Source organism: Rissa tridactyla, chromosome 9 (genome assembly GCF_028500815.1).
Source record: "Rissa tridactyla isolate bRisTri1 chromosome 9, bRisTri1.patW.cur.20221130, whole genome shotgun sequence".
NCBI classification, from domain to species: domain Eukaryota; kingdom Metazoa; phylum Chordata; class Aves; order Charadriiformes; family Laridae; genus Rissa; species Rissa tridactyla.
In genome coordinates this window covers 32,919,715-33,063,893 of record NC_071474.1, presented here as the reverse complement: position 1 = coordinate 33,063,893, position 144,179 = coordinate 32,919,715, and the positions used below count along the sequence as shown (strand labels likewise).

At 36.2% G+C, this 144,179-nt stretch overlaps 1 protein-coding gene across 3 annotated transcripts; it reads left to right on the top strand.

The window, feature by feature from the left end:
* The first annotated feature begins 25,904 nt into the window (after positions 1-25,904).
* KLHL4 (kelch like family member 4) lies at positions 25,905-119,249 on the top strand. Of its 3 annotated transcripts, none has more exons than XM_054215260.1 (11): positions 25,905-26,063; positions 97,934-98,107; positions 98,566-98,702; positions 101,512-101,708; positions 104,880-105,092; positions 106,113-106,299; positions 109,365-109,589; positions 111,495-111,657; positions 114,436-114,648; positions 116,259-116,430; positions 117,155-119,249. In XM_054215260.1, the coding sequence occupies exons 2-11, from the start codon at positions 97,965-97,967 to the stop codon at positions 117,212-117,214; spliced, it is 1,710 nt and encodes a 569-aa protein (XP_054071235.1). In that variant the 5' UTR covers positions 25,905-26,063; positions 97,934-97,964; the 3' UTR covers positions 117,215-119,249. The 3 variants fall into 3 exon arrangements, with proteins under 3 accessions (XP_054071235.1, XP_054071234.1, XP_054071236.1); XM_054215259.1 differs by lacking the exon at positions 25,905-26,063 and adding an exon at positions 72,895-73,717; XM_054215261.1 differs by lacking the exon at positions 25,905-26,063 and adding an exon at positions 95,326-95,531.
* Positions 119,250-144,179: the final 24,930 nt, after the last annotated feature.

Below are 144,179 nucleotides of genomic sequence, written 5' to 3'. Positions count from 1 at the left end.
ATAAAAACTGAGTACAAAAGAAGTCACTGTCATCCAAAATAGAGACTAAGTGTTTTAGGGGGCGAGTGAGTCACATGAATAGACATCACCACTCTCCCCAAATCAGTTAGGCTTTCAATATACATGCTACAGAGTGGAACATACACCCAGAGGTAATGAGATATCAATGATGTAGTCTCCTCAACTGGGAATACTCAGAGACTATTTTATGTAAACGTCAATGGCATGTTGCCATGGTGTGATCTATGTTAAAACAAATAAGCAGAAGAAAAAGTTCTGAAAATTTGAGTTGATCCAGTATCTAGAACTGGAAGAAAAGGACTTCTCTGTTTCTCATACTGACCTGCCAAAGAGTAAGCTAGGGGTGCAGAAGAAGTTGGGAGGGGACACAGCTGGGACAGCTCACCCCAACTGACAAAAGGGCTATTCCACGCCATGTGATGTCATGCTCAGCATATAAAGCTGGGGGCAGGAGGAGGAAGGGAACAGGGGGAGGAATGATGTTCGGAGTGATGGCATTCATCTTCACAAGTAACTGTTACAAGTGATGGAGCCCTGCTGGAGATGGCTGAACACCTGCCTGCTGATGGGGAGTAGTGAATGAATTCCTTATCTTGTTTCGCTTGCACGCACAGCTTTTGCTTTACCCATTAAACTCTCTTTATGTCAGCCCATGAGTTTTCTCACTTTTACCCTTTCAATTCTCTCTCCCATCCCGCTGGGGGGTAGCGAACAAGTGGCTGTGTAGTTCTCAACTGCCTACTGGGATTAAAACACAACACACCAGAAACACCCGCTATGCTCTCCCCTAACTCTGAGCTGGGTGAAGTACATCCCTGGTGAAGAAGAAAAGTTCAGTTTCTGTGGGATGCAGTGGAGGACATGGAAGAAACGCCTAAGGCAAGCTGTAACTGCCAGAGGATCTCAACACCATGATGCCAGAAGCCTACATTAGATAGCAAAGGGAAACTGTACAGAAAGATCTCCAAACGGGAAAGGGAAGGATCAAGATGCCCACACTCTACTATTTTTTATATGATTAACAGACACTAACAAAGCCAGGTTAAGTCATCCAACTCCAGAGACTGAATGAGAGGACATGGCAGCAAACAGCAAGAACAGTCAGTTCATTCTCCTGTGACAAAACATGACAAGACCACAGGGAAAAAAGCGAGAAGCAGCGTAAGAAAAAGAGGATACTGGAGTTAGTGTTATTCAAAACAGAACACTCCAAGGCATGTAACACAATCTCAGTTTTATAATACGGAAGTGCTATTTTTATGTGCTATGACACAGACCTCACTTTCACAGATCTGAAATACAGACCTTACTGTATTTCAGATGCTTTTATTTTTTAAAAAATCCAAAGTAATACACACAGAACACCTCTTATATAGCCATAAATATACCTACAACATGTAAATACACTTCCAAGAACTATTAGACATTAAAGCAGCATAAAATATAAAGCTAGTATATGCATATACATATCCTGGAAATCCAGGGAAAAGGTGTATATATATTCACATCATGTCTAACTAAAAAAATAGCCTAACTTCTATGGCTGTAGTTGGTAGTTGTGTATGTCAAGAGACATTCGTATGTGTGATTCTGTAAAACTGCAGGAAAGCCATTTTGATATAAAATCATACATTATCTTTTAGGAATTACTACATTGCATTTCTGCACATTTTATACTCCCTTCTCAATTATGAGAATCAAAATTATCTCAAAATATCTAGAATATTAGGAACAGATCTATTTAAATATACTGAAGAAACAAAACTGAAAGCCTACAGAGTTGCAGTTTCAGGGTTTTGTTTCAGAGACAAGGCACTTTCTGCAACGTTGACGGAATTCCCTCCTCATTTCAGGAACTGGCAAGCATATGCTTGCACAGTCAGAATGGAAGTAGAAGAGTGTTTGCAATGGTAGGGTAATAGAAAATGGCCAGGGTACCTACCTAGCCCTTTGCCTGTCTATGGGTTCTCACTAACCAGCAGTGACACATGTAAAGAAACCAGATCCCTATGAGACAAAATTAACTCTAGCAGAAATATGCAGGTTGGGTTTTGATCATGAACCTAGTAAGTCAAGAGGGAGCTGGGAAATAAAGCAGCATAGGCAAGCTTTGCCTGTTAGTAGTGAAATATTTGTGTATATATTTTATAGAAAATGACAATAGGCAGGACTGGTGGTTTTTCATGAAGAGGTAATTTTCCACTTAAATGCGTATGCATATTAACTTGTGTAGTACTGTGCAAATGAAGGCCGCAATCTATAAGAAACTTAAAATAAGCATACTGAATGAGATTCAAAAGAGCCGATTCAGCATATATGGTATACATGACTGATCATAGAACGATAATGAATAACAATATCCCTTTGATGCTAATTAGTTGCACTTGATAAGGCAATGCTAAGTGGGTTTGCAACAGTCAAGTAAGAAAAATCAAAACCTCAATAAAGCTTTCAGAATGCTAAAACCAATAAGGATTTTTTAAAAAGAAAAAATACACAATAACGCTAGCAAGAAGTCCCTAATTAATTGGATTATCTAAACTCCATAGCATGAGAAATAATCACAAAGTAGGAACAGAAATAACGCAGATACAGTTTTGCCAGAAACGTCTATGCCTTTTTTATTTTTTTGTAAAAAAACCCAACCAACCAACAAAACCCCAGAACACACACCACAACACAATCTGCAGGGCAGAAAAGATCAAATTTGTTGGCACTGAAAAAAAATCGAAATTTTTCTGAAAAAATAGGAGGTGGTGAGAACTCTGCTTAATGTACTGTTTTGGTACTTCCAAAAAAAATCGATGGTTATTTGTTATGTGACTAATTACCTCTTTCTTTCCACCTGCCCCAGGACTCTTGCAGCAGTAAGAACACAAACTGGATGAAGCCAAACTTATAAGTAACAATGCAATATATTATTCTGTCCTTCCAATTCAAATTGAGGCATTATGCTTGTTGCACACTATTCAAACTTTGCTCTGCAGATAGTGCTATTAATTTACTCGAGTGCTTTCCATCATAGTCATTACTATGGTACTTGCGTGCTTCACAAATACTGCTGCTATTATTTTTCAAAAACCTTGATAGATAAGAGGTGTTGTTATTGCCATTACTAAATAACAAGGTGAGATAAAAAAGGACTGTGAGAAAAAACGTCAGGTAATCTTAGTTTTCTGGTTAGTACGTGAGTTCAAGATTTTCAGTAATTCGTACTATAAGGTGCCGTTTGTTCAGACACAGCTCCCAGTGATTTCATTTGCAAGTACTGAAAAAACCCTTAACATATGAAACTGCATACTCAAAATGCAAGGAAAACACAAGTAGTTAATACTGCTACAAAAGACTGAATAAATGACTGGTTGGAACGACATGCTAATTCTGACACTTTGAATGCCATTTTGGCCTCTACTTCAGTTACTTACTTAGTAATTTGAAATATCATAAATTCATTGGCGTGTATGGAAAAAAATTCATGCAACTAGAAATAATAATGGATATTACTTGACATAAAAAGAGACAGTAAATATTAAGCCTAAAATTTTACACTTGGTTAATGATATTGATACCTAGCATGTTGCTTTAGTCAATTTCCTGTTAGGACGAATTCCTATACTTTTCTTGTTCTCTCTTCTCCATTTATACATAAAACTTTGAATAGAGTTAATAAAACACATAGAAAAAGCTACAGGTGTAATATAAGCTTGCACAGATTTGAACTCACAAGTCTAAGGAAGTGCCAAAAGCTTCTCGTGTAAGAATCGTACAGCAAGGCATCCCAAAGCAGCTATAAAACATAAATTATTCACTTTGACACCTTAGCTTAATTGAGTAGACCTTAATTGAGTAGACAATGTGTACAAGGAAGTGCAGCTTTTAGCCTGCTTAATAATAGGTAATAGTAAGGATAAACCACTGTTAATATGCATTTTTGAGAAATGAATGTGATAATACTAAAAAATGAATAAGAATATTACTATATGTATCTTTTCTAATTCACATTGTACTTCCCCAAACCTCAACAGTGCAAGAACAGATTTACCCAGGGAATGCTCACAATCTAGCAACTCACCAATCACTGAACTTACTCTCTGCCCTTGGATCTTGTTCCTTTGCCGTTTGTGCACAGTCACGGACAGCCAGATATCAAAATGTTTGAAACTGAGTATTCCTGCTTTCATATAGGATTTAAAAATCCTGAATCCTTTCAGGATTTTTATTCACTTTGAATATTGATTTATTGAATCCTTTCAGGATTCCATTCACACTTGAACGCTTCTTCCAGGCAAATTAGGGGATTTTGCCAGCTTATCCCTAACATTTGTTATTCTTGGAAAACATCTTGCTGCCGCAGCTTTCCTGCCTTGGCAATTCTATGGGTTATCACAACTAAGTGTTACTAATATAGGAAGGTGAAAAATACATATGTGGAAAATTCAAAAGCAATGTAAGCACAAAGGAATAAAAACATTCCAAGCATTGGATGACCAAAATATTTTAGTGAAGGAGCTAAAAAAAACCCCAACCACAAACAAAAACTAATCCCCCACTAAAGGACACTTTCAATCTTGATATTATAGGAAACGTCCTAAATTTGGTTAATTTCCTAAGTATATTAGGTTATAAAACGAGTTAAAATGATCTTAAATATCACATAAAAATTAAACTTAGAAAAAAACCCCCATGTTCCTACTGTGTTTAAATTTCTGATAGGCCATCATATCTGCAGTGGTTATGTTTGTAGCATTAGGTTGATCAAAAAATGGGAAAGCAATCTTATGCTTTTCCTATTAAAAAAAAAAGAAAAAGAAAAAGGAAAAAGGGATCATGCTTTGATTTAGGTTCTTATCATCTGATAGCCTTAACTTCATCGCTATGTAAGAAGATGGAGAAAATGATTTATTGTTGACTGTCATTCTTTCTGGAGATGAATAATCTTCTTCCTCAGTATTAAAGTGGCTTTCAGGCAAATCAATCAACCATAGATCATGTCATAAGACTGTCTTCTGATGTTAATAAAGCATTTGGTAATAAGGAGCTTTATGTGTTGTATTTATAGACACAGAAATACTATAATACCCTGTTTAAAAAGGGACAATCTTGCCTGTGATATTGTTTTAAAACAAAGTTTAGCACACATACGTAGCCCTAAGTTTCTTGATTCTCCAGCGTATCCCTGTGTGTAAGAGAACAACAGCTTGCTAAAATGCTTTCTCAAATAAAGGGATGATAGGATGACAGTATTCAACTAAAGGTGCAGACTGTACAAGTAATGGACATCATGTAACTTAAGGTATTTCACTTTGAAAATTAGCATTCCTCTATATCCTGATGTTCCTATATAACCAAAAGGCTGCCTTTTAGATTATAAGGCAAAAAGAGAGGGGTTAATGTGGAGCAGCATATATAGTTAAGCCTTGCTTTAAAACCGCTTCTTCTTCCGTTGCATATATCATAATGTGACAACATAATGAAATGTCAGAACTGAAGAACACACAACATTGCCTAGTCTAACTTTGGCATAAGCAAAGAGTAATTTTGAGGTCAGGTATTCACAGAAGTGGGCAATTTAAATTATCTATGAATTCTTTCAAGTTACTGAAAATTCATTACTTACAGACCTCCAATAACAAGGAAAAATGACATTTACTGCAGAATTTAAATATTTAGAGGAATGACTGAATAATGACTTATGGTCATCAAAGTAGTTTTGTAGTCGAACAATGGAAGAATAAAGAATTAGAAGTACATCAAGAGCCTTCTAGGAAACAGAGAAAGAATTCACTTTCCAAAACCTAAAATTTTGACTTAAATGATGTACATGTATGTGTCTAATGTTTAGCCCTGCAAGCTGATCTTTGTTGATCTTAATGGTTTGGACATGACATTGTATTATCATTTCTTGAGTAGAGGTTGGCTACTAAGGAATAGCTGCAAGTATTAAACCAAATGATTCATCAGAGCTATCTAAGTGGCTGTCACGATCATGGCTGTTTATATTTGCAGTGATATGGATATTGGGTAGGCGTTTATAGATGTGCCACTAAAGCACAGACATCTTCCTTTTTGAACGGAGACTTTCCCTGTAGGAGTGAACAACCCAGAGCCAGAAAGACTAACGCCACAAGAAAAAATGGATAAGGCACAGTTAAAGAAGTGACTACATTAAGAAACTCCTTGTAATAGTACAAGAAATGAATTTTGAACCTCACATGGTGGAAAATCAGATACTTAAAGGATTCAAAAAAATAATTGCAAGGACAGTGAAGTGGGAAAATAAAGTGATCTGAGCAGCTGTGGGTTTTATGTTCATAAGGAAGCAATTTCATTGTTAGTTCAAAGATTAAGAGACTGCAGTGAAAAAAACGGGAGCACATTTGTTCTGGTATGCTTCAATTAACACCAAGGGGGAAGGGTTAAAGACTTTAAGTTTGCTTGTCTAATGTAAGTAATTCCTTGCATCCTTAGCAATTACTAGTTAAGGCCACAGATTTTGAGTTGGTCAGAATGTGAACTACTTTTAACAGCACCTAAGGTTTTAATTTCTGAATAATATAAAGCAGCAGTTCCTACAGTATCTTTTTCCTAGCTGAAACAAGAAGAGAAAATACCCTTCAGTCCAACTTCTAAAAGTTCTTAGAACAGGTGATGCGAGTACATTATGCCAGGTCTCCAAACATTTGAGTTTAATTTTACTCTCAAGTTTTGTCGTACTGTTTTGCCTTCTCTGCAAAACCTTACTTGGCTAAAAATTTCATTGCAATCATCTCATTAATTAATGCTTTATTTTTCTACTAGTCTTCACTATTATATTTTCCATTTTCATTCTAGAGATTGCAGTGAGATAGGATTTAGTAGCCTCATATGTGTGAATTTGGGTTGAAGAAGCCAGTTAGATTAGTTATCTGGTTATACTGCTGAGTTATTTGCTATCCTGATGGCACTGAATTAGATTGCTAAAGCACAACCTTTACAATCTGTCACTTTTCCAGATCTTTTAAGTGCCGTTGATATCATCCTAGAAATTTCAATCACTACAGTAGGAATAGCTTTGGAAATTATTGATGTCTATAATAAGGTAATATGTCACAGCAACAATGTCATTTTTGTATGAATTCCAGCCTGTGTAGATATTAAATGAAATGAAATGGGAGATAAAGCAGTCAAAAAAGCTTTCCAAAATAATTCAGAAGTCATTGAGAAAAGAGAATTTGGTCAGTCAACAAACAAAAAAGCAGAGCCAAACAACTAATTCTGGCAGCTGAAGGTTGAAGAAGGGTAAGTTAATTTACAATGCAAGTATGTTCTTCTGTGCCCTGTTACCAAAACCCACACAAATGGCAATAAAATCATGCCCAAGAATCAGAGGGTGTTTTTTACTACGTACTGTAAAGCAGACTAATTACACCTATATGCTAGAATGCTTTTTGTTAGATACAAGTCCCTTGCATATTCCTTTCCTACAATTAACTTTCTCATCCAAGACGTAAACTTATTACAACAGTCAAAATACTGTTCAGTAGTGTACAAGATTTTATATGGAATTTAAGAAATTTCATATTTGTAGAAGCGGACACATTCTCTTATTTGAATAACTGGTATTAAATGCAAATATAGAAGATCTAAGAAGAATGAGAAATTAGCAATTACTGGAGCTAAAACTGTCTATTAAGTCATACCTCTATATTTTTTTCAACTTAATTATAAGTAAAATATTAACATCGTTAAAGAAAGTATATATTGCAAGCCATATGGTATTAATATTGAATTCTACTTTGAGTTACTGAAAACCCAGTAAATAAAAAAAGGCTGACCAAAGCACTGCGCATATAATGGTTGGGGAAAGAACATCATCACTAAAATGTAAGTCATAACTGACCTTTCTCACTGAATGTCATACTTCAACTATAAAAACATATACCCAGCCTTATAGCAGGGAACTCTCTCCAGTCAGAAAGAGTATCTTTAGGATACTATGATAAAGAATTCTAATTCCTTTATTTATCTGAATAGTTGCTTAAACTGGGGAGGGGGCGATAGAAAATCCTGAAGTTAGTGAAACAACATACAAACATCGTGTATGGTTGAAAAAAAATTCAACAATATACTACTGTAAGTCAGTAGGTAGATATTTACCTCCAGTAACAATTTATACATGAAGTACGATATCTATAAAATTGTATTTTTATGTATATGCAGTATGAGGCATCTTTATATGCATGCATATATGTAAGTTGTACGTTATACACCAAACAGTAGAAAGTACGTTCAGAACAATGTAGTCAAGTCCGTATATCATATACAATATAAAGTTTGAAGTAATGTAGAGTCACGTGATGCAGAGTCACATTTCCACAGAACGTGTCAATGGTATCTTTATTCCAATAGCAACATATACGCATTTACAGTGTAATAATAATTACAGAAAACAAGAAATAATCGAAACTGCACTGATATCCATACACTTCTTTCCCTTTCCATTCTCATTTAGTATTATTATTTGCCTTTATAAAATAATTGAAAGCGAGACATTAAGCTCAGCTATAGGCATCTTGGGTAACATTGCTGTAATAGCCAGAAAATTTGAACATCACTACCTAAAGATATACTCCCAAATCAATCCTCTGACACTTAATGAAAATCAATACGCATAGAGACACACACAGGAACTTAAATTTAGGCACAACGTAGACTTTTGGAAAAGTCTATTGATATAATTTTTCAATGTCTCCCTTTTTGTATGCCCACCTTGAGATATCTTAATTGGGCTTGGTTTCCTGAACACCCATCATTGAAGGCTACTGTCCTTTCTGATTTTGGTGGCATACAGATACAATAGGAGCAACACATCCCTATCTAAAAGGAACCAGTCCAGTCTTTAGCAGATTGGGTCATGGTCAGAGCACAGTCCTCTTTACTGTCTAAGGAACAGTGTGTATTTAAGGAAGAGAGACTGCATTTAGAACCAATACCATCAACAGAAATGTGCTATAGAAAAAGCTTTATTTTGTTTTTAAAATCACGTACTGGGAGCTGACACCTATTCATGCCAATGCATCACTCCAATGCCCTAATGCCAGCACCAAAGACTTTTCATCATGGAAGTCTTAATAAACATTTGACATGATCAGATACAGTGTCTTTTCTCCCTCTACCACGATCATGGCAGGCATTTCTTACCTGTGAGTTTGCAGAATGCTGTTTGCCTAGCTGCAAAGAAGCTGAAGATACCTGTCTCCCCTTTGACTGTCTTGTGTAGAGGCACTTACACACTCTGCCAAAGCAAACAGCAATGGGAACTATGCTACTGTGATTTGTGTGGACTACCTGTTAGACTTCTGAACTTCATAATACAGACAAGACTTAATAAGGCATGATGGCTCTGTCTTCAGGAAATGGGAGGCTTTGCCTCGAGGCAGGATAGTGCCTTGTTTCTGTCTGTGGACAGGAACTGCTGCTGGTCCTGGACAGCAGTCTCTGCCGTCGAATATGATCTGCTGCCAGTTCACCATGCATTCAACACTTGGGAAAACCCTCACCATTATTTCAGTGTATATCTTTACTGCTCTGAAAATATAGTTTACCTTTCAAGATGGGAATGGAAACCGATGACAGTGCTGATCTATATTTAAACCTGAAGCACTCTCCCACACCTTTTGCAGTGGAAGCACAAGTCACTCCAAATCCGACAAGTCATGGCAGTATAACAGAGTCTGAAGTGCTCACACTAGCAAATTCCCAATCAAAGCCTTTCAGAATACGTGACATAATTTCACATACATAAAAGCAGGAAAGAGAGATCTATTAGCAACAGTGGAAAAATCCTTACAACTTATAAAATCTGGAGATGGAGATTATGGTACCGTGCAAACCACCTTTTTAGAAACTGGTATCTGTTTTAACAGGAGTTCAAACATTAAAAAGAAAAGAAAGAAAAAGGAAAATAAAAGGGGGAAAAAGGAAAGAAAAACTTGAAAATATTTTACCACCCTCCAGTGGCAGAATGTGAGATGGACAAGAACTGAAAAAGACTTAAGGTGTGTACGTATGTACATATTTCTTCAGCTATCAAAAAGAAATTTTTAAAAAGCTCTTATTTTGTATTTTGCTGAATTATACTGGGAAGTATAAGACACAACATGAAGACAAAACTCACACCGATTTAAATCTTACAGCTACTAGTGTAGAATGCTTCTTACCATGAGTTTGAGCTTCTTAAGAAAATTTGTTTGAGATACCATTGAACAATAGGGTTATTGAAGGTATTTTGAATTTTTCATTTCATACTAATCAATGAAACTAACACAAGTTTTTAAACCTCATTTTATACTTAACAAAATCTTTATATATTAAGGAGCAACACAAAGTTCTGTCAAGTTAATTTTCTATCAGTTTTATACATTCCACTGACTTCAAAACTCACTAAAATATTTCAGAGCTTAGAAAATTAAAATATGTTTAAGATTAGAAAATAAAATACATATAAATAATATGTCAAAAAATAGAACAAGTACAGAGGCATATAAACCTCACTGAATGTCTGCAAATCTTTCTGCCCCATCCCTAGTTCAGGCAATGGATTCCTAGCAAGTCTGCTAGGGTATCATGCTTTTAGCATGATCTTGAGATATTTAATCAGTTGTTGGCTTGTTTGGTTTTTTTTTTTTATTTTATTTTTTTTTTAATAGGTGGATAGATGGGAGCCTCAAAAACATCTTTTGATCTAACATGAAAGGCAGAAAACACTGGACTATAGTGATGTAAATTAATAGAACCAGCACATCCGACATCAAAGCATCTCCATGTGCACCAACACTGTACCCTCATGCCAATGCTCAGTCAGAAGGTTCCAGGGAAAGATCTTCCAAAATTGTTAATAATTGATATACAGGCTCACCTTAGCAAATACTTTCCATAAATCACTGATACCACACGATTTTTCAGTTGAACTTTTACTATTTTTAATGTGGCCACTCCAGCAATTAAAATTCATCTATTCTAATTCTTCATCAGATCTAGGTCACTCCTAGGTAGCCATTCAGTTAGCTAATTTGCATCAGACTGTTTTGGATCTTGTCTAATCAAGTAGAAGTAAAATAAAACAATATACTATGCCCCTCCCAGCATCCCTAAATGCACCAACTCTTCACTAGAATAGTGGACACTGAGACACTGTGGAACATGGGGAAAACATGCAGCACTACGGATCTCGAAAGACATAGTATGCAGTACTGCACAAACATCTGCACAGCTCTGCTGAAAAGCAACCTAAATCCCAAAAAGTTGACTCCCACAGAACCAGGTCAGATGTTTGAAAAATCAACAGATGAAGCCAGTGAAGATTCGGAAGGTACTAAGTTGTACAGTACAGCCTGAACAGTCTTTGTGGTGCAGCTTAGTTTAGAGCCCGAGAGGAAAAAGTCTGGCTAGAACTGAGCTGCCTTGGTGCTACTGGTGTCCAGAAATACATACAACACACAGACATTTGAGATAGTCTTGCATAAAACCTATTTGTTCTGCAGGGTGTATTCATTTTTCATTCAGCTGTGCAAAAACATCTACATCACTTTCAACCCAGGCTGTGAAATGGCCAAGAAAACAAGTCTTCATTTCTCTGGGAAAGACCATACTTCCTTTCCTCAAAATGCTCCAATGCCCCTGTTTCGGGGGATATTCCACTATCGCTCTCCTTCTGTTGAGACATATGACTACAAACCTGCTCTTTTCACAAGCAGATAAATGTTTCCTCTCAATCACAGTAAACTATGTCTGTCAGTTGCTCATTTCCTCATGGTAGTTCATTGTATATTTTGTACTGAATTGTATTTTTGCATGAAATTTCCTTGCCTTATTTTATATAGAAAAAAAAATTAAACAAAACAAACCACTGAAAACCCAGAGGAAAATCACTGAGCTACTGGATTACTATCGTCTCTTGTTTCCTTAGCAGCTGCATTTTACAAATAGCTGAATAACTGTACTGAGCAGCACATCAGCTATCAGGACATACCTTTAAATAGTTGACAAAGTCAGTTCTTCTGAGCCTGAACTCCTTCTCTGATGCTGTCTGGACTTGGCCGCTCTGGAAAACAAGGACAATTTGTAAATTTTGCATTTTTATTATGCTCTGCTGTTCCTTCAACAGCTCCTGCAGTCCTGTGACTGAGCCACTGCTCCCTCACGAGCGTCCTTCTGTCATTCCTGACCATTACATTTCCTCACTTACAAACTATTTGCAACTGATTCACTTCATCACCACTCTTGTCACCACAGCATTACCATCACTGTTGTTTCTGCTTCAAATCTACCGTTAAAGAAATCTTATATTTTTATGTCATACTTCCTTACCTTGTTAGTGTGCTCCCACCCTCCCCTTCTTGGAAATTTCTGTCTTTAACAAAAAATGTTGTTTTAAGGAAATTCAAATGGGTATAATATACTCCTTGGCAAAAAGATACTAGGGGAAATCTAAGAGTGTGTACCTTCAATCAATTTCCAATACAACTACAGAATACTGTACTAATTAGCTACCTTGCAGTCAGTAATTACCTGTAGTCTTTAATTTGCTCAGGTCCTTAGAAACTTCCTATTTTTCATATTATATGCAGTGTTAACAGAAAGCTGCCTTTTCAAGCAGTTTCTGAACCAATTTTACATAGAAATTGGTCTGAACTTTTAAATTGAAGTTTACTTCTTGAGAGATTCCACCCTGTATAACACGCTATTGAACAGCAATTGCTAAAATTCCCTTATCAAATCCCATGCATTACTGTAATCTAATAATATCACACACAATATTCTACTGCAAGAAAATTACTGTCTGTTGTCAGATACTTATTTTCCAACTCCAGCTATTTGTAAAACATGGCTACTAACAGCAATGACAGGCCACAGTAATCTTTGTATCTCAGAAGTAATCGATCCTTAGTAACCTTATTCCTATTGTAGTCTACGCAAAAGATACAACTTTGATTCTATACAAACAATTTTTCTGCCGCATTTTTTCTGTTCAATCAATTTGTCCTCGTGGACATGACAACTATCAATTCCACCTGGCTAATAAAGATGTGCTTGAGGAAAACAAAAATGTCGGTACTTTCAATTACAAGAGCAGATGATAAACATCAACTCATTATAGATTACTTAAAGCTTGAGTCTAAACTTACTATGAATTACTTTCTAAATCTAAATGCCAATATTATACTTAGGTTTATTGATTTAGACATATAAACTATTTACCTTTCTGGGTCAGAGTTTGCTTCTCTTTTGTAAGTAACTGGTTACTAAGGCAAGAATAACAGTAGCAGGTTTGGATAACAGATAGAGATTGCCTTAAGCATCCAGCTTCATTAGTAGGTGACAAAAGCCTAGGGTTTTTTTCCAGTTTTTGTGGCACGCAACGCACATGGCACTTCAATGCATACCCACCATTTTATATTATACATAATGCTCGAGTCTGAAATTAGATGCTGAAACTCCAATTCAAAACAGCACTTTGACACATAAAAACAGTAAAGGGACTTCAGAATATGCTTGAAGCTAAAGAAGTTCTTCACTGTATTGGGGCTTCAGAGAGGCCCTCTCTAAATTCAGTTGATTGGACAAGAATCATTGCATCAAAGACAAACTCACACAATGGAGTTCACGTTTCTTAGTTACCCTTTTCTATTCCTTATATAATTATCTGTTTTACAAATGAGATTTTTGTAATGAGATAATGTACAAATGAGATAAATGTACAAATTTACAAATTACTAATGAGAATCACAAGTCTCTAAAAAGACAGTTTCTAACCCACCCACAATGCCTCTGCCACATTATCTGGGCTACTGAAGTGACAATGGTAAAGGGTCTAACAATTCCCTTTAAAATTTCAGAGATTTTTCTCAGAAGCCCAGGGAAATTACATTACTTTCCTGAAGTCCCACAGACAAAACTCAGTACTAAAAACCAACATTACCAAAATCTTAAACAATAAGAACTTTAGCAGCAGGACAAAGGCTGAGAGAATAAACTTGAGAAAACTAACAATTAATTAATATCTTTTAAGTAAGACTGATACTCACCAGCAAGTCTCCTTCCCAGAGCTGTCTGCACCCAAGAGAACCCTGCCGCGCACTGGGGCACAAACAGGCTCGGGCCCAGCCCCTCAGCCGAAGGGCTGCTCCGAGCTGCCCCAATGCCTGGGGAGCTGAAGGAGTGACGCCCTCACAGCTGATGGTGGGATTACAGACAACACCCTTCACAGCTGCTGTCAGGAAAGCTTGAAGAGCCTTCATCAGGGTAATATTGGGTGCAGGTGTCAAACGACGATGGATCTGCAGCAGCAGCCTCTGTGAGGAGAGGCAGGGGCTGCCCCACGCCAGTCACAGCTCGTTCCAACCGGTTCCTGCTGCTTCTAGCCGGTTCCACCCCAGGCCACAGCTGAGCCTGTCAGTGGAGCAATACCAAGTGGTAATGCTGTTTTCTACTTCACGTCAAGCATAAGATCCCCACTTTCTTCCCTAGAGCAACCCACTTCTAAGGGAAGCAGTAGATGATAAGAAAGTGCATAACACAGGGCTGCTACTTTTCCCCTACCTTGCCTGCTTCCTATTCCCCAAAATAGACTAGGCAAAGAGGGCCGAGGAACTCATTTTCATCCCCACAGCACTTGTTACCACATGCGGAAGCAGGTGTCATGTCAGGCAGGTCTCCAGCAGTATCCGCTTTATTTACCTATTTTCCTGAGTCTTTGTTCCCCTTTTTGCTAGAAACACCAGATGACGAGTAAAGCAATGTACATTTGGAGAAGTACTCTGTAACATTCCAGGTATTGTAGTTTAGCCGACTTTTCCCCCAAAGGGCAGCACTACCCAGTACACCTGAACAGTGCTGAGGAATCTTTACGCGCACACTGCCTTGCTGAATGTCTCAAAGGAACATTTTAATAAGCATCAACCAGTTTTCACGTTCCATCTCTAAATGTAAACTCATAGGAAACTTAACAGACTGGTGTTCAGCTTCTGCTGTGCTCTTGCTGCTTCCTTCTGGTGTGTTCCTGCCCTCCCAGTAAATTCAGGTACAAACACTTCAAACAGTGGGAAGTGAATCCTTATGATGGAGATTAAGAAAAGACAGATCAGCACTTTCCTTCTGGAAGTTCTGAAACAAAGTAGGTTTTTCTTCCTAAACGCTATGGTGTTTTGGTTTTCTTTTCCAATCAGGAAGAAAATTATCGTTTACAAGGAGTAATTAGTGTTTACTTTAGATGTCTACTCTGATTTAGTTGTGATGATTAGGTTTACAACTGACTTGAAAGCATCTCTCCTGATTGAAATTGTAACCAACCAAACAGTGAGCAGTAAAAATGCTATGTTTTGGTTCCTATTACAGATATATGATACCAAATATAATCACTAATTTCAGAGTGGAGATTATCCATGCAAAACAGTGTCTTAAAACATATGGTCTACAGTAACCAGCAGATTATTTGCCATGCTATTGTGCAGTATTTCCAGGCTGGGATGCAGAATCCTCTTTTGCTGTCAAGGAAAAAAGTTTGGAAATGGCAAAAAATTGATCGGTGATCTAAACAGCTGAGATCATGGCACATATTAATCTGTATAACTGTAATTCCGTCCAACATGAACCTCCTTTTGACCATTAGTTTTATAGGAAGGATAGAACAGAAACATATAGAGGTGATGTTTTTCATGCAGCAGAAAATTGCTGGAGTTGAGGGTGGAGTGGAAAGGGAGTTTCTGCATCCACATGGACTCTGACAGGTTATTTACTCTATGCGATAATCTATAGATAATAGAATTACCCAAACCACTCAAACAGTTCCTGTGATCTGGTGCTGAGTTAATCCATTTTTGCTTTCACCTTTCTTGCAATGTGTAGAGCTAACAAGCTGATTTAAATTTTGGTGCACTGCAGCCAGTATTTTTATAAAAGTAGAATGGGAAAACATCTGACAGCTTAAAACACAACTATCGTGCTCTCTGTAAGCACACAGAACAGCCTGGTAAAGAGCACAGATGCTGAGATATGCTATAGCCTATTTCAAGTTCTTGGTTTTGCACATCCTAGTCTGGATTGGAGTCAATGATAATTGGGACAATAAAGTCAGGAAGAATAAAGGACAAATTTACAATACTGTATGCTATATCTGAAAAAAAACCCCGAACTTTTGATAAAATAATCTTTTTATGAGTGGGGTTTTAGACACCAGTCATCCAGGATGGGGAGAAAAATAACTTTGTGCACCAGAGTTGTGTAAAGTGGTTGCACACTTAGATCCTTGAGTTAGGTTCCTCACAGATTGGGAAAACAAAAATGACTGTGAGAAGCAAAACCTATCAATAGTCACATGCACCCTCACTTTCTCTATATTTTACTCAATCCGCAAAAGAGAGAGAATGAAGGCAAAAGCATAGAGAAATCTTTCAAAACTTTTCAACCAGAATGGCACCTGATAGAGATTCCTTACCCTGTTTTTTTAGCAAGATCTGTGACGCTTTCTTTTGTCCCTGGGAGCAAACAAACTTATTGCCAACTGTCTCTATTTGTGGGAGCTGTCTGCTCACATGGACAAGGATTCCCACTGAAACTGCTCACAAAAGAGTTGGAAGAGATGAGTACATGAATCGATTAGAAGTCATCTTCACTGGTAGCATTCCACAGTCACAGTTTTGTTCCTTCTCAGCAGACCAGAATGAACTTGCTTTCCTTTATTAGTTTAGTAATACGTGATGGCAGAAATGTCTGTGACCATCTCTACATGGTTATGCAGGAGCATCTCGCATCCACTGTGGACATAACAAAGTTTGAACATCCTGATGTGAAGAAACTGCTACCTCTGACCTGAGCCAATTGCTTGTCTGAAGAGACTCCCCAAGCTCTGATAAATGTGTTCATGGTGAATATTCTCGTTAGTGGAGGAGGATATAATTGTATATATCTGACACACTCCTGTCAGATATGTGTCACTCTTTACGTCATATCTCCAAAGAGAAGAATGATAGTTGGGGAGTGATCATTTGCTGAGAAATTGACAGTCATTCTGACAAGTAAACTGTATAAAGCCACAGCTGCAGGACCCAGAGATGAAGCCAGGCATTAGATGTCGTGAATACACACAGCTCCATATGCTCCATCAGAGACTGGCAGGTTTATAGCATAATGGGCTGTCATGTTGAATGGAAAGTAATTAGAGGACCTGTTACGAGGAAGATAAGTCTTTACAGAAGGATAGAGTATGATTGTCCCAACGAACTCTGTGGACTGAAACAGAACAGGACATAATGTTTTAGAACTGTAGCACTTTTATTACTGGCCCAAAATGCATGAGTAACAGCAATTAGGGCTCAATTTCCTGAGCTAAATAAATAAATGAAAACTTGAATACTTATCATACACAATATGAAATTGCTATGTGGTTAATTCAGAATTCCATAATCCTATTTTTCAATGAAAGTCATTCTTCAAAGGTAACACTTCCCATCAAAAGGAGTTGCACTCCAATTCTTAATACGCTAGTGGGAAACTATATAACAGTTAAAAAAGTCAACAGAAATCCTTATGTTATTGAAGCATTATCTATCTGATTATCTATGCATTTCAAGCATTATTATTGGTGTTTCAGTGCTTTCTACAGAAATTCTGATCAAAACCACCTAAAACTGAACCTATATTTTCAAAATTCCAACCCACCGCTGATATTCATATTTAGAACAGACCTCTCATATTCATTAAAAATATAAATAATACTGTCACATTAAAAATCTCATGTGTTACTCTTCTAAATATCTTTGACAGATTTATAGGCAATCTACCTCATAAATGGAATTAGGCTCTAAACAAAGTCAGGGACATTTTTTCACTCGGTTTAATTTTTTCATCTTAGCATTTTGCTTCCAATATAGATTTTTTTTAAAAGGCCAAAAAAGCGTTAGCACTTAAAAAAGAGATATTATCATTCTTATGATTTTCTTCAAATACCGGTATCTTCTATTGTATTTTATTTATCATTAAAGTATCATTAGAAAAAACAATCTTTTTCTTGGAAACATCTTTGTAAAACTAATTTCTAAAAATCATGTGAAGACAGCTGCATTCAGTATGTAATGAATATTTATTTGCATCATTGTGAAAATGCTCTATGTTACTAATGGTGCGCTTGTATTCCAAATGTAACACACACACACCCCGTGCAGTGAATTATTAAATGATCCAGCAGAGGGACCTCTTCAGTTAAAAATGAAAAATCATCCATGAATCAGCCCTTGAATCAAAGCCCACACAGTCCCAGATTGTGCCTAAATTAGTAAAATCACACACAGTGTAGCAATATTTCTGATACAAGACACACATTTAAAACATATTAATAAATTATCTCTTCATGTTTATACATTTCCAATACAAAGATGTATAAGGTTCCTTTGCTATATGATATTTTAAGAATACCATTCAATTACATGTTATTTGGGCTGACTGGTACCACCGTCCCCATGTTGCTAAATAACACCATGCCAGTATTAGAGGTAAGAAAATTAGCTAGACAAATTGTATGTTGCTACCTGACAGTAAAATAGGAAAAAGTGCTATGGCAGGAGCAGAAATTAACATAAAACACGTCTCTTCCTTAGAAGAATCTTCTTAGAATTAGGTGCTTTCCTTAGAATTAAATAGGATGTCCATTGGAATTTGACCATATGAAAACAATCTCAAACACAGAAGAAATGTTTGAATTCATAAAGCATCCTATAATATTGGAATTGAAGCATGTTGATGACTGGTACTGAAATACATATATTTAGAAAGTACAGTTCTGAAGCAAACATTTCCTAAATGTATCTTTAATTTGAGGGGAAACGTTATCAGGGAATGTATCTTTTGCAATAGTTGCCATGGCAGCTTACCCAGTCATGCCACTGTAGGAATGATTAATTTTTCACATTATGGGAACTTGGTATTTTATAACTTTCTGCTTTTTATTCTTAGATTCTGTAAACTCCCAGAATATTATTTCTATCTATTGGTATCTAGCGGTAAAATCGTTGTAACCAATGCTTATTCACACTGCAATATGACAAAACCCCATGCTTCTAGAACATTTATTCTAAAAAAAAAATAATTGTAAGCTATGAAATTCTGCTAATGCAAATTCAGAAATGAGAGCTTATTTGGCGGTCTGTTTCACAGTGCTTTACAACGTTCTAAGATATTTATTACATGTAAAATGCTACTTTACAACATGGGCCATAACATAGCTGTGGTATTACATCAAGACTGAAAAGTAAATCAGGTTCCACCCACTACAAATTTAACCAGGTTGTATTTCTTCGATATGTACTAGTAACACTCAGATATGGTTTTGAGACACAAAATAGCTGTGGGGAAAAGCATTTTGTTTTATAATCATTATTACTGTTTCATAAATAAGGTTATTTACACATGAAAAAGTAGTTCAGAATCTGTAAACCCCTTACCTTTAAGGGTATGCCTTTTTCATTAATAGACAAAATTCACAATCCAGCAACTCACTGTGATTAGACAGAAAACTGATGGCAGACTTATCTTTGAACCTATTTATTATTGATGATATAAAAAGACCATTTTTTCTGAATGTAACAGTGATATTATAATGATAGCAAGAGACAATTTCCATTCCCCTGCACACAACATAATACTTTCACCGTGCCCTTTGTCTAAAAATTCATCTCCTTCCTCATCAGGCTGTCTTGAAGTTTCCTTCCTTCGCTCACTGCAATTCTCACCCGTTCCCTTATGTTATCTTAATAACGCAAGTCCTCCCTTCAAACATTCTTAGACTTGCGTGGCCTTGCACTGATTGTCAGGATGTCAGCATTAAGTGATTCTTTTTTTCAATTTTTTATTAATTTTGATGGACACGTAAAAATTTACCTAGAGTTAAAATATCATTTGGGGAAATATGTTTTTAATTAAGTATGCCAAGATGATGGAGAATTTTATAAGTGTATCAGAATAGCAACACGGGAAATAACAGAGAACAGTTTGCAGAGAATTATTTTATGACAGGGCAGTATTGATAATTTTTCATGTTAAAATCTTCGTTCAGTGTTTCAACAAAAGAGACAACTTAAACATTAAAAATAAATGCTCTTCTCTATTCACAGGCTATCTTGATCTCCAATTTTCACATTTTTAATACTTTTTGGGTTCTCCTTTTCCCAAGCACTGCTAGAAAGAACTGAAATCCAATTGTATCTACCAATACAACGCAGGATTATTTTTTTCCCCACATAAGCAATGTGATGATAACTATCACACTGAAGACAGACGGCAGATGATAATTTCTACCCAGCGGACACATAGTGAGTTTTTGATCGCCATGCAGGTAAAGAATGCAACAACTTTTAAGTTAGTTTGAAAGCCTCATTACATGACCTGAATTTGCTGGGCAGAAAGTATATGATCAGCAAAACTAGAAAGAAATGAATATGAAAAGAAAGGTATGTGATGACTTTTCCTGTCTTCTCAAATCTGCCTATATGAGTCTATTTGAGTATTTCTAGAGAGGTTTCTTACCTCATACATATATATACAGGTAAGTAAGTAACTGTGAAGTTGAGGAACTCTAAACAGTATATATATATAGCTCAATATCTATCTAACTATATATATATAGTGGTATTTATTAGAATCTCCACCCACGTTTCTAATCCTTGAAGTTTTACAGCACTTACATAGTAATAGTGGCTAAATTCTTAGCATCTTGGGATTACAGAAAGTACTCACTAATTTAAAAATGCTACATTTCTGGAGTGCACAGTTAAAGAGAGAAGGAGGAAAATATAAATTCAGAACTATAGGTCTATAAAAATATTTCTCTTGTTTCAAGATTATAGTCTGACTGCACTTCACTGCTGAACAGTTCAGATTTGCAGTAGTGCTCATCTCTACTGCATAGAAAATATATTCCACATCTCATTTACTGAACTCACAGTACATCAATGTCCTTGAAGACCATATAAAACACTGTGGTTCCTATAGCACAGGTATAACAAATTTACTTCCAAATGCACTTAAACATGGAATTTCTTCCTGTACATTAGCTCTACTATAAAGCTGTCCCTACGATAAAGCATTCATACCAGAACACTACTTTCTGTCTCTTATCAGGAGGTGGCTTCCTTTCTTAAAATCAGTAAATGCCTCCTTTATGTAAACAAGACAAACATCACTGCATTCCCAGCTCAGTAAGAATTTAAAAGTATATCCACACTTATGTTTGCTCAGCAAACCAAATATTTTGTATGTTCTCCAGATGTAATCTTTCTCATAACTTATCTCAGTTAATAATACATATCCCAAACCACTACAGTAAGTAGTAGAAAGAAAGAAATGTGGAAATAGGAGACCATGAATCCACCCAAAGGAAGCAGGAAATGATAAATATTTAATTCTATGCTTTCAGATCAAAATCATGAAATCCAATAGTGTGATGAGCTATCTATGGAAAGGATACTGATATCCCCCCTTATTTTTCTATTTTTTAGCTCTGGATATTTATACTTTATTACAATCTAGCCATAAGCTCCTATGTAGCACTCTCTCATGTCTGCATATTATATCTTTTATTGATTGGACTGGTAGCCCTGGGGATTGCTAGAAGTTTTCTTAGTAGTGAAATAAGCCAGAAGACAGCGACATCATCATCACATTACAGCAATGCTTCTTGCTGTTTTCAGGATCAAAAGACTAAAAAAAAAAAAGGCAAAAAAAAAAAAAGCTAACTACTGGTAGCACAGATAACAAAAGCAGGACAATTAAAAAGATTAGATAATCATTTAGGGAACCAAAAGATGAACAGTGATGAACATGTAGCTGGTATGCTGTGACAAAGAGGGAACAGGAGCATTTTTATTGTTTTACTGGTAAAATCTAAGCTGGTGACTATCTCCAAACTCAACATCCAAAAGAAGTTATCAAAAACATTAAAAAACCCTAGAAGATGGTGAACCACCAACACAGAGAACTGTGCTGTTCTTTTTTTGTAGTGTTAATCTGTACTGATGTTAAAGTTTAGGCAGTATTATCTCTACTGTACTACTTTGAATCTAATGGCTAAAGATTTTTTGAAAGTCAGCTGGGGAGATGAACTTGCTATAAGTTATTTTCAATGGTATTGCTTGACTTTTTTTTTATTTCAATGCATTTATTTTTCCCCAAAGCGATTTCAACAATTGCCTTACATAGCTTTTATTTAATTTAAAATCAATAAAACAATGGACATATACCCTTGGTATTAAAAAATGACATTTCTCCTTTGTTTTTATAGCACACAAACCAAACAAAAATCAATACTTTATCTTTCTACACTTGAATAAAAAGGGTAATAAAGCAGCAGGCGCATAGTGCTATATAATATTGACTATGGAATCTTTCAAGATAAATTACTAAGATTTAAAAAAAAAAAAATATTGGTAAGCCAGCACTATAGTTGTTTTTTTTTTATCATTTACCACAACAGTTTGAGGGAATATGTGCATCAGTATACAAGCTGAAATACATTAAACTAGGCGTAATCCTTTGTACCCACATTTAAAAGCAAATACATTTTACATTTTTACTGTAGGGGAAAATGATGCAAGTTTCATGATAAAATTCATTGATGACAGTTCACCGCTTGTGCAATATATGGAGAATCTTATCTAACAGCACAGATAAGCATTCATCTGGAGTCAAATAGTTGTTATGAGCAGAAGAAAAATTTAGGGGGAAAAAAGTTATTCTGAAGGCATTACTACTTTTTTAGAAAAAAATAACATTTCAGGATAGGCCTTTTTGGTGAATATTACAGGACAGTCAAGATCTACCTTAGTATTATTTATAAAGTATATATTAGATGTAAATTTAAGCTAAAACATTTTTTTTAAAAAAAGTTTAAAGGTCAACCTTTTATACATTGTCTTGAAAGAATTGCTTTAATAGATTTTTAAATTTAAAGCTCATTTCAATGTGAGTGTAGCTCACTTACCAATTTTTATTTTCACAGTAAAACTCTAATGAATCATTAGCTGCCATTGAAACATGCACATAAACCCCTAAATTTTAAATATTGTAAATGCAAAGTTATTAAACACTTTCATTCAGAGGACAATGAGCCTAAACACAAAATGGTGTTAGCAGACCAGAAGGGGTGGTATATTGCTGAATATTATTCTGCAAAATAAATGAAAGCTGCTATTAAATGACCTAACTATAATTCATATTAATGTGTTCTCTAGTCTCCTAAAATAATAATTGCCTACCAATGCTACAGCATAAAATATATAACATTGTACCATGTGCTTAATCTTCATAGGACATTCTTAGTTTACAAAAAAATACCTCCAGCTGAATTGTTATTTTTTAGCTTTGCAACTCTTTTGTAGGAAATTTTTCTATCATTTCAAGGAGGCTTAAGATTTCTGGAGAAATGTGCTATGGTATTTACTCATTTTACTTGAAAACTGGTTTCTTCCATTTACACAGGTTAGTGTTACAATATACACTATGTCTCATGGCTAAATATTTTTTTTCCTGGATGAATTACTGTAAAATGTGATGATGGCAAAATCTGCCCTACAGTTTTCATGCTAATTACTCTACAAACTCAAAGGTCAGGTAACTTTTCTTGCTAATTTCTCTGAGATTAGTGCTGCCAACTATTTTGGAGCACATTATGATTTGATTCAAAAGTATCACTAACATCGAATTTAGGACGAATGCCATTGTCATAGCAGGCAGAGAGATACCATGCTAGACTGCACCGAGGTTGGCGTGCTCATAACCTGAGTGTAGAACCTCTGACACATGTCAGGCTCAGGAATTCAGATTGTCTCAGCAAGGTGCAGAGCTCCACACTTATCTGCAGGAAACCAGCAGAGCTCAGCACAACAGTTCTGACTTTATACCAATTCCTTGTCACAGCTTGAGGGACACACCAACTCTGAGAAATCTTTTTCCACTTTCCAAGGGGTTGTGTGACCTTTTACAAAGCTCTCTAGTGCACACTCAGTATCCATAAAAGGAGTAAGTAGCTATGCAATGAAATTTTCCACTTTAGCTAACTCTAAAATAACTCCCCCAGACACATATGTCATAGGAATATTCTGAACTACAATGTAATGTGCAAATGCTTCTCTGACAGAAAGGTTCATGTTCTACCAAGATTTTAACACTTCTTCAAGGTTTTCTCTCAACAGTAAATGTGAGTTCAATCCAGATAAGGATTCCTTAAGTCAAAATCCAAAAGCTTACTCACTTTTTCCTGTAAAACGTAAAGACTATACCAAAAAATAGACAAAAAACATACCCTCCAAAAGGTGAGAGTTTAATAAAATCCTGTTCTGCTTTGAGACTTAAATATAAGTCAATGTTGATATCAAATGAATGAAAGCAGAATCAAAATTTCCAGATTTCTGGAAAACAAAAATTTGAATAAGGATCAACAGAATTTAGACATCTACATCCCAATTTCAAAATGCAATTATTTATGGAATTTGACTGAAACAGCAAGGAGGGATTTATGTTACCGAGTTTTGATGCACAAGCAACAGGAAGTAAGGAATCTAAGTGTATGGTAGATTCTTCATTCTTTTCCAGTGTAACATGCGATTAAGAATTTTATTTTTAAAGTATTTACATCAATTTTCATTCTTTGTCCTCATTATTGGCTCCCAACTTAAAAAAATAAAGATTTAAATAACCTCCACATTTAAAGAAATGAAGATTGAAGGAGACAGACCACATATCCAGCCATGCTGATTTCCAGCAATTTTGTGTTTCAAATTTCAATTTACACATGAAGCTTCAGAACAAAAGATGAAAAGAAAGATTCCTCATCTCTCTAGTCTTCTGGATGCAATTTTAGGAAAAAAAAATATTAATAAGTTCCAGTAACCTTTTATAGTCCATTTTTGTGTCTGATAAACTTGAACTAAGGTATCTGGCACCCTGAGCTTGACCAACGGTTAGCTGCTTTTCTTTTTTGATATATGCTTCACAGAAAGCAGGAATGAAATTCAAGGCTGTATTTGTCTTTCTTACCTGGCTATGTTAATCTAGAAGACAGTTAAGTAAATAGATAAAAAAAGTCAGAGGTACACACAGTATTCTATCACATTTCTATCAAAATCACCCCAGCTTTTTCTGAAAAAAAAACCCCAAACCACACTTTACACAGATTACCGCTATTACAGTCCCCATATAGAAAGCAAGGGAAAAGTGCCAACATATTCTCATGGATAAATTTAGTCATGAGTGGTAATGCTAAAATCTATACAGCTCAGACAGTATTTAAGGGATCAAAACTAGTTTGATAAATTTTGACCTAACTGTATCCCATTGGAATCAAACTGGAAGCATGCAATAAAAATTAAATGGAATTTTCCTTCCAACATCATCCTGTTTCAGCATTTTCCAATTTAAGTATCTCCATTGTTATTTCCAAAATTGCCACAGATTTTTTCATTCAGTATTACAGGATTAGTTAGAAGATTAAATTAAAATTGAATTAAAATTGATTTAAAGTTAAAATTAGTTAGCCCCCACAGAATAGTAAGGTAACAATTTCTGGAGTGGTTTATGAAATAAACATACTTAGAGACTGGAAAATTTCCTGCAATCCTAAGTAACACACAGTGGTACTAGGCAAGCAGGACACAATCTTGAGGCTACATGTTGTTCAGAAAGCAGAAAGTAGAGACCTCAGGAAATGACCCCTGGCAAAGGCGTTGTTCAGTGTAGATGCTGGAGGAAGTTAAACGGAAAACATTTATCAGAAATTTCCGTCCAGAGAGGAGATATGCTCTTTTAGGGCAAAATGCAAATATTACTCAGCAGACCAAGGGCAAAGGAAATAGGAAACGGGCTAGAGAGTTCTCTGAAATAATCTGTCACTGAAATGTGAGAAAACATACTCGTGTGTTGGCAATTCTTTTATTTTAAAGCCTTCCACAACTCGAGATCCTTTTGCAGCATTGTGCCATATCTGAACGTTGGCTACTTCCAATTCAAACTCCTTAAAGGTAGGATAAAAAGCTTAATTTCGTTCCTATCTTGACATATCATTTGCATGTTTATTATTTGAGCCTTTGGAATAACTCATAGGAAAACCATGAGCTTATCACGGAAACAATACATCTTGGAAACATTGTAATAGTTGACTTTGCTGCTTTTTACAGCCTGCAGAGAAACACCAATGATTGAGTCAAAATCTTTTAGGAGTCTCTATAGATAAAAGGGCAGACAGAGCACACCTCTGCGAAGGGTGTCACCTCTGCGCCTGCCAGGGTTCAGACAAGGGGTGGAGCAGCCCTTTTGGTAGCCGATGCGGAGAAGAGGAAACATACTCCTCATATGCAACACTAAACTTGTATGCGGGTAGAGAGAAAGATTATGCTTTGAACTCTGCATTTTTAACCTCAAAATACTTGACTATACAGGCACTATGTATCAAGAATGCCTTAATTACAGGTAATGAAGCTGCTTGTATGAGTGAAGACAAAATATATGCTTATTAATATTTAACTATTAATACTTTTATCATATTATTGGTCAAATGAACAGAACAGTAAATCCCTATACAGGGGAATATACTAACAACCCTTCCTTCAGCCATATCTTTTATTCTCCACTGATGAAAAAAAATACTTTCTCGAAGGTAAAAATGAATGTTAGAAATCACAGCTGCTGCAATTAGAGTTGCATTGTCTTTGGACTCTAGTATCCTTGAGTTCTTATTCAAAAAATATTACTGGAATTGTTGTAATGCTCTCAGTTTGACAGATGCTTTCCAGGCTTATCTGAAAACACAGTGGGAAACAGAGAGGCACATTATCTGGAATATTCACACTGTTTAATTCCACATACCAATAATATGAAAGTAAACTCTCTAGGTGCCTCAGCAGAAGAGATACTTCTCCAGAGGGTGATTTAGGGCAATTAAATTAGGCCCGTTATTCTGAATTGCACTCTAAAGGCTCGTAAAGCTAGGCAAAGTAAATATGTCCTACAACGTTTGGTATCAAGAGTACATAAAAAAATTGCAAGTCAGGAAGAAGCAATACACTAGGAAAATAATTAACATGATTGCAATCTCGTACTCAACTGGGTGCTGGTCTTTGTATACCTACTCTCCTGTCTCCATTGTTCACTGTTCGTATCTTTTCCCTCACACTACTTTCTGGTTTAAACTATAGTACCATGTGTTCCTCACCATTTCCTTAATTTATAACATAGATAAATAAATGACCTCATGGAGAAGGATTCAACTAGATAGTGTACTCACATGCCTAAATGCTTACAACATTTCTGAAGTAGGCTTTAATTTATTGTACATGAACAGAGGAAGCAGATCTTTATAAAGCGTCTCCTCAGTGAGGAAAAAACAGTTTAAAAGTATCTCATTCATAAAGCCTGATAGCATCAAGAATGCTAAAATGATGATGGCTGTTGCAGATAAATGTGATGGTAAAATAGTGAGAACGCAACAGAATTGAAGAGCAGGGCACAAGTACAGTAGCAATTTAAGCTGGGTTTTGTTGAAAAATAAAAGGACAAAAAAATTACACAAATTAGTTGGGAGACATGATCACATCAGAAAGCATTAAAGGTTTTCTCAGTAGCTTTGTTCTTACTTCTGTAATTCATTATGCTTCACTTGGCAATACTGGGAGGACTGTGGGGGGTTCTCTGAGTTGTATGGCCAGATCTCTGGGTATGTGTCGATTTTGCAGGGTGTGGATGCTCTGCAGTGAGCTTCGCAGCCCTGGCTCCAAGATGCACATCCTGGCGGCATCTCAAAAGCAGAACGAGAACCCTGCAGCCCTGAACCTGCCCATTCCGCACACTGGGGGACTGACTGGAATATTATAGTACTGGCTTATTTTCCAACAGTTCCTTTGAAAGGAAACCCAAGTGCGCAATAGAGGCAGAAGACAAATGCAGAAGCAGGATGCAGCAAAGCATGCCTGGAGAGCAGCATGCGGAGTGAGTGCCTCAAAAACTGCTCTAAAGCACAGACTCGGCCTGTATTGCCAACATTATTATAGCACTGCCACACCAATAAATGAAAAGGATGCTGAAGTAATCTGTATACTGCACTTTTATTTTTATTAATAGATAAGTCAAATGGCTTGGCAGGGAGGAAGGAGTTAAAAAAGGGAGAAGCTATATACATGAAGAAAATAATCCTGTTGCCTCCAAGTTTCATGACATTTATATATAATTAGACAGTTATATGTTTTTTTTAAACACTGGGTATCTTACAGCTATGTAGGTAGTGATGACAGCTAACTATTCATATGCCTATGTACAGTGAGAGACCAGATTCAGACAAATTTCTCTAAGAGAGTTCATTAAAAAAAACACCTCACCACCTTGCTGGTAGTGTCACTCAAAAGCACTAATCTTGCCTAATTCTCTTATGCCGTAGAGCTGACCCCCATTGGGGAATAAGTTTGGGAATATCAAGGGGATGAGGAAGTTTGTAATCCTCTTACTCTTCCTATAAATACTGCATGGATAACCATAAGGCTTAGGTTCTATTCATTATTTCTACTGTTATTTGTTGGTAGATATATTGTGCCACCTACTGAAAAACAGACAATATATTTATTGCTTTTTAGCCCTGCAATTAAGAAAGAGATTTATCTATTTTTGTTAAAATCTGAACAATTTCAGACTGTAACAAGAATATATTGCCTTTACCCTCACATAGAGCTTTATTGTCAAAAAAATAGCAAACAAAAAATACCCCTCAGAAAACACTCAGCATAGAGCAACCTAAAGCATCATTTTAAGTATCAATTTCTGCAAATACCGTATTATTAGACAGAATTCATATACAAGTCTTCTGTAGCATACTCTGAGGAAGGAAAACAAGAACTGAGTAACTACATGTCTCTAACTCTTGGGGAATTAACCATTTTCTGTTTGGAAACTGCGCGTTGACACAATTACCACCATGCAAAGCAAGGTTCCTTAACACACTCTCTGTTTTGGTAAGACATAATTGATTTAAACCTGTATGGAGTCAAAGGTACTCTCTGTAAATATAGAAGGTCAAAATAGGCAGTGAGGTCAGGATATGTGAAACAACTGAATCCACAGATGTCCATTTTAGAGAACGAGAAACAAGTTACACCTGGGCGCAGAAGACATGAGTAATCTCTGTATAAAATACACATACGTGATATACAGCTATTATAAAATTCCCAGTTAAACTCCTTTTACAATATGGTGCTACCCTGTACTGGTACTAAATAAACAAACTTAGAAAACACCATCCTATAGTTGTCCTACAATGATATATCTACAATATTTTAAAAAGCGTTAGGTGCTACTGAATTGTCATGGCATCCTCCTACCTCATTCTGGAGCAAACTGTGCAACACCTATTTTGCAGAGTTTAGCAGTACCTACTTTGCACAGAGTATACAAGGATAAATTAATCCTTAGGGTAACTATATCTTCAGCAGCTATATTCAAAAGATTAACTCAACTAGTCTTCAAAAAATCCAGATGAGGCAAGACTTAATTATTTGACTTTGCCATGGCTTAACCCCAGCTGGCAGCTAGAACCAAGCAGCCGCTCGCCTCAATATCCAGAAATAAAATTACTCAATCTAAAGTGTGCAACATTTGAATATTTGGATCAGAAAGGGAACAGGATTGTCTACTGCTGTTTCTCTTGAGAAAATATGAAGTCTTTACATAAAACATTGTTTACTACATGCTGGATAATTACCTTGTCAAATAATAAGACCATGTCAGTTTTGTTCCATTAGCTGAAGATACCACAAATTACATGGAAAATGTCCAAGGAATAATAATATCTAGTAACACCATCCCTTGGAGAAGTTTTTTTTTTTATTATTATTGTTTTCCCTCTCTCTCCACTGCATATTCAGTGTAGAGAATTTTTAGACAGAAAAGCCCCCAAATTTAGCCCACAGACTGAAGTATAAATACCCACAAGGGCAAATCAGCTCCATCAAAGTCTGCATGTCATATTACATTTACAACCAGATCCAAGCGTATGATGATTGGTCTAACATAATCTAGATCAGGCTCCCTGAACAAGGTCAATGGGATGGAAGAATTGGCATCCCTCTCACTTTCTCTTACCAAAGAATATATACGTGCATCTGTTACAACACCAGATAGTCTGGCCAACACTCTCGTTTTTTCCTGTATGCAAATCTCTCAAACACGCTGTAGTCTATACTACAAATAACTCTGTACTATAAATAACCTGCAAAAATATGCAGAAAAAAAAATCAGTATCTTAAGGCAGCAGTCTGCTTAGTTTTGACGAAACTCTAGGAATTCTTGAATATATGACTTATTCTCTGAACTGACCAGTGGACTAATTTTACTTTGTAACTCTGTAACTCAGTTAAGAAACGGATGGTGCTGGATCATACAAATAAAATAAGCAGATAAAGGATGATTAAAGTTTATAACATTTTTAAGGCTCTTTGTAAATAAGTGGATTCAAAAGTCACTGAGAAACGGAGAAACCCATTACCTCCAGCAATTCTGCAGGTCCTGTTTCTCAGGGCAGCCCTGGATTGTCACAGTGTATTTCAGGGGTCTTTACGATTACATGTGTAACAATTTAGAATCACAGAATATTTCAGGCTAGAAGGGTCCTCTGGAGGTCCTAGTCCACCTATCCCAACCATCCTGTCAAAGCAGGGTCAGCTATAAAATAATAGCCAAAATGGAATTTTAATAAAATAAGAGACATATGAAAATAACAGCAAAAAGGTGACTTTGCAGTAGATACTTGCATATCAGGTTTTCAATTAGCAACCTTTAGTAATCGTTTGCACACGTTTACCAAAATTAGGGACAAGAATGTTTTTTCTAAAGAGACTGAAGTCAATTTTTTTTCTATTTATTTATACTTTTATGAGCATAAAAATCGTAAAAGAGAACTAGGAGTCTATTGGTTTGCAGTCTTGCAGAGGAAAGCAATGTGCTATCACGTGGTTGAGCGGGAGCATGGAGACTTAAATCTCCTTATGACTTATCTCGGACACACATCAGCTGTCTGGTTTATCAACATTGTAGAAAATAGCTAGACAATATCACATTTTGGATGCAGGCTGAAAAGATTGATCGAAATTTCTACTAGAATAAAACGTTCTCCGTGTTCTTTGAACTCTCTTAGGTCATGTATTTGGGAGAGCAGAACAGTTCATGAATCTCAGAGGCAACCTGGTGCAACAGGATTTGGTGTGGCTTCACTGTCTGATCCGGTTAGATACAAGGCAACGTCAACCCTTCTCACTCCCCAGCAAAGTCCAAAGAGAAAAGAAACTGCAGTGCAAATAATATTTCAGCTGTTAGCTTAAGGGATGTAGCTATCTTAATTTTACAAAAGTGTTTTTTAAAAAAATCACATACTAAAAACTTGTATATTATAATCCGATACTCTCCTTCGGTTCCAATATTTTCATTTTTTCTTTCCCGTGTGCTTACTGTTCATGCTGTCAACATTTCTTTGGTTCATTTTGGTTGCATCAGTATCAGAATTACAAAATAAATGTACTGTATCAAAAAGCCTGAGACATAGAAACTCGTATAACAGCTTGTATTACACTACGTGAAAATGGAAAAGAACATGTGACACCGTTATCAACTTGCAATAGCTGATATAACACACACTAAGTCTCTAGAGATGCCAGGAGCATACTGAATACAAGCAGCAAATCATACGCTATCATTTATGAAACAGGGAGCTAGTCAGAGTCAAAGAAAACGGTTTAGAGCATGCAAGATAACTTGTCACAAGATAACTTGATAAATAATCTACAATGGCTAAGAACTTTTGTACTTGTGAGGATATCCTATTCAAGTAATTTGAAATATAATTAGATCCTATTTTAATTTCCATTGTTGTTTTGGAAGGCATAAAGTAGGAAAAAGTATCCTATAAAAAATAAGAAATTTGCCCACATTCCACTTGTGAATATTGAATTAATCCACATGTCAGTAAGTCACCAAAGTGCTTTTTCATTTTATCTACGTACCTATTCTGTGGGAGCTCGTATAGTCATATTTGAATGTTTTGTGAGGTGAAAATCATGATGATACATCTATTTATTTCCTTTTCTCTAACTATTTAGTTAAACCAGTTCCTTTTTCTAAGTATTCCACTAACCGTTTTTCATTCAGACTTTACAAAGATCCTTTCCAACCCACTGTTTCAAAACGTTGTCATTACAAATCACTCAGGGGATGACTTCCCTCAACATGCCTGGCTGTAGTACTGGAACATCTTTCAATTTGCCGTCTTTCTCTGCTTACCTGTCTGATTCTCTGTATCAGTCTTGCAGAATCTTTCCTCCTTTCAAGCTGCCCCTCAATGGGAACAAGCAGCTTCCAGCTCTACTTCTCTACTCCAGAGAAGTAGAGAAGGAGCAGAGAGCTGTGACAGAAACCTACACATTTTCTGAACACTTCATGGTTTTACAAACTCCTGACAATGGTAAACCATTTGGTATGACTGAAGTGAATGGAAATGAGAGTGAGTGGCAACGAGTATCTAACTACATGACAGTGTTAGAAAGAAGAAATAGTGTAAAGTTGAGAAGAGATAGTAAACACGTAAGAAGTAATTCTACATAACCCTAAAGAATGTCTTGAGGCTTTTTTTGAAACACCGTTTTCAGTACTTTTCCAGAAAAGTTTTTTGCTGACAGCAATATTTTCACTGTTTGGAGCACAGCATTTATTATTCATTTTTTACTCAGTTATTCTGAGTGGTTATTATTATTATTATGAGTTATTCTAATTTATTAATATTTAGTTGTTTATTCACCTTGTAAGGATTACAGTCTTTCAGTAAATGTTAAGTAAGAATTTGAATGTATCACTTAGTTTCCTAAGTACATATCCAGTACAAAACCTCTATTAGAGAAAGAAAAAGCTGCATAGTTTTAGAGAACAGCAGATCAAAGCTGCCTGTGAAAAGGAATGGTGTCTTAATAAGAGAACTGGGATTTCTTTCCAAAGGCCAGTCTTAATCCTTTCATATAAAATTCATATATGGAAGTAAACTCAGGTCATGCTTCAAATAACTTATTTCAGCAATTAAGTTATGAAGTTTAACTTGAGTATTTGTCTAAAAATACTAAGCACGTGACCATAAAAAGCATAAAAATGAGTTCCTATAGATCCTAATGCATTATGGAGTACTATTTGAGACAGTCAGAAAAAAGCGCCATGAAAATGAATGCAGTACTGCTGACAGTTTGGTAACAGATATTTTTTAATATACTGACTTTAAATAATTAATTTTTTGAACTGTGACTTTACTGCACTAGGAAAGCTGTACACAAATTGAGATCTCTAACTATGCATAGTGCAAGAGCTCATTTATTCAGCCACAAACGCTTTCAAGACTTACACATAAAGACATTATAGTAGAAGTGGAAAACAGAGGAAATAAAACTATCTGTCTCCATTTCTGTTCCTAGTAGCATGAAATCTCCTGCAAGAAGTGAGATCAAATACAAAAGATGTGCCATGATGTAACCCACTAAAGATACCAAATGCTTTAACAGCAAGTTACGAACAATTATCCTTGGCTCTTGGATACCTATTCTCATCCTAAAACTATTGGGTTTTTTAAGCCATTAAGAGCTTTTTAGCAGGATTAAGGCTATTTGTAGTATAAAATGTATTTAACTAGACCTCTAGTACTAATGCCATTCTTACAAGCAGTATTTTGGTAAATAGTGTGTGCTTATACTCTGGAAAGTAAAGTGCACAATCCTTTAACAGCCTTAAGTATTTGGCTCTATGCACCCAAAGTCAAATTAAAATGACAGTAAATGAGAAAAGATAAGAAAGTATCTGTGTTTCCTTATTCAACAAAAGACAGAAGTAGAAGGAATCTATTTAATATGAAATTTACTTCCTCATTATAATTTAGAGTTTGGAAACATCTTCATGAAGAAGGGAGATATTTAAATCCTGTATTGCTTAAATAGATACTGAAAATTATTTTGCTGGTATCTGTTACTGAATTGCTAACAGAAAATAAGGTTCCAAGAGAAATCAAACTGTTGGAGGCCTTATTTGAAATTATAAGAAATAAAAAGTCAGTCATTTAAGGAATCTATAAATTTTGCCTCCATGTAAACATCTCAGTGATGCTTCTTTTAAATATATTTTATTTGAAGCAGTATTTCCTAGATAAGAAATAATAATTACATGTCGTTCATCTGTTTGATTGATCTGCTGCTATAGTTAATTTCTCCTTCAGCATTTTAATTGACTGTCGGTACTCCTCATGCTGTGGGAAGCGTTAAGTCACAGTAGATTTATAAATGTTACAACTGTATTTTAAGAGACCAACAGCGTTGTTGTTATTATTATTATAATGTTATAATGGCAAAAGAGCTAGCTTATGTTTAAATGGATTTGTTCAGTTTAGAAAACTCATTGTTTGGAAACAACCTATTTTAATGTCTTTGTGAAACATAATGCAGACCCAGGAAATGGCAGCATGCTTACGAAACCATTACCATGTGTCCCATGGTTCCGCTCATCTCGTTTGTGCCCTGCTCTGAGAGTTCATTATCATCACACAGAATTAATGTGCTCTGTTCTGCTGAACTCACAATACAATATGCTGAACACAAAGCTCCATGAACAGCTCATGGCTGAGATAATAAATCCAGCCTTTCAGCTGTTCCAGTGTTTATGATATAAACAAAACCCAACTGTCCCCTTGTCCTTGCTTTGACAAAGTTTGTTAAGCATCAATACAACAACAACTTCTAAACCTTATCCTGCTCCTTGGAGATATTTTTCCCTAAAACATGCTCCTGCTTTTCTGTAAGCAGTCAGAGTTTCTGTACCTCCTCCAACCTGGCCTATTTTTAAAAGCCAAACAGAAGTTTCTGTCTCATGCTTCAGTAGACCTTTGTGGTTTTTAAAGTCATTGTTGCACAAGGTTACTATCTCTGGAAGGCTGTACAACAGCTTCCTGACAGCTTGTTTTGAAGAATTTTCTACTTCCTGCAACTTTTTTTCAGCACCTTGTTCGATTTATTTCTTAACTGATTACATTACTATGTAATGTAGACACTTCAAACAAAAAGTCTCATTAGAAAGACTTACTTTCCACCAAATCTTATACAGCAAACATTAATTACTGTGCTGAAGGAAAGTACAAACCTGGCAACAACTTATCTACAACTTGCTATCCATCTAGCATTATACACCTTTGAACCTAAAATGATTAATCTAAAACATTTGCGAATAGACTGCTATTTCTTTCTTGTCAGAGATACATAATTTTTTTTTAATGTAAGTGTAATAGTTTGGAGAAAAGAATGCTTTCAAAATGCAATATGTATCCATTTTACTTATATGAAGTTACTTCTAGAAACTAAGAAAAGCTTTTGTATTTGTTCCAAAGGCATTTAGATTATTTAAACAAACATTAACAGCAAGACTATAATTTTTATGTGTTTTTAAAAAGAATCCAAGTTGATCTCACAGTGTTTCTTAGAGAATCACATAATCATCAAGAGACTGCATTTATAAACAAGGGTACAGTTATTAAGATGAAGCATCTGCAGGTTATTCTATTGAAACTCACAATACAGCTAAAGTCTGGGGTTTTTTAAGTATCACTGGAATGAAACCAAGAGTAAGGTTTGCCTCCTTGTTGCAAATACTAAAAAATAGGTACAGAGATGTACTTTTTTTCATTTTATCTCTGTTTTATCCACCTGAAAACGGAATGTCCACCTCTGCTCTTTTTCTTTGGAACATACTAGGCTAGGGACACACTTTCTCCTTAAGCACTAATGACTTTATAAAATATTTCAGTACTACAAACACTGCAGAATGACCTTCATGAGAACCAACTGAAAACCCAGGACCGTTCAGTCATTACAAGCCCTAGAGGACTTTTGTCCTCTATTTCAGTCAGCTTCAACTTCAGAGAACATCCAGCTCCCATGCCAGGAGGTGGACAGTGCTGCAAAAGGAGCACTGGGAACCTCTCGTTAAGAGATCCTTAAAAAGAAAGGCCTTCATTGAGAGATAAAGACTCAAACAAAGATGGTTTCAGGAGTTTTAGGATTATTTGTGCTGTTAGTGCTATTATCAGAATGAGCAATGCTTCCTCCTGGTTTTCTTTGCACTCTCAGGATTGAAGGAATGGTAATAAGGGCAAAATTATTTTATTCAGTGAGGAATATCCCAAAAGTAATCCCAGAAAATAACATATTCAAGGACAGAAAATCTGACTTTTTCAGCTGATGTCTAACTTAAATAAAGCCATTTAAGAATACTCTGGCCTGGGAATAGACATGACAGTGGACATATCAAAAGCTCCGCTCACCATTAGGAATTTGATGGGCTAAATGAATGACAGACCACAAGCCCGCTAGATGAATGCCTACAGAAAGCCCCAGTCATTGAATCAAAGCTGTTTCTCAGAGAGAAGAACTGTTCACTGATCTGTGTTTTTGGCACCTGTCCATCTTGGTATGGAAAAATAAAAGATATTGGTGTATGCTGAATAGGAAAGGGCATGACCAGCAAGACTGAATGAGTCCTGTGAGTACAAGACTGCTAAAAGCCTGAAAGCAAGAATGAGAATTGGTTATGACTGGAAACTTCAAGTATTTCTTGAATTAGGTCCATATGAAAATACGAGTCTCGCAAGCTATGAGCTACAAACCTACTTCCCTTCTGAAGGATCTGGTAATGACGATAGTGAGTAGGATTATCATCCTGAAATCAGTTGAAATTGGATTTCTTTACACCACAGAACACATTACTGGTTCGCAGCAGCAAAAGTTATTTCTAAACCCCTTCTCTAATTTACATAAAGCAATTAATATTCTGAAAGAATGTTGTCTGGTATATTGGTGGAAGTATAATTAACAAAATCAACACAGCATTTACATTAGTATTTGTTTTGATAAACAACAAATTGTGCTGAAGACAATGTTTTTGGAATAAATTAGTATTTGTTTTTTTGTGGATGGCATGAGTTGGCCTAAAAGCTTGATTATCATTCAGGATTTTAATTACAGCCATAGCAACGAATGCTTGCAAATTCCAACAATAGCTGTTGAGTTTTTTAGTCTTAATCATTCTTCTCTCACTGTAGGGAATACATTTTAATAAGTATTTATTGTTTAAACAGCAGTTTACCCTATAGTGCAGGAAATCCCCCAGGAAGATCAATAAAATTTTAACCCTAAGGGACTTAACGAAGGCTGATAAACTACAGATGATGCTCTGAACCAAAACCAGGTTAGTGTGAAAAAATAAATTTAACTTAGAAGACCCTCACAGTAAAAATACTGCCTCTAAAATTCTGTCTTGCTTTAAGCTCTATGGAGGATTAATGGCTTTCTACTATTGAAAAGCAACAAAAGCCTCTCTCATCATCTTAGGCAAACCCACAGAATATTTCACAGTCATGTACTGGTTTCATGTCCTTCAAATATCTTTCTTTTGTTGGCATCCATAATGATAATAATTTTCAATACTGTTCATTCTGTATTAAAAACTGCTAAAGTTTCATATTCTCCACTAAAAGTACATTAATAATGAATTTTCTACCAGTTGATACATTTTAACAGTGCTTACAGCATTAGTCTTTGGACTCAGCTGAAAGTAATACAAAATAACAGGAATTCTTGCATTAATACTCCAAGCTATTTCGTTTGCCATCCTTCTACTTCATTTGGTTCTGTTGGCTTGAATAGTGTCAATGTAACTAGAAAACGAATTATAAAGAATAATTCTGAAGTCAAGGAAGGAAGGATTTAAAACATAAAGAAAACCCTGATATTGTCTTTGCACTTTTTTTTTTTAAAACGTACATATGACACATTTGTTGCTTTAGTATGTATTATACATTTTGTGCATAGATCTTTATGCTTGACCCTTTTTTTTTTTCACCAGAGTATGCATTTATGAAATGTACATGACTTACAGCCAGGGATCTCAGAAGAGCTACAAATTCAATTTTTTTATACAAGAATTCAACGTGGTGGGTTTTTTTGGGGTTGTTAAACCAGTAGCTCTGCACAGTGAAATCTGCCTTGAGTTTCTCTTTTCACTCCATACATTTCAGTCTGAAATTAGACAGAAATGTAAGACTTTCCCATTTACTTCTGTTCTTACACTATTTTTGTCTTATACTGGCGTGCTTTAGAATTCTTGTCTTATTCAAGACTATCTTCAAACTAGTGAGAAACTCCATAGCAGGATCTGACACTGTGAGAACACGAGGATGGTCACTGAGGGTGAAACCAAAGGTTTCCTCTCCCAGTGACCAAAAGCAGGTATCAGGGAGGCATGCAACAGCAGAGCAAGCATACAGCTGAACGTCCCCAGAGCTAGACATGGTTTCTTGTATTTAGTAATCCTAATGATTACTTTCCCGATCTTTCTTAAAGCCTGTGTTAACTTTTAGCATCCCTGGCACTCTTTGGTCGGAATACTACAGTCTAATTCCTTCTCATATGAAAACCCCACTTCCCTAGTTCTGAATCAGAGCAGCACATAGTATTCCAGAAACAAGTGAATCAGGGCCTTCATTGTCAGGCCCTGACTTTGCTATCCTGCTACTCAGCATCATCAGGAAATGTTAACAATTTATAATTCAAATCCTTTTCCCAATTGTTATAAATATGCTGGACAGCAAAGGTCCAAGCACAAAGCCTCATGTAACTCTACTAATAATTTCCTCCAAGGTTAAAAATGACCTTTTACTCTACCTCTTGTTTCCCACTTTAGCCAATTATTTGTCCATTTATGTTCCTTCCTTCTTATGCCATTACTGTATAGTTTCCTTAAAACATTTATCTTTGTCAAAAGCTTTTTAGGAACCTATGCATACTACATAAACACAACCAGGCTTTCTGAACCCATCAAAAAACTCATATGTATTTTAGGTCATAATTTCCTTGCTTCCCAAATACAGTAAATTATCCATGTGTGTACTAATTCTGTTTTTAGAAGTAATACATCTGACAAAAACCTGAAATACATAGGCTTGTATGTCCCTGAATCTAGAATGTCTCAATAAGGCATGAAAAAAATAAAGAAGTCTAACCATGCAATAAGGAGTGGAGAGAATGACAGAAAAGTAGCAAAGTATGCGACTGTAAGCGGGATGTAAGTAAGCAGGATGCCTGTAGTCTAGTTATAGACTGACATAGTTCTCTATAAGACTTTTTCTGTTATTACATGCAAGAGGATATGCAGACCAGGAAATATGCAGATGTGACACTTGGAAACAGACAGCAGGAGCCGTAAACACATGGATTCAATAATTATTGGTGCTTGTGTTCATACGTAATGTAAGGATGAAATGAATAATTGATCAGAAACTGAGATGCATAAAAGACAGTGGCAGATAAGAAAACATGTGAAATTAAGAGCTGTAGGTTGGTTTTTCTAGCTTCTAGATGAAAAGTAAGATTTTCAGTGCTGTTCATCAGTCACAGTATAATTCTTGCTACCTCTGATGCAACATCAGATAAATGTATTTCCATAGTAAATCCAACCTTGAATCAGGTTTGGCTGTTTTTTAAAGCCTACCTAGGCCTTTCCTTGAAAAATATTCTGAAAATAACCCGCCATCTTTAAGTACATGTTTTAATGATGCTTAATACTGGCAACTAGATACTTTTCAGGACTACAAAAAGAAAAAAAGAGTTATTTTCAGGGCTATAATGCCACATATGGGACAAAAGGATCTATTAATTCACTACCAAGTGATTTTGAGAGTGTCTTAGAATAGCCAAATAGACAAATCCAACTAGAAGTGTTTTTGTTTTGGGCTCTTTTAGAAAGCTCTGTTGCCCTCCACGCTCTAGCTACAGGGTGAATATTCATTACTTCTTTTCCGACTTTGTCCCTTACTCTCTACTGACGTATCTATAAGCAGTCAACAGAAAGATTATTTTTTTTCTCTCTTAGGTATCTTTCCTAAGTACCAATTAATGTCACTTTCTATTTAGACATTAATTTTGAAGAAATCAATACCATTTACATTTTTACTCCAAATGATATTATTGTATTTAAAAATGTCAAAACTTCTACAAGGAATCAGTGCTCTATAATTAGATCATCTCTAAAGTGTCAGTACTCATCACTGCTTCAGCAAATATCGACCGGTACAACTACCACAGTTTAAGTGCTAATGTTTTTGCTAGTATTTGATTACCAAAAAAGTTTCCTTTGGTCACAGGAACTACTAACCTAGAAACACATTTATAAATCATCTCATGTTAATAATCTCTGGCTTGGAGGCGTTTGAGAACACTTGCTCAAATCAAATATGTAGTAAGAACCCAGGACAACAGTATTCTCCATTTGTCCTTTGACTTTCATGTTAACATGGTTAGGTTCTAATAGCTGAATTTTAAAGAAAAAAACCTGCTGGTCAGAGCTGCTAGCTTTATTAAGTTAAAATCATTCCTAATGAAATATAAGACGTGCTTCTCCTGGTTACAGCCAGTATTTAATTTTTGTACATTTTAGCCAGTTCTCACTCTATCATCAATGCAAATGAAATACAGCTTACATATGTAATTGAATTAACATGAAATTCTCATCAAATAAAAAATTACTTTCAGTCAGACTTCAGAAGAGAGCCCTTGGTAGAAATGCAAAGACAGCATGTCAAATACTTGCTCTGAAGTACACGAGGTTCTTGCTCAAAGTGCCATTTTCTCACCTATCTGAAACTCAGGATTCTCTATCACACAGAAAAATGTCTCATGTGTATCTACGCAAATCCTACTATAACACTACAAACCCCATTTATAGTCTTTTCATTTTAATTTAAGACATGGTCCTGAAGAAAAAAAACCCTTCCTTTTATCACGCCGGTTTTGCTAAGACTGTGATGTTTCTTTCACCATTTATTATTGAAATTGAAATCGAATAGCCTACAGATGCATCATAATGAACAGTAGCTATAACCAATCTATCTGCAGGCTGTCCAACAAGGTGACACTGAAAGACTTTAATTTTAAGATATATAAAATTTTCTTTCTTACTGAGCTCTAAGGAATGAAACAGTTCATGTTTTGACAGCTTATTTAACAGGCTCTGCTAACTTCACAGGCAGTTTTATCTTTGGTTGTAAAGCAATCTAACTGGAGTCAACCAGTTCCACAAGGAAGAAAATGACTGAAAAAATTATATAAGAAATAGCAAAAACGCATACACTATAAAAAGAAAGAAAAGAAAGCTATTTTATTAAAAAAAGAAATAATTTCAAGTTTATGCTTTGCTTTTCCTTCTGCAACAGCTCTAACAGTCAATGCAATTTGTCGAACACTTGTTATTCTAAGGCACATACCATGACTGTGTCACAATTTTCCTGTCTAATTAAATAGAAACAGCTTTCTGAGTCATACCCAAAGAGGTATTGCAGTCTTGCTAATACACTCTCACATGCTCACGTGTTGGAAAGGCTTTCACTCTAAAACAGCCTTTTATCTATTCTCACGTGGCTAAATCTCTCACATCTCTCTCTGCCTTTCTTTTTTGAGAATTCCCCTTTAACCCTTAGTTCAATATTTCATATACCCTTGAAGAGCAACCTTCAACACTTTCTTTCATGGAAAGTTTTGGATTCTATATACAACTTAAACAGGAGACTTCAGATTTTGAAGGGGGGAAACAAAAAAGGACTTGACCAGAAAAACTAGTCTATAGCTAAATTAATCCAAAAAGTCTGTTTCCATTGTGCAAGAGGGAGTATTAAAGAAAATGTTTGTTAAAAGAAGGGGATAAACATGCAGCTATCTCCATCAGATAAACAGTATAGGAAAGAATATCAGTAAGAAGTAGTATACTAAGCCACAAAATATTAGACTTAAATGTTCAGCCCTGTAATTGCTCTTCATGATTAAAAAGCTTTGCTCAAAACTCTTAAAATCTATTCAATTAGCCTGTGTATTTTGATTTTCTCTCTAGTAATATTTCATAATTTACAAGAATTTTCCCTGAATGTTTCATGCAAATATAACAATAGGTTGTATTAACAAAGGTATTCCTATACATGTGTTCTTGAAGTTGTGATGCTTTTATTCTATACACACTACAGGGATTACTTCAAAAATATCACCAGAAAGGAAGGGGAGGAGGGGAAAGGGGGAGAGAAAAGTATAGCTATCAAAATACACTAAAAAGAAAGTTTAATTTTATTACTGGAGAGAGTTGGTTTTGGTTTTTTTATGCAGTGATTTTTTAGGAAGAACAAGGAAAAATTATGTGTAGTCCATTTACTGGTTTACAACTGAAGTTCCTTACAAATTTTGAATACTGCTTTGTAAAGGATGTTTTAATCTGTCCTCCATGAAGGAAGAATCTGGTACTCAGAACACACCAAACATAAAATCTATGTTTGTAGATACAGGGCCCAGAAACATTCTCATTAAAAAAGACCAGAATAGGAAAAAGCAGTATTTGTGCCTGCTATTCATACAAAACTAAGTGGTTAAAGTATGCCGCAAGTGTGATGACCTATTCTATGCTGTTCTTAGCCTGATGCAAAGCCATCTTCCTAGGAAAGGGCTGTATAATATCATCAGATGTTACCATCATCAGATTACAAACTGCTCTGGGGTAAACGTCACTAGTCTTCCTCTACCTAGGTCAACGCACAATCAAGTGCATTAAATGGACAAAGAAAGAAGCAAGGCTTAAAACAGTCATGGTGCTTATCTTGGAGAGGAGATGGACCTTGTCTGCATTTGCCTTATGATTATTTAATAAAATACACATTCTTGGAAAGTGGGTAGGAACCTACATAGCACTTCCAAGACAAGTGTCCTATCCACCAAATCAGAAAATTACACTTTTCAGTCACACTCTTTCTCTGGCCCAGCATTGATTATTTTCTGTATTGGAACTGTTTCAATTGGAAGGTGTCTGAGACCAAATATAATCATGGGGATGCAGTACTTTTGTGGGAGAGGAGAAATTAAGAATTCCAACTGATTACCAACTCAAAGCTGTGACTAATTACTTACAGTCTTATACGGTGTATCCAAGAAAACAGTCTAACCAGCTCAAGGAAAGAGTTTATCTGGAAAAGGTCCAGCAGCACACCTCTTGTCATTGGCTTCTCCACCACCTGTGTCAAAAAGTTATCATCAGTGCTCTGCAGAAACCTCCTGGACTGTGTGTGCCTGGCTGTGTTGCCTTTCCAGCAAATATCAGGGTGGTTGAAGTTCCCCGTGAGAACCAGGGCCTGTGATCATGAGGCTACTTTCAGCTGTCTGCAGAAGGCCTCATAGACTACTTCTTCCTGATCAGGTGGCCTGTAGTAAACACCCACAACAGTGTCACCCATATTAGCCTGCCTCTTAATTCTTACCCATAAGCTCTCAACGTGTTCTTCATCCACCCATAGGCAGAGCTCGATACATTCCAGCTGTTCGTTCGCATAGAAGGCAAATCCACCACCTCTCCCCACTGGCCTGGCCTTCCTAAAAAGTACATAGCCATCCATGACAGCGTTCCAGTGGTGCTATCCTACCACGTCTCTGTAATTGCAATGAGATCATGGCCCTGTGACTGCACACGGATCTCTAGTTCTTCCTGCTTATTCTTCATGCTGCATGCATTGGTGTACAGGCATTTCAGAGAGGTAATCCAGCATGCAGGTTTCCTTGGAGTGATGCAAGAGGATCCACCATAGCCATACACACCCTTGAGGTGGCTGGCCTTCTGGTTCTCATCTTGGGAGGCAGCTAAGGAACATTTGTCACTGCTCTGGTTGGCCTGGCTTATTGGATGCGATGGCATGAGCAGTGCCACTTTGGACCCTGTGCCGCCGAGTCCTTCAGTGTAAAGCCTGCCTCACCAAGTTGGCCAGATTCCAAAGCTTAATTTCAACGTGCATCTTTTGTGCAATTTCCACTTAAAAAGCTCATTGAACAGAGTAAGACTTACTCATTAGGTACCTTCAGATATGAGAAACTTGGGAAATAACTTAAACTATTACCAAAAGCTACAATGAAATAATATAGGATATTTCATATTACTAAGCATCAGTGTTCAAATCCCTCCGCAGCCATTGTCATACACTATGCAAGGGTTATAATGAACATGTACACAAGTGTTGATTAGAAATTTCTTGGAATTTTAAGAACAGGAAGTGTTTAGTGTGCTCTGACAAACACTCTGCTAAGCCACGTGTCCTTTTCTTAGCATTACTTACTGACAATATTTATTCAAATGCAACTACAGGAGGATCCCTGATATGGATCAAATTTGGACCACCCTGCTAAAGACTAAAGTTCAGATATAACTTAAACTGTTAAATATTAGGCTGTATATGTGGCCAATACACCTTAAAATCATTTTATATAGAGTTCCAAAAGATCCATGCCAATCTGTTGGGAAATACCTTTGCCGGTCCCAGAGTTCTGTTTACCATGAAAAGTTAACTTCTAGGAAGCAAGATCCACATGACTAAATGTCATTTACAACAAACTGAGCTCAGTAACTTCACTGTCACCATAGAGAAAGACAGCTAACTAAACAATATGCTGGACACACCACTAATAGCTCCATGCTAACTCAAATAGGGACTTACGCCTATTTACCAAAGTTAAATACAAACGTTCTTCCAACTCAGATTTTCAAACTACGTAAGCATGACTTGACCAATGTCTTGCCAATACTGGGAATACATCGGCACTTTACACATATTCATATAACCTGTCCATTTTAACACTTGCCTTGGTATCATCTGATTTCTTTACTATGCAAGGGAAAGAAACTCCTTTGGAGTAGTCCCATGAGTATCAATTATTCACTTTACTAATTTCAGTAAAGATAGAAGTCAGATATCTACCAGATCCAAAGTCTTGTCTACAATTAATTATGCCTGTGGAAGAGATGTTAAATGCTGCACTACTGGCTAAAAGTTCTCAGCAGCCTATATCCGAACATGCTCACTGTGCCCACTCTTAATTGTATACCAACCACTTCAGATACTACTAAAAAAAGCTTTTATTTCCTAGGCTTTTTTATTTATAGGTTTTTTTTAAAAAACAAAGACCAAAACTAACGAAAGAGACTATAAATCCAAATAGTCACTTCGTATATTTGTGTCTCTTGCTCACTAAAGTGCAGACTTTAAACTGTGGAGATGGGAAGCAACTCAGGAAGCACTAAGCTGCAGTATCTGTCAACTATTCGCAGCACAAACTAGTCACTCTGTTCCAACCCTCTATGTCATGGTAGTATACCTAGGAAAATTGGTGTCTGCCAACGCTTGCATACATTCCAGAAAAGAAGCCCTAAAAAAGAAAAAAAAAAAGAATTTTTGAGGATTTCAATTCTAATCACAAAAATTTCTAGATCAAGCCCACACTTGAGTGTAAAAATATTTAAAAAGAAAGCAACAAACACAAAGAAGAATAATATACATTTCCATTAAATTTCAAAGCGTTGTGTGCCATAAGTTTTAGCACGTTCTCTGCTTTTAAACACATTTTTTCATACAGAGAAGCACCGCTTTGAGACATGTTATTTAGAGAAATCTAAATTAACAGATCAATGGACTTTCATTAATGTCTAACATATTAACATAGAATCACTGGTCCAACCAAAACCAGTGGACTTCTTAAAGCAACATGGAGAGAAAAAAAGAACAAATTTCATTATTTGTGATTTTAAACAATGGCTGCATGTGTCTGAAAAACTTTAAAATACTGCTGTATTTTCTTCCTCTGCTTAAATACTGTATATATTCCTCCACAGACACACTTAATTGACTGGAACAATTCTACTTGGCTTCAGTGATTTTATAATTTGTCATAACCACCTCACTAGCTGTTGAGGAGACAGACTTCTTCCTCATGCTGCCAAAACAATCCTATGAAATATGGTTTGGTTTAATTAAAGTATAAGTAATGCCTTGAATTTTAATTGCTTCTGCTATGATCTGGAGATGAAAATATTCTTCTGCCAGAATAATACGTTTAATATGAAATGGACACACTTAGTATTAATACCCATTCCTTATCAACTTCAGTAATGAGTTCCTTTGATTGAACAGGCAGCATTTGGACTCCTCCCCGCCCCTGCAAACCTACAGCTTTTCTTCCTGTCAGAATATAAATGTAGTTGCTGAAAATGTTACTTATTCATTTCACATGGCTTGCAAAAATAAAACTGAAATCTGTTTTTTGAATGCTAAAGGCTATCGATTAGATTTTCTGTTTTATCTAGTGATGTGACTTGGAAGAAATATTTCATGGTTAACAGGCAAGGAATGTTGAGTGACATGTTGACATCAAAATACTTTTGCTAAATGTGCATGTTTTAAATTTTAATTCTGTTATGAAGGGTTGTGAGAAGGGAAAATTCCCTACCGAATTAAATACAGAGCACTTTAGAGTAGTGATCCCATGTCAGGTTACTTGGAAAATACGGTGGAAATATTTATTACACAAATTGCTAAGTGTACCCATAATTTGGCTGTAAGACATCGTCATTGTCAAATATGACATGGTTAACATATGGTTTACTACCGCTGACCAGAATTTAACAGCTGACAAAATACTGGAGCCAGGGGAAAAAAACAAAAAACCAGTTCATTCAGTGTTTACCAGTTTACCATTAGGGATTTTTTTTTTTTTCCTTTTTGAGCTTATTATGTATTGTTCACTTAGGAAGAAAAAACCCCATACCTTTCAAACACATGAACCGAAGCAATTTTAATAGCAAGTCACAGAAATGGAAGATTCTAAAAATAAAATAATAATAATAAAAAAATCTAACATCTTTCAAAGGCACCACCAGTTTTCTGTTGTTGCGGAAAAACTTCCAGTTTGCTTTTGAAGAGTCATGGGGTTTGAGAGATGCTCAAACCTTTAACATTATAGCAACATGAGAGAGTGTCTTAGCTGGAGTAGTTAATTCAGCTTTGTATTGGCTAAATTTCATGGCTCAAAATTCATTTTGTGAATGGGAAAATACGGTATTTCTACCACTTAAAATGAGTACAGAGTATATAAAGTATTTATAACACACAGCCTCCTCTGCACTAAATCAATGATCTGAAAAAAGGCGTGCTATTGTTGCCACCACTTCCCTTTCTTTCTTCTAATGCTTTTGTTTCCATTTATGTCTCCTTGGGATTCCTTCACTTACTTCCAGAGGAGAAGGCTTCACAATCAGAGCTCAAATGAATTCAAAGTGATTATAAACATTAATTTCCCCCAGGTTCAGAATGAAATACCACTATATGCAAAAAAATTTAACACATTCAGAAAAACAGAACTACAAACATATGCAGTAACATATGCCTTAAAATGAACAGTATAGTTATTTTAAATATTGAAATGTTTTTAATTTTTGAAGACAGGAAAACATCTTAACTAGTAGCAGCATCACTAAAAATCTGGCAAACTAAGTTATCAAATGATAAATATTAACATTTATTACAAATACAACAAATATAGACCTAACATAGCCCAGCAGTATTCTACATTAAACCCAGATTACCTCCTGTCTTCAGTAGGAGCTTTCCTTATAGGTACTGAATAAATGTGAGAATTGCAAAAATGCCTGAAATATCTAGGGCATTTAGTTTAAAACATTAATTTATTCACACGACGAAATGCAACTATTACCCCCAGACACGTTCCATCTGCCTTAGTGTGCAAGAGGAAAGTTTTTCTCAGCCTTGCTCTCCTCCAAAAGCTTCTATTGCACCTGAAAATCTTCACTGTGTCAGAGCTGGCTCAGCACCTCAGCAGTGAAACAGCAAAATTCAGTTTTGTTGCTCCAAAGATGAGGAGCAAGGACCTGTATAGTGAGGGATGGGAACAGGGCTAAGTTTGAAGCAAAACTTGAGACTCAGATAGTCTCAGTGCAAAATAAGAAGTAATTACTGCCTTTCAGTAAGCTTCCCCAGCTCTTGGAGTCACCAACATAACTGCATGCAGAGATAGCGGCTGTAGCAATCCTGGCATAAAGCTCTCACAGGCCATCTCTCGGCATGGTTATTTTGCTGTCCCAAGCAACCGCAGCCTCTGTGCAGCTGATGACTTTTCCTGTGCCTAAAACTGTCTGTGTCCACAGAACACCAGAACTCAGCACTGCTTTCATGGTAACATGGAAATGGGGAGTGACTGCATGGAGGACACCATCTAACACAGGAGATGACATTTGAAAGTTGTTTTGCTCATCCCCAATGCAGAGAGAAAGGTCTTTGCTCTTTGTTCATTATTGAGATGTCCTTTACTTTCAAGCTGCACAGCTATGAATCTCCCAGACAAAACAGCACATAGTGAGCACTGGGTATAGGTGGAGAGCTATTGAGACTGCTATAAGTAGTGAATTTTAAAGGATAAAATACTTGATGTGTTTTATATTATACTTTACCATACATGCATTCAATTTATTATGAAAGCTGATGAATTTGGCAGGCTTGCATTGGCTCCCATGGGACAGTAAGTCCATTTATTTTTCCATGTATTATTCTATATGATAATCCTTACTAATACAAAAACCTCTCTGTTAAGAGAGGCTAAGAGAAGACAAGCTTACTAACGACTGTCACTCTCCCTTAGATCCCCGGCTGCCCAATGGAGCAATGAAGATCCACACATCCAGTTTCCTAACAAGCACAAAAAACATTTACAATAGGGTAGCTTGTAGTTGGTGGGTGGGCCACTTCAGCTATGTAGTAAACAGCCAATTTCTAAAATTTTTTAAAAAAGGGAAAAAAATGAAAGAAAGGCTGATCTAAGCAACATGATTTATAACATGCCAGCCCTTGGCTTCTATTTTGGCTACTTTATTTAGTGTAAGAAGCCTTACTGGGTCAGACGGCGATTCCCTTGATATTAGGTAAGCAGCTCTGAATCGGCTGTTATTGAGCCCCTCATTTCCAGCATAAAATTTGCAGCATAGTAACAGTGCTCCTCGGACCGCTGGGACCCCACAGTGGCTTGCCAAATCCAGAGCAGCTTTCAGGCTACTTTAGCTTTTAGCAGGCTCAAAATCCTGCAGTGACAAAGGTGACTTAACTCCTCTGCTTAGCACTGTTTCAGTAGAGCTAAGGTATAGCACTATACTGTAGAGGTATATAAAATTTTATTTTCATAATATGTTCCAGAGCACAATTTCAGAAAAAAAAAACCAAAACAACAAAAAACTGTTTTTCAGATTTTGTGTTTCCTGCAGAATGAAAGGTATGAAACTAAGACTACATTAAACACATCTGCTCTTCAATAACTCAGAGAAAATATTCCACTTTTGATGAGTGCTCATCACTAAGGTTCTTAGCTTCCAAGTAGCAGAAGTAAATTAAGAATGAACTTCAGGTGTAATTCACATTTCATTTGTTTAAAGGTGTGAAATTTGTTTAAAAGTCTTTAAAAGTTTGAAATCCAATAAAATTTCCTATCCTTCCTACTACTGCAGTACCTTCACATCAAAAGTCAATGTTTAGCTTCAATTTCTCATAAACAGCACCCGTAATCAAACAGAAATTCTGCCACTAATCCACAGGTTTGGTATCTCTTCTGCCTCAATCTCAAATATGTAACATAGCACTCTCTCAGCCTTAAGCAGTAATCTTCTACTAGGTTTGAAAGAGAAATTCTCAAAATTACTCCTCCACACACAGATCACCCACAAAGTTACTTTAAAATACTGAAATATAGATATATAAAAGTATATATGTTATGTAATATTTATAATATGTTAAAGTATACACAAGTTATATAATATACATTATACATATTTAAATCTTTCAGCTGGTAAGATGTAGAGCAATGAAGTCAAACAATTAAAAAAAAGGTAGAATCTTTAATTACAGATGAACCATGTCACAGATGCTTAATGTCATGAGAGGTGTGGTATTTTATTAAATGGTGCCAATATTAGCTAGATCATGAGATAAATAACAAAAGAGTTTGTGTAAATAAGAATAGAACCTTGTTCATTTCATACCACTGAGTGGGAAAAAAACTGCCCATCCAAGCTAAAAAAAAAAATTGTTTTTTCTTGCTGACAGCAAGAAAATGTTATTGGAAGCTTTGATGCTTGTGGCAAATTGTATCAGTCATCATTAATTTGAATGAAACTGTCAGTTTTGCATTATTTGACATGCATTTCTAGTTGAGGCTTATTTTCTGTGCACATTTTGACAAGTGTATCACAGTACAAGTATTTCAAAACAAAGAAACAGTTTAGGAAGCAATCATAGAGAGATGCAGAGCAGTAAGGTATTTGGGCTAACAACTGCTTCGCACAGAATTCTGTAAAGTGGAATGCCAAAATAAATATAAATATTTCCAGAGCAATAACAAACACAAATACAGAAAACAGTCCTTGAGATTTGGAAATCTGAGGGTATAAGCACAAGTCATGTAGTTCATTCTATATCTTACAGATTTTTTTGGTGATCAGCACTGTGCTTATTTGTGAAAAAGTACAAGAAGGCACAGATGATACTGAGGACTGTAGATGTTAAAAATTGTCTGGACTGACAATACTTCAGCGAAACCAGCTGGCCAGATTTTATAAACATAACTGAGAAGCAGTCGTAAAGGGGTGGCCAACATGCAACCCTTAAGGCGCATGTGCGTCTCACAGTGCATCTTCCATCCCAGTGTGGCACCATGAGAGATGGGCACAGCCCTGAGGCTGGTCTGCTGGGCAATCTGTGTCTCCTGCTGTGAGAAGAGATTCGAGGCCAGTATCGCTGCGCTATCCTGGAGTCTGTGCTAGTTTTAGACTACAGTGGGACCACTTCTGCTGTTATTTCTCAATGCTGAACAAATTATCCCTTCCATTTGAGTAATAAGATAGTGTTTGTCCTAGCCATAGGAAGATTTGGGAAGGCAGGCCATAGATTACCCTGTTTTCTCTGAAGCCAACCTAAAGACCTCCTTTTACTCTGAACTGAAGACCTGCAGTACCTGGTCTGAGGACAACTGTATTGTAATTGGATTCCAGACTTGACTGCACTTTTTTAAGGACAGCACTTCCCCAGACTCAAGCAGATCACTACTCGCAATGCAGCAGAAATGAAGATGACAGCATCCTAAATTTGGAGGCTATTCTAGAACAAAATGCGTAATCATGCTTCTAACTTAAAATGTCTGTGAACTGCCTCCAGTCACTATAAAACACCCAATAGTTTAATCAAGATGATGAAAACTCACTATCAAGATAGAGTGCATTCGTTCACCTTTACAAACGAAAAACTTTTTTTTAACCTTCCCCCCCCCCCGCCCCCCCCTCCCCCCAGATAGATGTTCATATTCTCAAGTCACGGTCTATTTTTGGAAGGGCCTGCTGAACTGTTTCAGGACAGAACATATAATACCCGCTAAGGTTGCCTTCAGCATTCAATGGTGGATGAACTGGCAGGAGGTTCAGTAATACGGTGTTAGATAATGGGTTGCCATGGCAACATTTCTGCCTCTGCCAAATTTTGGAGCTTGTTTAAAAGCTGATCTCAAACCAAGGTCTTTTCCAAAAAATCTCTAAGCTCTTATTAAAAGAACTGAACACACAACCATATTCCTCTCAAAAACATCCATCCCACGTAAAAGGCGGCAGTCCTTTCTTGGTCATTTACTTTCAATGCTATTACTCTAGCTCTTCTCACCACAGTATTGCCTTCTCTTATACTAAAATGCTATATTTCCACTATGAATTTGCCTGACTTAAAATCAAGCATGCAATATTTATATACTTACATTCAAGCATGTAGAAGATACGAATGCCATTTCTTAGTCAAGTAGCAGAGTAGAAGGCAGTTCTTTTACCGTGGCTTGTGAAGGCACCTTTATTTATTGCTCTGCACGGTCACCTGTAAACCTTAGCACAACCCAAAACAGTTTCCATATAACTAATTTTTCAGTTTCCTGGAAGCTCTGAAAAAGCAATAGAAATGGTTGCCTTAATTTTATGGAATTTAGGGGAGCATGAAAAAACTCTAGACCTACCAAATTGTTTTCATTCATACAGAAGGTAAGGCAGTAATGAGTTAAATTTATAACAGGGCTTGAATGTCAGTCACAAACTGCAGCGATGGCACAATTCTAGAATTATATTCCAACTGTTAAAACATTTGAATTTGGGGTTCCATCTCCCAGCTCTAAATTCTTGAACAGATAATATATACTTAAACTGCATTGTAGTGGAAAAAAAACTAAACCAAACAAAAATCTGCAACAACTCAAAAACCCTATACAGAGAAAGAATGATAGGAGATACAGCACATAAGGTTTTTCTTTTTTTCTTAAGCATGTCAATCTCTTTCTACTTGGTCTTCAAAAAGGACCCACACTTGGAATCAGCTAAAAATAAGAGATGCAGTTTAACAATCACTGGCACTTCAGATATGAAAGATCATCATCTTCAAAATCCCTTTCTGTGATGGATATGTCTACGGATTTTCTCAAACTGTTCACTGCCAAGCAAATGCAATAATCCCTACATCAACTGGCAAGGCATCAGCAGACCAGAATTTCAATACACAGTCTGCCTTGCACATCTTGTTTTTTCATGCTAGAAATGAAATGCCTGCGTAGCACCTTTGCACTCTTCAGCAGTTAGAGATCCTGCAGCACAGAGCAGTAGCATGTCTTAGTTGTGCTAAGTAAAGGGGGCAGTTTGTGTTCTCTGAAGAGCACAAATCAAAATGAATGTGCCGACAAGTCTGCAAAAAGTGCACTCTATTTCATTCAGAAGGCTTCTCAAAAGCAAAAATATACAGATTCTGGAGCCAGCGTTTGCTCTTGCCTATTTTTTCTCTTTCAGAACATGATGGTTCTGTATCACTAGAGTGTTTCTCTGCAGATAACACCACTATACCAAAGTCATATAATGGACTACAATAAATTCAATTTAGTCACAACATGGATGATGAAATCTTACAAAGCACGAGGAAGTTTCTTTTAACAATTTCATGTTGTGGTATATAAAGCTTTCTCCAAAAGTTTTAGATCACTGAGATCTGTTTGCTGCAAAAACAACGGGGACAAAAATCATAAAGCACAACAGGTCTGGCTGATTCACGCATAAAATATAAATCAGATTGCCTCACAAAGTATTTTTAAAGAAGTATCTTGGTGAAATAGCTTATTCTATGTGATTTATTATACAAATAGCATTGAATAATTGCTATGTTTCATCTCTTCCTACACTAAGTGCATGCATTATTATTGTATGTGCTTTCCTAAAGCAAACTGAATCTCTTTCATAAGCCACAAACAATCTTTTAAACTACTTAAATCGTAAACCTCCCTGATTCTCTGTTGTGCTATGCTTTACAGAGGGGTCTTATTTGTACTTCCTATAATTACATGTCTGCACATCTGCAAATGTGTTTATTGTTAACAGATTATGGAAACACACTTGAATCTTTAGAGGAAAGTTTAACGATAATGTTCCACACACTCAAGAAATTACAAAAGAAGACTTTTTAAGACTCATATTATTTCCTCTGCAGTAATTTTAAGAAATTATCCTGTCTTTAATACCTTAGTAAAAATCTTAGGGACTCATAGTGGTGTCCGCAAGTTTCACTGGTTCCTGCAAGTTTTTCAGCATGTAAGAGCTTTATAGATTCAGATCAGAGAAGAAATTACTTAAAACCTCCCAGAATATATTCTGCAGTTCAAGCAAAAAAAGTCACTGTAGTGTCATTTTAAAAATTAATTCCAGAAAAGAGATCAGTAGAAATTTTAGCTGTTTCATTCACATTTTTCAGAGGAAAGTAAACTCTATCCTATCCCATAACAGAACTAAAATTGTGGCATTTTAGAAAATTCTCTCATTGCTGATGCGATCAGCAGCCACCGTGTCACTGGCACTGTATATCAACAATTTATTTTTTTGTTTACAAATACACATAAATGACATACAGTATATTAGTACTGCACATTGCCAAAGAAAACAAATATCTTCTAACTTTGGAGATGTTATGTTACAAGTTTAAGAAGAAAGTAGATTTTTTTTTAGATATATATATATATTTTTTTTTTTTTTTAATACAAGCATGAAATAATACCTAGTGTACTTTCATGGTCCTTTTTGGATCATAAACCAGTGAAAATACATCTCCAAACCACTAGATCTATCCTTAATGTAGTTAGTTATCTACCTGAATCATTTGAATAGTTGATGAAAACACACAAAACTTTTCAGCTTCTGCTGTCTCACAGCTCAGACTGACTTTAAATCAGGTTGTTTACAGAACTGTGTTTCCTATTGGCATCAGCCATCTACAAAAGCACATACGCAGCCTGACAAGCTTGCATGACATTCTTACATTTGACTAAAAAAAATTACTGAACATGTGCTTTTTATAAAGGGAGATACTTATCCAGATGAATTTATTAGCAACAAGTTTTTCTGAAATACAAAATTGTATTAGGCATATATACGCTAATCAAAGAAAAGCTATGTAAAATTGAGTACCTTATTTTAAGAGTAAAGTTTAGGTAGCTTAATACTTGCACTAATCTGTTCTGGTCCATTGCATTGTTTTCTAGTAAATCAAATATCCTCTGCCCAAAAAAACCTTTGACTAAAGTCACCCAACCCAATGCCATGATCAAAGTGTACTGATGAGACAGAAACACTGCATTACTTTTGAGATTTTATTCTACTCAGGTGTGTATTCTTGCTAGGTATTTGTTAGCCAGTGAAAAAGCACAGAAGGATTGGCTTTGGCATGTAAATGTGTATTGGGAACATGGATCCTTTTTGGTATAGTCAATATGTTATCTGTCCCAACATACTTCTTTCCTGGATGATACACATATACGGACGTGGACAATGGTCAGGCCAAATTAATTACTGAGGCTACCTGCTCTCTGGTCCCTGTTTAATGAGAGGAGAGTCACAGAGAGCATAAAGCTAAGTTATATATTGTAAAGTAAAGACAATAGCATGTTACTTTTCTAAGAAATCAAGAAAAGAGGTTCTTAGAGCCTTAGATTGAAGACACTGAAAAAATAGCCACTAGACATTATCATTGTAACTTTTAGACCAATATTGTGACATTTTTGTCAGAAAAAGACCAATTTTTTAGACAGACTGCTTTTGCTTATTAGGAATTGGCTTATTTCTAATCAGTAGCTGCACAAACTCACAGACCTGATTTTGTACCTGTACAAGGAAACGAGTGAGAAATTGAAATCTAACCCAAATACTTAAAAATAACAGGAAATACAGAAAGTGTCTTGATAACTTTACTTTTATAGCTGATAAAACAGAGCAAAATATAGACTATAGGTGTTGAATACACAGTAAGCTTATTTCTTTCCACCCAAAAATATTTTTAGAACTGTATGTAAGTAATGAAAGCTGTACTGTAAACTAGCCAAGAAAGCAAGTCTGAGACTTATGGTTTTGTAGCACAGCTTCAGCAGCACAAATAATCACGTGAAACTGTGTATCCCTGACATTTTAAATTACTGTACAACATCTGCAAACCAACAACAGTCCATGCTAGGTAATTAAGAAATAAGAGATGTCTGGCAAGATTTATGGGTTGGGGGGAACCCACTGAAATCTAATAGGTTTTTGACAGGATTGAAAAAGGATGGACCAAACTTAATGACTATACTGGTGGACCATAACGTTTACTGACTAAGGAATTTTTAAAAAGTTTTTGTATTACATTTATTTGCTTTAAAAACAAGCAATTCAGGAGACTATCTCAAACTCAAAATGGAACTATTTATATTAATTAGGCTATTAATGGAACTGTGTGAATTACATAACACAACACAGGAATTTCCACATAATTAGGTTCATATTCCTCTCTTAAATTGAAGAGGCGGGAAATGTGAGTTCAACCTAGAGGTAAATAATATAGGAAAAAATACCAAAAATGGCTTTGAGGAAAATCAGGAAGATAGAGTAAATAAAGAATAAAATAAAGCTGCCTCGAGCTAAAATAAAGTAAGGAAAGGCTTTAATCGTGCTATGCAATTCAGCACTGAATTCTTTATAGGAATGACAGGACAACTGTGCACACACACACACAAAAAAAAGTTTAGTTTGCAGTTAAAGAAACCTAGCCTGCTGACAGAAAATGTAACTTCAATGCTGTCTTTTTTATAGGGAAACCTACAATCTATTTCAATTAGTTTAAATCTTGCTAAAGAGAATATAAGGACAATTTCGCACTGACCTGAACTGAGATCTTCTCATTTCAGATTATCTCATTAAAGATTGATATTGCAGCTTTGATCCATTTTACATCCTTTCACACTGCTGCCAGAGTATTTTAAACAGGCTTCAACAAAGAATCAGATATTTCTTTTTTATTTATTTTTTTCCAAGCATATGTTTTAAACCTTGGGCTGAAAAGGTTTCAAATCTGCAACTCGCAGCCACCCTGGGAGGGCCCGTGCAGCATTTTTAATGTGTTTCATTCCCACTAGGCAGAGCCCATTTGTATGGTGATGGCTTCAGGTGCCAATGGTTTGAAAAGTCTCAGTATTCTGTCATTCAAACCCACCACCTCCCTCCTTCTGAGAGACTCAGCTGGGATGTATTTTGCACTGCAAAGCTCTCCATGGGTATTATGTGCTAATTCACAAAACCTGGACTGGTCTGAGTATCATCAGCAGTTGATGATACTGAATTTTGTAAAGACTAGGACATACCTATTAGTTTTTGCTTTATTTCTCTTTATGTTTGTATTTTACTGATGCATATCATCGCATGTGAATAATGTCTCCTAACAGTTCTGCGAACTGCTATCAAAAGTGACACAAAGTAAAGCCTATCCTTAAATATCATAGTAGCACCAAGTAAAACTATTAGTTCCTACATGCTGAGAATTCAAACACTGTATTTGTACTAAATATATACTTCTTTGTCCTACTCAAATACAGCTAGGCAATGAGCTTGCAGTTTGGTTTTCAGGAGGCAACCTCCTACAATAAAGCCTTCACAGAGCTTCTACTAACATGTATAGCTAAGGATGTAGCTTTTTTGCGATTTAGCTCTCAGTCTTGCAAAAGCTGATTTGTGCATCTAACTTAATGAGTTAACTACATACTGGCAACGCATGATGTTTGGTATAGATAAATGTTCTTCCAGGATTAGAGAAGCCTCTTTTCCTCGCTCCCTGTGGTGGGGGAGTGAGGCCATTACGCACCTACTGCAATGGAGGGCAAAACACTAACAGGGCTGCTACATTTCTACCGCATTTGGGCTCCTAACAGGGAATGCCCTTAATGGTGAAGAGCCTAGAATCCCTTCTGACTGTGTGCCTCCCAACAAATCCCATCACAGGAGCCCTCACTGACCTGAACGCTGAAGAGCTACTTCTCCTTCTCTGCAGGGTTACTGCACAGCAGGGCCTTTCCTCCTGCCCCGCTTTGTGCTTCAGCTATTGTAGATATTTCAGGGACTGAAAAAAAAAAAAATCTGTATTACCCCATTCACCCTCCCTGCCAGGTTGCTCTTTCTGCCGCCTCTCCCAGGCTCCCCATGGAGCTCCCCCCTTCCCCGGCGCCATCAAGGCTCTGCAGGGCCTAACCTGCCCCAGTGTGCCAAGCTGGGGCCCTGTCCCCACAGGGCCGCCCCAGGCCCAGCCAGGCAGGCAGGGGTTCCTCGGCTGCTCAGACTGTCTCAACCAGGCTGAAAACATGTGGACAAATGAAGTAGAGGCCCCTGGAGCCCGTGGTTCCCAGACCTACCTTTGTCCAGCCAGCTGCTTCGAGCTGCAGGGGCCTGGCAGACGCCAGCATCAAGGCCTCCAAGTGCTGAGGGGACAGGAGAACTGGCTAATGTCGAACTCGGAAATGAGTGACCTAAAAGGGCAAATCTGGAGTCATGCTAAAGTCAGCCTAGCTAGTGATATATGGCGAGAGCAAGTTGGGTACAGACCAAAGAATCTTACCAAGGGGAACCAGAAAGTTTCAGGAAGCTGCAGTCTTTCCTGAAGGATGTGAGCCTCAGAGAGGCAGTGTTTTGCCTTAATACTTTCTTTAGTGAAGGAAGAGGAAAAATGTTGTCCAGATGTTTACAATATGTTATTAATTGCAGAACGTGTGCAATGTACACAAAATACAAAACCATACTTGCAAATTACAGATTATCAGAGAATTACAATTATTCTGTACGCTCCATTAATTACATGAATTCAATTAATCATAGAACCATTCTGGTTGGAAAAGACCCTTAAGATCATCAAGTCCAACTGTCATCTAAAGATCTATGCCAAAAAGAATAGATTAGAATTTTAGATACTTAAAACTGGCCTGGATAAGAAAATGTGTCATTGCCATCTATACAAAGCTCAGCTATACACTTTTAAGTACTTTAATAAGGTCTGCAATCTTCATGTTAAATACAACATCAGAGACTCTACCATCATAGAACACCGTAAAAGGCAAGAAGCATTATGTACTTAAAATAGCTTTACTATCTGAAATAAACTACTTAGCAAGATATTGGGGGGAAAAAACTGGTTTGTTTCTAAAGGAGGGAGGCACGTTTAGAATGGAGAGATGATATGCAACATATTACATCAAATCATTAAGAAGTACTCAACAGACTGCATAAGTAGCTTGTGTTATAAAAAAGATATAGTCTTTGTTATGAAAAGGATCTCTTATTTTTTGGCATTTTGTACAAAATTTTTGGGTTAGTGCAATAGATACATTAATGTAAGTTAACCAATATAGGCTGTATAAATTTACAATCTTAAATGTAAATTAGAAGTCTCTTGCAAGTGAATTTATTTGTCTCCATTTTCAGATGTAAACTATTGTAAGAATGAAACTTACATGAGTTGAACTTTATTTCCAGAAAGTCTAAAAATTTTGTATGCACCCCAGTTCAGTATTGATTGTAAGAATACTGCCAAAGAATTTAAAATGCACTCTGGTCATCAATTTGTTTATTAGCTGTATTTTTTATTTTGCTTTTTTAAACAAAGTTTCCTTCACTAGGCCTTAATTGATACTCCTGAAAAAAAAAACAACAACAACAAAACCCAAGGTAGAATTAACAGGTTTCTTCAACATTTAATGCTTCATATGAATGTATTATAAGCATATAATTATATCTAAACCCTAAAAAGTAAAAGAAAACTGAAAAAATAATATCAACAGTTGTATAAAAAGTTTTGTGCAGCATTAATCAAAATATTGACAAAAATAAGACACTTAAGTTAAAGAATACTCCACTGAAAAGGCAACTGTAATTTTACAAGTTGTTGTAGAAAGAAAATAATTCTTATACTGGTATAAAAAACCAGGCAGAGTAATTTTCACCTTTTTAGTAAAGCTTCTTAGATTTTAACAAGTTTGCGGAAAGAACATGATTAAAATTCCTAATATATAAATTATGTGAATCGCTCAACAGATTTTTAGAATTTCTGTATTGTTTCCATTAGAGTATAAAATACGTGTTATTTTGCAAGAGGACTATATGTCCTAGTAATACAGTAATGCCTTTCTGTGGCATGTACTTGTTATCATGTGAGAGGTCTGCAAGCCAGAATGATTAGACTGTGTCAGGCAGAAAAACAATGAGCTGTGTTCCAGCATACAGAAAGCAATTTCAGAGGGGAAAAAATAGCTAAATGGATCAGCAAGAAGGAGTTATTAAGTAAGGAGAGGCAAATAGCTTTGCTTTTCCCACTGGTTTCTCCCATAACATTTTCACTGACACGAAGCATAAAATTATGAAATAAAGCATTAAAAAGAATAATCAACCACTAACAATGATTAAGATGCAATTGCATGTCAAAGCCTTTTCTGTATGTTTCAATGGTTAGCAGAATCTTGTATTTTAAAGCAGTGGAATTTGGTAGGTATATTTTTTCCTATGATCATTAATTCCACATGAACGCCACCCCAATGACAGACTTTATTCTTTAAAGTCAATTGTATTTTACATTAAAATGGTGATAACATCTAGTATTCCTAAATGTTCATTGTATCAAGAAAGTGTAAAGCCATCAGCTACTCACTAACAAGAGGTATTATCAGTAACTTAATTTAGGAAACTGGGTAAGCCAAAATGCCAAATACTGTCACTCCAACTGTATCAAACACCTTAAAATGTGTTCTAAAGCAAAGTAAAAGTACCTTATATTAAAATTGAGACCTCAAAACTATTTGATGTAAACAGCCTTTTAAATTGACATAATCAACCAAGAGCAACTCACTTATTTGTGACATATACTAACTAACATTAATTAGATATTACCAATTTATTTCAGCAGAAGTTTACTTTCAGGAGGCTTGCTAGGCCTCCTTTGCTGTTCTTCTAGAACAGCTCTCCGGTAGTGTATTTGCAATATGATTTAATTTATTACAACAGCGCTCTCCTTGCTATCTCAAGAATGTCTATAGTTAATGTATGCAGCTGCAAGTATTTTGCTTAATGAAAAAGAAAAGAGCTACCTTCCATTGCCAAGTCTCGTCCGTACACATATATCCATCAATGATGGTGCTCCCTGGCATTATCGCAGAAGTACCAGAAATTCCTGCTGATCAATACAGTACCGTAGAGTTGCTGTCTTACACACATGCAGGATAGGCTATCTGCATCTCACTCAAACACCCAAAACTGAGCTGGAAACTTAAAATGGAATTAAAGCTTTTGTCTTAAGAACCGCTTGTCTACAGCTTTTAACACAGAAACTCCGATTATTACACCTACAGAAAATCCTCTCACATCATTGATGTTTGGGGTGGCACAAGTCACAGTGGAATTCATGTTCAAGATTGAGAGATATGGGACTGAATCAAATAAGACACTTGATGAAGTTTTGAAAAAATTTAAGACAGCATAATCCACACTAAAACCAGAGATGCTATTCTCCACCATATCCCTGTCCTGGTTTGTAACTGGATTTTTCAACCATTTTATGCTAAATAATCAGATTTGATGTGTTGGGTTCTGTTCCTCCATTTCAACAAACCGTATTTCTCTCTTCCTTTGGGAATCTGTCATTAATAGGCTTTGCCTCAGAATATTGTATCTTATATTCAGTAATCTTTTCTTTCTGGACGCTTCATGTTATTCCTCTCTCCTTGAAATTTGCTACCACTTGCAAATTTGATCACTACGTAGTTTATTACCTTTATTATTATTGATAAATATACATGAAGATAAACCATGCTATATTTTACTATCAGTTCTCCAGTTTCATCTTATGATGCTGTACCCATATGTACGTCTACATTTTCACCCCAGAAAATATTAGAACATTTACTAAAAATTTCTTATGCATCAAAATATAGATGCTGAGCCTGTCTATTTTAAAAACTGCAAACATGACAGCACTAAAGTTTTTTGCATGCAAAGGATAGGACTTGAATGGTTTAAATGTGTCTGTGTGTTTATATTCTAGGCTAGCATCACAGAGTAAAAGTGTAGCCTCAAGGCATCTTGGCAGCTAACAGCTAGAGCCAGGCTGAACAACGATAGTATTGTGATGTGGATCTGTATGGCTTTTTGTCAAGTAAAAATTGAGTTATTGTGTGTTTTTACAGGTGACATGACCAAAAGGATGGTGGTAGGACGCTGGGAGACAGTGTGCTGACAAGGATATTGGTTTACAGCACTTTTTCAGATGCGCTTTGACTGTGATGCTTATAATCATACGATTTTAAAAAGTATTCTGTACCTTGCATTCTTATGGCATCACAAAGGAGAGATCAAATATGTAAGAAAATTGGTAGGAAAACTAATGATAAGTGGGAGGGAAACTGAAGGTAGAAAAAAGGTTGATGGATTATTATGTTACAAAAATCCAGTAGTAATAGCCTCAAACTTACTTGCCTTACTTGTAACAAAATTGCATGCTTCCCTGTCTTAATCTAAAAGTAAAGCAGATGGTATAGCAGAAAGCCTGTTTCCACACTTGCAGATAGAAGAAGCGAGCTTGTGTGAACTCGAGTTTGCGTCTGTGTTGGAATCAGTATGTGTATTGGAAGTTAGATAACTCATTAAGGAGAAAGACTTGAAGTGACTGCCTCAAACCTCTCCAACACCTGCCCCAAGGCAGGTCATTTTTCCATGAATAATCGAAAAGCTCTGTAACCTCTGATGTCAATGATTTGGAGGAAATGCCTGGCCGCACGTTCTGTGGATTTTTTATTGACATATGCAGTGCCTTTCATGAGCCTCAGAAGACATTTGTGGGATTAAAAACTAAATACATCTAAGAATCATTGCATTCTACAATGCACAGAAATACAATGGCCTCAAGGGCCTCCCTCTCTTGACATTAAAGGCAGCATATATTACGTTTTAAGAGACAATGAACAAGAGTCACATTCAAAAACTTACCAGAGAAGACTGACCTTGGGCATAAGTCCTTATTCTGTCAAGGCTTTGAGATGGCATATGATACAGACCTATACTGACAAGTGTCAAATCTAAATACTAGGGTTTGTTGAGGGTATGCCAGATCGTTTCCATACTCTTTAATATCCAATGATAATAGTTGGTGGATAAATAAGGGTTGTTATTATCAGTGAATAAGCAAAAAATTCAAGCATTTTCTACCTGAACATAACTATCATGATCCTTTTACAGTTATGGAATATATGTCACCATATGCTAAGAATCAATGCTTATTTTGATACAGTTGTTACATGTAATAAATGCAATTAAAACTTGCATCTACCATTCTACTACTTAGGGGTAAGTAGTAGTCATGTTTTACTCAGCACTCATTAGACCACATATGGGATACTGCCAAGTTTGCACGCTTCCTGCACCAACAGCACAAGAAAGATATTGATAAAATGAAGTGAGTTCAGCAGGGGGTGACCGAGATGGTTGTGGGCTGAAGCATTTGCCCAAAGAGGAAGAGGGCTGAGGGAACAGGGCTTGTTCAGCCTGGAAAAGAGACAGTTTCAGCAGCCTCCCAGTGCCTACAGGAAGGTCATCAAGTAGACTGAGCTAGGCTTTTCACAGAGCGTGGGAGGAGGAGGAAAGACATCAAGCAGTGGGGATAAATTAAAACAGGGGAGGTTCAGATCAGTTATAAGAAATACTTTTTCACTATTAAGACAGTCAAACATTGGAACAGGTTTCCCAGAAGTGTTCTGATGTCCTGGAGGTTTTCAAGATGAAAGTAGATAAAACCTTCAGTGACCTGCTCTGACCTCATACCTGGCCCTGTGTTGATCAGGAGGTTGGGCTAGAAAGCTCCTGAAGTCCCTTCCAACCAGAATCATTCTATGACACTACAATGGAAAAAGGTAAGGATATGCTTTTCTGTGATACAGCCTATTATAGATTTACATAAAAACTATAAATAGCATTGTTTTGAATATCTCCATAGCTCTTAACATCACATTGTCACAATCATGTTGTGTAGGCAATTGTTTTCCCTTTTGATTCAGGTGATTAGTAAAAGAAAAAAGTTATGTGTCAATTCACATAGGAAGCAGTGTAGAGTTAAGTTGATGGCATCTAATAAAGAAACAATGCAGACATACTTGCATTTTCTTAAATTTCTATTTGCAGTAACTGCTTTTGTAAATAGGAAACACTACTATCAAAAAGGAGAATGTAATCTCAGTAAAATGGAATTAAAACATACAACAGTGTTTTTCACAGTACATAGCTAAATTTCCAATTGCTTGGTTAGTATCCTTTTTTTTTTCCTGAGAAACAACATTTTGCATGAGCAGTAATGAAGACAACCTCTATTTAGGTCATAGTTGCCTACCTAGTGTTCAAGGTTATTGCAATAGTTCAGATTTGTTTTCTTACGACAGACACGCTTACCTTACTTCAGACTCTATAGAAAAAAACTCCTGCAGAAGGTAACTAAGGGCCAGTGAGAGGAGAATGAAAATAATTTGTTCTGGAGTACTTGAACTAGTAGGATACTTCAAGAATAAGCAAACAAACCAACCTCCAAATAAAAAAAAAAACTCAAAAGCCGACAGACACATTCTGACTTGACAGTAGATACATTAAGATTCAACTTTGCACTTACTTCTAGGAGGTGTGACATTTGTGTGCTACTTGGAGTTAATAGGGGAAAAGGGATGTTTCTTGCATTTCTGAAACACAAGACATTTTTCCAAGTACTTTGTGCAGTTTCCAGAAAACAGCGTATAAAATATTAAATCAGTTATACTGAAACCAAAAGCTTGCTGTCCTCTTGCACTACAAAGTTGTGGCACGTTATATGGAGATTTTAGTAATGTCAACACATTTCTTTGATGGGTTCTTATTAACTGCTAAGTAGCAGTAAGGGGTTTTTTTAATTCGGTTTATTTTATAGGTCAATATAGGCAACAAGACATCTTATACACACTACATTAAGCAGGTCAAACTTGTGGTAATGTTTGTGACAGATATGAAGTCTGTTGTAGCTTTAAGAGATGAACTTTCAAGACAGTGAGTTCTTACAGAAGGCAGCCTATTACCAGCAGTCTAATGCTAGAATTTATGCTGAAACAGGTAGTAACTAGTGAGAGATTCAAATGAATAAAGCATTTTTTTGGGAGGAAGGATTTAGAATACTGCATGCAATATATTTATGAAGTTCTACACATATAAAATTGATTATATTAGAATAATATAGAATAATTTTATTGAACCCTCTCACCAAAAAGAAGACAGACTGTATGACTCCTGAACTGAACCAAACTTGGATTACTTTTACTACCTCCTCAGTTACTTGAGAGACTATCCTTACATTATTTGCGAGACTATCCTTACATTATTTGCAGTAGCTATATTACATCCCAGTGTATGACACAGTGACTTCTAACAGCTTTATGCTAATAATAACAAAGCTTGATTGTCAAGATCCCATTATTTTTTAATTTAGGAGCTTGATTGGGATACAGTAACATTGGGAACATTCCTGAATGTGTTTAAGAGTTGTTTAGATGTGGTGTTGGGGGATGTGGTGTAGGGGAGAACTTTGTAGAGTGGGGTTGATGGTTGGACTTGATGATGCCGAGGGTCTTTTCCAACCTAAATGACTCTATGATTAGTTTTAATCTATATAGTTTATATTGACTGTCTATGAAGTGACAGATTGATTAGTATGTTGTTGATCTTAAAGCCATAAATGGTTTATATCCAAGTTTCCCTCCAATTAGTAACAGCGCATACGTCATAATGTCTTTTTATACTGTGTTCTCAGTTGACAAATCCACCATACTTATTTACAGTAGGAAACCGATCGTAAAAAATTATTTCCCCCTCATGTCTTCTCTTTCTTTATTGACATCCAGTTTAAGATTTTTCTATTACAAATACAATTTGTAGTTCTGTATTCAATTGATTTGGTTTTGCATGGAAGAGAATTTTTATATTTTGAATATTTTCAATTTTAGGTCATAGATAGTTCTAAGTCATATTTCCCTTCAACAAAGATCAATATAATAATATAATTTATTTAAATACCTGGCAGAACTTAAAAGCAAAGACCTAACCAACCAGAAAAACAATACCCTTAAATACTTAAATTCAGGCTAGTATCTCTGCATAAAGTTTTTCTCATACTTAATTAATAAAAATTGAAAACATAGCAGTAGGAATTTTTAGTAAGTCATACAGTAAAACATTTGTTTCTGAGATATACAGAATAAAAAATTTCCTAGAAATGTAATTTTATTCCTCAAAAGAAAATCAATATTAAGTTTGAAATTTTGCCTTCAAAATTTCATAAGGATTTTTTCATCTTGAGTATATTTAAGATTATTTTAAAGTCATTGTAAGACGAAATTTGCTTGTTTAACCCAAATGGAAAAATGCTTTCTTAGAAATGGGCTCTTAGAAAGTCAAAATGCACCTATTAGTTTTCTACTCTACATATAATGGTATGCAAAGCACCATTTGTACATGCAAAATTACAGACTGCCTTTTTCTGTCTCTGCTAATCCTTCCTGATAGTTGGGAGTGTCACTTCATAAAGGGCAGATCTTCTATAAGAGTAGTAGTTGTATATAATTTCTCTTCATAAAAATTCCATGAGTTTATACATGTGCTATATCAAGAAAGTCTGCAGTCTCCATAAGCAGCCAGGGAAGGAGCTAAGGAAAACCGCCCCCAGCATACCTCGTTCCAAACTCTCATACCAGCTGGCAGAGATTTAGAAGAGCCGCTGCTTCAGCAGAAGGGAAGAGAGTTTGCAGAAGGGCTGTGTAACAGCTGTACCACATACCTGCAGACTGAGAAGATGGATGCTGCAACCTGGCAGCATGCTTACAGTACCATTTTCCTTGTTAGTACTGGACAGAGTAGGAATTACAGAATCACAGGTGAGGTTGGAAGGGGCCTCCAGAGGTCATCTGGTCCATAGTAAACCTTAAGGGAAAAGATGAGAGTTAAACAAGATTTTCTAAACTGAACAGTATATTTAACTGTTCAATAAAATACCACTTAAACAACCGTGCTTTGGAAAGCACTATGTTTCTGTTTCTCAGATGTCTCAAATAAACCACCCAGAATAAGTAATAATTTAGGAAAATCCTGGCCCTAACCCTTTGCCACCTTTCTTCATTATTCAAATCTGTTGGCAATTGTCTTTTCTCTCTCATCTGCCTCAGTCCCTGACAGCAAATAATAGATACATTTTGGTGGGTTAAAAAGACTTGTTAGCTTAGGCAACTGACTTAATCTTTTTGTATACAAAGACGACCAAGAATGAGAAAAGGCTAAATTCCACACTCTTAATAAGTTCATAATTATTGTTAAGTTTTTCTACCTCTTCCATTTTACAATGTTGTATTATGGTCCTTGATTTTACCAGTAGGTAACGAAATAATTAATGTAAAAATTGTCTTTTCTTGAGCACAACAGTGTGAAAATTCAAGAAAAATATCTTAAATTTTACAAAATATTATAAAAATCAGTGTGAAAGATTTTTGTACTTCTTTGCATCTATCCACATTTTTTCCATTCTTTAATATCTAGTTCCTGACCTGTGACAGGAGTTTCTTTTCAAGTCATGTGTTTGAGCTTACTTTTGCTGCACTAGTGTCATCACTTTCAAGTCCTTGCTCATGGGAGACTCTTTCTGCTTGATTGTAAGTCAATTTGCTATTTCTTATTCTATTTTAATATTCTGGCTTCATTTTGAGGGTGACAATGTTCTTCCTGTTTAGCAAGATCTTAATCACACTTACTTATACCAGGCTTACTTCTCACATTCTTTTTCCTTGGATCTTGTAGAAATGCTGTGATTTTTTTCCAATTTTGGCATACAGCTTTGTAGGTGGGTTGCAATCTGTAGTACAGCTTCCAGTTATTTGAGGAAGCAATTGCATTTAAACGTGTCAACACTTTCTCTTAAGTAGATCATCTCTACTACCTCCTTTAGTAGGAAGTATCAAAAGTAACTGATTGTCTTAAACTGATTTGCAATTGCTGGGGTTCAAAGTTTTCTTTTAAAACAAAATTGAACTTTCCTGCAGATTTTAAATATAGCTATTTGGTTTTGGTTTTGTTATGTTCTTTTCCATTTAACTTTGACTTCTGTTAATGCTGGTGCTGTGCTATGCAGATGTTTCCTGGAATCTCTCTTTTACAAAGGATGGACTAATGGGAGTTCTCTTGAAGCACTATTTTCAAAACAGTGTAATAAAAATATTGAGGTTGTTCTCTTTGTCTGGCCTCATATGCAGTATAAGTACACAGGCTGAGTACACAACTGTGAAGACCATGTAGAACACAGTGTTTGTGTAGAGAGCAACAGCTTTTTTACATAGGATTTTATTTAGTTAGCAAGAATCTGTACATATGTAGATGTTGTTATAATGATTTCCCCAAATGCAAGCACTGTAGATTATACAGTGTGGATAACGAGCTTGTAATTAACTTGGCTTTCTAAAAAACGTAATGTCAGAATAGACATCAAATATCTTGAAAAATATGAAAAAACATTCTTAATTTTCTGTGTTTACCTTGCTTTTTTGATTGTCTCATTCAGCATCTGCAGATTTTTCCTATCTGGGTCAGTGAGCTTGGCATTGAAGACCTCTGGTCCAAAGCTATCCTTGACTTTTATCTAATAAAAAAATTCATTTTTTCTGGTCTGCCTCACATCCAGCAAAGATCTACTTCATTAGGTCTTGCTAGTAACCTAGTCCTTGCAATACTCCCAGTTTTAGAGTCCATAGATGGTATCTTTGTTGAATTATTCTACATGAAAGTTAGATGATTCCTTTTTATTATTCTTTGCTAGGCTTGTGGGAACAGAGAGAGATTTTTCTAATAGGCTTTTCATACATGCAGTGTATTACCAGCTCAGGGCAAACAGCAAAAGAATGAGAGATCATTTGCTATGTCTCTTTCGAGGGGAGAATAAACTTTACATAACTGCATGAATATATTCTGCTTGCTTAAATTCTCAAAAAAAGAAATTACTAAGTTATTAACTAGAAAATCCAGACATTTTGAAATGCCATAGAAAAATCTTTTCTATAAAGTGTTTTGGTGGCAGATGAACATGGGAGGCAGCTGTAGCTAAGTCATTTTTGAAGTCTATTTAAAATGTGGTTTGTGACAGAAAGAAAATTCTCAATTTCTTCTTCTAGGTAGTTTATGACAAAAATAATTTTATAATTTGCTACTTTGAATGTTGTATTACTTATTTAGACTTGTAATCTTAAAATTATTGTAAACACCTATTTAGACTCTTACTATTAACACAGATCTTCCACATGATCTGGAAGTTCAGCATGCTTATACAAACCTTTTAAAATTATGCCAGTTTCCTGCTAGATGCCAGTTTACCATCATATTTAGTGCGATTTCCTAACCTGATCAAAGATCTTCCTCAAAAGCTTATACCTATTGAATCAAATGGAGGCTTTTCAGAGAATAAAGACTTCTTTTTCCCCAAACTACAAGCAAGCCTCCTACGGGATGAACAATTAGAAATCCCCCACAACTTCAGACCGTGATACTTAGCTACCCAACTGGAGTTGAGATTTCTAGAAATGTAACTATTTTTCATAACTGAGTATCCCATTAGTTTTCCTTGGCTCTACTGTAGCCATTAGATAAATATCTCAAACACTCGCTGGCATGTCACACAGTCACAGAATAACAGATTGGAAGGGACCTCTGCAGCTCATCTAGTCTTACCACCTGCTCAAAGCAAGTACAATCTGAGCAGATACAAAGGACCAAGTCCATTTGGGATTTGACTTCCTCTGGGGAAGGAGATGTCACAGCTTCTCTTGGGAACGTCTTCCCATCTGCTTGATCACCCTCATGGGGCGAAAGTTTTCCTTATATCTAACCAGATTTTCCCATCTTTCAACATTTGCCTCTAATCTTATCACGGGGCACCTCTAAAATAGCCTTGCTCTGTCTTCTCTGTACTCTCCCATTAGGTACCTGAAGGCAGCAATTTTCTTCATAAGGTTGGACAGATCATATTCTAGCAGCCTCCCCTCATCCATCATATGCTCCAGCTCCCTGACCCTCTTGGTGGCCCATCCAGCTCCCTGACCTTCTTGCTGCAGCCATAGAAAACCCTGTTCTTTGGGGAATTCCAATCGTGAGGGAAAAAAATAATGTTATTATGGTGAATATTTATCTAATTGAGACCAAACATATTAAATTAGTAACAATAATAACAGAAAATCTTATATCTTTTCACATTTAGAAGTTTGAACCCAGTCACAGATACACCCAAAATTATGCTAGAGATTCACAAAGAAATCATCGAGAAGTAAACACTCACATTGTATTCAGTTTTAAGGGAACTTAGTTTTCTCACCAGAAGATAGATCTAAATGATTAAAAGCAGGTATGTAGCATACATATGTATAAACATGGTGCAGCTTTATGCCACATACCTGCTTGTAATCATTTCAGGCCTGAAGTGTTGAATTATCAAATCACTTATACTGTCCTAGCACAGCACATTGAAATTTTAGCCAGAATGGTAACAAGCTGTGTGAAAAATAACCTACTTCTGCCCTACCTGAAATATATTCTGTGCTGACACAAGCTGACTTTTTGAGCAAGATAGTCTCTTCAGCAAAAGTCCAGTTTTACTCTTTAATTTTAGCTAGATACACTTTACATCTGCCAAAACATGTGCTGAGTTAGTAGGAAACAGAGTAATTCACAAACAGAAGTACTGCTTGTACATTCACAATTGCAGGAATATGCTTTCGATGATACCTAGGAGTAAAGGATGACTTCTGGAAAAGTCTGTTAAGGAAAGGAAACCAACAGAAGCTTTGTGAGATGGTGAAAAGCTGTGGATTAAATGTATCAGAGCTGTTGCTAAATGGAATTGACAGAGCTGCTGAGATAGCTCAATGACCTGATTAAGACATTAGTGAGAAACCATGTTCTCTGTCCACCTCTACAAGATTTTATCATAAATTATTTCATTAACTTGGGATATAGAGACTCCCTCCCTACAATAGATCTCACGATGCCATGTTGGCAATGATGAGGAATATATATGGATAGCACTAAGCCTCATTACTTTTATGAAATATGAAATTATGAAAAATTTTATGAAATAACATTCATAGGTGTGTAGGCTGAAACTGAAAAGTTAAGAGACATTAAATTAAATACTATATAGTTGTAATGCAAGAAAAAACACCTTAAACATTTGCGTCTCCAGAAAATTTCAGATTGTTATAAAAGGTCATAATTAAAGTGAGAAAACATCTTACACTGAATTCTGGACGTTTAATAGGGTCTCTTACTCAGTGGCCAGCATTTTCATTTATCCATTCACTCCCTATAAATTCTTTAAACTCCCTGAAGTTTGGGAGCAGCTTCTTTATTAGTTTATATTCTTAACAAGCTTAAATTGAAACCCACTATTAAACTCACAAACAGGCCTTTATATACCTTCTTCGAAGTTGAACGAGTTTTCTAGTTTTTATCCATTCCTATAACACATAAAATGAAGTCTTTTAAAAACATGTTGCTTTAGGAACACTTGCAGCCTGATATTCTAACACAGAAATCCTCCTTTCATTTCATTCTCAAGTAAATATTACAGCACGCAGTTTGTCTTAATGAAGTATTGTTGAACAGAGTATTGCTTTTATAAGGGAGCTGCACCGATTTGGGATGCCCGTATGTGACAATGTGGCAGTCTTTGCTGTTGTGTAAATCACAGCGCTGGGAAGAACAGCAGTGAGCAGAATGGTTCTTGCCTCAGAGCTGCTGAGACCCAGAGCCTGGTATCTGAGTGTAAGCCAGCCTTTGTTGGATGCTCACTCGTGACTTTTAACTGAAGCAGCCGAGGCACATGTGAACTCTGACAACTGCTGCGAGAACAGCAACCCACAGCAAAGGACTGGGGTCAGCAGTGGGAGCAATTATGCCAAAGCACTGCAGTAAGGTTTGCCGGGGCTTGTATTTTAGCTCCCACGAATAGTTTATTTTTTCATATGAGAAAGGATTCTTATCTGCAACAAAATCTTTCTTGTTCTGTCTGTAATGGGCAATTACCCTACTACAAAATCACATGTTAATGTACATTTTATTGCAATTGGCCAGCCTCAATATTCTATATAGCAACAGAGATGCATTGGCTAGGTCTGTCAAATATCCTCTTTCCTCAACTTCTTCCTTCCTGCCTTTGATGGCCAACTGTTTCTCATAGGTTTTCTTTTGTACAGTTTTTTTCTTTCCCTCTATGTATCTGAATAATATAATATTCTTCAATTATTTTACTATTCTACACTTGTCCTGTAATTGATCTCACCTGCATCCAGTCCATGATACTGAATATCATTTGCTTGAATACCATGTATAGGATAGGAGCTTGACAGCCCAGCATAAAGGCTGATAATTCCTTAGTCCTATCCTCTCTTTTTGCTTTTTCTTTTCAAACCTCTGCTTCGCATTTCTCTATTTGCATTATGTGGAGCCAAAAAAGAAAAAAAAGCAGATTTTAGTGTTTGAGGGATCTCATCAGTAGAGTTTAAAAAAAAAAGAAGAAAAAAAGAAGAAAAAGAAGAAAAAAAAATCACAACACAGAGAAAAAGGAATCTAACCTGGGAACATCTGAAAAGGAGTTATAAGAAGATGTGTTGGAGAGGGATACCCCTCTTTAGTTCTGAATCTTCTTTTACTGACTCTGTGTTACAGCTTTTTTTTAATTTCTGCACACTGCTTACCATTGTATAGATCACCAGGAGCAGACTAGGGAGAATATAACATAAGAAAAAAAAATCCAGTCCATTTAATTATTTTCAATTTGCATGTGGAAACATTCTGTGTCCTAATTTTCACAGGGAACAGTTCTCACAGCCCCGCCTATTAAAGAATGGATGGGAATGACTATATATCATCTATTAAATTTGCTGAAAACATGTTGCAGTGCACACTATCAAAAGAAAGGTGTTTTCTTAAAAAAATCACACTCGTTTCACCATCCGTGAGAACTTAAGAGCAGGATGGCAAAGGGTGTTTACACAGGCACTTAGCCAGGAAACAGTGTGTTTTCCACAGATACAGTCATTCAGGGAGCACATCTCTGATTTTCATGAGCTCCCTCTCTCTGTTCTCATACCCCTGTAATTATATCGAGAAATCTATCTGTAGGTGAGAAAATACAAACAGTTCTGCACAATATATTCAAATGCTGCCTCTTTCCTTTAGGTAAGTGCTACCACACTGAGGCCATTTGTAGGAATTTTACACAGCAAGATAAACAAATGCAAACCCCTTAAGGAAACACATGAACTGCAGGATAGTTTCACAGTGAATCGTTACCAAAAATCTGCATACGGAGACTATAAATGAATTCTCTGTAAATCTTCTGTGAAATGCAACATTCCTTATTAGCAGGCTTGATAGAAAACCTCATGAGATAGAAAGTCTTGTCACTTTATTTGTATGTGCTTTTCTGCATCTTAAGTTGCAGCTTCAGATCCCTGAGGATCATGTGAGGCTCGGTTATATATTAGCGAGCTGTGCTATAGTGCTGCGAGTGTGTAAGCCTAGCAGCTGGGTAGTGTTATGGTTGCTGCTTTCCTGTGCTAAGCTGATTTACTTGTTTAAGGTCTGACCTCATCATCCTGTCAGTATGGATTCCCACCTATACAGTTAGCAGCAGCTTAGCATCGGCTGGGAGAGCTTGCAGTATATTAATCAGAAGAGAGAGAGAGACAGCTACCGGTATTTGTTCTTTTGTTGTCTTTTCTTAAGAAGAGGAGTTGAAACACAAGAGATAACAAAGAATCCATTTCCTTTCTAAAAGAATAGGCTTTTGTCTTTTTTTTTTTTCCTGAAAAAAAATGTCAGTCTCTGGAAAGAAAGAGTTTGATGTGAAGCAGATCCTGAGGCTCCGCTGGAGGTGGTTCAGTCACCCCTCGCAAGGCTCCACAGGCACGGGGGGCTGCCATCAGCAGGAAGGATATGAGCACAGAGGGACACCGGTTCAGAACAGGTTGAAGAACCACTCTCGGGACAGAAATGGGCTGAAGAAAAACAGCAGTCCTGTCCACCACAATATACTGGCACCTGTGCCAGGTCCAACCCCAGTGCACCATCGATCTATTCAAACCTGGCATCAACAAAATCTCATAGAACGGCTTCGATCAAATGAGGATATTCCCAAAACAAGCACAGAGGAAAACTGTGTCAAAGAAGATTCAGGTAAAACCACGCAGGAGTTGCAGATGATCACAGAAGAGAATTCAGATGAATCTGCAGAGAGGTAGGAGTTTTAAAGTCTGCACTTAGAAAGCCATACTTCTATACAAGTTATTCCCTGAAACTGTTTTTGTTTTTAAGCAGAGTTCCTTACTGCATTAGTCTCACTTTATATATGTGCACACCCACACTCAAATGAAGAGGAACATATTCACATTAAAAAAATGAAAAGGAACATTGTCATGAAATTTTGATCTTTGCTTAAGATACAGAACTATTCCATAAAAACAAAATCTGCCAGTTTGTCAAATTTTCCTTTTTTTTACAAGTTTACAGCATATTAATTTTTTGTCTTGATTTATTATGCTTAAGTTCAATGAAAAAATAAGCCTTCCGAAATGTTGTCCTCATTCTGACTTTATCAGTGGGTGCAACTTTCACAAATGGGAACTGATGGAGGTGCACAGTCTGTGAGGTTGCCATCAAATATCTCACTGCTTTTTTTTTACTGCTTCCTTGGCAAGTACATAAATAACCTTGAACTAAGTGGAAAGGAAGCATCATTACTTGCTTTTTTTAAAGGTTTATTTGAAACCACATTGCTTTCACAGCTTGTTTAGTATACTAAGAGACAATTTCTGCAAGGTCAGGTGAAAAAACATTACAGCTATGGGACCTTAAACGTGTAAGCACAAAGGGAGAGCTATTTTTAAGATGTTAATAAAGAGAAGAAAATATTAATACAAGTTACATGATTAATCATGCCCTTTAATTTATGATTATTTTTTTTCAAGATTGATGTCAGTTGCTTATACAGCAACAATTTTAGCCCACGTTTACCCCACCTTGGACTCTAATTATGCATTTATAATGTGATTATTTGCACCATTTGATGAGATTGCCATCAGTCTTTGGGAATAATTTAGGTTACCTGCATTGCATTTAAATATAAATCTATCTTACTTGAAGTTATAGTTTCTCTTGGTAAAAACAAAGCTGACAGTTTGTGTATTTTTAGCAGTTATTATTTTTCAAGTTGTACATCTAGTATAGAGAACACCTGCAGACTGGACAGAAAAAGAAAGGCATTCCAAAATGTCATTTTGAAAACAGTACTAGTAGTCCATATGTACTACATAAAATCATTACCAAATAAAATCAGTGAGGTAGGAGTGTACTAGTTTGTAATGCCTAAGAAGCATATTCTTAGTATAACTTGTTTCAGATAACAGTATAAATTTACTGAAAAAAAAACCCCAAAACTTAGGCACACCGTAGAGAGAAAGTCAATTTAATTTGAAGAAAAATAAGGAACACTGAATAATCAAAATAAGAGTCTATATCAGGTGAAGAAGAAGGTAAAAAAAGCATAATGAATTCAGTCTGGAAGGTAATAAGTCACTATCTTCTAAAATAACATGTGACATTTTCTCCAACTATATACAAACTTTCTGCGAAGACCTCACGAAGTTTGGTGCCCTCATATTCATTGAAGTTTAAGTTCTTCTCTTGAGCTATTTAAATTTGCAGCTTTTAGAAAAGTTTTGGGAATGTATATATCTCATAAAGTATTGTTATATTCAAATAAGTGTATTTTCTGTAAAGTTATCAGTAAAAGCTTCTTATGCATCTTGTAGGTTAAAACCTACCTTAACATACACCTTAAAAGGCTGAATTTGTAAGAAATTGTTTAGAAAGTGATTCATGACTATGAGTTTCTGTATAATTGAAGTTTTATTCCAAGGAAATAAAATAGATCATTAAAAATGCCTTAAAATATCTCCAAATTCTTAAATATGTACCAACAGAAATCATTAAGTAAATCATTGTTCTCTTCCCCTATAGCATCCAGCACAGGCCACACATGAATTAACATGCTAATTGATTGGGTAGAAAAGAAATACTGAGGAGAAGAAATAAAGAGAAGCAGCCTGATATCTATCTATATCTAGTTGCTGGATGTATTTTCATCGCTACAGAATAACGCCTCAGTTTATACCTTTGAAATCATCCTTTTAAATAATTTTGGGTCTCCTTTTTCTTTAGAAGTTCCAAATAGTTATAATCAAGTGTAATCAATGGGATCTGCTAGTAATTAAGACATCTGAAAAATCAGACATTTGCAGGATAGCCTGACTCCATCTCCTTACACTATTAAAGCTACTGCATAATGAACTGTACAATTATTGCCACCATATGCTCTTTCACATTTCCACCTGAGGACACCAAAGACAATCTCATACAAATTTGCCTTTTATTCCATTAAAGGAATTGTATCTTCAGAGTGGTTGTCTCTAATCCAAAGACTTTACCTCTCTCCATTTTTAGCTGGACTCTAAAGCAGGACACTGCTACATGTCACTTGGACATGGAAAATAGTAGAAAAGGATAGAAAATTAGGCCCAAACCTCAATTTTGAGCAGACTATGAAAGCAATTTCTGCTATCAGCTTAACACTTCCTACCAAAGACATGAAAGCAGTATACTCAGTTTCTTCAGAAAAAACTTGAGATGCCTTTCTCTAGAACCGTCAGGACTTTACGCTTTCAGTGATACAAACGTAGCACCCTGGGGTTTGATGAAATAAAGCTTGTTTTTTGAGGAGGAAAGGTAAACAAAAAAGTTCCAATCAGTAGTTCCATTTTGAATATACTATAATCAATACACTTGTTTCTGCTTTCTTCAATCTTTTTTGGTACTCCTGTACCCAAATTGAATAGCGCCTAAAGAACCCCTTCTGACCTACGGGCTTGCTCCTGAATGATATCCCATGACAAAAGACAGGCAAAGTAAATGAGGGCTTAAGTCACCAAAACTCATTAGTTTTGTAGTAACAGTAGCCAGTTAAGGTGTGGCCAAGCAATAAATGCTAGCTGCATAACAGATAAATAAATTGCTTATTGGCACAAGGTTAAATAAAGCCTCCCAGCATGCCTTGGGACCGTCTAATCCAGCATTGCTAAGGGAACATACTCAAAAGGTATCAGGCAGTCTTCTAGAAGCACCTAAAATGATGGGCTCTGACCTGTTATAAGATGTTACGGAAGTCTTATCTACAGTTTTGAATAAAGCCTAAGAGTGGAAGATACACATTTCATTGACCCAGTCTGATTCTCACCAATCTACTCCTTGAATGAGGACTAGGGCCTTTTCACAGGTGAAGAACAGAGAAATTAGCTAAAACCTGAAGAGATACCGAGTTATTTTGTTTATTTGTACACTGTATTTCCCATTATAAAATATTGTCGTATTACTGGGCTGGTCATAAGGCTAAACCAGCAGAATATGGCCATGCAAATGAAGAGTAAAAGCCTTCAAAGATTTCAGGTTTGGCTTAAAGTAAGTATGAGCTTAAGTGAGCTCTGAAACAATGCATTGTAAACATACTGTGAATTGCTTTGATTCAGAAGGCATGGTTGTGGATTTTTGTGCAATTTAGCTTGTTGATGATCATCTCTGACGTACTCACAAACTGAAAAAGCGCTGGTACCTCCTAATAAGAAGAATCCATAATACTGAATTACCTTGATTGCTTCCCTTGATCACATTTGGACTCACAGACATGACTGTATTGACCTTTCAATATGAGCGCTATGCCTGCTATTTATTAACATTATGTTACATAGCCACATCAATTTATACATGCTTGCTGGGAGATATATTATGATTCTATATGCATACTGTTGAAGACCAAGTGTGCTGGTAAGGATGCGTGTACCTCTATTCCGAGTTGCCCAAAGGCAGTTAGATTTCAGTAATGAATGTAGCATCCATTCATCATTTTTCTCTTATGCGTTTTTTCTAACTATGTGGCTGAAAAATTGCTGACAAACCCTAGTTTGGTTGACAAACCCTAGTTTTGCTAGAAATACATGCTTTCTAATTTCCCATATGAGGCAAAATATACTTCTAATTAATTTTAATAGAATCTTTTGATATCATACTCTCAAGCTGTTGGTACTGATGTACATGGAAACAGATAGTCAGGAGGAGTATCTTATTAATTGAAGCAATGCATTTTCTGTAGCGACTATTTATGATGTTCAGTTATTTTGCTAGTTCCTATTAAGACAGGTAAACTCATCCATCTAATTGTCTTTTTTTGTTGTTTTTGTCAGCCATATGGAAATCACTGACAGACCATTTCCCTTACTGTCTCTGACATATACATATATAGACACATACAGATACATGACTATTCTGGATATTATCCCTTATATGAGGGGTTTCCCTGCAGTTCCATTTTTATTTCCAGTAGCAGATAATAGCCTTGGCTCATATTCCAGCGTGAAACAAAGGCACCACCAAGAAAACATACTCCTTTAATTGTTGCAGTATCCCAGAATATATTGAACAGGTGGAAATGATTAAATCATTGTTCAGTGCCAAGGCCCAATTTCTTGCAGATATGATGCCATTTTTTTGGTTAGCTAATGTGGCACAGATCAAGGACACATGCTGTCATGTTTCCTTCTGCTGAGCACTTTTTTGGGGAGAGCCATTACACTACACATTCATCATGTCCTCTAAAGTTTTTAACAGATACTCACTGAAATGATGCCTGCTTAATTTTTCAATACAAAAGATCATTTCCAAAAAAGAAAACATGGTAATTTTATCATGTTTAAACACGTGATAATTTTACTGGTGAAAACGGAAAATATGAATTATTCTATGAAACCACTGGCCAGACCAGGTTGAGAGGGTTTTTTTGCATTGCACAGTACAGTTCTGTGTATCCAAAAACTGATGATCCAAATAAGCACAGCAAATAAGCACTAATTCACGAGAATGACTGATAATGAATGACAATGCATCTAGTAAATGGAAGGACTACGATGTATCCTTTGCAGAGAAGATGATAAAGCACTGCAGTCAGAGTAGTACACCATGACAGTATTTTCCCCTCACGAGTAAGAATTCAGTTTTGTGAACCATCTCTGATGCCTAAGGCAAAAGTTTAGAAATGATTATTCCTAATCTCACACAGCAACAGCCTTTATTTGTAAATGAAAGCATAACTGCTCCAATTCTATTTTCACTGAACTTCCAACATTATGAAAAAAACCTTTCAAAAATCTTAACTTTAACAAATAAAAGGTTTGCAAACATAATAAAGAACACTGGACATCAGACAGCATATCAATCCTTCTATGACAAAGTTGGATCAACTATATTTAGGCGCTTCCTTGATTATCTGTAGTACAATTTAAGATCATTATTTCCTTGATCTTTCCCCCCTGGATGTAGTTAGCATATTGTTCCCCTTGTTATTCTTATTCCCACACTATTCTTCTTTACATCATTCATTTATATATTTGAAAACTGCTTTAAGTCTAAAGAGATGCAATTTTTGCAATCTTCTTTCAGACGTCCTATGCTAGACAACTATGATGATTTTCATTGCTCTCCTGACTTTCTCCAGCAACTCCGTCTGTACTTGCAGTCCTCTGGTCAGATCTGGATACATTCTGATTAAAGCCTGACAATTTTAGCACAGAGGACATGAGTATTTACATGTCATTCTGACTAAAAAAGCTGTTTGAATATCCTGCTCAGTGGTTTTTGTTATCAACAGTATGGTACTGTTGCTCACGCCTGGCTTGTGATTCATGTGAGCTTCCTGACCCTGTACCAAAGACCTGTTCCCTAACCATATGTCATTTTTGCAGTCATTTGTTCCTAAATACAGTACTTTGCACAAATAAATTCCATCTTATATTTATCAGATGTCTCCAATTTGCTGAGTTAATATTCAGTTCTGATCCTATTTAATGTCTCTGATTTACTGATTTAATATTCAATTCTTATCCTATGTCCAAAATACTTGCAGCTCTTCTCAGCTTGGCCTAATCTTCAATTGTAATGAAGTTCCTACCGGACGACTTCTCTTTATTTCCTCTTATCTCCAAATAATTTCGAAAATTTATGAAAAGTCATAGTGGAACGTCAGTGGAAAGTTCCTTAGGCACCCAGTTTGATTTGGCTTCCTATTTATCAGTAAACCATTTATAATTACTTTAAAAGTATGATTTCAAAGCAGTTTCGCACCCATACCATAATGGTTTACTCTGAAGAGTACTTCAGGTTGAACTTAGTACCATCTCATATGAGACAGTGTCAAAGAATATTCTCATGTCCAAGATATAAATAACAACTACTTCTTTTCTGTTTTCCATAATGCCTACTACAACCTTTTAATGAAGGATTTCAGTTTATTTGGACATGTTATGCTTGCCAAATTCTTGCTGACTGTTACTCTTCTCTTTTATTTTAAGTGCTTAGAAATAATAATTATATTACTTCTACACTGCAGAATTTGGCAAGAAATAAGAGTTAGGAAAAGAAATTATGTTTCTGTTTTGTGAAGAATTTTGAGGTTTCTTTAATACTTATAATAACTTGATATATATTCAGCAGTGTTCTTTAAAAAGATTATTTTATGCCAGTCTGCTATAGATGGCCAAATTGCTTCATTACCACTTCAGGGACAATCAAAAACTAATTGTCTTCTAAAAATGACCTTTAACTAAAGGTCAAAATATGAATTTGAAACTGGAGACATTTGAAATGGGTTATTTAAGATGCTGTAGCTTATCTCCTCTCAGAAGTGATGCTTGAAAAGCTCACGTGGCCTTTCAGTGCTTTAGCACAGTGGAAGAGCAGTTTGCAGCAGGGGACATTATAAGCAACGATGGTTGATGAACATCTCATTGGCATCACTGAGATGCTGCATCTGCTGGTGCCAGAGATTACTTTACTTTTACTTAAGAACAAAGGCACATGCATACTTTCAAAGATGAATTATTACAGGCAAGGGAAAAAATACCATTTAATAGTAATTTAAGAAACCAGGACAATTCTACTCATTTCAAAACAATTTCTTTATGATTCAACTATTTTCTCATTTCCACTCTATACAGCTTGCTCCCAGCAAAGACAGCTGTTAAATTACTTCTTAGTTATTACTGTTCTTAAAATCACTTCTTAATGTCTCTAGAAAAAGTTAAGGACATGAATAAACACGTGACCAATGCAGAGCAGTTTTTACAGACATACTGAGCATACGCATTTGTAAAATCAACAGGAAATTATATTTTTGTTGAAGCATTCTTGGAAAAGGGGGAGAGAGTTGGCTTGATTTGAAAGTTACAGCTAGACAGCATTCTGAAAGAAATGAACGATTTATTTTCACCATTGTTTTGTGGCTGAATTTTTTACTTTGAACTATTTGAAATACTGTAATGAAGGACTTTACTAAAATCTTTCACATGTAAAGAAATAAAGGTATTTATTATAGTCAAACAGCTAACTTAGCCCAATATATACCAATAGGGTTTAGCTCCTTTCATTCTGCTGGAATAAAGTAATGACACTATATTTAGAGAATGACTACATTAGGTAATAAAATAAACAATGTGGCTTGTGTACAGCATACCTGTCAGCGTGCAGGGTAAATGAATACAAAAATGAAGCTGAAGTACTGTCAGGATTCACAGAAAGAGCTTAATGTAAGTATAGGAAATAAACTTAAAAAATAATCTCAAAAGAAAAACTATAACAAAATTTCCTCCTCTGTGAAATCAGACTCCACCTCAGTGACTCTATCATCAGACACACTGGCAAGAGAACTTCCCGCTGACAACAAATATTCTCCCAGTCAACCCCATTCCCTCCTTTTTCCAAGCAAATGCTTAATAGTCAAAACTCAAATCAAAGCTAATTAAAATAGGTAGAACAAGATCTTAGAGCCTGGCTCTTCCCAACAATTCTGCCCATCCAATGATTATTGACATAAACCATCTTTCACTTCATTCTAGTAACTGTTTCCATTCTATATGATAAGTCAGGGTATTTCACTAAAAGGATGTCTGAAGGATAACTAAAAGTACTTAAAGTAACACCCTACCTAGTAGCCATTACTTCATTTGAGCTTGAAATATATGATACAGTATCTAAATACTACAGTTTAAAAATGTTTTGTCAGGAAATAGGTTCTGCATTCTCATGCTGTGTTCTACCATTGCACGAGGCTGCCTTATTTAGAAACGAAATAGCACATGAAAGGCACATGATTAGATGTTTTCTTCAGTGTTTTCCCAGCTATCACTCATTTAAACATATTCATTGGAAAAGAAAGCGATGTCTGATACCTGGTTCTTTCTTTGGTTTTGCTATTTATATTTTGAAAATCTTTGGAGAAGAATCAAGATATCTTACCTGTACATTAACATTTGATTTAATCAAATTCAAGCTCTCTCAGCCAGCTTCTAACTTTTTTAATGCATTAGGATCTGAAAATCAGTACTACGGGTTCTGTCTCAGATTTGTTGCTTGGTTCTTATATAAACTCAAAGAAATCACAGCCTCTTGCTATCACAGGTTGCTCATGTTAAAGATAGCATTTGATCCCTGTTTTCCTAGGGACACAAAAAGAACTGATCAGTGTTTTCATTCTCAGTAATTTGCCTATAAACTGCTACTCAAGTGGGAAGTGGAATGCATGCAGATTATGATCGATGCATTATACTATATTGTTGCACAGCTTATCTTATGATAATATCACAAAAAAGAATGTCTACTACTATAACTAGTTTTCTGTTACAATAAGCAGTAGAGACCACCAATATACTTGCAATAAAATGTTTTGAACAGCAAACACATAGTAAGTACATTTGATAAAGTGGACAGCCACTGTCACCATTCGCTATGCTTCAGTTTACCTGATAAATTAGAAGTCAAGAGGCAGGGAGGCATTCTTGCAAGAAATGGGCATTTTCAGAGCTTGTTCATTTTAATAGAAGTTGAGAAAATGAAGAACCTTTTTGAACTGGGCAAATATACCTTGATTTAAATGGAAATTGTGAGCAAACCACTAAGAAATCCTGGGAGCTGGAGAAAAGCTATTTTAAGCTATTACATATGGTTTGCGTTGCTAGGGAAACCTCTTCTACAGTGTTCATTTAGCACAGATGCTCAGGAAAGCTCTGCGTCTCCATGTCATACTGTTTCAGAATGCTTCAGAACGTGAAGAAATAGAGATGCACATATACACACATGCATACAAAAATATCCCTGTAATTTTATCTTAGTCATGTTCTGTGTCTTTGGTGGAAGTTAGTTCTTTCCATTTCTGCCATGACCACAGTGATAAATCAAAAGCTTAGTAATTTAAAACCTCTGTTTCCAGACTGAGGATATTTGTTCAAACAAAAAATATGGTGTTCTACAGTTTGAAATTATGTTTATAATGGAGAAATATTGATCTAACCAAACATTAATAACTGTAGAACCCAAACTTGCCAGCATCACCTATTTGTGAACAATACTGTTATTTACAGTTCAGAGGGTAAAGTAAGAAAAAGAGATAGCAGGTTAGAGATCAGTAGGGTCTTAGCACCATCAAAACAGTTTTACACTAGGTAGGAAAGAGGCAGAAATTATTTCTTTCTACAGAGTAATTTAAATGGAGTAATGAAAAAGATCAGTTATTTTGATCTATTTGACATCACAACTATAGCTTTCTGGAGAAAATTCGCTCTGTTGTCCAATACACTGGAGAATTTTGTGCTTTTCTGGGTCGTGCAGTGTAATTCAGAACATACGTAAACACTGAAATATGACTGTAGCAAGAGTTTTAAACCAAACATACATAAATATCTTTTAGCAAAATACTTTGTAAAAAGCATTTAGATTGAAATGCTTGTTTCCAGTCATGATTTTCCTGACTGTCTCACAGAGGACATTGACAGAAGATTGCCTCCAGTCTATCCAGCTGGTCATTCAGCTTACAGAAAACTACATGCAAAGCCAGTTCTCTCCTATGCCATTACTTACATCCCCCCCACCTACCCCCACCCCTTCTGTGTGCTAGTACAGTGGCTTAGGACGGACTTTTGATCTTTCTGTCTAAGATGCTTGACCTCATAAAATCATCCAGCAGTACGGCCAACTCAGTCTCTTGATACATCTTGTCATAGTGGATTTCCAAGCAGTGTAAGACAGCTTCCTGGGAAGCACTGTGATCATGCAGGAGCCAGACTCTTCAATCAGAACACAATGAAGCAGTGAGAAAAGCACAGAAGGGAACAAGGCTGTAAGTCAGGACTAATTTTTTGTCTTAATTTGTTTTTTTCATTCACTTAAAGGATCCCAAATTCATCTATAAAAGAAATTTAGAGTCGCTTGGTGTTACAATATGCCAATAAAGTTGCTCAGCATGAAGCTCCCATGGCATGACGCAAAGCAATAGAGCTCGTATGTGCCTCTTACCTCCTCATTCAATATGTAGCTCAATTATTAGTTAGCTGTTTAAAGTTTCCTTAGACTTTTTCACTTAGTGTTACCGTGAATTCGAACGTTAATTAACACAATTAGTAAAAGAACAAAGTCAGTTGTTCAGACTGGAAGGACAGTTTGGCCCGTTCAATGGAGCAATAAAGCTCTCATATGCTTACGACCAAGCTATTTGAGCTTTCATTCTAAATCTGGAATCTGGAATTATTTCCTTATATATCTTAAACAATAGATCATGTTTATATCTCATCTTTGAGTTTTCACAAATTGTTTTCTTTTAAGTCTCTACAGTTCCTAAAACATCCTTTGTTGTTCCCCATATGTCAAGCCATTAGTGAAAAGGCTGTTATTTCACTTTTACTGGCTACTGCTGTGACATTTTGTAAATTAATGGTAAAACTCACAAATTTTTACCTTTTCTAATAAGTAGGTTTCAACCATAACTTTTTATATATTCTTTTAAATATTTTCGTAGAATAACATAGCTACGATGTGAAACTTCTAATTTCTAGACTCCTTTCTCATCTGTTACTTGTTTATTCTGTAAACTGTTGCTGAGATCTTTTCAGTTTTCTTATACCCCAAACACTCTCTCTCAAATGCCAGACCAATTTCTAATGTAGGTTATTTGGAAGAAAAACTTGCAATATATTAAGGTTATCTGTGCATTCATGGCAAGATAGAAAGGTAAGACCCCAGCAAAAAAGGGGCCTGACCCAGAAGCAACATAAATATAGTTTCAGCTTTGCCTGTTCAATTTAATATATAAAATATCACATTGAATTTGAGGGAATATAAATTTTATTCAATAAAAAGGTGTTCAGCAGACAGTGTCTAGCAAAAGATGAGCAGAAAAGGCTGCCCTATGCTTAAACCATTTGATTAGCTCTCATTTGATCTTCTCACTGGTGAAAACATGGTCAGTAGGAACATAGTAGAATATATATTATGATATTGCACAAAGATTAAACAAATAATAGCCATTTTCTCCAGTGATAAGAGAAAACTGGGTGAGAAACTGAGCAACTTCCCAAAAGAGAAGCTAGATCATAATAATTTCCAGAGGGGAGCCTCAATGCTTTCAGGAAAACCTTAAAACATTTAGAAGGTAACAGATAAGTGCTTACATCAATCTACTTAAAGCATTTTTACTCTCCATTTGAAATCCTCATTAAGTATATTGTTACATCTTTCCAGTTTTTTGAATTACCAGGAGTCATAGGATCATTCAATCACAGGATAATTTGCGTTGGAAGGGATTTCAGGAGGTCTCTAGTCCTATCCCTGCTCAAAGGAGGGTCAGCTGGGAGATGAGCCCAGATTGCTCTGGGTTTTTTCCAGCTGGGTCTTGAAAACCTCTATGGATGGAGACCAGGCAACCTGATGAATAGTTTTAAGGCATATCTTCGAGCATATTTTCACTGAAACAATACAGATTGCAGGCAACATAAATAATCAATTCTTTCTTCAGGAGGCAGAAAACAAATCTAAGGGAAAATTTGTGGTTTTTTTCTATTGAGATTAGCTACAATAATATATTATTAGAAGAAACTGTGGGCCCACTGTTGAATGAGATAGGAGCCATGGTGACAGAGGATGCGGAGAAGGTGGAGTTACTGAATACCTTCTTTGCTTCAGTCTTTACTGCTCGGCCCAGCCCTCAGGAGTCCCAGGCTTTAGGGAAAGTAACAGGGAAAGAAGATGACTTCCCCTGGGTTGAGGAGGATTGAGTGAGGAATCAAGTAGCTCAATTAGATATTCACAAGTCCATGGGCCCCGGTGGGATGCACCCGAGAGTGCTGAGGGAGCTGGAAGATGTCATTGCTGGGCGGCTCTCCATCATCTTTGAAAGGTCCTGGAGAACAGGCAAGGTGTCTGAGGACTGGAGGAAAGCCAATGTCACTCCAGTCTTCAAAAAAGGCAAGAGGGAGGAGCTGGGGAACTACAGGCTGGTCAGCCTCACCTCCATCCCTGGAAAGATGATGGAACAGCTCCTTCTGGGTGTCATCTCACGGCATGTGGAGGAAAAGAAAGCTATCAGAAGTAGTCAACATGGATTCACCAAGGGGAAATCATGTCTGACTAATCTGATAGCCTTCTATGATGGCATGACTGGATGGATAGTTGAGGGGAGGGCGGTAGATGTGGTCTACCTTGACTTAAGCAAGGCGTTTGACACAGTCTCCCACAGCATCCTCATATGGAAGCTTGGGAAGAATGGGTTAGATGAATGGACAGTAAGGTGGATAGATAACTTGTTGAAAGACAGAGCTCAGAGGGTCCTGATTAGGGGTACAGAGTCTAGTTGGAGGTCAGTGACGAGTGGTGTTCCCCAGGGGTCAGTACTGGGTCCAGTCCTCTTCAAATATATTCATCACTGACCTGGATGAGGGGACAGAGTGCACCCTCAGCATGTTTGCTGATGACACAAAGCTGGGGGGGTGGCTGACACACCGGAAGGCTGTGCCGCCATACAGAGAGACCTAGACAGGCTGGAGATTTGGGCAGAGAGGAACCTTATGAAATTCAACAAGGGCAAGTGTAGGGTGCTGCACCTGGGGAGGAATAACCCCATGCACCAGGACAGGTCGGGGGCTGACCTGCTGGAGAGCAGCTCTGTGGAAAGAGACCTGGGAGTCCTGGTGGACAACAGGATGACCATGAGCCAGCAATGTGCCCTTGTGGCCAAGAAGGCCAATGGCATCCTGGGGTGCATCAAGAAGAGTGTGGCCAGCAGGTCGAGGGAGGTCATCCTCCCCCTCTACTCTGCCTTGGTGAGGCCGCACCTGGAGTGCTGTGTCCAGTTCTGGGCTCCCCAGTTCAAGAAGGACAGGGAACTGCTGGAGAGGGTGCAGCAAAGGGCTACCAAGATGATTAGGGGACTGGAACACCTCTCTTATGAAGAAGGGCAGAGGGATTTGGGTCTCTTCAGTCTGGAAAAAAGACGGATGAGGGGTGATCTTATCAACACTTACAAATACTGAAAGGGTGGGTGTCAGGAGGATGGGGCCAGGCTCTTTTCAGTGGTGCCCAGTGACAGGACAACAGGTAATGGGCACAAACCTGAGCATAGGAAGTTCCACCTAAACATGAGGAGGAACTTCTTTAGTTTGAGGGTGGCAGAGCCCTGGCACAGGCTGCCCAGAGAGGTGGTGGAGTCTCCAACTCTGGAGACATTCAAAACCTGCCTGGACACGTTCCTGTGCAACCTGCTCTAGGTGACCCTGCTCTGGCAGGGCAGTTGGACTACATGATCTCCAGAGGTCCCTTCCAACCCTATGATTCTGTGATTATCACATGCTTCATTTAGTTATTGTTATATTACAACCCTAGGAAAAGTTGTAATACATATTTTATTGAATAAACATGATAAAATTGCTCTGTTATTTTTGGTAAGATCACATTATAATGCCATTTTGCCTCCCTCCAGCCTAGAATAGTGAATAGTGCAGGCACTCCAGGAAAAAATCTGTCCTAATAATATTATAAGCAATTTTTTCCACAGTTCATATCAGTTCCACTTGTGCTTTTCAGCCTTTCTTCATTTTTCTTCTGACTTAATATACTACATGTATTTAGATCACATATTTTTATTCCAATTACAGCGAGTTGACATTGACACAGACCGTGGCTTGCTGGAGCAGTTATCACTATTATCTGCCAAGATAAATGCCAAGTCACCAACGGCATCAAGAGTACAGGTTTTCTTAAGACATATCATCAGAAATAGTGTTAAATAGTGTTAAATAGTGTTTGATACTGCCAAATAAAAGTAGACCTAATAGCCTATCTGTAAGGGTTGTGAAGACAACTCTCTTTATCTTACAAAGATGCTGTACACTCATGAATAGAGGTTTCCTCAATAAGAAATTATTTTAAGTTGCTGTCTCAACACCCTACCTTTATGAGGAAGCATACTCGATGTTCAGTGGACATGAATTTCTGACATTAGCAAAAATGCATATAATGATGAATACTAAGATATTTTTCAGACATTATAAAAGTCAGTGACCAATGATAAGAGCAGGAGATAAAGCACAATAGTCTACATTATCTATAACATTAACAATTCCTTCTGGTATATATAGGAGTGTATTCAGTGTATGCTGTATTTTTTGTACTGACTTCAAAGCAAATCCACTTAATTGAGTCAGGTGTGAATATAGTAAGTTAAGTTGTTTTAATAACTTTCTATACCTAGGTTTGAGTTATGTTTTCTGACGCAGAAAACCAAAAGATAACAACTAGCTGGAGAATACTTTGGTATCAGAATGTCTGTACCTATGAACACATAGAAATATTTGGCTACAACAGAGGGAAACACACTCAGGGTATAATTACACAATTAAGAAGGAATTGACAAGAGACAAAATTACGTAGCTGATAAAACCTTATAGTATAGAAAACTTAAGGCTGACCATATCTTTACACACATTGTCTCACTCTTTTCTAAAAAAATATGTAATTATGATAAGCTAAAAGGAGAAGTACAAAACCAAAAAGTCTGAAGATCCCAACATCAAACAACCTCAGGTCAGTAGTAAGAAGAGTCTTACCAAAGAAGTAGGTGATTTTGATTTTAATCACTTCCTTATATCCTCTGTTAATCCTGAGCTATAGATTTACAAACAATAGATCTACGAAAATAGAGTTACAAAATAGATCTATAAAACAGATTTACAAAAATAGAGTTACAAACATTCCCTTTCCCCTTAATTTGGAGAGAAGGAACAGTAGCTCTGAGACTGATCTGTTAAATACTCTTACAGCACACCTGTTGAACAGGGCACACTGGCTAAATTGGTTAAGAATCACACTTTTTTTTTCCATTGCAGTAGAGTTTAGCCTCGAATGAGGTATCCAGCAGATCAGCTGAATCAGGTGAGGAGATATTTTGGAACAAGCCCATAGAATTTTACATTACTGGGGAAATGTTATGTAAAGTGAAGTAAAATTTCAAGTGGTGCCTTCAGCTAAAGTGGGGATTACCACATTTTCCCATTTAAGTCTTTTTATCGCTTAGTTAGAATCTAAACAGATAAAAGTAGAAAAGAAAAAGATGCAAAAATTGAAATGGTCATAACAAGTACAGGAATAGAGTCCCTTTGCCTTTGACGAAGTAAAAAAAGAAGTGAGAAGCATGTGTTAAGGTACTATGGTAGTGGTTTGAGTTTTCATAAATCAAGAGGTCCCAAAAAAATCTCACAGCAGCATCCATACCTGATTAGCCGCAGGGCTCAAAACGATAGGGGCAAGGGTTGTTGTTATCAAGATGGTTACTCTCTGGCTTTTCAAAATTCTGTTCACTGGAGATGGAACCACTTCACATTCATTGTTTTCTTATACTTGTGTCTCCCAAGCGACTCTTTGTTCCACTTCTCCCAACAACAGTGAAAGGGGACAGCATAAAGCAGGTTTTCTTCCCTACAATCTCTCCCATCAGGAATCTTTCTGAAAGGTGCTTAATGAAGTAAGAAATATGGACTTAATTAGTTTCACCTGTCCATAGTCATGCTTGGATTTAAACCAGGATTTTTTGCCATTGGCTTGTATTTTTTTTTTTGTCCTCTAAATAAAAATGCCACAAGCTCATGTCCAGCATTTAGTCATTACTTTTCATTCTGTACATTTTGACAGCTTGAGATAGTGCTATAATCATGCCTTCTGGTCACATCAATTTTTGTTCTTTAGAAAGATGCTATTCCATTATCTAACCATATTATCACTAGGTACAAGGAAGTTGAGCAAGAAGTAGTCAGCCTCACTGAACTTCTCCTTCATGACTTTTAATTTCCCTCCAACATAATCATGTAATATAAACGTTGGATTAGAAATCACGCTTTGCAGTGACAATGATTCTCCTTCTGTTGGAGTCTGCCTTAACCAAGATAATGAAGCATTCCTCGTAATTTACAATATATATACATCTTGTGTGGTAAATTTCCATGTACAATGACTTTGTATTGATTTTCTTGTTTGTCTTAGGAAAAATTAATGTTAATTAAAATATAATTTGGTTTAAAAATGAGTTATACAACAATATTCACCATACCAGACATACAACATTTCCATGGAGGGAAACACTTCCTTCTTTTGCAGGAAATAGTTGAATCAGCACATTAGTGGTTAAGCATGCTGGTTCAGAGAAAAGAATAGGATTTTGCTTGCTATAATAAATCACTACTACAGATCCTAATCATCATGTTATAAAAAACATCATGTCTAATATCTTCAGTTTCTATGAAGTTGCTGCTTCCTACATCAGTATTTAACCTAGTATTTTCTAATCAAACTTAAAAGTTAATTCAAAACCATCTATTGATATCAGTGTATGGAAATCGATTTTATTACGGATGAACCATAGTTACAGAGCAAGATTCAGTTTTTGTAATTCAATTCTTGTAATTTCCTTATCTGTATACGGCATCTGCTCAACTTTGTGTAGTTATGAAGGTAGTTATAATGGAATGGCATGCAGACTTTTCATCTGGTTAATGCTAAAATAATTTTCAGCAGTTACTTGTTATCTCAAAATATCTACTTTAAAACTTTCTATCTGTGTATAGTAAGATGATAGTTCTTATATCCATGCAAACAAAGAGCAAAAAGTGAACTCAAGCATTTGTTTATGATTTGAGAAAAAAGGCGCATTGGTATTTGAAATAAGTAGCTTCCACTACCTTGGGCAGTATCAGAACAAAAGTTAATTTTAAGATGGTAATATACATACTCCTGTCTTTTTACCGGAAATGTTTCACTTAGTTATTATTTATTCTCTATTACATAATGTAAATGAATACAGTGTTAATTGTCCTATAGAATAATGTTCTTGAATGGTGATTTAAGATGGTATTAATTTAAATTACTTGTCTGAGATACTCACTTCATCATTTAATACAGACATATATCTATTATAATAAAACACTCATGGATGTACAGGCAGGGTGCTCTCCAGACTGATTAGATATTGCTGGAGCTCCAATTTTCAAGAAGCTATCTCACGCTATGGAAATAAGTGTTCTTAAGTAATGCCATCATAATGTTTATAGTAAAGTTTCATATTCAGATTAGTCTGAATCAGGAAGAGAATCATTATTTAAAATGAAAACTCCTACTATATTACAAATTTTAACACTGACAGGTCGCTGTGACAGGTCCCTACTTATACTGTGTAATCCAATGGCCATCAAATATCAGAAGAAAGATTTGCTAATTTTTGCTCCTACAGTCCTTTTAGTAAATTCAACAATTTACACTGGCTCGCTAGAAACTTTGCACTTTGGACATCTATCACAGATCTGCGGATTTCACTCCCAGTGGAGCTGCTCTACCACCCTGAGTCCTTTTGGGAAGGCAATGTGGGGCACTGCATGCAAAGCTACAGAGGCCAACAGGACTCACTCCATGGCCTTTCCCAACCTATCATTCTGACTCAAGAGAAGTGGAGGCCAGTTGACTCCTTATTCTAATGTCTCTTGAAATTTGGGAATGGGTCTACAATAAACTGCTGAGCAACTTTCAAAACTGAGCCCCAAAACTCAGGAACAAAATCCTATAGGCAGTGACTCTTGAATAGGCATTTATATAATAGTGGAATTTTTAAATGTTTTTCTCGAGCAGTTGAAAAAAGTACATTCACATAGTACTAGAGTGCAACTAAAGAAGATCTGGATCAGATCTTACTGTGCTTTTCCACAGGAATAAAGTACATAAACTATTTACCATGTACATAGGAATATCCCATTTCTTATTTATCTATATACAGCAAATTGTGCTCATAAAACTCTACTGTAGACACAAGATGCCAATAAAGGAATGCATGAAGGTTTCAACAAACTGTCTTCCTAGTAGCAAAAGATCAACAACTGAGGGAGTACACATGCTAGTAAGAACAATCTGCTCTGCAGTGAGCCTGGAAAATAATTTTATAGTTAACCTCCTCTGTTAAAAAAATAAATATACAGTTTCCAAAGGAGAACCGCTTACTAGGGAGAGTGTTTGGATCTACCCCTCTTTGTTACAGTTACATGAAATCATGATGTGGCCACAGCTGATACCAGCATAAAAGGCTGGAGAGGCTCAGCAGTCTGTTTGGAGCCTCTGTTTTCCAGTGGAATTACCCCACCAAATATGTGCTTTCTATTCATAGGAGAATTCAAAATATCGTAACCCAAAACCATCCTGATATGAATCATATTGGCTTTCATCTGTATATTAGAACAAAACTCAAAACAGCTATAGTACTTTCAGTGGTATGCTGAAGCTCCTGTGTTTAATTATATGCACAGTTGTACTTGTAATCCCAAATGGGAAAAGTTATTTTAGCTAATGCCAACTGAGAAAAGTGGCAGGTTTATGATAATACTCGCAAGAAAAAAAATTTAAAAACAGGCAGTTTCAAGAGCTCCACATTCTAAAGGAATCGTCAGTATGAACTTTCAATTTAGATAGGTTAGAAATAAGCAGTCTCTCCATTAGCTTAAATAATTATACATTTCAATTCCTTATTTCTTAGGTTGCTACATCATTTTCTGTCATTGTTACTACCTCACGTTACTAGCTCAGCAGTCATCAAGATATAATACAATTTTCTATGCTCCTTTGGATCAAAGTTTTTTATCTATGCTCTAAAAGTTTCAACACAATCTGTTGTTTGTTGTTATATCTGTTATATCTAAAAAGAACAAATAATAAAGGAGACAATTGCAGTAGAAATTTTAAGGCAGAGGTTGGGACAGTAACTGATGCTGCATAATTATATCAGCAAGCAATTAGTACAGGTGCATCAAGTTACCATCATTTTGTCTGTGTTCAGAAATGGCTTCCTAACTAAAATATTTTTCTTATTTCTCAGCCAACTGATGTGGTTTATCTCTAACAGATCCTACAGTCCTATAATTTGACCTAGGAAAATGGCATCTCTCAATCTCCAACCCCAGGACACTGCCCAAGAGAGAGAGGGTCAGAGCTCAAACAGCTGCACAGGAGAGGGTCTGCCTATGTGGGGGCTGACCCAGTTTTCTTGAATAAACAGAAACAAAAGAGAGGGAAAAAAATATGATGAGTTGCACTGTAAATATTGCTGCACAAACAAACTGAATTGATGAAGTTGCAGTTTTGTCTCATGTCTTGTCACCACTAAAGCAAATACAGTGCGCCACAAAGCTGAAGTCACATTGGTGTTTTCAGCTGTGATAAAGTCCTAAGAATGTCTAATGTCTCTAACTGGTATCCAGTTTGCTGCTGACAGGTGGTATGATTTACAGTGCAGAGGTAAGCTGATCCAAAATCAAAATCTGTAAGTAACACTGGTAACTGAACTGTTACCTGATTAAACTTCACAAATTGATTAAACTTGATTAAATTTCACAAATATTATAGCAGGTTAATTAGGTACATTCAACAAACATCCAAGAGAGAAGTGGTCACCATAAAAATATAAATAATAGCCTTATCAAGAACAACAAAATTAAAATACTGCATTTCATCACCTGGTTTTCATGCAATACTATGCTTCTAAGCTTCCTTATCATCAGGGTTTGTTTTCTGGATTTTGGCCGTAGGCACACTTAACGAGGCACTTTAAGAACATACTGAATTTTAAAAAGGACGTGGCAAATAAATGGCATTTATGTTTTATCATGTTCTAATTAAATAATGAGGAAAATTGAATTTATCCTTTATATACTGATTAATGAAAAGTGCTGGTCTGATTAATGAAGAGTACTTTATGAAGACAGAAAATAATTTTAACATAATTCAGAAATTTAAATAATTGTAGGCCTGGAATGAACCACAAAACTCATCACATCAGTTCTCCTGACCAAAGAAAAGATGAAGTTTTACTGCCACAACATCATTTTTGAGTCACAGCTTGTTTGGGGTCCAGTATAATCTAGCTGTTACCTCAACTGTCATTTCTTAGTTTGTGTTTCATTCAGGTAATTACTCACATGCAAGTCTCAGCATGTCTTTGTTAAGTAAAAATGTGGCTAAATTTTAAAAAGGACAAAGGCAAAGATGGCTCTCTGAGTTCAAATTCTGTTCTGAAAAAGTTTGTGACTTGCTATCATATATTGATGTAACACTTAAACTTTATTTCTATCTTATGCTTGTCTGTAATAAAAACATGGCGCAGCATAGAAGCAGGATTAGCCTGGAAGGCATTCCGAACATTGTCTGCCTTTGGAAGTCAATCCCTGATAAATTTGCAGTAGTAGCTATACAAGTTGTTCATATCTCTCATATTTATCACACTTAAAACATGCCATCCTAGCTTGATTTTGAAAGCATCATGTGAAGTAGTGTCAGAAGTCATCCAGAAGTCAAGATGACTTCTGACAACTAATGTTTTTCTCGGAGTAAGCTTTGTTATCTCGTAAAAAAAAAAAAAAAAAAAAAGTTGTTATGACATGATTCGTTCTGAACAGCCATGCTGGCTGGTATTTATCTCCTTGTTATCATCTAGACACTTAATGCTTTTTGATTATTTCTTCAAGTTTTCATTTTATATTGTATGTTTCAAAATTTCATTTTGCTTCTGTTTAAAAATGGTGCTGTATTTTCACTGTCCTCCAGAAATCCTTACAGGAAAACTGAAATTATTTCACTTGGCTCTCTAGCTAAGACAAAATTCATAGAGTTCATCTACTTTGGAATCATTTAAATATCAATTTATCTCTGCTCTCTCTAGGCTAATCCACGTTCTTAAGCCATTATCACTAATGCCAATGGTGTTAACACAACTCAGTATCCTAGTGAACGCTAACGCAATGATGACATTAAGCAATTTGGGTTCCTGATTCTTCAGAATAGTTCATTGATAATTTCCCCTCCTGACTGAGTGGAAAACTAATTCCTTGGTCATCACAGGCTTAATGCACTTTTGGAAACTTTTATTACTCAATATTCAGATTTTGTTTGTCCAAAGTTGTACACGTTTTATAGAAAACAAATATTTCTTCATCTTCTACATGCTTCCTTTCTGAGTAGGTTCACATCAACCTTGAGTTCTCTAAATGTATTATCCTCACCACACTAACCCACACCGCACAGAAGATGATGTGACAGGTAGACATATTCATACATTCCCAGCTAGCTTGCCCATCTTGGTACTACAGTCCACAGCATCCCCCCTATTATAATTCAACATAAAGGCACCAGACTGAAGGATATTTTTGCTGACTTTTTCTTCAAGGTCCCTCTGTCCTCTTTAGTTCACTGATCCCCAGTACTGTATTCTGAAGGTCAATATTTGAGTTGTCTGCAGTGATAGTTCATACGCTAAATAAAATATATAAATATTTATCATTGAATTTAATTTTCCCTTCCATAATGTACTATAGCTACCATTTTGAATCAGCTGCTGAAGATAAACCGGCAATTATAATATTAATATTAACATTAACAAAGTTAATGGAGTGCTTTTTTTTGCTTCCAGTTTTTTTCAGTCTCTGAAGACATTTGTCTTTGAAATAATTAATTATGTTAGCAGTATTCCTGCTGTAGTTAAAGGTCACTCTACAAAACATGTGAGAAAAGTACCCAGGACTGAAGGAAATTATTAGACTTTAAGTGCCTTTGTAAGTATTTGCAGTTTAAAATGTAAAAATTATTGTTCTACCCACAAATATATAAACGCTATGGGTAATTAATTTCAAGAAACTAGCACTGTGCATTTGCAATAGGGGTGGTTGAGTATTATTTTAGTTGATTTCTGCAAAGACCAAGGATAAGCCCAATGTACTACATACTTAAATGCAATACTTCAAGTGGATATAATGAATATGAAAAAAAGATTTTTGAAAAAATAATTTCCTGAAAAATGTTAAAGAACGCTTTAGAGGTAAGTAGCAAAACATGAATGTTATAGAATATGAATTTGGCGTCAAGTAGCTGATGCAAAACTAATGAGCATATAATCCAATTTTGCAGCTTCTTCATTTTCAATGAAGCATTGAAAGAAAACAAATAAAAAAGTATAGTCATTAAACTCACTGAGACAAATTAATTTTTGTAAGCTGTAAACTACAAAGGATACACATTATAGGTGAACTTGATTTGCCCCTTTTTCTTCATTAAAAAAAAAAGAAAAGAAAATGCATTTTAAATTGTAATAAAGAGCTTCAGAAGAAAGCTAGAGTTTATTGCACTATTTTGGCATATCTTAATGTGTTTGCAATTAGTAGTACAATCTGAGGTTGGCTAGACAGAAAGACATGTGAACATACCGTGCACACGTGCAGTGCGTCTGAGAATTTCAGATGCATCAGGTCTGCTGTTTCTCAGGTGATGTATACATACACCTCAGGCCTGACATACCTCAGTTATACCAGAAATAATGCGTCTCTGCAGACTGTAATGATATTACACATCCAGTGAGTTTGGCTGGGCCAGGCCTGAATGAATATGTTGAACTCTGGTGCATCTGAAAGGCACCAAGCATACTGGGGATCTGAAGGCTTTTCACATACCAGTGCCCAAAAGATGCCGTATTCAACATGGGCGGTGGAATGTCCATAAATGCAATATATAAATCCAGAAAACTTCATACTGATAGATTTTCAGATGGAAAAAAGAGATAGGTCTGGAAAAACCCAGATACAGAATAGCCATACCAACTATGATTTTGTTCTGTACCATTCTGAAAAGCACTGATGTACAGTAACATTCTTGTACTGCAGAGGGGATGGAAAACTCTATTATGTCTCAGTTCAATACTACATTATAATTTGATTTCTAATTATCCTCCTTGAATTCTGATTAGCTATTTAATGAAGTATGATCTCTGAAAATGCATGATCTAACTTATCTCTGTTTTCTGATAATGTTACTGATTCAACATGATTTACTAATTTTTATTTCTGTATTTTCTGAACTAGATGTTTAATTGTGAATGTAATCCAATATTCTGCTAAATTTAATACATTAATTTCATGTAGAGATTTTATCTCTCCTAATCATTTATGAATATGCATTAACGGTATCGAAGACAACCAGTAAATTTAGTCAACAAGCTGCCATTATTTCCTAGTTGGGCTTGGAAATTTAAATAACAAGTGCTTTACATTTTAATAGTACTTGATATTAAACTGAGAAAACATTTTTCTAAAAAAATTTTTAACTAAAATAGTGTTTAAGATTGCAGCATTTGAAAGATATGTGACATACATGTATATCAACAAATGCATTACTATTTTACTAAAACCAGATGAATGTAAAAATAAATATTTTTCTAAGAAAATATGAAAAAAGTGTTTCAATCTGCAACATAACCCATAATAAAAGGCAGTAAGGAATGATGTCTTAAAAATACAGTGAGATGAGAGAAATTGTGAATATAGTTTTTATGGGTATTATAAGTGGAACAGCTAACAGAATTCTGGAGTGGAAGGAACACATTTATAGTGTAAATTCCATGAAAAGGCAGAGAAATTAGTTCATCTTTATTATTTGCATTCAGATTCTAAAGGCTATATAATGTATTGATTTCATTAGCTTTTAATTTGGTAATTTGCCTAGAATTATATGGTCCTTGTCAAATTTTCTTCTGATTCATTCGCATTTAGTAATGTAATCTAATGTAAAAAGTACAAAGAGAAACAGAAATAAGACCTAAAGACATTCAACATCCAAAAAATTCATCCCAAAAGATATTTTAGCTATTGGTACCACAGAAAAATAGGTTTGGTTTTTATGTATTCTGTTTGTGAATGATCAGGAGGCTGCATTTATCACATGTCAATGCTGTGCAAACCCTGCATGATTGACACAAAACTGTGAGGAATTAGAAAACTCAGCAGCACGAACTAATACAGTTAATTGTGGGAAATCTGCAGATATCACAAATGGAAAAAAAATGGAAGAAAGCATAGTAAGACCAGGATCATATGAGCTTTATAATTTCAAACAGTTCTGTAATGCCATTTGAATGTTATCAGGGTTTATAATGTTGCACTCATCGCGCTGCCTCTTTGCCTTGCAGGCTCTCAACAACCAGCAGCTCACTGCTTGGAATGAACACCAATGGCTCAGATGAGTATTTCCAGTCTACAAACCACGCAGAGCAAACTTTCCGCAAAATGGAAAATTATCTGCAGCAGAAGCAGCTGTGCGATGTTCTTCTCATAGTTGGCGACCAAAAGATTCCAGCTCACAGGTACACTTCCTAGTGTTGTTTACGTGCCTTCAAAGCCTGCAGTTTCTAAATGCTGGGTCAATTTATGCCTACCCTGTTTAGTTATGAATGAATGGTTACTATAACTAGGACATCAACAACAATGAAATAAAATGATGTGATCAATGTTTCATATTCATTATTTCAGAAAGAATGACATTCTAATATGAATCATTGATATTGTCCATCTTCCCTTCTTGCTGCTGTCAAACTATAGCGAGATCAGCGAAGAAAATCTGCCCGAACGAGCACTATGGGAGAAAATTAGATTACTAATTACCCTTTTAACTTCATTGCTCACTGCTATAAGATTTGAAACCTTTGCCAAAGATAACATTTCTATTGCACACGCAATTTATTATATAATAATACTGAATTTCATGCTTGCTATTGAGATTATGAAGTAATTTGCAGTCCTCCTAAAATGCTTTTATTTCAAGGTTGGTTCTCAGTGCAGTGTCTGATTATTTTGCTGCAATGTTTACTAATGATGTGCGTGAAGCAAAACAAGAGGAGATCAAGATGGAGGGAGTAGACCCTGATGCGCTGAAAGCTTTGGTGCGCTATGCCTACACAGGTAATTCTTCCTCCATTATCCACATCATTTTTGTAAAGAAAGATAAAATCCATTCAATGCATATGTAATTGTCACGTCTTCCATTTCATACTGGTATATAAATACATGCATATGTGATATAAACCTTTCTCCAGAGAGGATGAATAAATTTTACTTTTTTATATAATAACTTATTCTAAAAGATATTCAGAAAAGTTAACATATAAATTTGTATTGAACGTCTCTAACTAGATAGAAATTATTTTAGGAATTTTAATGAGAGAAGAACATATTTTGCCTGTTGCCACCTCGTGTAGTGACCCAGAGTAGTGTACTATGAACCTTCCTGTCATGGGCAGCTATACAAACGGTCTGCCTGGGTGGCAGTCGTTTGGCTCACTCAAGGCTCTTGTGTAGGAATAATCTGAGGAAAACAGGAATATGATTACACCCAGGAGTAGAGCAAATTTTACCACAAGAAAGTGCCACCACATTCTGAAAAAGGTTTATGTTCTCTTGAAAAAATATAGCAATTCTATCAAATGAAATTAAATATTTTAATACCAGAACGCTGCATATATATTTTTTCCCTAATTTATTTTCTCCCATTTTCAACATTTACCCCTGTATTTCTGAATTTGAAATGGTTGAACCAAATAGCTATAAAGACCAAGTCAGAGAACTGTGAAATCCTTTTCATCTGCTCTATATCGAACAGGGGTAAATGCTGTAGAACATGACCGTTATGTCAGTATATATTACAATCAGAAACATTCAGATCATTCAAACCTAAGCAGATTCTGGAAGTCTGCACATTCTGGTATTTGGCAAGCCTCTCGGTGCAGACAGCAGCTACTCCAGCCAGAAAGGTAAAAGGGAAACCCTATTTCCCCTACCGAGTTGTGCATAAACTGATCCATCCCCTCAGCTAACTGCTGTTATCAATAACTTTCCCTAAATCCTTGTCATCTGCCATCCCACACAGGACACTGCTTTGCTTTTGAATGAAGTAACACAATTTTGATACTGCGACGCGGAGGTTGGAAGATGTATCAGAAGTATCTATCGATATTTTTATTGTACTTTAAAAGGGCTTAGAATAATAAAAAAACACAGTAAAACAAAGACCTCGTTATATTCAACATATTGGCATTAGCATAAATGTTAAAAGTAGGAGACTTCTTCACTTGCTATGTCAGGCACTTCATAAATCTGGACTGTTGCATAGAGAGAAATCCCAAGAAGGTTAACCAATCTGCAACCCAGTTTGGAAACAAGTTTCTATACACAAAATAGACCTTGTTTGTGGGTACAAACAAGGGGATAAATATAGAAAGCCAGAGGGAGTGCTGCATAACATGTATAATGCAGTGATACTGGGGCACTGTATTACCCGAGGAAATAGATTAGCACAAGCGCAAAGAAGCTGGGTGGTGGGCTCCTTATTATCCACATGCATCTCAAAATCATCCCACGATTAAATTTAACCTCTTTCAGTTTACTTAATGCAAAACCATATGAAAGAACATATATAAGACTACAATAGCAAATGCCAGTCTACGAAATAATGTAAGTTTGCTTGTGAAATCAGGATTCCCTCTTTGCTTTGAGGCATTATATTGCATTCTTTATTTACGCGAACATGTACCAATTTTGCTATATACATTCAGTAACTGTTCTGAGCTGTATAGTAAAAATAAAACCCAAACATTGCCCTATTCTGCACCCTGCAAGCCCTTCCTCATTTCTTGCAGAAGTTGGAAGGTATTATTTAAGTAACAAAGCAAAGGACATGAAGAAGAGATGGGATTGTGCTAAATTAAGACTGCTGAAGACTGCTATGGAAAACCAAAATTTCCCACTGCCTCTGTCATAGGTTTGCATGTGATAATAACCAAGCCTCTAAACTGAGTGCTAGTTTTTTCCTAGATAATGAAATATAAATGTGACTTTCAGAGATGAGCGTTATAACGTTCAGAATTAATTACATATTCTACTGAAATAAACCAGAAGTGAACTTCAGACGAGAAACCTCTTGCAGTTCTACTCTGATGATAATTTTGACTGTAACCTCTCAATACCACCATTCGCCATGTGTTAAATGGAGATGGTGTGTATCATCCTTTCACTGAAGAAGCAGGAAAATAAATTAATGTTTCTGAGGCAACTGGATGTTGTAATGATAAATGGAAAATGCAGTCATAAAAAAAAAACCAACCAACCCTGTTCTTCTTACAGAATAGAATTTTAGTGCTATGAATCAACTATAGAATTGATCCATCCACTGAGCAGTAAGAATGGAAGATCTTATTAAAAAAACACCTTACAGTCTATTTATGAACTTACCAAAGCTCTCACATCGTGTAACAATTTTATTACAATTTTAAATGCACAAGTAGATGATGGAAGAAATCATGTTTCCTGCGCACACTTCTGGTATTTCCTAGGTTTTGATACTGAAGTCCTTGTGTGTAATATAAACTTATGATATATATTTTTATGAATAAATATATGAATTTTAAGAAAGGTTTTTCTCTAATCACACCTTTCTTTTTATTTACTTTTTTTTTCAGGCAAAATCAGATCTAACACTGTTAAAGCTGCAATAAAAATATTCCAAGCATTGTACTCAAAATCCACTAAATCCTTTAAGTCTGTTAAAACATATATTTAAAGAATCCCTCAGCAAGAAAGGAAAATGAATTTGTGAATTCTTTTCAAAATTTTTCAGAGGAGGAGAAAGATTGGGGAGTAGGAAGCTTTCAAGTAATAAAAATACACAGAAAATGACTGAAAACTTTTTTTCCCCCCCTATACGCAAACTGCACAGGTATTCTAGAGTTAAAGGAAGACACTATAGAAAGTTTGCTAGCTGCAGCTTGTCTTCTCCAGCTATCCCAGGTTATTGAGGTATGCTGCAACTTCCTCATGAAGCAGCTCCATCCTTCCAACTGCCTGGGGATTCGCTCTTTCGGAGATGCTCAGGGCTGCACAGAGCTCCTGAAGGTGGCACACACATACACTATGGTAAGACGAACAATCTAACTGCTTTGCAATTATAATGTTAACGGCAAGTGTGACTACCCTCCTGGAAAACATATGTGCTTCGGCAAAACAGAGCCAGCTGAGTGGGGTGGAGGGGTGCTGCTCTCTCCAAGACTGATGCAGTGGCTCTGCCCTTCCTATGTTGCCAGGCTCGGTTCTGTAAAGTCCCTGACAGAGGGAAATCTCTGCCCAGCTCAGTCTCCAAAGGGAAATTTAAGAACCGTGACTGTTACAGAAGTATTGGAAGCAGAGAAAAGCATGTTTAGAAAAACAAATATGCAGTTCTGATGTTTACCATTTCAGAGTTCTGCCTTGTAGAAGGATGTATTTATTGAACTCAAATTTGCAGTATGATTAGTACGCATTTCTTCCAAAAAATGTAATAAGGCCTTAACGTGGCTACTGTCAAGTGGCAAACAGCAACGGCCCATTCTTGGGCTTTGATTCAACACAAAGAAAATTCTAAAGCTGATTTTAAGGTGAGACACACATAAAAGGAGCCAGAATACAGAATGTATGGGAAAGATTTGAAATGCTAAAAAGAAGCACATCCCTGACTAAAGCATAATCCTCCTCTGGCTCAAAGCAAGAAATGAATATTCAGAGCATGGGAAACAGAGAAGCAAGATAGCTTGCTGTGAAACCAAACCAAGAGATAAATATTCAGGGCAACAAGATGTGCTATAGCAACTTTAAACACAAAAAGAATAGCAACTGCTACAGCTAAATAGATATAAAAAGAACTACTTGTTAGGAGACACATGGCAGCTTTATGCTTGAAATATTAGCGTAGTATGTCAAAACCAGTTTAGAGGCTTCATAATGCTGAGAGCATTCCAGCAAGAGATTGTACACTTCCACACGCTGAAATAAATGAGAGTGGCATGTGCAGATTGAGGGCACTAGTTGTGCTCTTTCCTGTCACACTAATGAATGGTTTGTTTAGCAGCAATCTAGATTCCTTTTATATTTTAAAGTTTGAAAAAGGGCATTTAAGATAGAGGTTCACTCAGTCTCTGTATAATAGTGTTGTCCTTGCTGCTCCACACCATTTTATACTCAGCCAAAACACAAGAACTTCCCCCCCTCTGCTGTTGCCTCTTTCCTCCCATCAGCCCTAGCACTCGGCATCAACTTTAAGCATTTAAAATTCATGGTCTAGATTTCTGCAAAATTGAAATAAAATCATATGGTTAGACATATGATTTTATGATGTCAGACAATAAGAGGGCCTTTTTTGGTTAGATTTTTTTAACAATTTGAATCCTCCAGTCTTCCCTAGGAGTTAAACTTTTACTATTTTTTAAAACTGTGCGTCACCGAAATGACAGTTGGGTCTTTAAGACCACTGTCTACTGTGAAGGATCATGGTGAACCTATGAGACTCAGCAGTCCTGTGCGTATAGGTTTTACACTATGTCTTCCTGAAAACAACCAGAAGCATTTCCACTGTGAGAACCACCTCCTGTAACCTGTGTGCAACAGAGGTTGAGAATACTGCCCTCAAAGAGGACCTTGCATGTCATAAAACCACCTACCGAGTTTGCAGCTACTGACAGTTTAGAGACAGAAGAGGAAATCTGCAACTCTTTGCCATAACCTTAAAGAAAATTTTCTTTTAAACCCTTGAACTGATTAAAAAAAACCAAAAAACTTTGGAAAATAAGAGAACATAACACGCATACACACAGAAGCATGTGGAAGAGGACAAATAAACCATTCTGGTTTGTTTCATGCCAACCTCAAGCACCTGGAAATGCGTACCTTAGGGGAACTATCAAGTCATACTGTAAATACAGAGCCCATTCAAATGAACTAGTAGTATTTAAACATTTTCAGAAGATAATCAGCTATAAACACCACATCCATTCAATAAAAACAGACACAATGGAGACCTTCCCCTTCAATTACTTTAGCCATTGATGCAAGCATTAACAGTTTCCTGCCTGGTATCTTTTCGTGCAGATAAAGCTTGTTCTGATAAACATCTTGTGCTATGTTTGTAACTAAACGTGGTCTGGCCTTCCTGTTCCCATTCTCTGAATGTCACAAAATATCAAAGCAGGATATGCATAACAGAGCAAAGTTAACATCTCCTTTAGCCACTGACACTTCTATATTTACATCCTTGGTACTCTTGAAAAGAGTTTCGGAAAACTAAGAAACTATTAAAAAGAAATAATACAACTATCAGTTACTAAAATGTCTTCGTCTGCCGTATTCCAATCTGGTTCCCAAATAAGATATGTTACATGTAAATGTAATTAGTATTTCAAATACAGACAGGAATTCCTACATGTATTTCTTTGCAAGCAGCATTAAAAACCCTATCTCTGTTAATAAAATTCCTTTTTTTTTCATTTGGAATTAGCACAAGCAAGCATACTTAATATATTTTAATATCAGTTCTGATATTGTTGTAACTTGACTGTACAATATATTATTTTAATGAAAAATAATTCTTTGAAAGATTCTAGGGATTTAATATCCATGGTCATTTCTGGAGCTGGTGAGTTTTATCATAGCAATAGCTGAAATACTGATATGCCTTTGTTGGACCTTGTCCAATTTTCTATTGCCCAAAAAGTACTGTTAGAATAGTCAGTTTAATTTCCCTTGCTGTATTTTCTGCTACTAAGAGTGGAGACATACAGTCAGCATCTGGCACAGCTCATTGCAAAAGGATTAGAAGGTTTCAATGCAATTTGCTTAAAACTTTTGAATCTGTTTGTAACAGAAGTTAGACAGCTTATTTAAATGCCCTCTTGGCATTCTTAAGATACACATTATATCTTCAAATTGTTTTTCTATTAAGCTGCAGTGTTAAGATCACATTGATGGACAAAACCGCCAGGGGCAAATCCCTAAGACAGGACATACTGACAAGAAGCCTGAGAAACACATCCGTAAGCACGGTAGCGCCAACATGATCATTATTCTTCAGTCCTCCAAGAGTAAGGCAGCAAAGAGCAACCAAAATCTCCCTTAAATGGCAGAAGGAGATTCAGTGATCTTTAGAATATATATTGCATTTCCCTCTACTCGAGAATAGAACAGGAGTGAAATATATGCAAAGCCTACATTATCTAAGAAAATGTTATTTCAAGGTGTGAAAATCGTCAGTGCATTGAAATCTTTTTTTTTTCTTTTCAGGACCACTTCACAGAAGTAATAAAAAACCAGGAATTTCTTTTACTCCCCGCTAATGAAATTGCAAAGCTCTTGTCTAGTGATGACATCAATGTTCCAGATGAAGAAGCCATATTCCAGGCGTTAATGATGTGGGTGAGGCATGATTTGCAAAACCGACAACGAGACCTAGGAATGCTTCTTTCTTATATTAGACTGCCTCTACTTCCACCCCAGGTATGAAAGTTAAGGGCTAGCAGGGAACTGAGCTACCAAATGAAATGCTTGCCTCAACCATCATTTAAACAGAGAGAAGAATTCTGTGGAAAGGTTCTGGGTTTGGTTGGGTTTTTTTGGTGGTTTTCCCATTTTTTTTCTTTTTTGTTTTTGGTTTATAGTAGGTGTGTTTATTATTTGTAAAGACAGATGAAGAAAAATCTCACAGTGCCAATATAATTACTGGGCTCAGAATTACCTCTATAAAAAAGTCAGTCTAAGGGTATTGCAAAAGTACAGTGTTTCTTTTTTGGATAGCGATGGTAGTAGTTTCCCTCTAATAACACAGCAACTTAGATACCATGCAAAGATATTTATTTAGATTTAGCAAACTGCAGGACAGATAAAGCACAATCCTTATTTCTTTATTGCCATAACAAGTAGATAAACCCAAAAGGGTCTCAGATTATTGATGACTATTCTGAGCATTGACATTATTTGTCCTTTAAGACTGAAAGAGACACTTCGTCGCCTAAGTTCCGGAGATGGACATACTGTTTTCTAGCAAGCTAACACCGTTGTATCTGTGTCATAGAAGAATCTATATATCTCATCAGAAAAGCTTAGAGGAATAGCAAGACTGTCAGGACACTACAGCTACTTAATGAATCTCCATGACTGAAGCTGCAAATATTCAACTTTGGATTAAGTATCAAAAAACTTTATCTACTTAATTTCAAATATATGCCTCATTTAATACATTCTAATATTCACAGAGATGCCCAACACTATGTTAGATTTGCTTACACTCACATCAAAAGGAGTTCTGCATTCAGAAAAAAATAAAGCAAAGACATCATATTTAAATACATTTTTTGCTACCTTCGTATTGTTTTGCTTGCATTAAAGCAGTTTTCAGCAAAGCTCAAGTCAGAGGTGAAGTAAAAATGAGCGTTTGTAGCTACAAATACTTTAATTACTGAAGTACATACAATTTTAATGATTTAGATATACATAATATCCTCACTTTTCATTTCTTAGTTACTAGCTGATCTAGAAAATAGTCCAATGTTTGCAGACGACCTAGAGTGTCAGAAACTTCTTATGGAGGCTATGAAGTACCATCTTCTACCAGAAAGACGGTCCATGATGCAGAGTCCTCGAACTAAGCCTAGAAAATCGACAGTGGGTGCACTTTATGCTGTAGGAGGTATGGATGCCACTAAAGGTAGGTTCAGAAATTAATTTAATTGTATTAGTTACGTGTATTACAGATAGCCAGAGAATATATGACAATTATTTTTAAAGATTCCTGTTAGGAAAACAGAAATCTTCTTGCAAGGATCATACGTTTGTAAATGATACAAAATGTATAATTTTTACAAAATGTAAAAATACATGCACCTTGAAGTGCAGACTAAAGAAGTTTGATTCAGATGGTGATTTTAAAATTAAGTTTTGTAAGAACTTGTGCGTATAGTTTGACTTTACAAATCAGAAGAAAAAAAAAATATTAAAAAATATTTCAAGATTCGTTTACTGTTGTTTTAGAACCCTGTGCTCCATTTTTTGACAGAAGTTAGAAGGCTGGAAAAATTTTTAAAGAGGAAAATAAAACCAAAAAGCATTACTGAACTATTGAGAACTGTTAGCTAACACTTATCAATCCTTATTATAAAATTTCAGATGGAAAGATTTGCACTTTTTCATGAGTGCGACAGTATGTGCAACTTTTTTTCAGGACTTCATACACAGTTTTTTTTCAGGTTTGTAGCTGAAAGTTAAATGTTATAAATGTATTCCAGTTTTTATTATTTGATTTTCACTTCTGCAATCAGCTTACAGTTTTACACATTACACTGTTCTATTTAGTAGGCAGTATATTAAATCATTTTCTACAGGAACCTGAACTTCAAACCCACAGCTTGGAGCCAAAGAATTATAATTAGTTTAAAGTCTAGCAACTTGCTGAACAGTATTACTTTTAGCTGTGTGAGTTCACTTTTAATAGAATCACAAAGAAGCTAATCCATTTCATGGTTCGCAAAAAGTTGCTGATGACTGATTTTTCCTATGTGAGAGATCTTGCAGTGCCACCTTACTATCTCTATGCAATCAAATCAAGCGCAAAATACACATTCATCGGCATCACAACATGAAAACACTCATTCCTAGGACAATTTAGCAAAATGAAGTTAAACTGTAGCAATTAGTATAGTATCATTAGTGATACTGATTATTTATGAATTATATAAAACAACCAAGAATCCAAGGTTATGTTTAAACTAACTTCTACCAAAATAGGAATAACATTTTCTAATAGTTTTTTCTCAATAAAGGTTATGCACAGAAAGGGCTATTTCAGTCAACATCTGCACTTCCTGTTGGTGCCTCTTTTACTTATTACTTTGGAATAAAGCCAATTGTTTCAACTTTTGCCTTTTGATGGTTAAGAAGAACAGCACTTCCTCTCCTCCCTGCTGTCCTGTACAGCTCTGACTCATACTTTGAACCTGTGCTGGATTGTAAGATAAAGGAAACAGCACTGAAGAAACTATGATGCACTGGAAGAACAGCTCTGAGGAGGGAGTAACTACCACCTCTGGCAATAATACTCTTTCTGTGATAAAGAAAACTCTCAGGGAATGCCAGATTTGGCTTTGTGCTTATCACAGGTGGTATATGAAGTCAAATCTCAACTTCAAATGATCAAAAGAAGATCAAAGAACCACTTTTGGGCTGGTGTTTTGAAAAATATGAATGTGCCTAAACCACATTAACTTTCAAAACCCACCTTCCAGCCTCTGTAAAAATTACAGCCTACAGGGTGTGTATGAACATGCTGTATACCTTAATGTATTTTTCCTGGTTTTTAGTCAGCGTGCAAGATACTTCTTTTGAGGCCGAGAACTTTGGGGCACTCGCATATTAGCATAGAATAAATGAGAAGGAATCAAAGCAAAGAAGAGCAAACAGACTAACAAAACGGAAAGAGCAGTCAATGAAATCCAGTTGCTCAGAATAAAAGATGACAGGAAAGAGGAAAAAGTAGAAATTCTTTCTTTTATTGCAGATGGATGATCTGGTAGTTTCTTTCCTAGTCTATGCAACTGGAAAAGCAGGTAGTGGAGAAAAAATATATCATGAGATAAGCTCTTATTTCACTCAATTTACTGAATATAGCAGATGATCTCTAGCAGATCCTATTTGTGAAAACGTCTCTAAAGCAAATGCTACCCTTCTTTTCTGCTTTACTGCGTGGTTGTTTTGCTGTTGTAAATTATTCCTTAGCCACTAACTGCCTATTGTAATTCTCAGAATATTACTTCTCTAATCTCAAATCCCAGTCAAGGCACAGGCAGGAAATCAGCCCTGTTTTTCTCATCTGGTTGCCTTCAGTTGAGCTGAAGCTGAGCTCCAGGGTGCACTGCATGTGCAATTGCCAATTGCCTCTTCTACCTTAGTTGTTACTCAGCCATCTCCCCACTATGCTAAACCAGCTCTCAAAGAAGCAATTACAGCTGCTGAGTGACTGATAGGAGCCAGTGCATGGAAAAGTGTCAGTTTTGAATGGCAGAGAGCTAGGGCCTTATGAATAGTTGCAGTTAAAACATTACTAGAAGTTCAATGACCTGAAAAAACTGAAAATACAGCTTATATATTACATCAGTCAAGCAGTTATTGCAAGGCAGCTGCAAAGGTGAACCTCAAGGAAGCTACCTGTGGGAAGAGAGTGTGTACTTACACTAATGCAGCCTTCTGCCTGTCTCCATCATAAAGAGGAAAATATTCAAGCTATTGATGAAGCTGCACACCCAAGTCCTGCCAAGGCAGGCAGACACATGGCTACATTTTCAGGTTTTCATATCATTAATGGTTTAAGCACAAACATGGTTAACATGTACATAGTTGTGAGGTACCATATTCATAAGGAATTAAAAAAAACCCCAACAAACAAACAAACCACATAAAAACCTACTCTCATGGTAGTTAAATGACTAAGAGATTTACCTTATCTCCAAAATTGTCAGTATTAAAAAATTTGCTGGCATTTAATTCTGCATCCTCTTGCTCCCAGTTTATTCTCATAAATTTGACAATCATATATGCATGCAATTAATGCAGCTTTCTCATTAGGGTTTTTGTAACTGAAGTTTTCAGGGAGCCACAGTAAAGGTCCACAGACAGAATTTCAATGTTTTACAATTTCATAATGTTTTGGCTTGTACCGACTACTGACTGCTGTGTACTGATCCGTCCATGGCTATCTCACAATACTTACATTTTTAACAGGTACCACTACAATTGAGAAGTATGACCTTAGGACTAACAGTTGGATACAAATTGGTACCATGAATGGTAGGCGATTACAATTTGGAGTTGCAGTAATTGACAACAAACTCTATATTGTGGGAGGAAGAGACGGTCTCAAAACCTCTAACATTGTTGAATGTTTCAACCCTATCACCAAAGTTTGGACTATAATGCCTCCTATGTCAACACACAGACATGGCCTAGGTAAGACATGCTCTTTCTTTGTAAATACCTTGCATCGCGTACAAATTAATTTTTATTGACACAAACACTGTTGACATAACTTTTTAAAGCATTAAATAACATGCAGCAATATTTGTAGAAGATATTTCTCAAAGACAGAGTTGCCTATTGCCATAATTTTATGCCAGTGATGTTTATTAGTATTCACCTAACTTGCACTGGCCTTGCAGAGTTAATTTTGCTTTTAGAAGATTCCAAAATCTAAGTAACAGTGAAAATAATCAACTCTCCTTCCAATGTAGTGGTCAAGAGATAAGTTTGCAATACAATAACAATCTGATTTTCAGATTTTTTAAAAAATTATTACTTAAGCCCGCAGATACCAAACACCTCTGAAAATCAGATCAGAGAATTACCCACGTTGAAGAAAACATTGTTGTAAGGAAATAAGTATAACTTCACAAATTTTAATGTTTTAATTACAGGGAGTTTTACAGAGCTCTGCCATGGCTTAGTATTTATGGGTCTTTACTGCACAATACTCCTCAATATTATTCACAATGGATGAATAATATGGACATGAAATCTAGAATTTATTTCTGGAGCTATAAAAAATATGGATAAGTTTACAGTTGAAGAGACTGTAAGGGAGGGAATATGATGATTTCTGAATTATTTATCACAGTTCTTATGAAAAAGCTGGCTTCTCTTTAGTTTACAGGAACAGGTATTGCTTGAAACCATTCGTAAATTCAAATGACATAGACTACTTTTATTTTAATAAATAATAGGAAAAAATTGATCCAGAATTATTTGGTAAACCTTTGTGGCCTATATCACTTTCTCCAGCTCTTGGTGGAGAAAGTATAGAGTAGGGTTCTTACCAGCTAGTCTGTCAAATTTAGAAAAGGAAATACTAGTAAGTAGCAAAGAGAAAGAAGACAAAACAGATTAAATCATTCTCATTGAAGTCTTTATAACTAGCAATTTCAGGGGCATAATTCTACCCAACAAGTAGGTCACAGCAGTAAATTTGAGTGCCCAAAGTTAGGCTTCTATCTGTGCATCAGTGGTTTGGAAAGCTGCCTTACACTTACAGCTCCTATTAGCTTCTCTGTGATTTTGTGGAGAGTTAGCACTTCTGAAAAAATCAGGCCATGTATATTTAGGACTGAAAAGACAGAATTAGAAAACTTTTAAGCAGCCAGATTCAAACAATTTGCCTTACTTAACAAAAGAAGCTAACAGCAGCGGCAGCAGCAGCTCCCCAGAGGGGAGGCACCAAAGCCCTTCTCTCCGGAGAAGGACAATGACACAGGATATGTCCACACAGAGCCTTGCAGAGACAGCCAAGTGCACTCTCCTCTGCCTCAAGGACAACAGATACAAGCCAGCTCTTACCCAAAAGTGTGTTCCCCTTACAGGCATTAAAATGTTAACAGTACTTTAGCTAGTAAGGACAGCCAGCTACCCACCCACTCAGGCTTCATGCTGGCAGGACTACAGAGCTTCAGCTCACTCAGAATAAGGGATAGGTGGTTGGTTTGGGAATATTTTTCATTGCCTGGCTTGATCTTCGCCTTTCTTTAAAAGAACAGCATTTGTTTCTCATTTAGGGGCTCAAATTTGATTCAGAACAAGGTCAGCAGAAGCGGAAGAGATAAAAGTCCAAGAAGAGAACATCAGAACTAAAGCAGCTTTCCTCTAATCTTCTGGCAAAAGATAATGCTTATTCAGAAAAACACTGTATATGAAGTATTTTGTTTATATTTGTTTATTCTGCCAAATGACAAGGCAGCTTTTAGATAGCTTAATACCAGCTGAAATTGCTTATCTGCATACAGGGAATTAAAGTATGAAGTTAATACACTATTGGTCACAGAAATTATTAGATACTGTAATTTGTCCCTAATTCTATCTGTTAAGGAGTGGCAATGCTTGAAGGACCAATGTATGCTGTTGGTGGCCATGATGGATGGAGTTACCTTAATACCGTAGAAAGATGGGACCCACAAGCACGGCAGTGGAATTACGTTGCCAGTATGTCAACCCCTAGAAGCACCGTAGGGGTTGCAGCATTAAATAGCAAGTATGTCACCAGGAAAATCTCTCTTTGGTTTTTCATTTGCTTCCTTCCTTGGAAATACAGTTTCTTAAATTTTCTTTTCAATCTCATAGTAATTAATCACCTCAAGAAAACAAAGAGAAATTGGAATGCACGAAAATAAGAAAGAAAAGGTTTTCCTCTGTTGTGTGGTAAATCATTTTCAAACTTGCAGTCATGTTTTAAAACATATTTCAGCCCTTTTAGCTTATAGCAATTGGAAAATGGTATTACATGCATATCACAATTTTACCTAGAATATAACTTATGGGGATATAAGATCAGCTACTTTAAAAAAATATTCCAAGTTTATGTTTACATTTTAAAATCAGTATGTCTAAGGAAGCACAATTTGAAAGAGCCTCTACAGAAACAAAGTCATTCCTCTGACATTTTACACCTCCTGCTTGCATCTACAACTTTAAAACACAAGTTCACAGTCAAGAATAATTTTTAAAAGGTTAAAGGTATATGGTGTGTTCAATGAAAGGAAGACAAGTGTAATAAACAGCCTTCTATAAGTCTTATCTAGAAGTCTTATCCTATCCAGATTGATTCTCTCCTTCATCTATTGCTTACATACACTGAGGTCATGTGTTCACTATACATTGGTTTTCCCAACAAGATTTTCAAAGCTTATTTAAACATCCTCTTAAGACACTAAAGCCACTCAAGCACTTTTGCATGGGAACAGACACATGAATCTAGTGTGCAACCTGTATTGAACAGTGTATTACACCTTCTTGTAAATTCCTATTTGAAAGCAGTTGTATTTTAGCAAGAGGAAGAACAATTCATAAATTAATGCCTACCAGAATTCTGTTTTCCTTCTTCAGCAACGTAGTCTGGTGCTGGAAATACAAAAGCCTTGTAAAAGGCCCCAGGTTATGTTGGAGACCATGGCTTGAGCCAACCTTCCTTCTTATTTAAATTTGTGGAAAGCTCTTAGCAATGACAGTTTGGAGGGGCTGGGAATATTACAGTTGCAGGCAGACAACTGCATTTATCCTGAAACTCTATCACTGGCTTCCCTGTTCACTTAAATTCCAGAGAAAGAGAAGGATAAAAGGCAGAAAGAAAGATGTCAGCAAACAGATAATTGCAAATGCAAACCTTCTTCACATACAAGTAAGGGTTTTGCATTCAAATATGACATGACGTTAATCATTAACTCAAAAGTCCAAGAGAGGCAGAACTGTTTCTTCAAGTCCCTGTTGTATCTCAGAGGAAATGTTCTCAGCATAAACTTCACCAGAAACTCCTGTTGGTACCTTCCACAGCAACATGCCGGAAACCACTTTGTCAAAGAGGAAATCCAGCCTGATTCGGACTCTGTTCTCAATCCCTCCCAATACAAGCTGTCTCCAGCCTGGCTTAAATCACGTCTGTTAGTCTAGTGATGTAATTTCTGGCATACCAGGGGAAGCTGAGACTAAATGTCCATCATTTGCTGGACCGCTACTGCTGTGTCTAACCAAGCAGAATGCTGCTCCTTTTCCTGTTTCCCTAAGTTGCACTGTATTTCTTTCTATTCAACTCCATCAAAAAAGACTTTAAGCTTTTGTGGAGCAACACTTTTTGACCAAAAAATGGTCTATTGAAAACATCAGTCAATAGTGGTGTATTTGTTCTTTTCCTTAGAGAATGGGAAACACTACCATGTTTCTAGGCATGTTATGGAAAACAAAACAAACATTAGAAGAGTGAGCTAGAAATTTTGTATTCTTCTAACAGTAGTCAAGAATTTTCTAGTTAAATCGTACATTGGGGGGTCTACAAATTTTTCCAATCACTGGATAAAAGCAAGCACTTCTCAAGAAAATTCAACTGATCTGCTTTAGGTGGTTTACACTCTGGACAAGTCAACATGTTCCCTAGGTGTCTAATTAGTTGCACTAAATAAATTCAGTTTCATGGCAGTAGGTAATAGCCAGGATTTGAAAGGGACCTGAACAATTGGCACACTCAACACCTAAACACATCTGCTATTACATCCAGTATGCACGCTACCATATAGTCTAGCAGCATCCAAGTTAGCTTGAAATACAAAAGAAATTCAGGCTCAGCAAAATTCATTGCTGATGCTGTTGCTGCTGATGCTGATGCTGATTCACTCATCAAAAACCCACAAACCCATCATGCTTCTTAATGTGTATTTCCACCATTTATTCTTACTTGTTGTCCCAGCATCAACTGGTTGAAATCTCCAGTTGTTTGCTAAGTGCCTTTAGGCTGAACAGGCAAGATGACATACCTGTAGGGTAACTTCTGTCCAGCAGATTTTCTTAAATACAAACATTAGGGAACAAATATTTAATATACTTTGGACATAGGTTTTCTATATTAAATTATATTCTTAAAATTCTTTTACAAATTAACAGTATAGGAAAAATACTTAATACAATACTAAGATGTTAACTGCTCCATAAGCCTGTCACAGGGCATGTTTCAAACATATGTAGCATCTTCCAATTAAATTCCATCTATAGCTCACATTTAAAGAAGCTGATATCCATTTTTAAACTTAATTTTCATACGTGACTGCTTGAAAATTTACACTGCAAATGAAGAATATGATTTCCTTCATAGAGCATGCAAAACTCTTTGTGCAAACAAAGTTCCAGAGCATAGCAGTCAGATAGCAAATACTGGGCATAACGATAATTTTGAAGTGGTCTGAATGAAGTTAACCAAATAAAATTCCTATTAAAATGAGAGACTAAAGACTGAAATTGCTTGCCTTCTTGTGGGTAATTATCCCAGACTGTATGCTGTTGGTGGACGAGATGGGAGCTCCTGCTTAAAATCAATGGAATGTTTCGACCCACACACAAACAAGTGGAGTATATGTGCTTCGATGTCAAAGAGAAGAGGCGGTGTTGGTGTTGCAACGTACAATGGGTTTTTATATGCTGTGGGAGGTCACGATGCACCTGCTTCCAACCACTGTTCTCGACTTTCCGACTGTGTAGAAAGGTAAGGGATTTTTTTTATTATTATTATTTATTTTATATTCCAGGAAGGAAATATAAAATAATTTACAGAAGCAAGGGAAACCTCTTCACAATTGGAATGTTATGTTTGTAAAACATATTATGCTTTTAAAAATAATTTTTTGAGCAGATTTCCAGGACTCTTGTGATAACAATAATTAACTGTCAGAAGCAAATTCCTCCCAGCTCCCCCTTCTGTTTGAGCTTCCCAAGAACCAGGTAAAGACAACTTAACAAGACAAATTCAACACGTGACCCTTCTGTTTCTCAAGTGCCAAACCCCAGGTTTAGTCTACTTGCGTCACATATTGTAAGAACTAAATACTTTTCAATTGTACCTTCCTCTAATAACTTGGCTGGTACTGACCGAAAGGTTAAAAATATAACAAATATCACCTACTCAAACAGGCAGTAGTAACACTGCAGGTATTTTCTGATGGAGAAGACTGATAGAAAGAGCCTTGTTTCTGTAAGAAACTATGTCGCTATAGGAAATCAGGCTAAAACATATGGTAAGGGTCTGATTTGACAAGAAAAAAAAAAGAAAGAAGTAAACATGCACCAAAGCAAACCACTTTAGTTTGAATTCACACTTTAAAAACTAAACAGCATATTAATACATTGGCTTAATGATTTTTGTAGCACTCAACTGTAAGAAGTGAAATCTTGGCTTTATATACGTTTCTCAAAGTAATTACTTTTAAAAATGAAAATAATATTTGTCTGATCCTTATTTAATCCCATTTTTATGTCCTCCACTGATGAGTGTAAAGGAAATGCAAATACTGGACACTTCTTTTCAGAAACAGAAGCACTGTGTGTCAAATGTTGCTTTGCCACTGTGGTGGCAAGTGGCACAATGTGGGAGGACAAGAGAACACTTGAGCCCTGGGTGAGAAGGGAACATAATGAGTGGGGACAACTCCTCTGGCTGTTTAATGGGCCGTGGGTATCCCTTGACAGTCTTGTGTCATTTGGGGACAAGAAAGGAAAACTAAGCAAGTATTCAACTCCCTGTTGTGAATAACAATGGCTAAGTTTTGTTCTCCGTTAGATGGTGTAAAGCTGGAACTACCCTCAAACTCACTTGAATTTATATTGGAAATTGACTGAGTACGTATCAGAAATAAAATCAACACTGATGTAAGATATTGCCACACAACTTGTGTTACAAACTTTTATTGACCATACGAGATATTTAACTTCTTTTACAGTGAAATTTTCTGAATACATTAGTTCTGACAAGAAAGAGAAAACAAAAATCCTTATGGAGAAAGAAAAAAGACTATATTGAAATTAACTTTGCTGAGTCCAGTAATGGCCATGCTGCCATTCCCTCAGGCCTCATTTACGTTCAAAATGTATTGATTGTTTAATGTGATAGAAATGGAGAATCTGTAATCAAAAAGCAAAAATATGGGCATTTTTCATGTTCCTGAAGACCCCTCTAGTGGCTAAATTAAATATTTCACCATGTTACTCATAATTCTCTATACTAGTTCATGGTGTAAACTGAACCACAATACAGGAGAAAATAATTTAAAATGTGTTTCTATAATGTATTTTTCTAATTTTGATCATGAAACATCCTAGGTATGATCCTAAAACAGATGCTTGGACAACAGTGGCCCCCTTGAGCGTGCCTCGGGATGCTGTTGGAATTTGTCCTCTGGGGGACAGATTATATGCTGTTGGGGGCTATGATGGCCATACGTACCTGGATACTGTGGAGTCCTACGATGCTCAAAATAACGAGTGGACAGAGGTAATAAGAAAAATTACCTAATAAATAATAGGAATTCTTCCTGGAGATAGGAAGAATTCTGTCTGAATAATGGACAAAACAAAAATGATTATGTTGCAAAATTATCATGCGTTTTGTGAAAAAATTATATATTAGGATGCATTAATACCGTAGTTGCGCTTGTATAAAATATTGGTTGCCTCTCCTGTGAAATAACTCTCTAAAATTTTTCAGACTAAAGGGCTAAGGCAGTACCTGGGCAAGTGAAGCAGGTTGCACAAATCATTCTGTGCTTGAAGTGCTTGAATTTGCCGTTGCTAGCACTGGCATGCCTTTGTCAGCAATGCCCTCTACCGGAGGCACTTTCAAGTTTTCATATTTATGACCCTCATCACGGAGAGCAACGTGAAATATTTAAAACTGTTAATGTCCTTTTGTAGCTACACAGTCCACGCTTCTGGAACACAGGATAGGAAGGTCTTTTACAAAAGTTAAGAGCAATGACATCAGCCTACACTCCTGTAACTCTCAACAGCTGCTAACCTTTTACCCAAAAAGCCAAAACTGTGTTTTCAGAGCCCTAGTTAAATCTAATTAATATTTTTTTTTAGCAGTACATTAGTTTGAATAAACAAATTGCTTTCCTTTTAATCTGCAAGTAATTTCTTCTAGCTGTATCCATAGGAGTCTACTAAAAAATGTTTCCTCCTTTTTCTTGTCCTCCCCCCGCCCCAACACTTTTTAGGAAGTTCCTGTCAATATCGGAAGGGCTGGAGCATGTGTTGTGGTTGTGAAGTTGCCCTGAGGACTATACATATTGTGAAATTAAACTGAGTGGAGTTTCATGAAGACTGAATCAGGAAGATAAACATTTCCTGAAAGCAGTACAGACTATACACATCTTAGCAGCCCTCCATTAAAGAGAATACTTATCTCTGAGCCATTATGCTATTAGAGCACAGAAGTGTCTTCCTGCATTACAAAAATCAGAGAATTTTGCATAAGTGAATTATTTTATTAAGCCTAATACATAAAAGTTCAATTATATGTTTAAATGATTCAGGTTTGTTACAAAAGTGTATCTATTATTTATAAAATGCAGTAGTAAAGTGATAAATGGGTGTATAAGATTTCATAAACTTGTTTCTTTTCTATGTTGGCAGTAATGCTAATGTTTATAAAAAGAGCTTTTATATTTTAAGTAAATGAAAATGAATGAGAAACACCTTCAACAGACAACTGCACAGAAGGAAATATTTGCCCATAAATATCACTGGCAAGCAGAAGTAACTTCATTTCTATATTCAGAAATTAAATTACTAAATTAACTTTCAAGTCAAATCAGAGAAGCATAGAATTTGGTTGCTATTCAACCTCCAGCATCGCTAGTACTGTGACAGAATACCCATTTTTAGCAGTATATTCAGCTGAATAGTGCAAGTGAAGGAATAGTAAGGATAGGGTATCTTTGTGTTATTAAGTATGTGCCAACAGAAAGAAATCTCTTTTGTCAAAACACAATGCTAATATAATTTGCAATCATTTTCACAGTGCATAGATATGTGATATTTTAATGCTGATCAGTGTGTCAGGTTATTCATGGATTTGTCTTTGCTCACTAACCATCTGTCAGTATGTGTTAAACTAATTTGACAATTCTTGGGATAATCACCATGCATTAAATTTTAAAACAATCATATAATTACATTCCTGGAATATAACTTACAAAATGAAATTCTTATATCATATTGATATGACAATCTTTGACCTCAGCTGAAGATTACCAGCTTTCTCTCATGTACAGTAGAAATATGGTAAGAAAAAAACCACATCCACTGTGTAACATTATATACCACTTATATAGGCATGTTTGTGTTTTATTTGAAATCAAGGGAATGCTAAGAATCAAGAATAAACAGGAAAAGAGTAACCTCAAAACAGCACATGATATTCCACATGCATGATTGTTTTTTTGTGTGCCAATTTCTAATGAAGGTTTTGATTTGTTTTGCATTAATTTCTCTTTTCTTTTTTAATAATTTCAAATGCTGGAAGTGTACTTTAGAAAAAGAATGTATGTAAGATATTCTATGCTGTAAAGCACAATATTTGGACAGTGTCTACTTTAGTGTTTGTTATGTTATTGTTTTGTCAGTATCAGAAAATTCAAGACAGAGGTGAAAATTCTCGGAACACAGAGACTAATTTTCCTGATAGAATACTGTGTTTGCAGAATTCAGCAATTTATGTTATTTTAAAAAATTTAGAGTATTAATACTGTTGAATGCTTCTAAACATGAAATCTCATAAGTGTATTTATAAAAGGAACAAAATTTTTAACTTTAAAAATCAATTCTGTTTATATATAGCATGCTAGAATCAAATAAAATGTACTCGCTCCGCTAAGAAAATTTAGACTATATTTTAACAACTATGTGGGGTATATTTCACATCCTTTCAAGAACAGAAAATACAGAAGTATCAATCTCATTTTTGTACTCTAAAAGAACAAAAGATCATGCAACAGCCATGCGCATGCTTTTATATAAATAAAGACTTGTGTGGATCACAGGGAGAGGGTCAATATTGCTTATCATTCAGGCTCTAAATCCTGCTTTTCTCATGTTCTCCTATAACAGTACATCACTGTTTCCAGTATCCAGTATAACCTCATTTATTCTACTCTTGCTTGCAAAGCATTGATATTGAATGCCCATTTTTAAAACTCTAAAATACAAATTACACAAACAATGGCGTAACTAATGTCAAGATACGTGCAAGAGGCTCATCAGAATAGACACTGATAAACTGCTGATACCAACGGGTCTTGTTCATAGAGCCTTTGCACGCAATTTGAAGTTTGCTTGGGGTAAAAGAAGGCACACAGCCTCAAGTGAGAGAAAGCGGTCATGGGTCCTTAGCTAGAGTGGTTTACAAAATATAAATCCATATTTAAAAACCTAATCAAGTCTACAGTAGGGAAAGAAAATGAAGACTTGAGCATAGAAGAGATCAGTTTTGAGGAATGGAAACTGGGTGAGTACCTTAGCGCAAATGCACAGGACCACCCTTTGAGAGCCGCATGGCTTGCAAATGTTACAACTGCAAAGATGACAGAATTCCCCTGCCTTTGTCCCCTCCTTCAGCTTGCAAATTTTATTAAATGCTTTATCAGTAAACAAGGCATGAGATACTTGGGAAAAACACCTAGATATAAACAACCCCTTAAACATATCTTTAAATATACTACCATTTCCATAGTTTAATAAATTTTCAAAAAGACTATTAGAAGAAAATTACAGTTTCTGTATTTCTTTACTGTTCTCTGAGGTTTGCTTATTTAAAAAATAGCATAAGAAAGAAAAATTGTAGCATTATTTTAGCTTGCAGCATGCAGCTACGTTTATCAGTTTGATAAATTCAGTAGCTCTTCCTACCATGAACCACAACCACTGAGGCAGAGTACGTAAATGCGTGCATTATGTGATGAGATGGTCTACTAATTTCTATGGCAAGGCTGTGATAACTAGTACACTTTCTAAATTTAAAGTTTAAGGCTGTATTTTGTTATAGAAACAACACAAAGATAAATACAGGTAAGGGGAATTTGGAAAGGATGGGAAGGGTATGAAGCGGAGAACAGTTACAGAACAATCTGAATGCAACCTTATGAATTAAAGTGGTCAGCCTGGGGAAGAATGGACTTAAAAACCACATTTGAAGAACTAATTCTTCATGTCCCTCTTGAGTGAAAAAAAAAAAATCTTCAAGCTCTGCCTGAAGAGGAAGTACTGAAATATCTGCTATTCAGGTGCCACAGAAAGCAGAAGTACTGAAGTATCTGTTTCTTTATACCGAGTACTTTCGTGCGCAACTGTACAGCTGGGGAGCAGGCTGTGCACAGGCTGGTGACCCTGTTTGGAGTTGGTATGACAGTTCATTTCAACTTGTAAAGAATAAGAGGAATATTACACACTCACATTCTGAATGAATTTCAAAATAATCTATTTTAGAACAAAATGATGAAAGAATTATCATGAGATTAAAATCTTAAGTGCCACAAAACCTCAAAATAAAATTTGAGCAGATACTTGAACTTAAGCAATAAAATGGCACAACTGAATTTTCTAGAGAAAGCAGTGCCTCCGTGTTTTTAGTGCTAAAGTTTGTTTTAGGTTTTTTCCTTCCATATTATTTGTACAGCAGTGAAAAATCATGTGAAAGGAAACTAGCAATTTGCAAAAGGAAATTGGATACATAACAGGAAGACAGAAGAAAAGCAAACTGGAGAGAATTTGGAGATGTTTAGACATTATTAGGTGAGAGGAAATGCTAGAGATGTTCTCTGATGAGGTGTCATCCCCTCACATTTCCTCCGTTTCTCCAAACACGAGTAGGTGCAATAGTTACATAGCATCTTTGCTTATTAGGTGCCCTGGAGCTGCGCACACGGCTGGCTCACTTGCAAAGTGTGGGAGGGAGCCATCCTCTCTTATCTCTGACCTTGTACTGCTCTGCGCTTCTTAGCATCACTCTCACTTGCAGAACGGTTATTACTTGTGCTATTTCCTTTTTCGCCCAAATCATTGTGTTTTCTTTCTTTTTAAGCCCTGGCCTATAAACCACCTTTTTCCTCTTTGGACCGGGTGATAATCTCTATATGAACAGGACCAGCAAAGATATTTTATATAATGCAACGTATGGGAAGCAGGGCTATCACTTACCCCATGAAATCAGTTCTGGGAAAGACTGGAAGTTCAGCTTATCCACACTCATGTCTCTATCTACCAGCAGGAGATATTTAGGCAAAGAGCAAAGGAACCAACCAGCCCAGAATTATCCCCTCCATTACTTTCGCAATGTTACTTTCAGTAATGTAACTGAACTGCATTACTGGAGCATTCATATTCACATCTACAAGGTAGGAAAGCAGTACTGCAGCTATTTACAGTTGTCACAAAAAATAAACTATTTCCCTGATGCCATAGTAGGAAAAAAACATTCAGGGAAGGATTTAGGCCTGATTATTCCAACACCCTGACTACTTAATAGGATAGTCTGTTTTGGACAGAACCACAGAATGACAGGGCTTGGAAGGGACCTCTGGAGATCATCTAGTCCAACCCCCGTGCCAGAGCAGGGTCACCTCGAGTAGGTAGTATCTCCACTAAGCCAACAAGATTCATAGAAATCTGAAGCTTATTTGAGCTACCTAATCAACTAGCTCATGCTGCGTTCTCTTTTTTCTGCCTTCCTGGTTGAGGAACTTACAAAAAACAGCTTTTCTACACTACATGCTGAATTGGTTGAAGAGTGAAAATAAATCTTTTAACATGAAAGGAGGCAATGGGTTGTGCATGCCTGGAAGGAATGTCCAGGGTAATTTCCTCAAAGGGAATCAATGAAATCTCATGTGAGGCTAATCCTATCTCTTTCTACATGTATATTTCAGTATGTGGTTATCACATGATGTAAATTTTTGCTTCCCACCTGACCCTAGACTCATTCAGAGATGGGTTGCATGATGCTAAATACATGCTGAATACCTAGGCTTCAGTATCTGACTCCTCAAAAGCAAATTCCTGCACTGAAATCAGCTCATTTTCTCTGATCCCGGACATCACAAAACTGCATGCTGAACAAACTCCAATGAATTTATTTGTACGTTTCAGCGTGAGTCCTCCCACAGAGAAATTTAATTTTATTGATTAGAATTAATTCCTGGAGAGATTAAACTGAACTTCTGAACAGTCACCACTGACATAGTATTTCTAAGAGGTTGTATGCCCCCTAAGAGGGGAATTTTATCTGAACAGAAATCCTTTCACTGCGACTTCCCCTCAGAAATATGTACGTCTGCTTTTTTCACAGTAAAACCATATTCTTTTTACATTTAAGATCTCTGATGACCTCATCTGTTGCCAAAGAACCCTGAAAACAAAATGGTACATTCAACCATTCCTGCTTTTCAATAAAGCTCCAATACATCATTCTCACATAGAGTCATTAAAGGTTACACACCTTTTCTTCTTCATGCCCACATCCCTGAGGACTTTTTTTTCTCCATCACATTTCTACATATGTAAAAAGAATTAAAAACTCTGTTCTCTTGTACATAATCATGTTTATGGAGTGTACAGAAGAGGATGGCGCTGACTTCACATTATCAAGTTTTTCACAATCCAACCATATATGACTAAGAAGAAAATATATCCACCGCTTATTGCTTGGACAACTCATTTGGGAAAGACTGCCCAGGAATGGTCTTTTAAATAAGGTATTTTAAGTATAGATTAATATTTTATACTTAATAATAGAAAAATTATATCTGAAAGCGTGGTTGCCTGTTACTCCAGCAGGAAGTTTAATACAAGACACTTTCAGTTCTACTTGTCCTTTTTGGTGAGAGAATGAATCTCTTTTAAATAAATTCAATGTCCAAAAGAGTCTCAATTTACAGGAACTATTAGGAAAATACTCTAAGATTTAGCCCAAATTATTTCTGCATTTTGAAAGTTAAAAAAGTGTTGAGGAATAGTGAATGGATATGAAGACTAGGATAATTTTGGGCAAGACTGTGTGAGATTGGATACAAAACAAAAATACCATCTTGGTGACTGTAAGAATTTTGGCTTTTCAAGGCAGGATTTCTGCATCTTATATTTACTCTTTCTTATCCCTTCTTGTGTCTGTAATTTAGGTGGCATTCCCTGATCCATTGGAGAGGCAGCCTCTCACGTTGTTTTCTTCATTAGATGTAGACAGAAAAATACATAGAAAAGAAAAAAAAACAAACAACCCCAAACAAATAACCTTTGTACACAGAATGTCAGATGGATGGTCTGTTAGCAGGTTATTGTTTAGATAACTTGGTAAAAGGAGATTGTCCCTTTCCCTGAATAAATTTCACAACAGAAATTGAGTAAATTCCAGTAAATTAAATCAACTAGTAAAAGTCACAACAATCAACAGAACGCCACCTAACCTTAACTTTCAGTCATCTGAAACCGAAATTTCCTCTGTTCTCCTTCGAGAGTGAAGCATCCTTCAAGAACAATTATACGATTGATATATACATATATTATCAAAATAACACACTTGTAAGGCTTTCATCTCTAACTAGGTTTTCTCTTCTCTTCTGCAAATATACCTTTCTTCTGAACTTTACAATTTCATATGCATATTGTTTTCAGTTTTTATGTACATGAGGCCACCTGAGGTAATTTCCTTGTATGTGTTTTCTGTTGTTTTTTTTTTTTCTCTCTTTGTTTTCTATAACCTCTTAAATTTGTGTGCACTCATTAAACTGCTACCCTTTGGCCACGTAATTTTCAACCTTTAAAGCATCATAAGCATCTACGCATTCTATTGCGAACTAGATTATTACAAAAATATTGCAATAACCCTGTAATATATAGCCAAACACATCGCCCAGAAAACATTTTGTAATATGAAGAGCAATGCAGAAAATATGAAGAAAAATAACACAGGGAAAAACAGAGTATAATTTTTCATCTCTCGCATAGAACAATTTCTGTAAACCACAATCTCAACTGATCAGTGTCCTAGAATTGCAGAAACCAAGGATTGATTAGCCTACATTCAAAGCTTATAGGAACTTTTTCAGCATTTCTTCAATCTGTGCTGTAACATGAGGTCTTTTCATCAGTAGGGTCACACATACGTCATTTTCTGCGTAGGATCTCCTCATTGTGAATTTCCTTAGTTACTTGATGTTTGTCAGTGATTTTTTCAGTCTGGGAAGACATGAACCTGTTAAACACAGACCCACTTCTCAATAATCCGAGTCCTATTCCTTAGCAAATTGGATACAATTTTGCTCATAATTTAGTGATTGAAAAGTCAGGTATTGAATACTGAGGTTTTCTCATATTGCTCGAGTGTACAGCGAGACCATCGCAGCTCATGCATTCAGTTTAGGCTTAGCAGTTTGCGATGCGGGGTCTGTTCAGAAGATGGTGCTATGTGACAATTTTTAGAGAATTGTCGTTCTTACTAAGAGCATATGAGGCTATCTTGTAGTAATATTTATCCCTTAAATATAAACAAACTCTTCCCTATTTCATAATCTCACGAGTCAAATACATTTTTTAGTGAAACTGTCTTCCATTTCTACACTTCCATCACGTGCACAACCACCATGCTGCTGACCTCTTAAGAGCTATTTTGGAATCAAAGCTACAAAGTTACAGTAAAGCACCTTTTGGAAATATTTCCAATGCAACAGTTGGTATCGCTGGCCCTGCGCCTGTCCTGTGGTTTTGGCACGCTGAAAAAGTTGCTTGTTTTTTCCTTTGCTGAGCACAAATAATGAAAACCGTTTCTGTAGTTGCAAAAGCTCAACATAAAAAGCCAATGACATATGGACAGATTGAGGAAGAGAAGCCTGTATTTTCCAAATGGCCCATTAGCCCACATCAACTAGCCAGATAGCCCACACCACCTTTCCCTGACTTAACCCAGACACATTTAAGATGCAGTCCCTGACATGCAGTATAATCTATACATCTCTGCCTTTTTCTAACCAAGTCCATAGATGTTAAGAGCATAATTGTAATGTAATATAAAATATTTTTTCTTCTGTTTCCCCATTTTCCATATTAGACATATTTCCATATTTTGCATGATCCTAAAATTTCTTTCTATAGGGTACAAAGTAGGGCATCATCCCTTCTCTGTAGCAGTGAGCAGAGAGACTGCTCCCAGTTATTGGATGCAACTTTCCTGGGATTCTCCAACAGTCTTGTCTCATCTCACCTCTCTGGAAAACTACTGAGCTGCAACTTGCTTTTATATATACAAATTATTTCTTCCTATCACCCAGAAGTAATACACAATTCAAAGAAATTACTTCTGGAATTCAGAAAGAGGTTCTAAAGTACAACATTAAAAAAAATATTATATATCTTATGAATTATTTCTTTCCAAAAATAGATATCAGTTTACAATCAGCTTTACACAGTTTATAAGACAGTTATAAACAAAAATATAAAAAAAAAATCTGGTGGGGAAAGTGAAGTATAACATCACTTGAAAACTACCCTTTACGCTGGCATACTTTAATCAAAGGGATAAGTATTCATTACAGACTGACTTGCCCTGTCAACCCAAGATAAGTCTGAACTCAGAGATTTTTGACTATGCTCTAAGTTAAAACACCATAAATGTGTTAATACTCCATCATGAACCACCAGTATTACAGGACAAAGTTTGCCTTTGCCTTTTTAGGACACCACCACCACACACCAAAACAATGCCTCAATAATTGCAACTGTGGGACAAAAGAAACCCTAAAAGGTCTTTATTGCTGGGCTACAAGCAGCAGAGATGCAAAAAGATCCAAAAATCCAAATGGATTCAATGTGTCAGCTTCCCAAACTGCTCAGTCTCCAACTGGTCCCTTTTAAAAGCTAGAGCTAATATTTGTATGTAACTGTTTACAACAGTCTCTGTCGCTGTCTTTCCCTCCCTCCCTCCCTCTCTCCTTCTCCCTCTCATCACCAACCAGAAGCTTTCTTCCAATTTCTTCCAAAATTTGGAAGCATCATTTCCCGAGAGAATGGCTAAGCTATTCTACCCATTACCTGCTCTTCTATTCTCACAGACTCCTTAAAAACAAAAATCCTGCCCTCAAATTTCCCAAACTTCTACAGGCCAATTGCCTGGCTTTTCTACCTTCGAGTTTTTCCTTCTAAAGATTTAGCTCAATAGTTATGTGACAGCGCTACATGTAAAATCATGTAAATGAAATAATGCCAGTTGTCAAGTAAGCAGTCCAAGTAGGACCAGTTTTAATTTCAAGCATTCAAATGTAAGTTAATCTTTCTGAAAATAAAGATAAAATCATCACTTCTAGATGAAAAAAACAGGCTATATGTACAGCTACTGAACAACTGATGATAATTGAAAAACCGTGTTCTGCTCAAGACATTTTTGATAAGAATTGATTATCAAAGACCTCATTAGTTTCTTTCACTCTACACTGTTTGCATTGAACAATAGTAAATAAAAGTCTTGTGGTGATTATGTCTTTACAACTTTTAAGTATTACACTGATACTCAGAAAAACATGTGCTTGTCAGATTCACAGTTGGGAAAAACAGTTTGCCATATAAAGAAAAGAATCATTTTAATCACACTTAGTAATCAGATTCTTTTGTGAAAAAAGGGGCATGCAGCTGCTAGATGGAATCAAATAGACTTTAAAAATAAAGAAAAATCACTGTGGCATGTTTTTCCCAAGCAACATTGTACACACTTCATTAACAATATTCTATAAAAATGAGAAAGATTGGAGAGAATAGGTCAGGAGCCAAAATAGACACTAAAGAGTAGGAAAAAAAAACAACAACAAAAAAAGAAAATTAGAGGGAATAGATTACAAGAACTCTGAGGAACCTCTCAAAATCCATTACAATAAAATACAACATAAAATTTCATTTGATAATTTACTACACTGAAGTAAAAGGACCATGAAGCAAGGCAAGCAGAGGCAATGAAGCTATAAGACTATTTGTTACAGACTTCTGTTTTCTTCCTGCCAACCAAATAATTTTGTCAGATTAGAAAGCAATGTGGTGTTTGAAATCTGTTTCAGGCTATACTTAGTATCTTAAAGATGAAAATTGTGTATATATTAATATTTCAATTATCTGGCACGTAGACATAGCAACGGAGTTAAAATTCATAGGGATTAAATAAATGACAACAGTTTTTTATTTCATTCAGCAACAGAGGATTTAAGGGCCTTAACTGATTCTTGGTTAAAAACCAACAAAATCCAAAATGTGATAGAATTTTCTTAAATTTCAAATCTCAGCCTCGGTCTCTGAATTTCATTCTACGTATACTTTATTTGTCTGTTAGCTCCTTGTATTTGTTCTCTTTTGTTCACAGTCAAGCCCTTTTTGGTGTTTTTTTTTTTTCCTTCACTAGCTCGTCATCATAAAGCCCTTGTAATTCTCTCAGGACTGTCAAGTTTGTTCAGCCCTCAAGAGACAGATACAATGAAAGTTCTACTACATTTTTTGGCATCTTGTCATAAACATACTGTAGCTAGAGATGAAAGTAAACTTTTGCTGCAGTTATTTCAGGAATATTGTTTGGAAACAGAGTCAATAATTGGCACTATCTTGAAAGGTTTATAGTCGCATAATTTATTTATGTAACTTTGTTTTATATTATTATTTAAAACAAAATCTTCCTGGGGAAAATCTTGAAATGTCTTTATGTAGTCTGATCACTTATTTTTCCTGAAGCATTCCACTTTATTTTTTTCACGTAGTACATGTTCAAATAATGTCAAAATGGTTGGCAAAATGGCATTAAAGTAAACAGACATACAAGAGAAGAATTTGTTATGAGCCCCACAGTATCTCACATCCTTGACCAATGGAACATGTTTTAAAGAAAGATAAAAAGTTGACTAGGAATCAAACTATTGTCTATCTGTTTCTAAATGTACTGCGGAGTTACACGTTTTATTCTCAAATTCTCATTTGAGAACTGACATTTGTAAGGGTATAAACACAGGAGTTTGTTGAATTGTGCTTGGATATTAATTGACAATTACAAGTAATAATCTGTTGATTTGAACATGCAACTAACTTCTTGTTTTTCAGATGTTAGAGTTATAGGCTTCCAGAGGAAGCTGTTGACCACATCAACATTTAAAAAAACCACAAACCTACCAACAAAAAAAAAACCCAACACACACACACCACCACCACCCCCAGTCTGTAATAAAATACTGCATCCAAAATCTTTCTCTATTATTTCCCACGTGCACATTTTGGAGGTGCAACATCAGCTACACAAAATACTGCACTTGAGCACAACGAATGAGCAATAGTGCGATGTTATAGATGTAATGCCTCCAAAGGGAAAAAGAAAACAACTTCTTAAAAGCAACTGTTAAAAGCACTTTTTTATACCTTAACATATCACTAGACTCAGGACTTAAAGGGTCATTGCAACAATCTAAAAGCGATTTGCAAATTAAAACCTACTTTCTGTGCACTGTATTAGAAGTTTCTTTTTCCCACTGTTAAAACTTTCTTTGCTCTTCTATTATAAACTGCTCTTAAGTAAAATAAATTCAAGCTCTACAGTTCATGGAGAAATAAATCTCTATTATAGGCATCATACTGTGCCTTATCCTTCTGGTAAGCAGATTTTATTTTCTAAGTTTCACGGCCTATGAAAAGTACAGATGCACTTCATAAAACAGTAACTTACTTTTAAAATAAAGTACCTGGCAGACATGTATTCTAAAGTGGTGACATTTTTATTTTTTTGCAGCCTACTGCCAGCCCCATCACTAGACATTGCAGTAGTAAAATAAGGAATTTGCTTATTTATTTATTTATTTAATTTCTTAGTTTTTCAAAACCAAACCCACTGAGAAGGTAAACTTGTTATTACTGTGCCTGGAATTGATTACAGACCAAAACTCTGCTCCCGAGTTTAAGTAGATAGGTGGCTCATGTTTCCAGGTTTGAGATATGGGTAGACTGCAGGTGTTAATTATAACCAGTGCTAAAATGTGTCATCTTTATTTCTATAAAATGTTATCTACCTATTTCTGTATAGATTAACTGATAAGAACAGCAGAGGGTTGCTTGGTTTCTATGGTTGTGAACAAAGGTCATGGCGATTGAGGTTGAATCCTCTATTGAATTTTAAACACTCTTTTGAGCTAAACATATAGTGTCATATATTACATAACGATATGGAAGAGAAATATAAACATATTTTTCAATCTTGCAAAACTGATAATTAGATGCTATAGCTCAGTTCCCTGGGTTTTTTTTAAGTCAGTTTCTTTGTATTCTGATTTTTTTTTTTAATTCCAGGAATTTCTCCCCTTCTGCAGTTTTCATAGGAAGGGAGTGGACATTAATAGACTTTAAAAGAAGTATATTTCTTCTCACAGTCAGTCATCAGCTTTCGTAACCAATATGAAGAGCCAAAAACCAGTGGGAGAATAAAACCTGTTTTAAAAAACTGTGTAAACTCCTAAATTAAGATTATAGGCCTCTGAAACTTTGACTGCCAAAGGAAAAGGAAAGCAAAACTCAGTCGCTCACTGTGGAGAAGTACCAAAGATCAAATAAGAACAAACACTAAACAAATTATTCGGGAAGGATCAACAAACACAAAAAATATTGTATGCCTTTTTGACTTTTGTTCTTTCATTAAAGAATACTAGAATAATCGATCATTCAACCTGAGATGATGAACTCTATGACTGAAACCATTCCAAAAAAGAAAAAAACCACTCAATATATTCTCTAACCCTGCTGAATGAATGTGAATGGGATCACCTGGCCAAACCTGTTTCAGAGCACAAAAGGTGAGATGCAGGGAGTTGTCGTTCGACTCAGCTCCATCTCGCCTTGGCAGATGTTTATTGATCCCTATCTATACAGAGATAACTTGGGGGGAGCTGTGGGTGGTCTCAACACTGTATTACAATAAGAACTGAAACCCGAACGGTGCCTTTAACAAACAAAATGCCCTGAGTCACATCCCACCACTATTCAGTGAGTGTGAGACCAGACATCACAAAATAAACATTGCCACCTAAGGGGCCATCAAACCACCAGACATAACCATCCCAGATAGAGCAATCCATTCAAGCACAGTCCCGAAAAAGGATATTTAAGTCCAAAGTTCTGGGGAGAAAAAGGGGGAATCTTACAAAGATACAGCTGGCCTGTAGGAGATTCTTCTCCCCCTTGTCCAGGACGCTGTGCAAGGTGACTTCCCGGGACTGAGTGGCCTTACCTGAGAGAGAGGGTAAGTGATTTAATAACGTATGTATGATGTCTAGAGCATGCTCTAAGATCGTGGTTTGTGCACTCGTTTAAGGTATTGATATCTAGCGCGCTGGTAGTTTGTGCTGTTACTTTTCGGGATCACTTGTTAGTTGGTAATAGTGTATTCTGTGAATTGGTTTTCGTTTTGTGTTTTTTTTGTTTGTTTGGTTTGGTTTGGTTTTGGTTTTTTCCCCTTAAATTGCAACAGTGCATTCTTCCATTGTGTCCATAAAAACTTGCAATAGTGGTGTATCGGACCTGTTAGTGAAGTCCAAATAAATTGTTAATTTGAACCTCTCAGTGAACTTTTTTTCTCTCCACCACACCTTGGGATTTGCTTACATTTCAATCTTAGGAAAAGTTTGAATTGCATTAAACATTATATCTTTAAAACTACCTACAACTTGAAACTCCTGACATCTCATCTCTGCCTAGTGGCATGCACAATAGTCTTGTAATTCAGTACAGACAATTTTATTTTTAGTCTCCCGCAGGTGATATCTCAGAAAGTCACACAGTCTAGCCAGTATATCTGTAATGGCGCTCCAAGCTATTTTTACAAAGCAAACCAATTTTTAAATAAGGTATTGGATTACAATATCAGTAACTGAATTTCAACTTGAAAAAAAAAATACCACAAACAGCAGACTGTTTGTCTGATAGCATAAAGGAGGAGAGAGGAAAAACCTGCATTTGAACACAAGAGAACCTGAGGTTTGGATTATACAGAAAATTCAAAATAAGTTTGAAGCAGCATTTTAAAAGAAGGAAACAAAGATACATCATATCCCTGACTGCATATGCATTACTTCTGTGTTTCTGTAAAGTTTAAAAGCTGGTTATGTGTCTCAATAGTAACAGGTTTAACATTAGGAAATGATATTACTGGGAAAAAAACAGATGCATACAGATCTTACAAAAGGGAACTACTGTCTGTGCATGGCAATTTTACAGCAGACTCCTAATTCTTTGGGGGAAGGGTGACCATTGACTCAAAATGCTACTGAGGAACGGGATTTGGTTGGAAAGAGAACTCATATTAAACCTTGATATGCTAATTAGGATACTGAAATACCTAAAAATTTTAAGAAAAAGTGTTGGTGTTTTTTTCTACTGCATATTTATTTTTTGGGACTGGCTTCCAAAAACTTGGTAACGATGATATAGCTGACTAAATTAAAACTGTCAGGAAATCTTTTTCATATTCACTAAATGAAATTACTTTTCAGTTACCTGTTAATAGGAAAAGTGTTACTATGACACCAGGCTAGGATTCTAAGCATGCTATTTATTTATTTTTATTCCTGTTAAGAGCTGGAATGGCCACCGGGCTTCAGTAGCCTTTTGTTTTGAAAAGAGAAAAGAATAATGATTAGTGCCACAAGAGAGTAGGAACTTCAGGACTGCAAAAACCTCACATTTTTTCAGAGGAAATTCTTTAGTTGTCTTCACCACCACTATGCTCTTACATTGTACAGTACAAGCATACAGACTTTATGGTCCTAAACAGAAGAAAGGGACAAAAGGAGATATTTTCATGACTTCTAAATAAGGGAGAAAAACCAACACAATGAATCAAACGGGAAATGAGCCATGGTGGTGTTCTGCACTATTTACCAACAATCGCGGTGAGGGTTCAGCATCGTTCATCTTCTACATTCAGACTGCATCATAAGATAGAGATGTACTAAGGGAAGCTAGAAACTCTATTATAAGATGGCTACCAACTTTTAAAGCTCAAAACAATAAACTGTCTCTAGCACAACCCTGGGTTTTAGACATCCCTAGAAAAAATTCTTCCGTTAAATGACTTTATAAATCAACATACCAAACATCTGGGAAAAGCAAATAAATCAATGGTTTCATTCTAAAATGCTTCTGCAAGGTAAAAATTTGAAAAGGTCAGATGCTGCTAAAGATTATCTTTACAGTCACAATTAAGGAGTTTCTCAGCACTGCTGTTTATTCAGGCTGAGTGTAGCTATATCAGTTCACAACTGCTGAAGTCTTGGTGCAATTAGCCTCTTTACAAAACAAAGACTACATACCATGTGTGAGACCGCTGCTCTGAGAGAGTTAACTGTGCTTCATTATACAGACATAAGTAGTACTTCAAAACTGCTTGTCTTTTTAAATTCTCCGAATAATTTGGAGAGTCTATAATCCATAGCCTTTAATTACTGATAGCGCAGATCAGGATGGAGAGCTGGATGTGGATGATCAGTTCTTAGAGGCTCTTGGGAAAAATTTAGGAAGTTCAAGAAAGGCCACATTGGTCTTTACATTTGTTTTACTATGTCTGCAGTGCCAACAGGCCCATAATGAAGGTGCTTGGGACTATATTAAGACTGCAATCTAACGACATCAGTGGGAATGTGGGGGAAAAAGAGCCAAACCTGTGTTCTCTATGAAAGACACAAAGACATATCGGACAAATCAGTCCCAAGGCATACTGAAACCATAACTTGTTAGCTAGCACCAATTAGTAGCAGATACAGGTTCGTATAGTCAAAGAAACAAACATTAAGATAGGTGATATTTGTGTCTTATGCAGGCTGTCCAGGAAGAGAGAGAGGGAGGGGATCGGAGAACCGCTGAGGTTGGAAGAGACCTTTGGAGTTTGCTGCCCTACTCAAAGAAGGGTCAACTAGAGCAGGTTGCTGTGCCCAGGTGGGTTTTGAGTATCTGCAAGGATGGAGATGACACAGCCACCCTGAGCACACTGTTCCAGTGCTTGATCATTCTCTCTGAAATAGATATGAAAAAACTTCTGTGTTGTGTGGCCATGTCCCTGAGCAACCTGATCTAATTTCAAAGTTAGGTCTACTTTGAGAGTCTATGACCTCATTATTGCATTACTGTTTTTTCAGAACAACTCTTGCATTGGACAGGAAAAGCAGTTTTTTGGGGGTTTTTTTGTTGTTTTTTTTTTTTTTTTTTTGGGTTCTTTTTTTTCCGCTTTGGTTTGGTGTTTTTTTTAGTACAAAACTTGCTTTCTCTATGCATATTTGAAAAGCATAGGAGAAGTTCTGGATTTCAAAGACCAACATACTTACCTGGAAATTTCATAGAGCTGTCAAGGAGCTATAGCTCCTGGCTCAAAGGTAAAAGCAAAGTGCGCTCTAATCTTACTCTTTCAGAGTCTTTACTTCTGAAAAGCAGCAGAGGATCTAAGTTTCAGATGGAACTACATCAAGACATTAAAAAAATAAATAAATTCTATTTTATAGAATTTCCACACTCCACTGAATGTTTCTTTGATCTTGGTCAGCATTAAAAACATTACAGCCTACAAGGAAAGGAACTCGCACAGTTCAGTGATGTCATATCACGATGTCATGATGTGATGCCACAGGTTTTAATACAAATGCCATAAAGTACCAATAAGCTGTAACACTAGTTTTAGTAAAATCAGTAGGATGTGACCTTTGATGTACTAACCTTGCAAGTGGCCATACATAACTGGACAGAAAGATTGGAGCAAGTTTAGTAGTTAACTGTTAATTAGGGTCTCCCCATCCTTCTGTGTTAGGATTGCTCCTTTTGTACATAATAATAAAATCGCAACAGCTTTAAATAAACTATAATTTATTCTTCAGTACATGAAATTCTGTTAGTTTTTCAAGTTTGTCTTCACAAGGAAGGGCTAACATTTCTTCTGAAGTCCCATGGAACAGAAAAGGTATTAGCACACATAGCCTTAAAAGGAGGTTACCGAAGCATTATGCATGCTATTGGTATATTTGTATCAGTTCTTTCTCTTACTCTATGCCAATTACACAGAAATATAGTTGCAGTTTAATATACTTTTTACAAGTAGTATAATTTATATAATGTATCATTTTTAATGCAGACTGAGGTTGCTTTTTAAAAAAAAGGTAAATTAAACATTTTAAAGAGTAAAGATTGTAAGCAAATGGACATGTAACTCAAAGCTGGAGAAGAGTTATGCTACTTGTTGGAAAATGAAAAGTACTAATTTGCATTTCTGTAATCATTAATAGGGGTTATGAGGTGTCAATTATGTTCCACGTGTGACCTTTTTAGTTTCTAGGTAATGTACCTCAATTAATTGTCTGTGGCATCATAAAGCACCTTTTTCACTGCACCATGACTATGAAAAGCAATAAAATTCTTCCTCTGCAGCTGAAGTATGAAATGCACAACTGACCTTAGCACTTAGCAGTAGCTCACTGATGCTAATGCAGACCTTCTATTGGCATAAATTACAATGCAGTCAAAATCTGAGTGCTTGGCTAATGCTTTCCTAGTTCTTGGTAGATTTTTGTAAAGTCACAGAAATGAACATGCTTTGAAATTTCTGTTTCAGTCCTCTGTTGAACTACACATTAAGAATTCTACTTTAATGAAACTGAATAAGCTGCTTTAAACTTCAGTATAGAAATTGCTATGAAAGGCAAGACTATGATTCAGTTGCCCTGTTCCTTTCTTAGGAATATGAATCGACCAAAATTCTTGATATTGACAGGCATTATGAACACAGATTTATGAACAAAGTCAGATAGGTGTCATGCAATATATTCTATACAAGAGCGTTACACTGTAAATATGATGCGTAAATGTATCGTATGCATTAAAATCTGTCAGTACTTCAGTATTTTGCAAACCTTCATGAGAACAAATTTTCATATGGCTTTTTAAAAATTATTTTTAAAAAAATACCCCAACAACCTTAAATTAAACTTATTGAAGAAAGAATAATAGGTTTTTCAGCTTTCCAAGTTATTAATTTGCAAAATCATACAGAAGAAAGATGAGAAAAACACAGGGGATGGTAAAAATCTAAGAAAATGCTGAGTGGTAAAATAACTGAATGTTACAGTGGATAAGATGTAAGAAGCCTCCATAGTAGATCTGTGTCTGTTGCAGGTTACTAGAGGGATGATCTAGACAGAGATAAGACCTAAAAATCAGTTCTGCTCTCAAAATACACAAAGTGCTTTGTAGGGATTTAAATTCTAGATTGAGATATATTAACATACTCTGGTCATTAAATGGTAAAGTAATTCAGTAATCACTTATTTTTTCCTAAAATATTTTTGAGAAGCCTAAATTGTAGTTGCGCTATCATTTTAAAAAAGAGGACATTGTGAAGAAATGAATAACTGTAAAAAAACTGTAATTTTGCTCCCCCTGCTCCCCAAATGTGTATTACAGAAATGACAATCTAATCAACAAACAGAAAGTAAACTAAATTCAACAGAATTTTTTATCTTTCTCAGCTTTCTAAAACTTCAAGTAAGTGTTACATGTAAATATATTTTCCAACCTGACAAAGCCAAGGTGTAAGAAATTCCCCAGGGCTTCAAGCAAATGTTTTTTGATGCTAACAAAGACTCTGTGAATCAATGGTGAGATATCTACTGAAGTTTATATTTATTGCAAAGATTGCTTTTCAAAGCCCGCCTGTCAGTAGTAGTTTTATTTTGTTTTCATTAATTATTGGCCCACGTGCCTCTCTCTACACAAAGACAGACATGGCAGAGGATTTATCTCAAGTTCAGAATGACAAGACTGGTCAACAATTTCATGAAGTATGCACTGACATGCATATAAAGTTGGCACTACTGTAACTTCAAAAAAAAAATTGTATTAAGTAAGTTGAAGTAAAAACATCAACATTTCATAAAAGCTTGAAGCAATTCTATGAAAACTAACATGTGCAAGGACATAATAAATGTGATTAGTATATATCCAGATTAAAACAGACTTTCCCCAAACACTTTCATTTTTTTTTCTGACATTTTGGCCTTAAGAAATAAAAAACAGTTTAAAATGGAGATGACTCCAATATTAAAATATTCAAGATGTCTGATTTAAGAAGTAATGAAATGTATTTAGCTGCTTTGTAAAATGTTGTCTTTGAGTCCTTAGCCTACCCATTCTACGTGAAAAATAGAATATACTCATTGCATGTGCAATTTTATGGCTCTGAAAAAATGCAGACATACAAAAGTCAAACTTTTGTCTTTCTTTCCACATTTTCAATTTGGATTTTAATGTGGTGTTTCAATCCACATTCAATCAGCTATATGATAAAGAGGGAGTTATATTTAGGAATATTCCCCAACCAATCTTAGAACTAGTAGGTGGCTACCGTATTCGTAGCTATAACAGGGAGAGAGAGTGTTAAGATTTTGCCTATTAAAGCACGATTTAACAGACACACACAAAATGTACTTTATGTACTCAAAAACTACCTGATATTTCAGTATAGAGTACTTATTTTGCCTTGCTAGTTCACTGTTATAACACAACATAAGCCAAGTTGGGCACAAGCTCTCTCTTGCTGGTAAATCTTGCTCTGTGTAACAAATAAAATTAAGTCTATTTATCGAGTTGCTTTATGAAACAGAAAGTTTCCATATGTGTCCTGTAATGGTTGAAACTAAATGATATCAATTCTCATGAAAAAAGGATATAACTGTATTGGAGGAGATAGCCTATTGATTTAGTGGGCCCAGTACTGACCACGCTGCTCACTTTGAACAGCTCAAACAACTTACAGACTAACTTTTCCTCCAAAATACTGCATGTGACATTGGAAAATGTCCACTTTTAAAAGGAAATCAGTACAGGTACAGTAAATGATGTGTAAAATTGAGTAGAAAGATCTTCATTTTTTCTCCATATTTATTGTTGCCAACTATTCTCAGAAAGGCAAGAGATTGACAGAGCATTCAGTAGAAATTTCCATCCATCTGTAGCTTGTTTTCATTAAACAGTATAATTTTATGTCAAAGGAATTTATGTTCTGTTCTGACATGCATTATACTATATGTCTTAGGTATAATAAAATGGTTTCTGATCACCAAAGTTTGAGAGAGATTCATTCATTCCACTTACCTTATTCAGAATATGCCCTTCGTTTCTTTCATTATAATTTCTGAAGCTTTTCTTTTGAGGAAAGGTGATTCTGCTAGTAGGACAACCATCAGTCTTGAACTCCTGGTGAATAAATGGAAGAGTTTATATTAATTTTGAAATGAACCATTTGGTTACTTCTAATTACAACAGTCCTGAAGGTTTTAGTAGATTATATTGCAAGTGAAAATACATACAAATAAATCATGGTTTTGCTTCATAGACATATATAAAGGCACATATGTATATAAATGTAGTTAGAAGAGAGTTGTAAAAAAAATAAATGTTGTGTAACACAATTTGCCTTTGTAATTTTTCAAGAGTTATTCTAAACACATAAGAAATAATTCAGGATATGCATTTTTTCAGAATTTGGGAAGGACAAATGTATCTGTCCCAGAGAAAAGACATCCACTATGGACAAAACCAACAAGCAGTCTCGGAGATTAAGGTGAGCTGATAGGCAATGGCCATAATAGATGGGGACACTGATTCACAGGAAATTGAAAAAGACAGGTCATGGCTATAAAGTAATTAGTTGCTCTGAAACGAAGTTTTAAAAAAACATTTAGGTAAATAATTCTGATGAAACAGCAGTGCTACATTTTGAACTACACCACAATACTGCTTGTGCCAAATACGAAATTAAGCGGGGGGGGGGAGGAGGGGGGAAGATCTGCAGAGATTATCTAATTATTTCATTTGTCTAAAGCAAGTTACCTGGGCTCATTATTAACATGTTTTCAAAAGTCTGCAGCATTGAAATCAGTCTCCCCAGGAGAAGTTTTCTCTAATGTCTGAATGCTTAGTGTTAAAACTCAAGGTAAAATTTAGCTTATCTAGGTACAATGAACCTACATCGCCTTGTTTTTACATTAGCTATTATTTAGGTGTCTGGAAGCTGTTGTGTCTCCTTTTCAGGCTTCTCCCTTTTAATTGCCAAATTACTTCAATTTTGTAACGTAGATCGTATTTTCTAGGCATTTAATCACTCCTGCTCTCCCCTGGATTCTCTCCAAATTTAAGACGCCTTTCTTGAAAGTGAAAGATAGGTCAGGACTTATAATCTGTCTCAGAAATGTTAAATCTTGCAGGTCTGTTACAAATCCACTTACAAAATATGACTTTCTCCAGAACAGAAAAATTACAGACTCGTGGTCAGTTTGTGAAACAAAATAATCTCTACATGATTTTTTTTGTGGGGCCGGCGGGGGGCGGGGGGAGGGCCAGGCGGGGGGAGGCAGAACTATTCAGCCAATTGTTCCCCAGCTCTCTGTTTGTCACTGATTTATTATGCTGAACTGTAGTGTTTTTAACATATTTAGTATATAGGAACAGCTGAACAACTGTTCAACTTAAGTCCATGTCAGGGTATCTGGGCTGGTATGCTCTCTCCAGTGCTGGCAAAACAGATTTCTAGGGGAAAACAGGACATGTGTATAAGATGCTACACTTCATATTGGTTTATTCTATTGTGCACATCGCTAATGAAAAATAATGAACAGAAGTGGGCACAAGCCAGATGCTGTTATTGTATCTCCTTCTATTTTGACAGTGAGCAACAGACTAGGTAATAGCATCAATCAGTTTTGCACCTGCTCTGTATTATCTTCTGCTAGACCATACTTATTTTATAAAGTTTTATTTAACAATCTATTTACTGATGCACTTCATAAGCCAATTAAAGTATAAAACACGTTCAAGGCCACGCTACCACTAGGAATGATGAAAATTTAAGTATGTTGAATTTCAACATATTTTTCATTCCAATTAAAAAAAAAATATTTAAAAAGTAATAGAACTAGCTCATTTTATAAACCACTTCAAAAGTTCCCTTTGGGCAGCTGGGGAAGGAGGTGGCTGCATATTTCTTTTGACAGCAAAATGTTATGTCATTAAGATGACATAGGGCTTCTTTCAGATACATTTTGATGCAAGTACAAGTTCTTCTGGAAATTAATAGATGATTAAAGTAGCACATTACCTACATACAAGAACGTGAACTCTTTTTATATTATCTATTCAAGGCAGTTAAGTGTATAATGTATCCTCAGTACCTGTGATTCATTTACATGTTTCTCAATACTCCCTATACTTCCAGATACACTTAAAAAAAACAAGGTCTCATCAGGTCACATACATACATATACTGGGTAATTTGTTTTGGTTTTCCTTTACATTTAAAATGACTGGCTACTTCAGTCACAGATAGCTTATTGCGGTACTTTTTAAAAATTATTATTAGAAGTTTAATTCCAAGTCTTTAAGCAATCTAAATTGGCAGACAAGGATATTCTTAGCATCTAGAAGTTTTCGATTTCTCTTTCATAAAAATGTTTAAGGCTTCACTGAGCAAACAGAAAAAAAAACAACTTATGAACTTGTTTCCCTTTTCCAAAAACACAGTATGAGATAATTAGCAAGCTACCCTTAATATATCTTGAAAGAAAACAAGTTTTTTAACCAAAACGTAATGAGATTTCTTTGTTGTGAGCATTTCCATGGCACCGTGCACATTTGCACTTCCATATTTATGACAGCCTCCCTAGCATTGTATGTAAGGATCCCACAAGGTATCCAATGTATTTTAAAGCACATAGAGGAGAGAAAGGACATCTCTCAAAATAAAAATGTCAATGTTTATGATCTCATCTTTGATATTTGTATGATACTAAGAAAAATACAGTATGATAGTGTTACTCTGAAGTTCTACCAAAGTATTTCTGAAAACTTGTAAAAGAGAAGGGAAAAAAACCCCACCCAAACCAAACCCACCTTCCTAGAACCTGGATATGTTAAGCAAACCATGCACTGGAAACGGTAATCAAAGACCTCCTAGAAGACAGGGGAAGGGCCTGACTCCTTCCTGAGATGGAGATTGGAGGAAAGAGGGAGGAAGCTTTTGTAGTTGGCAAGTAAGAGAAACTGGTGCATTCCAGATCAGGGCAGCTTAAAAGAAGGGTCATTACTTCTGCTCCTTACAACTCTTTCTGCTTTTTTGTGGAAGAAGGAAGCAGCAGCCACTTTGAACACTAGAAATGTGAGAGGAGATTTAAGTTTAAGCTGCAGTTAAGGGTTGCAGTCAGCGCAAATAAACTGAGAGGTGAAAGCAGAGAGTCTTTAAGTGTAGCCTGTTAAAGCAATTTATCTTCTCTAATGCTGTTTCATTATTGCAAACCCCCATGTAAAATAAATCTGTACCTTCAATCTAAAAACTTGTCAGGTGACAGACGTGAGCATGAACTATTCCAGTATGCAAGAGGGCACTCTCTTCTTACGGAGAGGAGCATCCTTAAAACTTGGCTATAGGACTGCCTGCCTAACAGGTTTCTAGACTTACGTTTTTAAAAACCACATACAGGTAAAGACATGCTTCCAGAAGATTTGCAAAGGCCATTTGGGCAACATGTATCAAAAGGGCTTCAGCAAACACCCTGTCACCTTTTGGCATGTTGCAATGGAGCTGGGGAGCAGGTCTGAACTCTGAGGCTCCCAACAGGGGGATGACATATGACAACAACTGAACAAATACTGTTTCTGCTCCGCTAAGCAATCTATTTCTACATGCTGTGAGCCTCTCTGAGGATTCTGAGGATTTTGTGCTTTTCTTCTGCCCAGAGTTTCCCCAGGAGCAAAAATGCAGTATAAAAGACAAAACAAAATCTTCATGGAATGTTTCTTTATATTTATAACACAATTTTGATCACATCGTTTATGTATTTAGAAATTCATTAGCAGCTTTTCAAGGTTGCTTGGTGAACTTGCTTGGTAAATCACTTCATGTTAGTAACAGCCCATGAAAGAAAACAAAATAAAGCAGCCAGCTGTGGACACAAAAAATTTAGCATTTGCTACTTTTATCTTCAAGAATCATTCTGAATTTTAATCACTCAGAACCAGATATTGGTCCACATGTAAAACCATATTCTGACCTGTGACATTTTTCACAGCCTACACTGTGATCTGAGAAGGGAAAAGGAAATAGAAAAGGACAGGAGTTTTTTGCAAGCAGTTAAACTCGCTGCCTGTGTTGATGCCCGGCCCCGCAAGGAGTGGCAGGCCAGTCAATTTCTGCTTCATTGACTTTCCCATGAATAAGCAGGATCAGATGATGCTTCTACACAGGGTGTAAATAACGTCTTCTTTTAGATCCATATCATTTAACTGCAGGATTCCCTGACTATCTTCCCTGAGAGCTGAAGATGAATTATTGAAGTTTTAGGAGAGCCGTATACGTATTTACACAAAGTTTCGTTGAGATGAAGGCCAAGATGACAGACACCGAAGGTATTGGGTAAACAAAGCCAGCATAACTGGTCACTGGGCAGTTTTACAGGCAAGGCAATGTTTGAAGAGTATCTTTCAGCTTTTAAAACTCTCGTACCTTTCATTGCTTCTTATAACTGCAAATTTGGGTCAACTCTGCTGCCATTCCAAATGGTCCAACTAATAATTTGATGAAAGACTTGACTCTTCAAATTTGATCCTTTTAAACAGAAGGGCTTTGCAGATGGATCCTACTTACTCAACTGCATAGTTGAAACTTTAATTGTGTGAATACTACTAATTTTATTCTAAAATTACTAGTGAACAATTATCATATTATTGACTGTCACTTACATGCAAATCACTCACCCATCCTGATCAACTTTACAGTGCAGTTTCCTGTTGAGGGTCATTAATGCTATTTCCATGTACTCTGTGATATGTCTTTTTATTCTGTCCGTAACGAATACTTCAATTTGTAGTAATGAAGCAAGATGTTCTTTCAGTATCTCTTGATGACTTTTTCAGAAAATATCCTTGGACTTAACCTAGTGATTAAAAAAACCCCAAACCCTCTATATTCTATGTTTCATTTTCTTAGAAAGTTAAAAAAAAAGACATTATTCATTATTTTCAAGTCATGAATCAGTGAATAGTCCCTTTTATTTTTTTAATTTTTTTTTTTAATAAAACCTGCTGTACATGGGGCTAGCAGCTTTGTGCCTGTGAAAATGCCGTATCATAATCCACACCAGTAGATCAATGAACTGTTGGACAGAACCACTCAAAATCACCTCCCTTCCCATTATCATGCTTTCTGGTCTTCCAAGCACAAATTACCCATCAACCTCCTTGACCTAGTTCCAGAAACGCTACCGTAAAGAGCACCTGTCAGAGTGATACATGTGCAAGCCTGGTGCAATGACAAATAGGAAGCAATAGCAGTTACCACAAGGAATAACAATTTAGCTACAAATCTGGCTTAGCATCAGACTGGTTTGATTTCCCACTGCAAAATTTCAAAATTGCTACTGGATAGGACATTATCATGCCAAATCTTCGTGATTCACCACAGGACAAATTGCTAGCGAGGCGTGTGACTGCAGGAATATCCTCTAGTCCTTTAAACACCTGACACCAGATTACTTTCTCCCTCAGTAAAGCCTGCAAAAGACAGCACAGAAGAAATACTCCCCCTCTTCTTATCAGATCAACTTCTAGAGTCAACTTCACAGCCTGACATCCTAAGGGTACTCACCACTGCAGTCATTATTTTCTGTCTGTTAAAAAATAGTGCTTAATTAAAAGCATATGTGCTTCCAAATTGTAATTAGTCATATGTGAAATCTCCGGAGATGTAATGTTTGGCTTAGATGTTATGCTTATCTACTGTTTCTAGGCTAGAGGGACAAACCAGAAGATTCTCCTACTTGACATTTAGTTTTGGCATTAGTAAAGCTATGCAAGGAGAAAAGACAGACAGGAAATTAATTGGTCGTGTGCATTACCATGGAGCCCTGAAGTTATCACTATAGAAACTATTATGGGGAGTCTGCCACAGTGATAACAGGCTTGTGCATTGCCATCGCTTTATAAATTGCCAGGGCACAGGCCAAGGGATGGAGCTGAGAGAGGCGAATGAGCTACTCATGCATAGTAGTGAATGGACTCTCACATACTCATTTGTGGTTTTAGCAATATGGAAATTAAAGTCTGTAATAAAGGCTTCCATTTCCTTTAATGAATTACTGACTTAAGTTCAAGGGGGTCTTCTGAAGTCAGAGTGGTTCTGGCTATGGTGACAATTTAACCTGCTCTTGAACTCAAATGAGTGCTGTAAAGTAGCTTGCATCCTCCCATGCGAAAGGAAGGATTTGTTTCAAACTCAAGCCCAGTGCTTAAACTCTGAGCCTTCAGGAATATCAGAGCCTACAGGAGAAATGTCCCAGGCTGTGCACAAAGAGAAACAGTAGCCAGGACTGGTGCCTGGCGAAATAACATCCTCTGATCATGCTGAATCCATGAAAAGGTACGGCAGGATAGCAATTTCTACAGAGAAATTCCTGCCACAATTCCTATCTTATTCTGGCCGGCATTGTAAAGTGACAAACTGCTTTGCTGGTGGAGATTTTCCAGAAGGCTAATAACTGGTTTCATTCTGCTTCTCCTTCTGGAAAGGAAGATCTGTCTCTGGAAGGGGGAGGAAAAGGAAAAGCAGTAACAGCCAGAGCTGGGGAAGTCTCTCTGCATAACCTGTCTAAAAGGATGAAGTGACATCACATCACAGGCACTTAGATTTGCTTTGGAGGGCAGGAAGCGTGTGTGCGTGTATGTAAGCTTCAGAGCTCACAAGAAATGCATCCATACATCAGCAGAATTACCTAATTCCCTCCCCAGTCATGCAGAACTCAGTACTGTATCATCCAATTTCTCATAGGCAGTGAGTAAAAATGCTTGCCAAAACCACAAATTCATAGTAAGCGATTGTAAATTCTGCAAAAATTCGCCTAAAGGCTTAGTATTTTAAGATATACATTTTGGCATTTCTCTATTTCAATTTATTGAAAAACTAGAAAGTAAGGGTAAAACAGAACTAGAACATGGTTCTTTAGATGTGGCATGTGCAGTATGTGAATTCATGCCAAGGAATAATAATTCTATGAATTATCAACCAAGCAAGTGCCACAGGGAAACTGCAATACACACTCAGGACATTAATTAATATTTTCAACATTTCCATCAAAGTATCTGGCAACGACTGGCAGCTTCCAAAGTGCA

Excerpts from the sequence above, each read along its gene's own strand:
- KLHL4 (XM_054215259.1), top strand. The coding sequence starts at position 73,296 with ATGTCAGTCTCTGGAAAGAAAGAGTTTGATGTGAAGCAGATCCTGAGG. Across the intron at positions 73,718-97,933 it reads TCAGATGAATCTGCAGAGAG|GCTCTCAACAACCAGCAGCT; the intron begins GTAGGAGTTTTA and ends TTTGCCTTGCAG. Across the intron at positions 116,431-117,154 it reads AAAATAACGAGTGGACAGAG|GAAGTTCCTGTCAATATCGG; the intron begins GTAATAAGAAAA and ends AACACTTTTTAG.